The sequence below is a fragment of the Prinia subflava genome, chromosome 1 (genome assembly GCF_021018805.1).
Source record: "Prinia subflava isolate CZ2003 ecotype Zambia chromosome 1, Cam_Psub_1.2, whole genome shotgun sequence".
Taxonomy (NCBI): Eukaryota; Metazoa; Chordata; class Aves; order Passeriformes; family Cisticolidae; genus Prinia; species Prinia subflava.
This window is the reverse complement of record NC_086247.1, coordinates 135,981,800-136,125,978: the sequence shown is the minus strand read 5'-3', so window position 1 is coordinate 136,125,978 and position 144,179 is coordinate 135,981,800. Positions and strand designations below refer to the sequence as shown.

Genomic DNA, 144,179 nt, shown 5'->3' with positions numbered 1-144,179 from the left:
TTCCTATATCCTTCTTTCAGCACCCTCTCCTTCTTCCTTAAGTCTCTCTCTTTAAATCCTCTCCCTCGTCTGTCCTTCTTTTCCTTGTCACAGTCCTTCACAGCACCTGCTTGTTCCTGCTTACACTGTCCCAACTTTCTTTGTGGAGTCCAACTGAGGTTTAACATACTGAAATGGGGAAAGTCCAACCATCCACACCACCACATCTCCCCCTTTTCTTTTATTTTTGACCCTGTGAGTTCTATCTCAGATATCCGAATTGAGGGGGGTCCACCAGGTGTTCAGAACGTGGGTATGATTCTGCAAACCACTGCTGTTGAGTAGGCCATTGTTCTCGAGGAAAGCTGCGCACTTCTTCCACGATGATTTCAAGCTGTTCAGCCTGCTCGTCCTCATCAACGAAGCTTTCCTCCTCCTCCTTGAACACTTCTGGGCCTACTTCAACGGCTACTCGGTGGACTTCAGCTTTGAGTGGTGATGTGGAGGAAGAAATCAAATTCTGCAACATCTTTTTCATTAGTCCAAGGCTGGCAATAGCAACAAAAAGCACAAAAACAATTAACAGAACAGTTCTAAGAATCGATCCCGTCCAACCCGAGATCCCCCATCCCTTGAACAAATTACTGAGCCAGTCCCCGTATTCTTGCTTGATGTCTCCTATCATGTTTTCCATTTGTTTGAGTGCCTCGCGAGTCCCCTTGGCCCTAGATGTCAAATTAAAGCAGCAGAGCCCCTCAAACTCCTCACACGAGTGACCGTGGAGGAGCAGGAGGTAATCGATGGCTGCACGATTCTGGAGGGTTGCCTGCCTCGTAATTTCCTCATCTTTCAGGAGGTTTGATAGGGCCCTAGAAGTCAAACGGGATTGCTTAGCTACCCAACATTCCAAATGGCCTAATTCTCCGAGGGTCTTAGCAATGGCGACCCACGGCGCAAATACTGTGATTGCGATGCCTTTAGATCTGCTCCAATGGATAATTTCCTCATCGCAATCGTCTGCCAATTTTTTGAGAGAGTAGTCTTCTCTCTTCTTTCTAGAGTGTGCCAATAGATGTGCACCATTTGTAGAATTTTGTGTAACCCAATCCAAAATTTGTGATTTGTTGGGTGAAAACAATCCGAGGGTCCCAAAGGTGCACGGGCCTCCGGAGAGGTGAGAGGGGATACCTGCCCATGCGTGGTCTCCGCAAATCAAGAATGTTCCCCTAGGAAGCTGGCGGGGATGGGCAAAGACTTGGGCTGATTTTTGGGGAGGGATTGGAGGATAACTAAAGGACACAGCGTTACACCAATGAGTATTAAAATGGGCTTTGGAGGAGACAAAATGACGGTGGTGACGCTGGACGTGGTCGTTGCGGATATGAAAACAAGATTCGGCTCTGGCGGAACCTAGAAGCTCCAGCTCCTGAGGCTCGTTTTCTAACTTTGGAAGACTTTTAATATAATTGTACCACGCGACGATGTAATGGGCATGCTTTAGGTTATGCTCCATTTTAGCAGCTTCTTGTCTAAGTTTTTGAGCATAACCTAGAAGCATCTTGGGCATCTCACGATCTTTAAATGGGATCCCCACGAGGCAGGATGCCATGGGATTCGCGGCACTCGCTTGGTTGAGACATATGTGGTCTTGGCCCAGTGATTTGGCCAAGACAGCCCAGACGTTCTGTTGTGGCTGGGGGACGAGCCACGCCTGGGCGATGGTCAGGAGACTGGCGAAGAGGACGGCTGAACTGATGGCAGTCTTGGCGCTCATGGTTGGACGGATCTAAACAGAAACTCAGAAAAACAAATCGTTACAAAGTGGGAAATCACAGAAAAAGGGGTCCTCCCAGCCTTCTGACTGCTCCTCCTCTTCCTCTGAGTCACTGGACTCACGCCTTCTGCGGCGGAGAGCCGCGGAGGCGACTTGAGGCTTTTCGTTTTCTCGGACTTTTGTTTTTCTTTCGATATAAGGCTTTACCCATCTGGAGGGTATCCACTTCGGCCCAGCATCAGTGGAGACGCAGGCGTACCCGCGCCCCCACGTCAAAAGCGTCAGTGGACCCTCCACTTTCCCTGTTTCGGGAAACCTTACGGTCACCGGCGGATGCTGCTCACTCAGGTCCCAGTCGCGGTTGCTATTGAAATGCCGCACAACGGGCGGATCTGGTTTTTCATAAGAACAATTTAGGAAATTTAACACATAAAGTGCCCTTGCCAATCTGATTGATGGAGTTTCAACCTTCAGGACTGGTCTTTGCTGTTGAAGGACCCGTTTGACGTTCTGATGGGTCCTTTCAACAATGGCCTGACCCGTGGGGGAGTGAGGGATGCCCGTTTTATGCTCAACTCCCCATTGCTGCAGGAAATCTGCAAGCTCCCTGGAAGTATACGCAGGGCCATTATCTGTTTTAATTTCCTTGGGGATGCCCATGAAAGAGAAGGCCTGAATGAGGTGTTGGATGACGTGGGAGGCCTTCTCCCCTGCGTGTGCGGAGGCATAGACTACACCCGAGAAGGTATCAACGGACACATGCACGTACCGGAGCCTCCCGAACGCCGCCACATGGGTGACGTCGGTCTGCCAGATTTCACAACTTCCCAGCCCTCTGGGATTGACTCCGGCGTGCATGGTCGGCACGGAGTGGGATTGACACGATGGGCACGAAGCCACAATCGCCCTGGCCTGTTGCCGGGTGATACGAAATCGGCGGACCAGGGCTGGTGCATTCTGATGGAACAAAGCATGGCTGAGCTGTGCCTGTTGAAATATGTCAGGCAGTGGGGTCTTTGTCACAGGAGCAGCGAGAGCATCTGCTCTCCTGTTGCCCTCTGCAACAAACCCTGGCAAATCGGTGTGCGACCTTGTGTGCATCACGTAGAAGGGGTGCTCTCGGTGGGACACAAGCTTTATAAGCTTCGAGAGCTGCGCATAAAGCGCGTCGTTGGAAACCTGCTGTAATACTGCCTGATCAGCTCTGGACACTACCCCTGTAACATAGGCAGAGTCGGTAACTATGTTTAGCGGTCCGGGAAATCTCTCTAATGCCCTGACGACTGCGGCCAACTCAGCGACTTGAGGCGAACCCTCAACGATTTCAACATCACTGTCCCACTGCTGAGTTTCGGGATCCTCCCAGGTCATCACTGACCTGTGAGAAGCCCCGGACGCGTCTGTAAAAACGGTCAAGGCCTGGAGTGGTTTTGCACTTCGGACACTCCTCAATGCCAATTCAAAATTTCCATCCAGATTGAACAATTTGTGGGCCGGCCGATGAATTGAAATTTGGCCCGTAAAAGAGTCCAGAGCGAATTGTAGAGCTTCATTATTTTGAAGCAGAGTTTCCAACATGGGTTTGGTGATCTGGCCCGAGGATAATTTGATGGGGAGATGGATGCACTCAAAGTCACAACCGGCCAACTCGCAAAGGCGCGTACGTGCCTTGCGGATCAGCTCAGCCATGATTTCTTGTGGCCTCGTAAGTCTCTTGGGCCGGTGGTGGCTAAGAAAGACCCACTCTATGATCAGCAGTGGATCTCTCCCCCCGTGGCCCTTGGTGTCATGCTGTGTGGTGTTCGAATCCCACTGAAAAATGACCCCAAAAAGATGCGGGAGCTTACCCAGCACCACAAACCGAAAGGGTAAGCCGGGGTCACATCTGTGCGCCTGGCGTGATGACAACGCCTGTTGTACCTTCTCTAGTGCTTTCCTTGCCTCCGCGGTGAGCGCCCTGGGAGAGCTAAGCTCATCTCCCCCCTTCAATAAATCGAAAAGGGGTGCTAGATCCTCCGTGGAGAGACCCAGCCAGGGCCTCACCCAATTCAACTCTCCGCAGAGTCGATGGACATCCGCAAGGGTCCGGACTGATGTCCGGATAGCCAATTTTTGGGGAACAATGGTCCGCCGTCCGATTTCCAGCCCCAGGTATTTCCAGGGTGGCATCCGCTGAATTTTCTCTGCTTGCAGCTCAAACCCTGCAGCAACTAACAAATCTGTTACGCGTGTGAGGACTCTATCCAGTTCGCTTGTTGTTGGGGCGCAAATGAGGATATCATCCATGTAATGGTGGATGATAACCTCCTCCGCGGCTGCGCGCACAGGACGCAGCAAGGAAGAGACGTACAGCTGGCACATCACCGGGGAGTTCTTCATACCTTGGGGAAGAGCCCTCCAGTGATACCTCTTCCTTGGGGCCGCTCGGTTGATGGTAGGCACCGAGAAGGCAAAACGCGGTGCGTCATCCGGATGTAAGGGAATTTGGAAGAAGCAATCCTTCAGATCAATAACTGCCAGATTCCAATTTCGGGGCAGCATGGCAGGGGATGGCATTCCTGGTTGGAGGGATCCCATGTCCTCTATAACGTTATTAATTTGTCGAAGGTCGTGAAGGAGGCGCCAGCGCCTTCCGTCACTCTTTCGAATGACGAAGACGGGCGAGTTCCAGGGGGAATTCGTTTCCACGATATTACCCTTCTGTAACTGCTCCTCCACGAGCTCCTCGAGCGCCTTTAATTTCTCTTTGGATAGCGGCCACTGGTCAACCCACACTGGATTATCCGTTTTCCAATTCAGTTTGAGGATTGGGCGCTCCTCAGTGACCGCTAGGCAAAAAACCTGAGGGGGGTCTGGGATACTAATTGTGACCCCCCATTGGGACATGAGCTCCCTACCAAGCAGGGGCCGTTCATATTTGCAAACGAAAGGGCGCGTATATGCCAATTGCCCTTTCGGCCCCGTGAATTTCACCATGCGCGCTGATCTCTTAGCCGATTGAAAACCCCCTACTCCGGAGATATTCGCCGGCGCGTCCTCCAAGGCCCAATGTGACGGCCACTCCCGGGTGGGAATGACCGTGACATCCGCTCCTGTGTCAAAAAGAAGACCTTTATTAACGGACTCATCCCCAATGGACATCGTACATCGTATTATAGGTTTTTCTTCTGTGATCCGATGCACTGCGTTGACTGAAAGTGGCCTTTCCTCAGGGTAAACCTGATACTGATCTGGCCTGGTGTGTGGAATTGCCTGGGCCACTATTTGTCCCTTTGGGTGGAAAGCTGGGGGATGAGTGGAACGCAGCCAGACATTGAGGAACCTGGGGTCACCCTTATAGGTCCCCGGGTATACCTCAATGTCTTGCGGAGTGTATTTACAGTCCCCAACAACAATGAACTTACCTTTCCTTTGAAACGGCCAGTCCAGAAGGTCTTCGCAATCCACGCGAACTGGGTACCAGCTGGTATCTCTGAGGTGCGCACTGTGAGTGAGCCTCAACCTGTAAGGTTTACAAAATGGTGTTAACGTCAAGTCCGGGAAAGTTCCCTCCTGGGAAGGGTAAAGGAAATGCCAGTCCGAGATAGTTGTCTTGGTCCAGTGACCCCCAAAGGCGTTGACTGCCTTCTCTTCTGCACTGCCCACCCTGTTGGGGTCATCATGCCGGGTGGGCCCGCACTCCCCCCCTAGTTTTTTGAATTGTGTTCGGAGTCCTCCTGCTGCGGCCGAGGCTTTGCCAGCAAGTTATGCGGGCATTGGCTCACAAAATGCCCTTTTTCATGGCAGAGGTAGCACTCGACCCGTGCTCTGGCTGGGTTCGACGCTGCCAGCTTGCGAGCCTGTGGGCGACGAAGAGTCGCATCTTCTGCAGCATGCACCTGCCGAGTTCCCTGCTTGCTTGCGGTGGTCATATGTTGAAGCAGGAAAGGGACCTTTTGCTGGCAAACTTGCAGCATCACCTGTAGAGTCCGTGGGGGTTCTGGAGGGAGACTTAAAATCGCTTGTTTGCACACATTATTAGCATTAGCAAAAACAATCTCCTCCAAAATTCTCTTACGGGCGAGCCCGTCCGTTACTTGTATTTCTAAAGCTCTAGTCATCTTGTCCACGAAATCTACAAATGATTCTGTGTCCCCTTGCCTAATCTGGGTGAACGGCGGCAGGGGTGCACGAGGCTGCATCGTGAAAAAGGCTTTGCAGGCCAGGTCTCGCACCCTAGGCAGAACTGCTGGTGGAATGAGCAGTGCCTGAATTTGAGGGGACTCGAAGGAACCTTCTCCTCCCAGCAATTCAACAGTAAGGGGATTACCTCCCTCATCAATTGCTGGGAGTGGCAGGTGCGGCAGCTCTTCCCGCAGGGCTTGCCTAAATGCAGCAAGCCATAATTCAAATTCAGCCGGTGTCATCAGGCAAGAAAATAATTGCTTTAAGTCTGCAGGAAGGGTTGTCGCAGCTGCTAGGTCTGCCTGAAGGAGGCCGCGGAAGTACGGGCTCTCTCTCCCAAATTCTTTGTGCGCCTTACATAAATCTCGAATTATAGTTTGTGAAAATGGCTGCCAATTCGGTTTAGGTTCGCCACCCCCTCGAGCCCTTCGGTAGGTGACAGGTGCAGCTGAGAGATGCACTTCCTGGTTTCCATCGCTGTTGTCTTCCGGTTCCCTACCGTGGGAACCGGAAGAGGCAGCGTGGGAACTACCATTCCAAGATGGCCTCCTTCCGGGGTGGGGAGAAGTGCCTGGCTCCGCCCCTAGGGCGGGCCAGGGGGCAGGAGTGGGAGGAGTGTCAGCGTGGGAAAAGGGAGGGACCGAAGGCGGGGTTTGGGCGGCCACAAAGGGAGGAGACATCGGGTATGTGGGAGGAGCCATGGGTGGAGCAAGGGAGGGAACAGAGGGGGCGGGTGTGGGAGGGACCAAGGGGTAAAATGGGTTGGGCAGATAAAAGGGGTTGGGCGGGTATGAAGGGGTTGGGTCAAGGAAGGGATTGAATTTCGGGGGAGGGGGACGCGGGGGAGGGGTAGGAGAACGGCGCGAACGGGCGCCATCTTGTGTGTCGCAGGCGCCATCTTGTGGCTCCTGTGACGCAGCAAGATTAAATCTAACTTTTGGTCGACAACTTGGGGAGACAGGGGAAGGGCTGCGTCCCCGGGCCGCTTGTCCAGGGCGACCCGAGGATTCCTCAGCAGTCCGGACAAGACTGCTGAGGCTGGGGGACCGGGAGTTCTGGCGAGAGCCTGGGCTGGCAGACCTAGGGTCTGCGGCTCTCCTCAGAATTCCCTTCCGAGGAACACGGGGATTGGGAGAAGGGGAACGGGAAACTGGGGCGGGCGGTCGCGTTGGCTTTTCATGCAGGGGAGAGCTGTTAGCGATCGTTTTAAATTTGACAATCAAAAACATAAAATCTTGGGGACATTTATCCGAATTGGCCGCTTTTTTTTCGATCGCCTCCCAGTAACGGGGGTTCCTTACAAGCTCCTCAGACGTGTTACTGAACTGCACGGAAAGCCACCGCACCAGCCTTTTTAACGAACCGCGGGAGAACTGAACCTTGTTCTCCTCCAAAACTCTAACAAGAACATAATAAACTCCTTTCTGGGTGGTCGAAAGCGAGGCACCCATCTCGCCGGTGTTGAAAAACCACCCTCACCCAAGACCGGACCAACTAAATCTCAAACAGAAAACCGTAACTGCCGCAACTTAAAAACCGGGTAACCCTGCACTCGCTAAAGCCACCGATCCTCCCGGCGCGCGGCACGCGCAACGTCCCCAAAAACCCGACTCTCCCCCAGCTCCGAGCCTCCCTCGAGAGCTGGCAGGAGCACTCAAACGAAACAAACCCGAACGAAAAGAACTAAAAACCGCCTGGGCACGACCAAACCGGGAGCGAAAACGAAAGCGTTAACCCCCCGGTCCTGCGCAGACTTCTCCTCGGAGCCCTCCCCCGTGGCTTGGAGAGGGGGTCCTGATCGCGTGCCCCCGACGGAGGGTACTTACCTGCGGTCTTGGGGAACCCTCAGCGCACAGAAGACTTCGCCGGGAGTGCTGCCGACGAAGCTGCCTCCTGGATCTGCGAGGAGCGCTCCTCCGAAGAGGCTGCTCGACTCGCAGCGGTGGGACCGCCCTGGATCTGAAACTCTTCGGTGCTCGCGCCTGGTGCGAGCACCGCCAATCCTTCCGGGGACCACAAAGAGGGAAGACAAGAGCCTCCACGGAAACTCAAGGCTTCTCCTCAGGGTCCCATCTGGGGTGCCAGCCACCTGTCGCGGTGCCGCTACTAAGCCCCTTGGCTTCACCCCGAGCCAGCCCAGGCACCGGAGCAAGCGGAATCCGAGCCGCCCCTCAGCGGAACGAAGGGGTCAGCCCTGTGGGTTCTTGACCCTGGGAGAGACCTGAACGGCAGTAGGATAACTGAAGCGACGCGCTAAGAGCGAGAAAGGAGGATCCAGCCAGCCAGACAGAGGAACCACAACTTTAATCCAACATAGCACTGTCCAGACCGAAGTGGAACCAGGCTGAACTGGAACTGGATCCCGAACAAAGAAATGCACCAGCTTATATGCTTTCGGGGTAGGGGAGGAGAAATGGGAGTCCCTCTTTGCAGCAACCAATGGAACCTTGACACTTGGGAGATAAGGGGAAGGGTTGCAAGCCTTGAACCAGTTAGGGGATAGGGGAGGGATAACACAGTGGCGGGAAGAGGGGAAAAGGTAACATGTGACCAAGGGGAACTTATGAATTTCAATTAAGGGGGGGTGTACAGAACATACAACATTGTGCAGAACATACAATATAGGACCCACCAGCCTTTCATCTTTCCCACATATCTAAATCCTTCCTACTTGGTAAACCACCCATATATCTTTCAACTTCTCTCTGCCTCAAAACCCTCTTTCCTATATCCTTCTTTCAGCACCCTCTCCTTCTTCCTTAAGTCTCTCTCTTTAAATCCTCTCCCTCGTCTGTCCTTCTTTTCCTTGTCACAGTCCTTCACAGCACCTGCTTGTTCCTGCTTACACTGTCCCAACTTTCTTTGTGGAGTCCAACTGAGGTTTAACATACTGAAATGGGGAAAGTCCAACCATCCACACCACCACATAGCAGAACTGACAGTTTCCAGTGGTTGTTTCATAGCTGATATACAGGTAGCTTTGGGAGAGCTTCATCTCTAACTTTGGATGACAACAGCAAGAGGTCTCTGTCAGACCAAGCCATCCTAACCTCCTTTCATATTCCACGGAGAGCAAACAGAAACTTTACAAACACGGCCAAACAGTCCTGCTATAGAAATTGTTGGATTTCAGTGCTTAGAAAGGAGTTCAGATGACCAGTTCACATGAAGTCATCTTCTGAACTGAAAAAAACACCCTGTATTGAAATTAAAATCTCCCTGCCCTTTGCTATTTGATATCTTTTAGTATCAATGTGATTCTAAGCATAAAAGGAAAACTTTAGAGAACTACAACTTCTCAAATTGAAAAATGAAAGAGAGGCAAGGCAAGGCAAAGCAAAAGGAATTTGAGAGAAGTGATGAAAAAAAACCAGGTTTCTTTAACTTATTAAAAGCAAGTGCATTTCTTTAGAAAATTATAATAGTAAGGAATATATTTAGCTTCCAATACTTCCAAAGGAAAAAGGAAAATAAATACATCTGAATAAATATATTTAAGAGAATAGATGTAATGTCTTGTTATGTTGACATTAGCCATGCTTTAACAAGAGAAAGAATGAGTGACAGCAACTCATTATGGTGACATGCCTTAATTTTCCAGATCCAGATATTCTTAAAATAATACTTGCAGAATAAGTACTAGATGAACTCAGAACACTATCAGAAAATATATATGAAATTATGCATTTCAGTATATGAAATATAAAGTATTATATGCCTCCATGAGCATTTATTTTCTATATCCAAAAAAAGGTAATAATGCGGGAAAATTGCTATCATTTTCCAAATATAATGGAAAATCTGAAATTGCTTCAAAAATTCATTAAATGAGACCTTAAATAATTGCTTTGACAAGTAAAGAAGAAAGTTGAACTTACTTTTTTAGTATTTCTCCTTGTACAGCTACTGTTTCCATTTCAACTAATGTCTTGAAAAGTGGCAATTCACTGCAATAATCTAATCTCAAGAAAGGACAATTTAATCTGGAAGCAGAAAAACTATTGAGCTTTATTATAAGCTATTAAAAATGTCTGTCATGTGAAGAATAAGATATTCTGTTCTGTAAGAAGTGAATGGTGAGCCCAGATGTACAAATTTAACATTATTTGAGATTAATTTTCCTTTACACTTTTTGCTTTTCTGATATTCCTTATCCAACCAAGATCTAAAGAGATCACTAAAATGTTTAGAATGGTCAAAATTTCATAGCAATTTGTGACATAAATGTTAGTTGAAGATGTGCTTCAGATGCATAGATTTTATCTCAGCCATCATCACTTGATTATTCAGGTTCATTAGTTAGTCAGATTACAGAAATGTCATTGAAGTCACCTTGTAAATGTCAAGCTGAATGTCAGCTGACAACTGAAATGGTGACATTACTGAAATGCTTCATATGAGGGTACTTTTTGTCACAATAAAAATGTTTTCTGTCCACTGAGACAGCTGTGACTCAATGGTACCTTATTTTACACGTACAGAAGAACAGAAAGGATGGTTTCTGCTTTTGAAGGCTGTGGGGGAAACAATTTCATGAATCTCAGTATGAAAATCTGTTATAGAACCTCTTCAACATTTCAAGTTGCACTCTTCAAAATAATTAATTCATATGTTATTTAATATTGTGTTGGTGACTTTTCCTGAAATGAAATCAACTGGTTTATGTTCCAACCTCAGTGTTTCTTTTTATATATTAGTGCAACCCCTAATTTGGGGATGAGGGGGTTAATTCCACCCTATTTATCTAATTGTCTAATTTGTCTACCCATGCTGAAACAAGCAGAGCAGCAGCACTGCACTTGACCATAAAGTGGTGGAGTTTTTGATTCTGCTGGCACACTGAAAGGCTTTTGGGCCATTGTGCAAATTACAGTATAATACAATACCCTAGAAGAAATAATTATACCCAGTCTCTGTGAGCCAGAAATCACACAAAAAAAATTGAGCCTTTTAATTTGGTTACATATAATGTATGAAATTCAGTTCTTTCGAAGCCAGGGGAACCAGGGGAAGCAATATGATTATGACTCTATTAATATATTTTCCATTTAAAAACTGGGATCAGACCTGAACAGAACAAAAAGATAAAGTACAATCTGAATGCTAGAGACTGGTGTGCAGGATAATATGAAGGGAAAAACACAGTTAGCATATGAGTAACTGCTCAGTGCCTTTGCATGTCCTGAGTATCTGTTCCCTAAGCTGCCCTTTCAACAGCAATTTATACTTTATGAGTATGACAGGTAATACTGAATCATTCCCCACTTTTTTCCAAATTTTTAGAAAGGGTAAGAAATAATATTACTCTGTGTGTTGTGGAGGAAGGTGGTCTTTGCGGTTCTTTTCACCATTCCTTTAAAATAAGCCATGAAAAAGCTACATTGATTTGTTATGGCTAAGGCAGATTATGATTAGTTATATACCAATGTGGTCCTCATGTTTTGTGAGTATCTTTTCCTTTGACAAATGTGTAGCCAGCAGTGTAGCAGGTTCCTATATTGCAAAAGATGAAGGGTATATTCTCATTAATGTAGCAATATTGAGTTGCACCTTATTTAGCCATTAGCATTCTTTGATTTAATAGAAATATTTGGAGAATAAGGTGTCCAAATTTGGCCGTTTGCAAGGGAAGGATGCATCCAAGCCTCTGAAAGTGCAAAAAAGCAGCAATGTTTCGAAGAGTACAAATGGGACACAGAGGCAGTGTGCCACACTGGCCTCTGAAACCAAAACTGCAGTATCATCATGGCATGCATGATATTTGTAAGATGACACTAATCTCCAAAGGCTGAAGCTTCCATACAGTAACATTTTAATTACATGTGATTCTCAAAATTAGTGAAAATGCATTGAAAAGTGCCTAAATTTCTATTCCTAACACAAAAGAGTGGAAGAAACAAAACTTTGCACATCACAGGAGGGGAGCTCTCAAGCAAATTTCAGGTTGTTCCATTTCATTCTCACAGATGCTGAGCAATTAATCCACACCTTTAATCACAGTATAATAAAAGAGATACAGAGATAGTGAAATATAGTGTCTGCAGAGAAATAAAAGGGTCTCAAAAAAAATTGTTGACTCTCTCTGCATATCCAGTGGCAAACAGAAAATGTCCAAGTTTACTGTTTGAGAAACTGTGTTTACTGAAAGAGAACATTCTCCTAAAAATTGTGTTTCAGAGGTTTAGTGCTGGTGAGATGGCTCCAGGCTATTGTGGCCAAAACACACGTCAGAGTATGCCTGAGGCTGTGATTCCCTGATAAATTACCCTGCCTGTCATCTCGCCTCTCTCTCGTGCTGGTGTTGGTACTCAGAAAGTGCTAATTTTGTGAACTGGATGTCCCCAGGCTGAGCCATGCAGCAGTGCTAGCACTAGGGAGGAGAGAGGGAACAGGCTAGGAGGGATGAAGAGTTGCTAAATTGTGATGGAAGTGCAGCATAAGTGAAAGTTAAGACATTTAAAAGTTAAAAGATTAGTTAATGACATGTTTATATTTGTTAGGGTTACAAGGGGACCTCTGGAGGTCATCTGGTCTAACCCCTCTGCTCAAGCAGGGACACCAAAAGCCAGTTGCCCAGGAACACATGCAGAAAGGTTGTGAATATTTACAAGACGGAAGTTCTTCTGCAATTATGCCAAGAATAATGGGGTTTATTTCATAATAAGTTTTCTAGGAGTAAAATTAATTCATGTGAAGCTGACAGATAGATGGTATGTTTCTCCCCTGAAAGGAATGAGTACATGGTCAAGTGGTTTTATAAAAAATGCTTTGAATATTTGCAGAAATTTTCAGAATTGGTACTCATAGAAGTTGGGCTTCTCCTCACATGGAAATGTTTTAGAAATTGAGTAGTCCAAGGTTACCTTGGGAAAACTGTTCCCAAATATCTAGATTTTAATCCAGACAACAATGCTTTGGAACCCCAAATCAAGTTCTTCTCTAGCATCAGCAATTGTCCCAGTAGGTACAATTAGACCTGCTGCTGGTTTGGCAGAAATCAAGCCTAAGGAGCTGGGCTTGCAACATGACATCTCTCCTGGTAGTAGGGTGTTGGTGTTGGCATCCCCAGATGGCAATGAAGTGTGTGTTCTCTACTGAAAAAGGGAGGGCATCAGAGGGTTCTTTTAAAATGGTCTTTAAAAGTTGTAGGTCATCCAGAGAGACATACAAAACAGATTCCAGCCCGAAAGGGGAAAACTTGACAGATTTTAACAAAGCAGACCAAGCCATAGGTTGTAGACTGTTTAAGATGATTGTATTGAACAGTTCTCCATCATACCTGAAATGCATTGGCTGAAATTCAGAGATCTCAAGAAATTAAGAATTTGAATCATGTAAATCATCTGATAAACAAGATAACTTTTTAGAAAACTACTAAAAGGGTTGAGGATTAAAATGCATTAGCTAACCTAATTACTTTGGATCAAGTCTCTAAGGGTTTTGACAATGGTGTGAAGAAAGAAGCTTGGACTTAAGTATTGAAAAGTCAAGAGCTAAGGCTTTTTTGTACATGAACAATCAAGTCCTTCACTGGGTAAAGAGGACTGGGGTAGAGCAGTGGCTGTGGCCAGACCACCCCACATGCCAGGATGAGGGGCCTCCCGGCAAGCATAAAGCACTGCGTCTTGGCAGCAGCCAAACAGGAGCGAGCACAGGATACCAGACTAGCCCACATTGTCACAGACTGGCAAAGACTTGTGCCCTGTTTGCCAGGAGATACTGATTCATGTTCCTGACTGCCATTTACTTGTATGACCAATTTATTCTAACCTCTCAATGTCTGTTTTTCCCATCTGCTGAGAATCAGTTAATTAAGAAATCAACTGTAATTTGGTCAATGCTTTAAAAAGCTAATACGATACGTAAACACTAAATAATACTAATAACTTCCTTTGGGATACATTATAAACTTTTCCTAAGATACCAACAGGTCCTATATGTCCTGTCAGCTAAAATGTCAGGTTTCTCTCAGCAGAAAAAGGCTCAGCAGGCAAAATGTCCATTCTGGAAATTTCCACAATGTTGGAAATTTCTCCCTATCAGGAAGCTAACAATGCCCAAACTGGTTGTTTCTAGCCTTAGAGATGGGAGGTGCATGGTTTCATTTAATTTCAGGCATTGAGGCTGCCTGCTCCCTTTTTTCATTGCAGCAGATTCCCATGCTGTGATTACTGCCTACGCACTGAGACCCTGCTGTATCTGACTTCATACTGGCCCCAGCGCTTTCTTCCTTTTGGAATACACCTTTCCTTTAAGCCATCAGTTTTCATGTTCAAGGCAAAAATGGTTTTGCCAAGACCAGCGCAAGTAAATCCCAAGGTGCCCAATGGATTTCATGCTTTGGGTAAAATTCTCCTCTATCAGAGTGATTTGCCTGAATAAAAATCAGAAGAACCAGTCCTCAAATGCCGTTACACACATTTTCTTCGCTTAGGTATCAGCTTGAAGTAGTTTTACCACAAGATAGCTCTTTTTCAGGTAGTTGTTTTTATCTGAATGTTTTTCAAGGGCACTTCTGCTAAGGTGATAAATGTGTAATGACACTTTCCTATTCCTCAGATCCTTCCTTTGTGTATATTTGGTGAGATGACTCTTTACTGAAGTGGTTAAAATATTGTTACAGTGCTTCACTACCTCCTACAGCACAGAGCTCATCTTTCTGCAAGGACTTTGGTTGTGACCAAAACTCTTCACACAGGTCCAGCCCAGTCAGTTCACCAGGTGAAGTCAATGAGGGCACCATTTAGCCTGCTGAACTTTGAGAGCCAGGAATAAGTGGAGAAAATGAGAAAAGGAATCTTCAAATTGGAGACTGATTTTTTGAGATTGATCATTACATTAATCTTGAAAAATTTCACCTGGACATCATGGAAAATATGCCTGTATGTTTATGGACAGTATTCAGAAATGAGATTTTAAATCTTAAAATTTTCTATTCATGTGAAAATCAGTTATGAAACTCGGCAGGACAGTGGTGGAACCTGTAGAAAGTGAAGCTTTTAACTGATTCAGACATCAACTTTAATCCCTTATGCTCATGTTATTTACATGGCTGTAAATCTCCACATATATCCTACAATGAATTTATATTTAATGTATTTATCCACTTTGTTACACTGTAGCCAAAAATTGTTAAAGCATTGTTATTGAAACACTTGGGAATAATCTCAGGGCTGCAGTACAGAGAAAATACTTTCATAAGTTTCATAGAAGAATATTTTTATCTTTTCCATGTTTACTATTGCTATATTCATAATTACTACTTAGGTATTTCTGCTGTTATTATCTGATAAGTGGTGTGGTATTTGGAGGAATGGTAGGAATTTAGTATGTAATTTCTTTGTGTGCCAGCTGGGATACAGTAAAGCTAGCCAGGGAGTACTGTCCAGGAATGGTGCCTGTGACACTCCTGTAATGTAGGAAAAGCTGGCCCGTGTATCTCTCCATGCATGGGACAGAGGGGTCACACTCTCCACTCCAGCACGTTAGGATTAACCACAGCACAGGCCCCTCCTGCACCATACACTCTGCTCCCTGACATGCAAATACTGTTCTCTTCATAGAAACCAATTTAAGATACAAAAGACTACATATATTTTTAAATAGTTCCTCATCCAAAAGATACTCTAACTTGGCTTTTGTCCTGCTTTCCTTAGAAACTGTTGGAAGCAACAATATTTCAGTCTTGTTGGAGTGCTTGGAGAAATACATCTTTCTCCTTGAAAGATCTGTTTCAAGCTAATACTAATTTCTGCAAGAGAACATAATGAAGGACAGAGCCAAGAGGAAGCTAGTAACTGACAGAAAACATCCCAGTAATAGATAAGAAAGCAAAGTAATAAAGCACTGACATGGTAAGTCATACAAATTATTTATTTTCTCTGAGCAGAAGGGGAAACATAACTTGCTGACAGAGTGGGTCACTTTGATGACATACTTCATGACACCTGCTGTCCCAGCAGAGCCTATTTAATTTCATTTATAAGGAAAAGTTGTTTCAAAAGAACTTGTTTCAAAAGAACAGTCTCACTCATGGTTTCTCTGCTACTTTTTTTTTTTTTTTTAATATCTGATGCCCAAACCTCCAAAGTAATTTTCTTGTCACAAAGAGTGCAGAAGAGGAAAGAGAACACCCACTGCTTTCTCCCTCCCTCTTCATTATATTATGTACTTGTCTCTCCTCCATTTCCCTTTTTTTGAGCTCTTCACTGTAACAGTCTTTCTGACTCATGTATTTGTGTGTATGATTCTGCCTAGTTGTGCAAGCACTAAATCACAAAAAACAATATTTTCTTGTAATTTTAATGGTGTCTTAACATTATTCTTTGGTACTCAGATAATGATCTTGAAAAATAGATTCTGCCTGACAATTAGTGAAAAAAGCTGACCTGTTTGCCATGTATAAGCATGGCTAAAGCCTCTCCTTTGCAATGTTCAGCAGCCAAAATAATACAGAAAAGGACACAAAAAAATCAGATTACATAGTTATATTTACTGGTGTTTTCTCTGCTTTGGAAATAGAAGAGACTCCACAATCTGCCCCAGGTTTTCTTTCTTCTTTCTTTCCCAGCAGGACCCGAATGGAAACCATGTGGTATGCAAACAATGTGTAGGATGGAAAAGGTTTATTGGCCCATCATAAATGTTTACGCATTCTTAATTTTTTTGACAATTTTCTGTGAGTAAATATTGGTTCTATAAGTAGCTGCAACACATAAGTGTAGTGTTGGTCCAGTGTCACCAAAACCCTGATTCTGTACTCAGCACAGCCTTTAGGCCTTGCAGCCTTCTCCTTCCATGGGGTGGGAGTTTAAAACATTTCTTACACTCGAGCTCAAACCAAACTATAGTTATTCAAGGAACTGGAATACACTGGAACATGTGAATATTTCATTTGTAGACAGCTTCTGTTTATCTTTGCTTCAAAGCAAAAACAAAACCTCTTGGCTTCCTTGTTGTCTTCTTCAACACAGGATGGGAACGTTAATTTCTGCAGGACCGTGCAGTAGCTAACATCAAAGAGCTGACATTTTCATCAGTATGAGAGCTCCTGCAGCGCTGCACGTAACTCTGCAGTTTGCAAGCTTCTCAGCTACCCTTTCTGCTTGCCTTGCAGAGGAAATGTGGCTGCAGCTTCATCTCCAAGTGCAGAAACAGTAACAGCATAAGAAAGCTGAGGGCCAAATTAGCTGTGGTTTGCGGTATCTCTTCTTCTGTTTCCATTTTCTGCCCTCTGCTCCTACCCACCTCACACATGTAAAACCATTTACTTCAGACAGCGAGCTTTGGGCATATATCACTTGTTCACCTGTATTTCAGTCCTCCTTACCTCAACACCCCCTGCCCCCACAATGAATCAGTCACCAAGTCTATTTAATCACAGATAAGATGCTCTCCTGGTACTAATCACTGTAGCTTCTTTGCTTTTAAAGGCACTATGCTCTTCTTTTTCTTTTGTGAGAAAAGGAACTAGCTGGGGTTAAAGTATGTTCTGTGCTTAGAAAATACATTCTTTTTTTGCTTATAGTAACTCAGATAATTCTATACCCTCACTTCCTCTGAGTTATGTCAGTTGTCATCCCACTCTGCTGGATTTTGCTCTCATGCAAAATAAATACAAACTGGATTCTTGAACATCAAAAGAAAAAAAAAAGTAAAGAAAGTATTTAAAAACAACACAGAAGACACTAATAACTGTTTTTAAGTTATTAGGAATCACATGCTTCTATAGTGTCACTTTAAAATAAAGCATGACTCATATTATTTGGCCATATTTTTACAATTTTTACAGCTTTCTCCCAATGAAAAATAGGGCAAGTCTACTTTCATTAACTTGTCAAAACAATATCTGCAGTGTAAATGGTGCTGGTCTTAGCCTTGGCCATACCTAGCTTCCCAAGCCCTCTACTACATATTGGTAGTGATGTAACACAATCAATTTGGAGCAAACAAACCAATCCAGCTCCTACCTACCATGGCTCCTTGTTCCTTATGGGATCACTGGCTTTCTCCAAAACTGAATTTCTGGAAATTATCATGCTTCCCTAGTGAAACTGAGAGGACCTAAAACCTGATAACAGACCTGGGAGATGTGCTGCTGAAGACTGCTGTGAAGTTTTCTATGATGCATAATGATCAAAGCTTTGTCTGCACACAGGTCACAGTGCTTGAAAAACACTGATAATCCCTGTCAATTAATCTCACACCAGGACTCTGGTTACTGACACCAAGCCACACATGCAGATTGAGCAGTGTCTTATCATCCCCTTGATCTCCAGGAAGTGCCACCTCCACTGCTAAAGATTACCAAGGAAGAAACCTGGGGCAAAGAGGCACCTCCTTAGCTCTAGAATAGCCATAATGATTCTCTTTAGCATAATTTTTAAACCAGAACAGGTAAAGCACTAAAATATCTGAGGATAGAAGACATCATACATGTAAAAAGGTTCTCTTACAGTGTAGCAACTTCTCCTAGGAACAGGAAATAACCTACCTTTGCTAGTAAAATTGTTTAGTGTAAACAGTTGCAGTTACCTCTGCACATGGGTAACTATTTACATTAAACGTTACATCACTCATCTAGTGACAAAACACTAGCAAAAACGAAAGGTGTATATCAGGCCTCATACACATATTCTTTCAAACGTGTACTAGAGCAAAGAGTTTTAGTAAAGAGAACAAAACCATTAGCATGGCCTCACATAGAGCAGTGGTGGCCTTGTGGCTTGCAGCTGCAGAGACCTTTCAAAGACAAGTGCAAGCACAGGTTTGCAGCACATTACCATGCACTCAAACACCTTTCCCTTCAGGTCTACAGCATTTTGTGCAGTTTCTTGGAGATGTCACTAGAATTTCTTTTGGCCTTGTGCCTAAGCAGTTCTTATACCAATCTTCCTTCCAGTCTCATGAGAAATCAGTTTGTTCTTCTCTGAAATCCTTTGAGCTTTATGTAGTAATTACAAAGTAGTTAGATGGACAAGTACAGCATTTGTTTTCTTTCCTTTTGTATTCTGGTTATTTACCAAGCTGATTGTTTGCATTTATTTTATTAAAAAAGCAATATTTTAAATATCTTTTGGCATCAGGGAAGTGTTTTTAGTAATGAAACATGATTTAAGGAGATTACTATGTGTAGTTTTCATTTGCTTAAAGAATACCTCTTGGAAAATATGTATTTTTCATGTAAATCAAAGGAATTTGAGACAAGATTGTTATCTAAGGTAAAAATTTCTCTAGCAGAACCACATCACAAATTACTGAAACCTAAATATTGCAAGTTTTTTACATTAGAATAAAAAATTTCCATAGAAGAGAGACCTGATAGATTTTAACCCTCTAATAGCATATTAGGGTCCATTGTAGGTTTTTTAATTGACTGAAATAACAGTATATTACAAAGAAGCCAGAAAGTAAGAAGGCAAACACACACACACATCCATCTTTGAGAAGGACAAGGAGAATTTGAGGCCATACAGGCCACTCAGCTGAGCTGCATTCCCTGGGAATGTTACATACTGCACCTCCTACAAGCATTTCCAAGCACAGGAAAGATAAGAAGGTGATTGAGAACAGCCAGCACAGAATTATCAAGGGTAAATTATACCTGAACAACTTGATTGCCTTCTGTGATGAGATAACTCGCTCTAGGATGAAGGGAGGAGCAGTGGATGCTGTGTACTTTGATTCTAGCAAGGCCTTTGATATGGTTTCCCATTATCTCCTTAGTGCCAAATTAGTGGGGTATGGATTCTGTAAGTGGATGATAGCAGGGGCAGAAAATCAGCTGGACCACCATGCTGGAAGAGTTGCAATCAACAATACAAAGCAGAAGTGGTGACTGGTTGTACAAGTGGCCTCCCTCAGGGATCCATAGTGGGGATAACACCGTTCAATATCTTTAATCATGACCTGGGTGGTGGGATGGAGTGCGCTCTCAGCAAATTTGTAGGCAATAAGACATTGGAGGGAGCAGCTGTGACTCAAAGAACCTGGGCAGACTGGAGAATGATCTGACAGACTCCTGAAGTTCAAGGGCAAATGGGGCCTGGGATCTTGCACCTGGGACAGATGACATTGGTTGTATTAACAACAGCGTAGGCGCTTGTCTGGAAAGCATTCCTTGCCCTCTGATCAGTACTTCTGAGGCTGTACCTGAGGTGTCTCTTTGGGGGTACCCAGGACAAGAAAGGCATTGGCATACTGGAGCAGGTGCAGTGGAGAGCCTCCAGGACAGCTATGGAGCTGCACGGCATGCTTGTGAGAGCAGACTGAGACCCCCGGGTGCGTTCAGCTGGGCGAAATGAAGGCAAAGAGAAGGTCCTGCTGCTGGTTCCAAACACCTAATGGAGAGGAGCACAGAGAAGGCAGAACCAGGCTCTTTGCAGAGGAGCCCAGTGACAGGACCAGCAGCAGCAGCCGCAAGTGCTAAATGGTCTTTAGAATTCTTATTAGCTATACTGAAAAATGTCTCCCCTGTGCAGGTGGCCAAATACGGGAAAGGTTGCAGGATTTCCTTCATTGGAGATTCCAGAACTGGAATGGATCAAACTGATTGGTGGTGCAATGCTGACCATGGGATTTCCTTCAATGTAAATTGGGCAGATGTTTACCTGTAACTTTGTTTATATACTGTATAGATACTGTTTAGATACATGGGACACCTGATTTTCACAAGGTCTACCAGAGCTTCAGAATTCAGTGATTGTTGTCGATACTCAGGGTCTTGGTATCTGAGGTTTTGAATGGAGGCATTCGAAATAAAAGGATGTTTCTGTAAACCAAGCTTTGAAAACTCTGCATCTTATTTTTCCATTACTGTAGGGAGAATTTCCAGGGCTAACCTAATTGTTATCAGTGGAGCACTTCAAGGTCTTCAGCAGAAGAATTCTAGAAAGTCCTAAAGAAACACTGAAAAAATGCACAAGCAAAACTTTTTCTCAAAACAAAACCTGCAGTTCCAAGAACAACTGTCCAAATTAGAACACGTGGGAACAACTGTAATTCTGTGACAGCTATTCAGCTATTGTAGTTCTGTGATTAACCACAGCAAGCACAAAATGCTAACATGGCAGATGCTAAGGAACCTGTATTTCTGGGCTATGAATTGGAATTCTTCTGAAACTTTGAAAATTATAAATATAACAGCTAGAGGAAAATGGAACCTACAATGTTTGGGGTTTTCTGCAAAATTTAATAAACTCTGCACCATGTATTTTTATTAAAGGAAGTGCAATTAAAGAATTAAATACTACATCTTATTTCTCAATCTATTATTTAATTGTGTGTCCTTTTATGTTTTAAGGGTTATTAAAAGCAGAGGAAGCTAAAAATCTTTTCAATATGATAAAAAGCATATTTTGAAAAAAAAGGAAGCTTTTATACCAGCTTGGGAGCAATTAATAGATTATTCAAAGTGACATTTATTACCTGATGTTGAGCAAAACACCTTTCAAGTTGAAGAACAAACAAGAAAATGTATATACAGAATGTCTTTATGAAACTTATATTTGATGCATTTTATAAAATATTATTGTTTTAATAGTGAAATCTAGTAAGTTTGAGGAATTTGCTGGGGTGGAAAAAGGTTTATATATTGTATATACTGCCCTCTAACCCCCCAGCTGGAGTAACAGTGTACAGGAACAGTTCTGCAATTTCCTAGCTGATGACACCTGATAAAACGGGAGTTGAATCAAGAGAGAGACACTGGAAAATCTCAGTTACTCTAGAAAACTGCACACAAACAACTCACAAGGTTGAACTGTAGGCCCTGTGAACCTAAAAAGGGTTAAAAGCCTTTTCTACAGAAAAAGGAAGAGGTTAGCCCTTAAAGACCATATAAGCTGCAAAACCTGGCAGTTGTGGCTTGTTAAACTGCTGGGAGGTGGAACTGGCAGCTGTGCTGCCGAAGTGGGGAAGTCGTAAAAGGGAAGCAGAGGGCCCCAGGGGGAGCAGGACAGTTGGGGTTTGCATTTCTCTGCCTTGGAGACTTGACTTTCTTTGAACTGAAATGGACACTGCTACTGCTGGATGCTGATCGTAGAGACACTCAGTTGGATTGTTTATGGAGAGCCAAACAAGGTGAAAATCAGCTGTTCTGGCTTCCACTGGTTTTGGATTGTGACTACAGGAGCTGCACCTGGCTGTACTAATTTCCCAGGCCTAAACTGAAGTGGGATGCTATTTTTTCACCCTGTAAAACACCAACCAACCAAAAAAAAGACAGCATCACTTATGTTAGGTGCCTGATCTCAAATTGGAGCTGATAATCTCTTTGCAGGGCTTTGGTTTTGTACTGTGCTTCCTGTTGAGGAACAAAAATAAACCAGTAGTGCTTAAAATGAAATGTCAGAATCCTTTTGACTTAAGAAATTACTACATTTATCTTTGCAAATCAATTTTAACAATTTTGAATTTGTATTTTAAATTTTGCTCTGTAGATCACTTGGAATCTTCTGTAATGTGAAATTCTGTGAGTCCTATAGCTCTTAAAGGCACATCTGAAAAGTGCAGGCAATGCTTTTTGCCTGTAAACATATGTATTCAGTAAGCAATCCCCCATACAGTTTGATTTATTCTTCTGAATATGGAGTAATTAAGGAGGCTGCATTTTAAATAGTTGGTAGATACTCATTTTCTATTTCTCCTTTTCTGTTTTACAAATGGAAGTAAGTATTTGTCTAAAACCGTTTGGTCTGGTCTTTCTGTATTTCCAAAATAAAAAGGTAATGGTTAATATTTTGACATCCTTGTAGGTTTTGTGCTCTTGTAGAATATTAACTGACTTCAGACATTATCTATTTTCATCATGTCTTTAAGACATTTTCTTTTTAAAAAGTGGCAGCATTTTAGAACTACAGGGTAGATTTAAAGTAACCCAGCTTGGCTTGAAGTGACATGTGCCCAGACCAATTTATGGAGTAATGGAACAATTTATGAGTCTGCCTTAGCTGAAATTAGTTCCTATGGCAGTTGGCCCAGGGAAACTCTGTGAGCCTTCTGTTCTTTGCAGCTGCAGAAAATAATTGTAAAGGGAAATATTACCTTCCAGTAGCTAGGCAAAGCCTCACAAACTATGTGATAACCCTGTCCTTCAAACTGGAGACCCTAACACCAGCAGAAATATTCTGGGTGACCAGTGAGAGAAAAAGCAAGTGATTCATATACTTTTTCATACTGAAATAAAGTAACAAATGAGTTTTATGTTTAAACAATAATGCTAAACAAAACTCTGTGGCATCACCAAAAAGAGCACATAGGTTTTAGGAGCAAGCTTGCTAAATCATGATAATCCCAAGCCTTTCTTAAAATTGAAGTTGAGGGCTCCCACTCTTGTTTTAATTTATTCTAACCGTTGATGAAGTCAGTCAAGAGCAGCCATTCATTAGCGCAGTCTTGCTAGATTGTTTATGATTCTTCTCTCTCCTGTGTCCACCAGCTTCCAGTTGGGAATATCTTGCACCAAAAAATGGGACAAAGTAGAAATTTTAGTACTAATGGCAGAAAAAATGGAGCAGACTGGACAACATAAAATAAATAATTTACCCCAAGCCTACTTCGTTATGTTTTACAAGCCTAGAGGCTCTTCCCTTTGGTCTTCATTGATGTTTCTACATATACTCTGCTTTATTAAAGAGAGTAAACTACTTTATGAGAGGCAGAGTACATTCTGTGCTCGCAAAAAGATCAGCTTAGTCCACTGGTGGCATGACACCTCTTTAATAAGGTTTCCAAGCAATGTGAGCTTGCCCTGGTTGTGCTCTCTTATTCAGTTCTTGTAGAGTGCAAAAGCTTTACATTCAGTTATCAAAAAACTGGACATTCCAAGTCTCAAACACTTGTATATATTGAGGGGTGGATTTCTTTAAAGCTGAGTAGCAACTGCCAGTCAGGATTTGGAATGCACAGTAATCCAGAGAATTCATTTCCTCCTCTATTTTCCTAAGTGATTTACTTAGGAACCAGATCCTGACTAGATTTCTAAGATACGGCTAAGGACCCACTGAAACTTCAAAACAGGTTTTACTGTCACATCTTGGGTTTGTTTTTTTTTTTTTTTTTGTTAGTGTCTGGACCATCATCATATTTAAGCTAGTTTGTTCAGCAGTTGTCTGTGAAGTGAAACAAGCAGTGTTGCCTGCAATACAGCATGGATGCAGTTGCAGAGATATGTGATCCAAGAGATAGAATTATAGTCACTTAGGTTGAAAAATGCATCTAAGAACTAGTTCAACTATTAAGCTAGCACTCCCAAGCCCATCACTAAACCAGGTTCCTAATGGAGATGTCTCTCTGTGGGCATTACAGGCCACACAGTACCAGGTTTAGTCTTAGCTCTTAAGTGTTTAAATACTGTCCCAGAAGGCCTTTCATCTCCCATTTCTATATGGGCACCATGAATGCTGACTGCAACATATACTCACAGTGTCATGCTATAGAAAACTGTTAATGGACTGAAATACAACTGCCATGTCATGACAGGCTGTAGGAATAAAACTTCTCTCACACCTGCATGAAACTGTCCCTAAGGCATAAAGGAATAAAGAAAAGACCCTCTCTCTCTAGAGAGAGCCTGTCTCCAAGGCTTAGCTTACAGTAAGGATTAGGGTACAGTTAGAGTTAGGGTTGAGGGAAGGATAGCCTGCTACTGCAGTTGGAATGGGTTTACAAAGGAGCTTTAGAAAAAAGCAGTGCAGAGAGAACTTGGAAGGGGAAGTGTTTTGGTGTGGGCATTGATGGGACATTATCCTGCTTTAAGACTCACAGTGGTCATGCTAAGGGCTGAGAAAAAGAGAAAGCCTAGGGAAGGGCTAGACAGTACAAGAGGCTAGAAGAGGGCTCTCAAAGTGAAGAGTGGGCTGCAAAGAGAAATTGGCTTCAAGAACTTCTTGTCCTGGGCAGTGGCTGAGGGTCATGTCTGAAGCTCAGCCTCTGAGATTAAAGTCAGGGTTAGGCTTGAGAGAGGGAGCCATGAGCTTTTGCTGCAGTTGGACTGTGAAAGAATGGGTAACCGGAAGTGTTAGCTGCAAGGAGAATGTTGGTCCCAGAAGTTTTCTGTTTGACCTAGCCCACATAAACTGCAGACCAAGACTCAGCCTTGGGTTGGGTTTATTGATATGGCTAAGATGGGTTGACCTTGGCTGGATATCAGTTGCCCATCAAGTTATGCTATCCCTCCCCTCCTCAACTGGACAGGGGGAGCCTCCTCCTTCCCAGGTTCAACATCTCTGCCAATTTTATCTGTCTTTCTGCTCAGTGGGGGAATGGGTGCCTGTGGTCAGATCATCACACAGTGTCTTTGCTGCTCCATTCTCCTTCTTCCTCCCCTGCTGCAGTGTGAGGTCTCTCCTCCAGGAGCCAGTTCTCCATGAACTTCCCATGAACTTCTCCTTCCTATAGGCTGTAGTTCTTCACAAACTGCTTTAGCATGGGCCATTTCCACAGGATGCAAGTCTTTCAGGAGCAGGCTGCTCGAGTGTGGGTTGGCGCCTTCTCACAAAAGCCACCCCTGTAGCCCCCTGCACTACCAAAACCTTGCCATGCAAATCCAATAGAGGCTCAGGTTACAATTAGGGTTAAGAGAGCCCAGAGCTGCACTGAGAGTTGAGTTAGAAAGGGCTGCAAAGAGAATTTGGCTGGAAGACTGTTTTGGCTTGGTAATTAAAAGGGGGGTGACAGCATTTGATTATGTTTACATCAGGATTACAGTTAAGGCTGGGAGAAAGAGGAAGCCTAGAATTCCAGCAGGAGGAGCATTAGTGAGGGACTTTTAAGGGAAGTCTAAATTCAAGGAACTTGGCAGGGCTGCCTGGTCTGAGGCTCAGCCTACTCTTACGGCTGGAGTTGCAGCTGTGTTATTTTTGACAACACAAGAGAGTGTAGGGCTGCAGTTAGAACAGGCCTAGCACACCTGGGGTGCAGGGAGAACTTCATAGCAAGAACTTTTTGTTGTGACTGGTGTTCTACAGTCCTGTTCTGAAGCCCACCATACAGCTTGTGTGAAGGTTAGGGCTTGTGCTGGGAGCCAAAGAGAGCCTAGAGCTCCTGATGAAGGGAAGCTTGAGAGCAGCTGATAGTGAAAAGGCTGGGCCACAGGGATAGCTTGCGTGCAAAAACTTGTTGGTGGAAGCAATGACCAAGGGGCCTGGTCCAAGGCTCCACATAACTTCTAGGTGTAGGGTGAGGTTTGAGGTTATGTTTGACAGAAGGAAAGAGAACACAGCTGCAGCTGGCTCAGGGCTAGAAAGTGACTGTCCCAGGGAAGTGTAGGCTGCCAGAAGAACTTGGCAGCAAGAACTTCCTGGTGTGGGCACTGGCACCACATCCAAAGCCCAGCATATGGTTTGTTGGAGGCTTAAGCTTAGAGCTGAGAAAAACAGACGACCTGGAGCTGCAGCTGGAATGGAGCTAGAAAGGAGGTCTGAAAACAAAAAGGTGTGGGGTGGAGCAAATGTAGCAGGGAGAATATTTTATTGAGGGCACTGGCTGGGGGTCCTGGTCTAAAGGTCTGTGTTAAGGTGGGCATTTGGACAGGGAGAGCCTAGAGCTGTAGATGGAGGGAGCTTAAAAGCCAACATGTCAAAGGAAAGGGTAGATTTTGAGAAGAACATGGCTGTTACAATGTTTTGGTGTGGGCAATGGCTGGGGACCCTGCATTGTGACTCTGCGTAAAATTAAGCTTGCCCTCAGGGTTAGTGCTAGAACTGGGGGAGAAAGCGCCCTGGAGCTCCAGCTGAAGGTGAGTTAAATGAAGTTTGAAAGGGAAGTCTAGGCTGCAAGAAGTGGACTGGGAAAATTTTTACTGTTGGCACTGGCTAGAGGGTCTCAGCCTCTGTTCTATTTTACAAGACTGGATTACAATTGAGAGAAAGAGACATCCCAAGAGGAATGTAGGCTGCAAGTGTAATCAAGTTTTGTCTCTTCAAGTGACCCAAGTCCAGCTGCATCTATATCACAGATTCAGTGGAAAATCTGTGCCCACAATGGTTCCTACAGGAAAGGCAAGTAGAGGCAACCATCTTTGTTTGTGACACTTAAAATTGAAGAGGACAAGTCTTTGTCTCAGACCTTGTCATATAGATAGCCTGGGCCCTTGAATTTTTTTAATTCAGCTGTAATTGTTATGATCAACATCTTTTGTTCTTCTGATAAAACAACCTTCTTTAGTGAGAATTCGTATTTGCAGGGAAGAGCTCCTTAGAATCTATGCCAAGATGACCAGAAAGTCTTCTGGAAAAAAGAGCAACTTCCTTCTTCAGTCTTTCCTATTAAAAAAAACGACTAAAATGTTTGCTATTTATTATTTCTTATTTATAAACCAAAATGCTTCACTATATGGATTTACACTGGAAGGACGATGAAGGACACATATGTGGCAGATGTTAGTCATGTTGATGTGTGCAGCATTGCACAGTGCTCAGATAGCATGTTCTAAGCGTAAGGTAAGGGATAAAATGGGTACTGAACTCTCCAAAAGTCTGACTTCAAATCTATATTTAGGCATCTAAGTGACCTGCTTTTATTCAAAGGTGCTGACTACTCAGCTGCTTCCATTGACTGCAGCAGAATATAAGGGATTTTTTTGTTGTCGAACCTATTTTCAAGAACAAAAATTACAGTTTAGTATCTCTGCAACTCCTAAGTCATTATGCTGGAAAAAAAAAAAAGGACAAAAAATTAAATACATCTCTGTTTTGTCCTACTCTCCATAAGATGAAGGAAAGAGACCATATAATAAATCCCAGTAACTGTTCCTATGCAGGAGGGAGATTTAACATTACTGCTTTGGATTCCAGAATGATAGGTAACTTTTGCTGTTGAGATCAAAATGGCAGAAGAGAAATGGAAGTGTGAAACATTTTAAAATTTATTTAAATTTAAGCCTGTGCTGGGGTCCCAGACTCATGTACTGACCTTAGTTGCCCTGAACAGCCATGCACATCTGACAACACCTTCTGCCCAGGACCTCCACGTAAGCTCAGGTAGGGCACAGTTTAGGTCTTTGCCTGAGTTTTTTTGTAGATGCACCTGTCTCCAGCTCTGTGTTCTGGCTATACCTTGAGCCTCTCTGGTAGGTAACGTGCCTGCACCTCTGTTTCTGGCCCTGGACAGACCCTGTGCCTACATTGTGCCTTCCTGGACCTGGTTCATCACCTCAGCTGCTCTGGGCCTGCTGATGTGACGCGTGCTCTTGCCAGCACCCTGCCCACTGAGTGCACCTGTGGGCCGTGCCCCGTCACTGAGGGCACCGGCTGCAGTGGGATGACCTCACTTGTGGTTTGTCCGCCTCATGGAGCCGCCCTGCACTTGCTTCTCCCTAGGGATCTGGTCACCTTGCTGAAGGATCAGCTGATGAACAAAGCAAGATCTACAGGAGGCAGCTCAGTTTGTATTATTCAGAAGCTGATGTATGACTTATTGTAAGGGCACAGGAGAATGTATGCTGTGTTACCCGTGGGCACTGACCCCGAACAGTGATGGCAGATGATGAGTTCTTCATATACAGAAAAGCAAAACGTACGTGGTGTTCGGTATTTCTGAGCTGGGCAGATGCACCTTTGCAGGAAGTCACCTGTCACTGACCACATCCTCTGTGGCCATGGAGGCAATCAAGAAACGTTCTGCTGAAGGTGTAAGAGCACAGTGAGGTCACAGGGTGCAACACTCCTGCAAGGAACAGAGCTTTCGGTATTTTCTGCACGCCGGCTGTAAGGAACCGCTCTGCTCAGGGAGCCGAGCTGGGGCGGGACCAGCTGGCAAAGCCCGGCCGCAGAGATCCCCCTCCTTCCTACAGATCCCTTTACAAAGAGGGAACTGGAACCGGCGTAACTATCGCACATACTGTACAAAGTTACAGTGTGAGTGACTAGCTAGCTAAAGAGTAGGGCGACGGCAGTTTGGTTTCCCAGAGGCCTGGAGATAGGTGAGAGGGCCGGAGGGCAGAGGACGCTCTCCGCCGGCCGTGGCCGAGGCGGGACGCAGCCCCGCAGGCCCCTCTCCCTGAGGGGCGGGAGGCGCGGGCGGCCCCTCTGCCCCGCTGCCCGCGGCGGCGCAGGCGCGGCGCGGGGGCGCATGCGCGGTGGGGCGGCAGAGCCGGCGCTCCGCGGTTCCCGCGGGGGCGGGGCGGGCGCGCGGTGCGTGGCGGGCGGGCGGCGGCCGCTCCCCGCGGGGGGGGGCGGGGCGGGGCCGCCGCGCCGAGCGGGGCCATTTCAGCCGCCAGGCCGGGATGCGCCCGGCGTCCCGCGGCTGCCCGTCCGCCGCCCGCTCGCCCGCGGGGCTGCGGCGCTGACCGCCCTGCCGTTCGCTCCTGCCCGCCCGCTGCTCTACCCCACACCAGCCCCTTTTCCACCTCTGCCGCCGGCAGCGCCATGGCGGCCCCCAGCAGCATCGTGCCCGTCATGGCGAGTAAAACCAAGACCAAGAAAAAGCACTTCGTGGCGCAAAAAGTGAAGTTGTTCCGGGCTAGCGACCCGCTACTCAGCGTCCTCATGTGGGGGGTCAACCACTCGGTAAGCGCCGCCGTTCGACCCACGCAAGCCCGCCCGCCTCGCCGGGGCGTCGCACCGGGGGCTGCGGGACCGGGGCAGGCACGTGCCCGCGGGAGCCCCTGCCGCCCCTCGCCCGGCGGGGCCGGGAGCGCGTTCCCGAGCGCGGGGAGTGCGGCGCGGAGCGGCTGCGGCGCCCTGCCCGGCGCGGGCGATGCGCGGGGCCGCGGGGTGCCTGCGGAGCCCGTGCCCGCCCTTTCGCCCCGCGGTTCCGCTCGGCGGCAGCGGGCGGGAGGTGCCCGGGAGGGGACGGTGCTGCGAGCGGAGCCCGAGCACTCCGCTCCTGCCGCCGGCCGCGCGCGGGCGTCGCATGGATGTGCTGCAGTTGGGAAAAATCCCGGTTATCAATGGGAGCTGGCCAAGTTCGTCCCGTGTCCGTGCAGTTCGCTTCTGCAAGGGTCCGCTGCCGGTGTGCGCGGGGGAGGGGAAGAGGAAGGGCTCGGTGTGGTAAGGCGGTAGAACTGCACCATTTGCGAAGTGCTCCATCACCCTGCGGGGACGGGCGGCCCGGGCTCCGCGAGAACCCCCGGCCGGGCGCTGGTCTGCGTTAAAATTAGGAGCCTGGAAAAGATGTCACATGGTTCGGGCATTACGAGGCTCAGGTCGCAGCTTTGCATCTTTAAATAGCCACCATAGCAGGTTAAAAGTGTAGAGCCCAAAGATCGCCAAAAATCGGGTCTCGGGGCAGTTGAGCAAAACACGTATTCCGTTCTGCTTGCGGAGCGAAGCCTTTACGCCTGTGTCGGGTTTGCATGGGTTACGTCTGCTGCTGAGTAACGAGCCCTGTAAGAATGTCAGTGTGCAATTTGAGATTAGACTACACATTTTAAAACAGCCACATGAAACCGGCAGAGCAGCCTGTACTATTAACTCGCTATTCCTTTTGTTTCCTACCCGTCCGTATCCCGTGAGTGTTTTTCCTCTGTGGCTGTTTCAGTAGTTTTTGCACAAAGCCTGCAGTCTGTGCATCAAGACTGAGCGGTGTTAGAGCTGTGTTAAACAGCACAGTGCCTGAAGTGAGGATCATGGGGAAATGCTTTGGCTGTATGTACTAGACAGAGGAGAAGCTTCAGTGAAGTTGAATAGGCTGCTTAAGGTAGCCCTGTCAGTCGGTAGGAAATGGTGACAAAGGATTTCAAGTTTTCTGTAAGTCAGTTGTGAGCAGTGACATCCTATGTCATGAACTGATAAGACAGTAGTTATTTAGCTACAAAGCAGAAATACCTTTAATTGTGGAGGTGTGTGATATTCTGTTTGCCTGAATTGGGCTTAAATACACACATTTATTTTTGCTCCTTTTTTTTAGTGGCTAGTGTTATAGAAAATTCCCAAACAGGCCTTTTTAATGAAAGCAAGCAAGCTGGTAATTGCAGGGTGAGAGATTTGTACTGAATGGCAGCGTGTGCTAGCTGTTCACTGTCTCCCTGAGGAGAGAGGGAGAAGATCACAGATGAGAGCAGAGATCTTCCTGTTGCAACAGCTCATTGCTGTGTGAGTTCACACTGGAAATACCCCTACTTGTAGAGGAAAGACCTCTTCACTACAAGTAATAACCAAGTAAATAGTGACAAATGCAACACCATACATGATCCTCACCATCCTGCAGTTATGTGCTGTAGTGTGCATAGCTGTTCTCAGTAGAAAATATAATAAAGTGTATTGGTCCATGCACAGAAGATTCAAAATTGTGAACTGAAATCCTTTCGTTGGAGGGGCTCAAAGAATGCCAGTAACACAGCAGGCTCAGAGAAAAGAGGCTTCATGTTCACATGAAGGTGATGGCTGTAGGTGTGAATATCTGTTATGTTCTGCAGATGGCATTGCATTTCCTTACCCCACTGCAAAATGAAGTCATGAGTAATGCTTGGAGGCCCTGTGGAAGTGAAATCCTGCTGAATGAGAGAGCATGGAAAAAAAAGTTAATTTGATGCGTCCAAATTAAACATCTCTTCTTGGCCAAGAATGCAGCATTGAAGTGTTGCAGGCTTCTCTGTTAGATTCTTTTCCTGTCATTTTGTAGTGCTTCATGTGGCACTGTCCAGCAAATGAAAATAAGCGTGCAGCACGGTGTAACTATGTTAGCACAAGTAAGAGTTTCTCATGGGAAAAATAAAAACCATGTGTGTGGATTAATTAAGAACAGGAATTAAGAATCCCTAGGTTTCTTAGCAGAATAAACAGAAATCCATCAGCAAAGGCTAGACTAGGAACTGAGCATAGATCACAGTTCATGATGGTAGTAATTACACTTAGAACACAGTAATCATCTGAAAAATTATATTTAAGACTGCCTGTAGTGCCTATCAATTATTAAGACAATAGAAGTCTCTTAGTCTTATGAACTGTCTTGGGGAATAAATGTATTAAAACAGTGAAGCTGAGATGCAGTTCCTACATTTCTGACATTGCTGCATGTTTTGGAAGCAAACACTCAGTGAAGATAAAAAAGAAAAAAGATGATTTTTCTGCAGGTCTATTAACTTACTAATCTTAGGCCTATACTTGATTGTTGCGTTTTGGAGGATTTTCAGAGTTTGAAATTGAATGTGAAGAAGTTAAGGAAAAAAAAACCCAAAACAATAAACTGTTGTCCAACTCTCCTGTCCTAGGAAGAAACGTGGCTCTAAAGGGAGAACCTAACCATTGGTGCCACAAAGCTGAGGACTGACAGCAGAGGTGTGAATTCTTAAGGGGGGGAATTTGCAGAGGCATGTCTGTTACCCGAGGTTCTTATCAGTTCTCCGCCCATTCAAGAACCGGTAAGCAGCTCTCTGTTGCTGTTGAGGTAGAAGTGGAGAGATAACGAATGCAAACCTTGCTTGGTAGTACAGTCAAATTCAGTAATAACTTCAAAGGCATGTGAGAGGAAAACATGTGAACATTACCCAAAATGTCTTAGGAAGCAAGAAAAAAATGTGTTCACATTCAGAGCTGTAAATTCATTTCTCAGTGTTCTGACATATGCTGTGGAATGAAGCTTGCTGCTAAGTGAAAGGGAAAGCAACTGTGTCCCATTTTGTAGATCTGATTATAATCCTGATGGCTTGTAGCAGCAAAGACTAATTGTCAGTGCTTGGATCTTGCAGACATCTGCATCATTAACAGTTGATTTTATCTTGATCTTTTACCCTGTGTCAAAGATAATCTGGCTGTACTACTGAAAAAAATATTTAAACTCAGTATGACTTTAAGCTGTATTTTTAACTAGCCTCATAATTGTATTTAATTTACAACTGATGTGATAAATAACATTCTTACCTTTATATTGTCACTGCTGCTGGATTTCCAGTGACTGTAGGAAGGAGGAGAGGGAAGGAAGGTGCCATGTAACCTGTTTTCTGTGCCTAAAAATGAAAGCCACAGATTCTGTGTTTTCTGCACCCTATGATAATCATCCCAGGCACAATGATGGTGAGTGTTCTCTCACTAGAACTGGTTGCCTACTTTTGTTAGGAACTTTTTGGGAAGGCTGGGAATTTGTAGGCTTAGGTCCTTCAAAACATCACCCTGAAAGATGGCAGAAAACTAAGACAGTGGGGTTTTTTGTAACTAATTTTGAGGTAAAGAACAGACTGCTGGAGAGCTTGCCCACTGTGTCAACCATTAAATTAAATGTATTTAGGAGAAGAGCATGAATGCCTAATGAAGTTATCGAGCATACTGTACAAGTTAAAAAAAACCCTCCAATCAAAAACAAACAGCCCCCCCTCCCCACCAGCCCCTGGAATCTGTAATCACCATCTGTTTCTTGGATGATTACAAGCTGATCCAAAAATTTAACAGTGCCTGACTTCTCAATGGCACTTGCTGCCTAATAAGCAAGAGGAGAAACAAGAATACACGGGTAAAATTACTTCCCCCCAGCACTTTGTGGAGTACATCAGAAGGAATGTACTTTGTGTGGCTGAAGATTCAACACATAGTAAACTCCATGACCTTCTTCAGTGCTCACATGAGGCACTGTGAGCTTGATGCTACTGTTGCATTCTTCCTTGTATTCTTGCTCGATACTTTTAACAGAAGTGGAACAACACCAGGACAGAAAAAGGAAGAGAGAGCTGTGGGACTCCTATTTATCAGTGTACCTATTGGATTCCTTCACCTTAGAGTTAGCAACTGGAAGGAGGGGGGGAAAAAGCATGACAAGCAGATGCATCTTTCTTCCCCTCTCATGCAGTAAGATATATTTGATCATGTTAAGAATGCTTCTGTATCTGCAGAAAGCTATAAAATGTCTACTCTAGTCAGTTTTCAGTTTGGAAGTTTTCTTAGTATACTGGTCTCTCCTGCTACAAAGTTTTATCCAGACAAATACACAAGCAGTGCACTTATTAATACCTGTTGTTATGTTTTAACATGCCACTGGAGAGCTTGTTAGGTAAAGTGGAACCTCTTGGTTGTGCCATAAATCACTTTTCTTATTCCTGACTTATCTAGCATCTCTCCTAAGAACTTTCTGTCCTGACACATTGTACATGTAGGAAAATGACACTGAAAAAGTTATTGAATTGTTCTGTAAGAAGATGAAACCTAAATAATTGAAAACTAGGTAGTGCCCTCCATGTCTGATTAGTTTTCATTAAAGAAAGGGTGAGATCAGTTGACAAAAACAAGCCCACAGCACTTAGTGCTAGTGGTATGCCTTCAAAAGTTACAGGAGTTGATAACATGTGTCCATATTTGTAATATAGTCTGAAATGATGATGTGACTGGTGGCACCCTGAGGATATGGAACCATAATGTTGACTCATGGCACTGGCTGTCAGCACAACAGGTTGGTTGGAAACTATCTTGGGGTGGGGAGGGCTACTCATCACCTCTCAGGTGTGTTCCTACTATTTGTATTTAATGCACAACATTACTGCTGTGGCTGTGTTATATGTGTCTTTTCAAAACTAAAGCAAAGTAAAACTAATGTATTAATGAAGATTTTCAACAGTGAACTTGGGAAAAAACCCTCTTATGAATTGTTTAATGGAGGTGATGTTAGACTATAGGAGAAGGCTCTTTCTAAGAAGCTGGAAGAAAAAAAATGCATTAAAAAGCATTGATTACATCAGAGCAGATAATAAAGCAATTAAAGCTATTTTAAAATAGTCAGTTGGGCACTCAGCCCAGATGTTTGCATATAGAAGGAAGCAGAACAGGAAGAGCTATTTATTGAAAACTTGGTTCCTTTTTGGGTGTCAGGCTGTGTGTACTGCAGAAATTAATTTAATGCTGCTTTTGCAACTGAGTGGATGGACTAGTAAAAATAAATTGTAAATATTATGGTTAGGTTAAGGGTAGTAAACATGCCTCCATGAAATACAAATGGGAGTGATATTTCATGTCCTTCTGTAAACTCTTGAAAGGGACACATACGGTAGCTTCTGTTAGGGCTGAGGGTGGAAGAGCTGTGAAGGAGCTCTGACAGCAGTTTCAAAACTGCTTTCTGTAGTTTCTTCCAATCTACAAGATAAGGTGCTGCAAAGGCTAGGGTCACTTTTTCCTGTGAGTTTTTGAAACTGAATGTCATTAACCCAAGCAGAGAGGACTGGAAAATGTTCCATGAAGCAAATAGGAAGCATGAATTTGTTTTGTTGGCTTAGTTGTCTTATTTGAGTATCCTACACAAGATGGTTTAAGAGTCTCTAGGATATTATTTTTTAATTCCTTGCTCATTAAAGCAGATGCTTACATTATGCCCATTGCCTGGGCCTGGTAGATGTTTATTTTCCTCCTGTAGTTTCAGGGTGGCAAACTTTATTTACAATAACTGACTCACCCCATTATTCAGTTCCTGCTCCACAGTTCTGTTTTCTGTTCTTCCTTGAAAACTTCTTGTGCCTCAGGGTTCCGAACCCTAGCTGTACATTGTGCAACCTCATGACAACTTTAGAGTAAGGTGAAACTACCCATTATTTACAGCTCTTCAGTGTAATCTTGCAAAGATTAAGCATTTGGGAGTTGTAGTCATTTTGGCTTATGGATATCTTGACTTGTTGAGAGGTTAGTCATCTCAGTTGGTAACTATGAGGTTTTAAATGTTTGAAAATAGCACATATTCATCTCCATACTTCAGTATGAATTATTTTATGTTTACTTCCAAGGCATGTATTTCCATTTCCTTTACTTGGTACTTAATATACAATATCTAACAAGTTCTGGTTTCTCTTCTTCATTTTCACTATTGGTAACCCATTTGTTTGCACTTAGCAAAATAGTTGAAGCAGTCTAAGAAATTGCTGCCTCGCTATATAGATGGTAATGACAAACCCTGTTGGTTTTCATAGTCTTCATGCTGGTGAATGGTGAAATGGGTAGCTTTGAATTGTCGAGATGGTGACTTCTTGCATGTGTTTTTTTTATGTGATCATCTGTCTTACCATCTTCCTGTTGAGCCTGGGCTGTTATACAGTAAGTTAATTAGTTTTGTGTGGAGAGATTGCTTAATAAAGGTGTTGTGAAAATTGTTTGAAGTACCTGAATGCTGTAGTGATGGATTTCAAACTGAAAAGAAAACATTAGCTTTATCTTCAAAGGATGGCATTGAATAGTAGTAGAAGTTGCAGTAGAAGTACTTAATGGCCATATACCTTTTAGAGTACTTGATTTTCATCAGGCTTGGTGAACAGTTACCTTGTGTAGCAAGGTAATTAGTCTAATCCAGCTCTTTTGTGTGCATTGTCAGTTCCCGAGGCAATCCTAATATTCTTAACACAGCTGTGAGTATATGCGTGATCCTTTTAGATTGTAAGACAAAACCAAAAAAAAAATCAATTCCCTTATGTGCCATTATTAGAAAGCCTGTGGAGCTCCTTGGTGAGATTGAGACTTCCAGAACCACCTTTCAGCTGCTTGAGCTAACTGGTTTAGTCTTTCACTTGTCCTCATCTCCCTCCTGATGTCTTAGTCATATGCTGTCTCACAACTTGGCTGTACCCATGTTTGCATTTTATCAATCTCTGCCAGTCTTCCTGGTTAACAAGTTCAGCTGTATCTGTTTTCCTTATTAGTTATTACTCATCTCCAAAGTAATAATCCAGCAAAAATAATACATTTTGAGGAGTTTTTTAGATGGAGCATAATTCATTGAAGTTCATGGTCCAGCTATGCAAGCAGCTGTGCCAACACAAAGAATGTGGAGTTGATGTAAAAACAGAAAAGATGGACGAAAATAACTTCCTTGTAAGGAAGTGCCAGTTTAAGCTAGAGTAAGGTTAGGCAAGCTACAACCTCTGTAATACTGAAGCCTACTAAAGCTAGGGCTGCTGGACTGGTTTCCATTCTCTCTGGTACTGGTCTGATCCTATGGCAAGTTCATTTGGGGAAATATGCTAACAGAAAAACAAATGCAGAAAAGTGAACAGGGTAGGAGTTGTGTACCACAAAAGAACATATTCGTGTCAGTCCCAGCTTAAAGAGGAACTGCAAACACTGCAGGGAGCATAAAGGGAAGAGTCTGATGTATGTGTACTTAGAGGTGAGTTTTTATAGTAGCTTAGGGACAGTTGGAGGGACTTGTATTGCTCTAGAGTGGGCTCTTTGACTGTCCAGTGATCTCCTATCTCTAGCTCAGTTTCATGTGTAGTAGCCTCAAGTTAAACTGTTGTCCACAATAAAAAACCCACTTGAGTAGGGAACATTCACTGGATTCTGCACTTTTAATGAGACCTTTCTCAACTATTTTAGTCTCTTGAAATAGAAGTATATTTTGAAAAAGACAAAATTGTCTATATGGCACCCATTGGTTTCTGGTCATCTCTACAGTCTTGGTTTCTAGAACATGGTAAACCCTTTAACTTGATAACTTGCATATCCAGAGACTAAATGTCTTCAGAAAAGTTGTAATGGTTTCCTAGGAGCTGGAGTTTTTGAGGTTGCCTTCAGAGGTAACTGCCAACATCTGGGAGAATTTCTAAACCATAACAATTCTTGAGAATCCTATCTTCAAATGGTCTCCTGCAGCCTATTGAGTATGTGGCTGTAGCAGTCACTTTTTTGGGGGTGGGGGGGTCTGGAGGGAGGAGAGAGGAAAATACCCAACTTGGTTAGTCTAAGACCAGTTACAAGAAAGTGGCTTATTAATAGTTTTACTATACTGAACTGAAATTGAGAAATTTCTGTTTAGCTTGTGGTGCCAAGCTTCAATAATCATGTTGCCTAGTGTTTTGTAGACTCTTGCTAGATCATGTGGGTACCAAAAGCATTTTTGCTTCAGCAGGTTACGATGTCAGTGTTGCTGGCTATGCTTTTTATTTGTTCAATGTGCCTTTCTTTTCTCTCTCACATAGAAATGTAAGTTTTCTGTAGTTAGAGTTTATTGGTGTTATGGTGTGGTGTGACCCTTGTGGGTTGGATTCTGGGTGTTTATAACAAAACTTCTAGAGGAGCTAAGAGAGAAATAGTTGTTAACATTTGTGGTTGTTGGGGCCCTTTACAATGTGCAAATCTCATGTATTATGATTTCCTGGAGCTGAGCAAAAGTCAGAAGATTGACATAACAAAAGTAAGGTTGCTAATCTCTGAGCTTCCTGCTTTGGTCTTTCTGACTTTTTATATTTGGAGCTGAATACAGAGCTAGTTTTGGGAGACCAAGTTGCAAAATACCAAAAATTGAGAAAACAGTTGAGTTGAGGAATGGGATATCTATTTTTACTTGTGGAAGAGGAAGGACTTATCAACACATGCTGTCTCAGCTATCTATTCAAAAGATCTGGTTTTCTCTCTGGGAAGGACAGCAGTCTCAGACAAGCTGACTTTACTGGAAAGCCCATTCCAAACATCCTCAGTCACTGCAAACTTGCAGGTAGAGGACTCAGAAATGACTCACTCAAACTGAAATGCAGTGTCAGACCCTTGACACCAGCTTCCTGTGCAGTGCTTTGGGGCTGATGCAAATTAGGGTGTCCCTGCTGCTCTCAATGTGTGTTCCCCCTGCCCTCAGTAGCAGAGGAGAATTGAAAAGAAATTTTCTCATTCAATAGTTCTTTTAGGTCTTAAGCAGAATTGTCAGATTGATATGCTTTCAGTCTGGCTCATGATTCACTTGCAGTGTGTGTGTGGTATGTTAACCAGCCTTCTGTGATGACACAGTGGACAGGACCAAACAGGAAAAGCTTTCTGGATATTCCTCAAGCTTACAGAAGACAAGTGGTAAAAGCCATTTACAGAAACAAAACCTTCATGCTTGTTAACAACCCCGTGTACCTGCTTGCAGTCAAAAAGCACTGCAACCACTGATTTTGGAACCTCTTGCCCATTCTGTTCCTGATATAGCAGCTTTTCCAGCTGTTATTTTGGGCTTCAGCTGATTCAACAATGCTGCTTTTTCTTTCTACCTACAGCTGCAGGCGGTTGTGGCTGGTTATTTCATTTGAGTGAGCAATGTCCTTCAGGCTATGTTGGCTCAGGGATGTTAATAGGGTTCAGATGTCGGTTAGCTCACAGAATCCTGCACCCCTTGTTGCTCCTCTGCTTGTTCTGTTGCAGTACATCAAAGCAAAATGGTATTGAAATATTGAGTATCTTGACTATTGCACTATGCCTTTTTCTTGGTGTGAGTGTGGTGGATTTCTCTTAGTTCTCCACAGTCTCTTCCACCTGTTGAGGTTTTTTCCCATGTTACAACCTGGTGTTGGTATTGGTGCTTTTAGTTCACTTTACAAGCGAATTACTCTTCAGACATTATTTTTGTACTAGATGAATCTTGCAGAGAAGTATATTGCAAATTTCTCCTTGGAAGATGTCATTCTATTGGATATTTTTAATATTCCTGTCTTGTTGAAGAAATCTCCCAGACTTTCACATTTAAATCAAGTTTTTCATTTTCCTGTGAACAACTTGCTGAGGTTCCTGGCTGAATGTGACTTGCTTCACATTAAAAGGTTAAGCACCTAAGAAGTTACTGGAAGAGTCTGAAAGTAGTGGTTGCTCCTACATGATGTGCTGGCCACCTGAAAGATGAAGATTTATTGGGTTCTGATGGGTGATGACTCTTTTACAATGGGCTGCTTCTTGCTAACTGTTCTGGAGCAGTGTGCCTGAGGTCTTCTTCACTCCATCATAAATGCCCTTCAAAAGGTAGAGCCTCTTTCCTGAAAAGCCATGTTTCTAACTGTTTTACAGGAGAATGTGTGTAATGATTGGTCTTTGAGGGGTGTCTCTATTGCTGAAGTTGCTAAGCCATCCTTATAGTATTTGACATGTAAAAATTCTTGTTTTATCCATGTGCCTTAAGACTTGTTAGGGTCATGAAAACATTCTTCTTCTTTGATTTTTGTCACAAGATACTTTTCTTGTGGCAGCACAATGCTGAAAAGTTCAGAAATGGAAAACAGATGGGGGATACAGAAATATGTCTAGCTGGCAGACAGTAATTCAGTCACTGAAGTTGCTGTTGCTATGTGCATATGATTATCTCAGTAGCAAGGATAAAAATCACTTTAAAACTGCATTCACTGCTTAAGAGGTCCTGTGGGTTTTTTATTTACAAGGTGAAATTGATTTAAATCATTATATTTTAATGTGTGTTACTTTATGTAGTTGAGTTGGCCAAGAGGTCAGCTGGAACCTGGATACAAGGGCATAGACATCCTTGTTCTCAGGTGGTGGAAAGTAACACCTGAAGTAACCTGCTTGCTTTAGTGTTGCTATGGGACCGCTTTTGAATTGAAGACATCATCCAGGAGATCTGTGTCACAAACAAGCACATAACTGAGATTTCAGGATTGCTTGTTTTTCAGTCAGACTTGTATTCTGACCAGTAGTGGCCTTCTGATAAGCAAAACTGAAAGGAACCTGATCATTTATGTCTTGGTGATAGTCTTGAAATATATATAGCCTGTTCCTCAAAAAAAAATAAAGTGGGGGAGTTTGAAATGTTCTATGAACATTTGACTTGCTGGTCAAAGGCTTTGAAAAAATATAATTTGAGACACACTGATTTCTGACATGGGAAGCACTGTATTTAAATAATAAAAGCCCTAGGACCTTCATTAAAGGAAGAAGACAGATTTGGTTGTGTGGAGTTCTCAAGATGAAGTTGTATAGCTGCTTGTAAAGACAATTAGTTTTACTGCAAAGGTTTCCCTGGTTTTCCTCACCTGCTATTGCAAGCAGACTCAAATAGTGGTGCAAGCTGGCATGGATCATTGGGATGATGAAATTTAGTACTATGGCTTCAAGTAGGTGGAAGAAGCAACTGAGCACCAAGATAGTAAAGAGCATGATCCTTGAGCTACATTTTCTCTACTTACCTTTGCTTCACTGGCTGACAAGTCTGAGCTCAGAACTGCTTTGTCAGATCTGTGCCTGCTGTTTTTCCCCTGACTTGAATATAAGTTTTTCACAGAAGTTGCTGTGTGACCTCCCATGCTGTGCAGCTCTGCTGAGGGATGCAAAGACTCGTCTTTCTGGGTAGTATGGAGTGTGTCTGGAGCCTTGCTCCACACTTTTGATGCATCCTGCTTTTCCATACCATGCAATATAGACTAATACTAGTTGTCTAGGTAGCAGTGTTTTTCTCTCTCCTCTAGTGCTTGATATGTCAAATACTTGAAATACAATTCTGTGGGCTGTAACCATATAGGGTACTTAGTTTATGGAAATGATCTTTCAGTTGCTGAAGTTTGTTTAGTCCAGGAATGCTAAACTTTGTTACAGCATAGTTGTTGATGCAGTTATGCCATACAGCAGTCTCTACAGTTTGTGCTAGACTTCTTAACCACTCTTTGAAAAACATACAGTTTTATTTAAGTTTTCAGATATATCTCATGTCTCAGAGCTTGAGGTAGGGGGGGCAAAGGGGGCCAGACAAACCAGAAGTGAAAATGCTCAGCTTTTGGACTTCTTGAACATAAAATAAACAGTATGTAGTGAGTCACAGCACTGCCAATACATAACTGAGGGGAGCTTGCAAATTTTTAAATTTTTTAATGGATTGTCCAAAGGATTGGTGTTGTTGAATTTTACTGTATCTTCCAGGACAGATAAGCTGATTTCCTGCATAATTAAATTACTGCTTTCTGAAGTGTTTCCTAAAGCCTTGAGATCCTGTGTATTTACATGTATTTGCATAAATAATGCACAAGGGAAAGTACTCAGGAGAATCTGACTGGGGCTTCTGGTGGAGTTGGCAGTGCTCACTTTTGCACAAGGTACCTGCTTCACAGCTCTCCCAGCGAGCAGACAGCTTTGCAGCCACCCTGGAGGGGCATGGTAAATGGAACAGTGATAGAAATGCAGTCAAACAAACCCAGCCTGCAGCTCTGCTTTTGGGCCCGTCAAGCTGGCACAGATTGTGGATGCTGAAATCTGCTCTTAAGGCATCCAGAGTGATTGATCAGAGAGAGGTGCCTGTGCTGTGGATCTCTAAAGTTTTGGAATGGTAATTGTCACCAAGAATTAGAATGCAGTATAAAATTGTGCAAGATTACTTCAAAGCCAAGTTAAGCTAACCACCAGTGAAAACTCCACAACATTGTTAGTCATCTTCAGTTATCCAGGCCATGACTGCAAAATTGTTGCATGACTCTATTGTAAATATAAAATGTATCCTGTGTTAGTATAAACATCTTCTAAGTGACCCTTTCCTTGCCACTTAGCTCCAGCAGTATGAAACTGGAGACATTTAGTCTTGTTAATTTGCCATGGTGATTTACTAATGAACTATTTAAATTATTTATTGGCTCCTCCCCTCCCCCTTCCAAGGCACACTTAAGGTCAGGAAGTATGAAATAACCTGACACCATATACTACCTTCAATCCTGAAGATTTCCAAAGATCTAAAGTGGGCATTGTACCTTCACTCTCCACATCTGGAAGAGGAAGGGTGTTTTGCAGTCAGAGGGGAATTTTGTTTGGGGGTTTACATGGCCTTCAGCTGTCATTCTCTGATTTGTGACCAAGTTGTTCTATAAAAGCCCACACTTCACCGTGAGTGTGGCCTCCCTAAAACCTGTCCTTTCCACCAGTGAGCTCAGCTGCTGGCTCTGTGTGTGTCTGGTCAGCCAGGTCACTGCTTGCCTGCTGAGAACTAACGCTGTGTCAAGGCAGGCAGGGGGGAGCAGAAGGGATGGGAATGGGATGCAAGCATTGCTGGGAGCAGTGGGCAGGAGAGCACACTGGGGGCTGAGCTGTGCAATGCCTTGCTGCAGAGGTAAGGCTAAGCCTTGGTCTATGCCAGCTGGGAACCACATCCTTTTTGGGACTGCTGGTTTCTCTCCCTGCGTGGAGGGCAGTGATTTTGAAACTTGGAAGGCTATAATGATTGCTCCTCCTCAAGAGGAGGAATAGATGAAAAAGTCAAAATAGATGAAAAAGTCTGTCAGGTACTGCTTCTATAGGTTTTACCAACAGCCTTATCCTAATAAGCCTCTTTGTTCTTGAGCTTGTTGTCCTCTAACAACAGATACCAAGTCTCTTAACACTTAATTTTGTGCTTTCTATGACAAGAAAAGAAGCAGTAAGATCTGACAACTCTCATATTACCAGTTTAAATATCAGTCTTTTAGGGGAAATGTTTTTTGATGTATATGCAGGAAATGCTAGGCAATTAAAATGTAAAGGAAATGAAAGTATAGTCTCTGGAATGGGATTTTCTAAAAATGTATGGAGTATGGACAGTCCATATCGATGGTAGCTTTTGCTGTCTTGGAAGTGCTTCTGCTTGTCCCAGTGGGAGACACTGACACCAGTTTTAGTCTGTAGCTGAACCTAAAAATGAATGTATTTGACTTAGTCCATCATAGTATTGTGTCTTTAATGTTGTGGGTTTTGCTGTAAGTGATAAGGAAACTTGAACCAACTGTTCCCCTGCCTTTGTCAAGAAATGGAAATGTTACTTTACTTATTTCAGTTAGTCGTCTGATGAGACTCCTTCCTGGCATTATATGAGACTGTTGAAAATCTTCACAGAAATGATATCCTTTCTTCCATGCCTAGAGTCTTTTCCCTTCTGTTTTTGAATGTACATCACTTGGACTTGCATTGCTGTGTCGCCTTCCAGTTTAGGGTTGTGTCTCTAGTAAATCTTTCCCCTGAGGGTCAATTTATGCTTACTCTGAGTAACAATTTGCCAGATAGGTAGTGCTGTATTAGTTTGCTTGCATCTGTGTCATCTTATATATCTCTAACTATATGCTCCTAGTAGAAGTCTTGGAGGGGATAACTTGTGGTTCATTTTTAGGTATTGCCTCACTTTTACCTCATTTCAGCAGCAGTTGTTGGTTTGGTACAATTTTTTTCCCCCCATTCTTCTCAATATTGTACCTTTGGCCAAACTATTTGCTAGAGAGGAGAAAATATTTTTAGGAAATTGTGTACTTAGTTTCTGGTGGGATCTGATAGTACTGCAGTCAGTGCAAAAGGGACAGGCAGAGCTGCCTGGTGGGATGCAGGAGCAATGAGTCTGTCCCCTTGTGACAGGAGCAAACAATTGGCTTTGGTGTCTTGCATCCCAGTTTTAACTTCACTCATACTGGGGACACTTGAAGACTCTCACAGCAGTGCTACTCTGTAGGTGCCTTGGACAAGCAAGTGTAAACTCTACATGGGCAAAAAAGTAAGGGAACTCTAATTGAAATTACATATGTTTGTGCAGCCACTGTGCACTGACATGTGTTTTATGTGATATATCTAATAGTTAACTGGCCTACTAAAAAAGACCTTCAGCATCTACTGTTAGTCCAACATACCATTTTAATTTGCCTTTGTTCAGAGACTGTCTCCTCTCTCTGCTGCCTGGATAAGAGACATGCTTCAGACTCAAGTGGTTTCTCTCCTGGGTGACCTATTTGTATTTTCTCATGCGGTGTTTCTTTTAGGCTGTGTCCCAGCAGTGTGAATTGCAGCAGAGCAGCAGTGCTACCTGTGGCTTAAGGTACAGGGATAAATGACTCTGATCAAGCCCTTCTCAGCTGTGTCTGTGGCTTCAATAAAAGGAGGCAGAGTTCCTACTGCTTAGTTTTTGCTGGCTCTAGTATTTGTCTGATGATCCAGTAAATCAATTCAGCTTGCTAAAAGACCAGAGACTAATCTGGCAAAAAGTCTGCATTTTGGGCTTTTTCATTGTTCTCATTTTTTGCTGGGTTCATAAGCTGAATCAAATTGCTTTCTGATCGAAGGGGTTGTTGGTAGAAAGGGGAGAAGGAGGCAGGACTGTTCCCACTTGCCAAGTGGCAAATCATGTAATTCAGCTTAGCTGGGAAGCAAAAGGCTGGGAAAACCACAGCCTGAGCTGGTCTTGCTGCTGGCTACTGTCTGGGTAGGTCACCAGCTGAGCTCAACAAAAGGCGTGTTGAATGCCAGGGGGTGGGAGGCTAGATCTGGCTGACAAGCTGGGTTACTCTGCCATGGAGCTACACTGGAGGAGGCAATGAGCAAAGTTAGCACTGTAGTGCTGCATTGTATTGTACAGTAGTCTTCTGAGCTTGAAGGAGTTATGCTGACCATGAGTATTTTCCCTTTTCTTATGCTGTTAGGCTTCTGTACATCAAACATTGTACCTGGCACTACCAAATACTTGCACTGATGTGCTTATAAGAGCAGCTTCTAGTCTGTGTGAGTTGTAATGCACACACTTTATGCAAATATTCTAGCTCTTCCTTTCATGATGGCAGATCTTGGTGTGGGCTTGAGGAATTCAGAGTTGAGTTGACTCCACATGACATGTGCATCAAATACTTCCAGAGTATTCTGGACCTGCAATTGAACAAGTATTGTGCTTTGTAGGGTGTTTTCTGCTTCCCTTTCTGCTACTGTTTCTGCAAGAGTTTTTAGTCATCTGCCTTGATTTTTATTTCTTTTCATAACCTGGATATCTGATATCTTACCCAAGTAAAATACTCTGTCATATGAAGGTCTCCAAAGAGAATTGTGACTGCTTGGCATATACTCTTGGAAGATGATATACTCACCAGATTTCTTGGTGTGTGGCCAAACTGACTTCTCATTTTGATATTAAAGACTTTCAGGTATTGTGATGAGTTTTAACACTTCCTCCTCCTTTCAGGATTCTCTGCACAACACTAGTGTAAGAGATATGTATTAGTGCATGCCATGACTAATGAGCAATAGAATGAAGCTCTTAGGACAAGAGTTCTGATGCTTGTCTCTAACATAGTTGTAGGTACCTCTGGTAAATGCTCAAAAGCTTTCATTTTAGTCTCTATAGATTAAATTTCATACTTGAATTCAAATCTTAGATACTACTTATCGTTTGTTGATGTTAGGTGTCACTAGTGCCTTTTCTACAGTTCATTTGCAAAATGTACCAGAGTTGCAATTTAGGTGGCATTAAGTATGTCTGACTGTGTACATCTCTAGCATGCAAGTGGACTGGTGGTGAGGTAGACAGCTACTTTTTATATGTGCCACAAAAGAAAATTGTAAATACTGCACTGAGGGTGGAGAATGGCATATTCGAGTAAATCCTTGTAATTTCAGGGGACTTAAAACACAATCAGTGGTCTTGGCAGATGGCCAAGGGCACAGGCGGCTTCTGGAACTCTTCCAGCTGTTAATGGAGTGTGGGTTCTGATTAAATTTACTGTGGCCACTGAGTCTTGGTCTGCTTGTCTCTGTATGTGTTAATGTATGCTTTTCTAACAATTAATATTTAATTTTTAAATCTGTTTTAATAGTCAAAAGCAGCTTTACAGTATCCTCACGACAAAGCTCTCTCCTTTATGTTAAGCACAATAAAGATTGAAACACCAGCAGCATGAGAGAGGCCCTACCATAAAATCTAGCTGTTGTAAAAGCCTTGAAATATTTGTGCTGGCAGCCTTGCAGCTTCCTAAGAAACACTGCTGCATTAGTTATGTGAAGACTGTTCTACAGTTCACATAATTAACTGATTACAAAAAATAAAATCTAATATAGTAGAATTGTAGCATAGTCAATAGGGCCTTTGACAAGACTTCAGGGTGGTAGTTTGGACATGAGCCTGCTGGATTGACTGATTTTCCATTTTACTATAGCTGAAAATGTTCCACAGAAGTGGACTGAGAAGGGAATCCCTTATACTTCCAGATACATCAGTGAAAGGAGAAATATATTAAAGTAAGATAGCTTTAGGATGAGGTTATTATTTTAATTTGGAAGAAATGGGAGATTTCTTAAAATTCAGAACCCAAAGAATAAATTCATAAGAGTTGCTAGGCTCATGCCAAAGGCAAGTTCAGTTCTGCAAGAGCACTCCTGTTAAAAGGCCACAAAAGCTTTTTACATCGATACCACAAATAGTTTGAGACAAGGGGAAAGTAGATTACTGTAGCATTTGTGTGAGTGCTGGTATGATCCTACAGACTAGGTCACTATATATTGGATTAGTTCAGCTCTCTACATAGAAGTATGTTAGAATTTTTAATTTTTTTGCCTTATAAATTTTTCAGGTCAAGGAGTCAATCTAATTGAAGTCAGCAGTAAAAGGTGAGGTAATACTTTTAATGGAAAGTATCTTAAACAATTAATGCAAGGACATAACTACAGAAGAGTCTACAAAAATGAATGGCTATGCCTCAGTAAAATTATTTTAAGGAACTGTTGATGAGACTGTATCTGTAAGAGAAGTCACCCATCTTGAGAAACTTTAAGTTCTTGATGAGGTGATTTTTCTTCCCAATTATTAATATATCATACTACTGTGACATAACTATAGTGATGTCATAGATAGCTTTTAGTATCTTTGAAATACCTTTTCATACCTTCAGTTTTGTTAAATTCTGTAACATTTGCAATGTTTTTTAGGGTGCCATTACATGTGATATAGAGGTCTATGAGTTTTAAATACTTTCTGGTTATGAAGAAAGATCTGCTTTATTGCTGCATTTCTTTCTCCAGCCTTCCTTTCGTTACTTATGCTGGTTAGCTTGCAAATTGGTGAAAGTGAACATGTGTAAGTCTGTTTGTGTAGCAAGCCTTCAAAGTTCCTGCTAAACTTCCCAGAGTTTGGTGAGACTCCAGCAATACTTAACTGTGTTACATCTTTTAGCAAGACTCCTTTGTCTTCACTATACAGTTTTTTCATGAAGAGATGAACCAAGGATCCCTAGTGGGGGGGGGCAATTATGTGCAGGACAGTGATTCTTACAAAAATGGGAATGTTTGTTGTGTAGAGGAGCTAGAAAAAATTAATTTCTTTTGAGACTAAGGCTAGGGAGGTGAAACTAAATCCAGGGGAGGTGAAACTAGGGAGCTATGTTCTTTCCCTCCCCCTGAAAAAAATGTACTGACTTGTTAGTTGCTGTGATGTGGTGAGCATTAGGTACACCTTTTGCAGTGTGTTTTAAGGCAAGTGTTCTACTCTGGGGGAATATTGAATATTGGGAAGTGAAATGACTGTCAGTTGGATGTTAAATATGCCAAGTACTAAAATGTTTTAAACACTGAGGTTTTGGAGAAAGATGGAAGAAACAATATATCTTGTCTTGTGGGTAGATCAAGGTCCTGGTTTTGTGATCTTGAGCTATAAGGTAAACTGTTTTGAAATGCATTAGCTTCATTCTAAACACCATTATTCTGGAAACTGATGAGAACTGATTCTATAGCTAATGCAAATTAAATGTTATGGTGTAAATTATAGCTATTAATATCCCTTTTCTATAAGAAGTGATGCAGAGTCTGCAGTCTGTGGGTGGGAAAATGAACAAAAGTTTGAATGACGCTGTTCAGTCTTTGTAGATCTTACGGACTTTTCACTGTTGTTGTACAGCACAAGTTTTGTTTTATAGTTTGAATGTAATGTTATAGGTGCATATGAATTACTTATGTGGAAACTGGATTTATTCTAGTGCTAATATCTCGCAATAAGAGAGTAAGCTGGTGAACAAATAAAGTTCAGCTACTACACTGTGTTTTAAACAAAACAAAAAGCAGTCTGGCAGACATTTAGGAAAGCCATAAATCTAACTTCATCAAATCCATGCCTCTGTCTTTTGGCTGTGTGTGTTTGTTTTTGTATTGTCATTCCTGCCCTGGTTTGGTTTTGGTTTTTTAAGGGTATTGGAGCCTAACTTGAACTGATGCAAGTGTCTGCTTGTGTAACATGCAGATGTGGTCCAGCTGTGCTTATTACACACTTATCACCACACAGCATGGATCAAAGAAATGGTAGGTGAGACCAGACTAATTTGCATTTTTTAAAGGAAGATACAAGTCATTCTAGGCTTTTGTACATCTTCAAATACATGTATCAAAGTCCATGTCATTCTAAGAGATGGTATAAAAAATTGGAAAAAAGCCTTCTTGCAAAGAAAGTAACCAGACAGCTCTTAAAATCTAGGTCTCTCAAGGTGACCTAGAGCACAGTGGAGCAGGTGCAGGTACAACATGGAGATTGATTGTGACACAGTGTGCCAGTGTGTGCCACCTAGAAGAGTTACACGAGAGCAGGAGAAACTTGTATAGCATGGAGACAACTGCCTTCAAAACAAACAAAAGAGCAGAAAGAATGTTCAAATGTATTAAAATCATGAGTCTAGTAATGTAAATGTAGAAACACACTGAGAAGTTTGTGGTTAACAAAAGACATCAAAACTGATAATGATGCATTCTTCCTACTGATCAGAAGGGTTCCACTGCTGGAATGTAGGAATTGTGGATGAGGATGTAAACAAAGCATATATAGTAGATACAGATTTTGCAGGGAAATGAAATTATTTGCGTCTTTGTTCAGTGGGGAGGAAACCAAAGGTTTCAATTTCTGAACTTACCCTTGTGAGGGATTCCTCAACTGGTGGGTCTAACATGGTAGAGGCAGGAGAAGAGTTTGTGGATGTTGCTGATAACATTATCAGCAGTGAAGTACGAGGACGGGGTGGTTGATGTTCACTCTGGTTCTAAATACCCATAGATAAAAGAGCAAATTGCTGATAACGTTTAAATTCTTGTATAAATCTACTGTGCTGCAAGTGCTATAGAGAATGGCAGGTGGGGTGCCAAAATTTAGGTAAGGGAGACTGTAGCACTTGTAAGGCTCTGGTGCAAATGTCTGACAAGGTCCAATTAGTAATGTTATTTGTGCAGCTATCCACCACTTCTGTCCTTGTAGTCTCTGCCTTCTCTCTTACAGTCAACGTGCCTTTTGTAAGGAAATCTGTCTTGTAACTTTATGGAGGCTGAGGGAGGGTCAATAACCATGTGGATAAAAGTGATTTAGGTGTCCCTAGTTTCTAAGTGAATTTTGAGAGGGTACCTCAAAATTTAAAGCTTTAAAGGGAGTTAATAAGCCATAGCATAAGAAGGGGGATGGTCTTTGTGCTGATAAATAATTCCTTAATTTGTAAAGAAAATAAGCTGGAAGTAAATGCTTGGCTGTATCAGTAAAGAAAGTCACTTCTAGGCAGGACAAATTCCTGTAGGAATCTAAAACTTTGCTACATTACCTAAAAGCCCTGGTGACCAGTAGGGAGGAAAGCTTCCTGCTGATACCAAATTAATTGGGATAGTAAGGGTGAGGTACTGCTGAAAAGAACCACAGAAAAAGTCATATGACTGAATTTCTAGTGCTGTCATTTGTCAGGAGAGCAAGTAGCTGCACTGAGAACAGCCTCAGCTTTACATATAGTGATGGATGCTAAACTGGCCATAATTGTGCAGGAGGAAGGTCTTAGTACTGTTATTACATAGTAGGTGTCAAACAAGCGGTTTGTCAGTTACTAGAAGAGGAATACAGAGTAAACTAGAGAAGGTTGCTGTGTTATGTAAATCCAGTTTGTATCAGCATTTTGAATACTTTGTATGTTCTCCTTGTGCTGTAAGGTATAGTAGACCTTAAAGCTCAGTTGAGGACATGAAGGATGATGAAAAATACAGAACAGCTTTGCGGTAGCTGCTTGACTAAGCATCAAGAGTTGTCAGGATGGAAAATAGATGATTGAAGGAGATCTGAAGTCTCAAAAGTCATGACTTTAGGTGAGGACTGGGCAGGAAGTGATTTTTGCCTTTTTTCATGAAAGAGGTAGAAATCGGGTTCAAAACCACCAAGTGGTTCTTCATGCAGCAAGTCTGAGACTTTAGGAGATAAAAACTAACAATCTTTACTTAATCTTTCAGCACAAATTTTTGTGATGTACTATAGACTTCCTGTCTATGTTGGAAGAGAAGGACTGAATTTTAAACTAGCAAGGTCATAGACATCTACTTTGTCAATGACAAGCTATTGCTGCTGCTCCAATTCAAAATTAATGCATATTTTCTATGTTCATTCTTAAACATATTACAGCACAGTAGAAACTTAACTGAATTTTGATGTTTTTACTGTAGTGAATTTGAAACCAATCCAACATAACTCTGCCTTTGTTTTTAATGTTTCTTTTGCTTACTGTAAAGCCTTTCCTAGCTAATTAGTTGAAGTTTGGTTATGTGTTTCATATTTGTTATTAAAATCCAAAGAAAAATACTACTGTTTGAAAGGTGTTGTGATTTGTAGTTGCTTGTACGAATTTACATGGGAATGCTCTTCTGATCAAGCTTAGTGTTCTCTTCCTCAGTTAAGGCTGAAAGAGCTCAATGAATTTTATGTTAGACACTACAAAAAGCTCATGACTGCGAGGAAGGTAGCTGATAATCAAGACCTGTGTTTAGTCTTTGCTTCACCATCTAATCTTGGTGCTTTCAGTTGCACATCTGAATAATTGAAGAGATGACCCTTCTAAAAGGACAGATGGAGGGAAAGCTCTGCTGAAGAGTTTATTATAAGAAGTAAATCTTGCCCTTGTCCTTGACACACCATGTCAGCTAAAATTAAAGATTGCTTCATTAAAAATTGCTTCCTTTATTTAAATCATGTAGCTGGCAGCTTGGTTAATTAGCTTTTTTAAACACAGGATTTTTACAGTTGATGAGTTTCAAACCTTCACCTCGCTGCTGCATCATCCAGGAGTGGCAGTGCCTGCTTCCATGACCACTGGCTTCCTTTGGCATGTGTATGTTTGTGCTGTTAGTTTCACCTCATACCATTTTCTGAAAACATAACTAAAATCTTGCATGGAGTGATACCATTATTTATTTTGTGTTGAGATATAAGAATGAGCTGTAATTTTAATTTTTTGTACAACTTTTAAGAGATGAATAAAGTACAAAATTGAGAACTGACCTTTTATCAAAGTCTGAGGTTGCTGCTTGTTCTGTTTGAGTCTTAATGAAAAAATGTAATGATGAAGTGAAATAAAGGAATTACAATGAGAGGTCAGAGGTGAAAACTATGCAATCTCTTTGCAGTGTCTAACAAAACCAGTAAAATTGCTTTGATGCTTTTACTTTGGCTTTAACAGGATCTGAGCAGTTACTAACATGACTTTATGACAAAACATCAAAGCACTAAAGGAAATCAATTAATGACTACTTACCTACTTATCTACGTGATGTGTAGTTAAAGGCTTTCTGTTCAGTGTCCTCTCGTTAATGTGAAAGGGGTTTTTTTTATTATTCAGATGAATATTTTAATAGAAAAAGGCTTTTGTGTGACAACATGAAATTTAAATGCCTTGCATTCATTATGTTCTGGTGGACTTGTAGTTTCTGGCTAGTTTGTGATCACATTCATTTGCCCCCTTGTAAAGTAGATCTCACATGCTCTGTAAGATTATAATTTAAACTGCTTAGACTGAGCTTACAGAAAAAGATTACTTGAAAAACTAGTAATTAATATAGCTGAAAGTTAGACATAATATGATATAAAACCTCTTAAATCTTGTAGATATGACTGTATGCAGTCTAGGTTGTAAATAAGCTTCCACGTATTCTCAATAGCCTGTCAGTCTAATTGCTGTGCCTGAGAGAGGATGAACATGCACCTGAGTTTTTCTGTGATAGCTTCTCCCTTTGTGTTTCTCACTTATTATTTTATTTGGAATTTAAACAGTTGAATTTGCAAGCTCCTCAGCATCAGCATTCATGGATGTGGACAACATTGGTTCTGTTCCTCGATGAAGCAGCATCACAATGTGTTACTGAAATATGCAAAACTGTTCCATTTACTGCTCCTCAAATAAAATACTGTCTGCATTGTTAGACTTGTAATCTGTAGTTTGATTTAAAGGTTATGTAGAGTTTTTGAGTCATTTAAGGATATTTAGAGTGTGTTTTAGGGTCATGGGAGTCTCATCCCTTTCTCTTGCCCCTTAATGCATACTCTGGTTGTACAACACCTTTGCCTCACACAGGTCTGATGTGTTATGCTGTTAGTTAGCTGATAATATTTCTGCTCTTTGATGTAAGTTGCTGCAAGGCTTCAAAGTATATGAAGGAACATGGACTACAGTTCTAACTCCAGTAGTTTACTCATATGCTGATGCATCTTGTTAAGCCCAGTAACATTAAGTCTTTATAATCATTTCCACACATACAAGGTTCTTTTATTTTGTTTGCCTCTATGCAGAAAGAAAGAACAAGAGAGTAGTCTTTAAAAACAGATGTCTGGTCTCGAATTCTAGCAATACCTTTAGAAGGTGCTAAACTCTTAAAAATCCATAAGGTTACCAATAGCTGATAGAAGTAATACCAGCTCTGATTTTTGGTTAGGGAATCCTGTTGTGGCAAAGTTGGTCCAGTCATTAACTATCATCCCTGAAAAGCATATTGAACTCCTGTGTTGGACTTAATTCTGCTGCTTTGAAGGAAGAACATTCTAGTGCAGGTTTATTTATCATAAGAAGAGGGAGTAATTTGTGTGTACAATCTCATCTGATGACTCCTCTAGAAGGAAGAAGGAACACTAATTTTATTTAACAGTGCTGGATTGAGTAAAACACACTCACTGGATGGTGGCTAAAGCACATGGGAGAAGATAGTGCAAGACTGATTTCCCATCAGAACTGACCTCAATAAGGATCGAGTATTTTTGTACTAAGGAGAAATGTTGAGCTTAAAAGTATAAATGTGTTAATTTAAGAAATTGCATTTTCCAGGATTCCATGTATGTCTTCAGCTATTAATTACTGATAACTGTGCAGGGGCCAGAGGGGATGTGGAGAAATATACCTGTTTCAAACTGTTGTGTGTTCAAAACATTTGTTGCAGTGAATGAGAGAGGTCAAAGTACTCCTAAGTTTAACCATACCAACAATTTTTTAGAAAAAACTTCAAAACTAATTTCCTGATACAAAAGCAAGTTACATTCTGTTGCAGCAGCCCTCTTGTTGGAGGGTAGAAAAGAGCCAAGACACAGACTTCTTGTTTATCACAGCATGAAAAGGGTCCTGCTTTATTCCTCTCTACAGCTCAGCCATCCTGACTCAAACTATTCACTGACTCTGGCTGCAGCAAGCTCCTGCTGTAGGTTTCCCTTTCAGCTTCTGACTGCTGGTTGGTTCCTGCTAAACTCTGACTGCAGGTATTGGTTTTCAGACTCTGAGTGCAGGCTTTTACCCAGCTAGACTGTGACTGCAGGTTCCAACAACAGGCCCTGACTGCAGCCCCAGACTGCCCTCACAGTGATTCTCTCTCCTCAGGAGCTGCCTTCTTCAGAGCTGCCTCAATATCATCCTCTTCCACGATCCTCTGGTTCCTTCTTCCTCAAGGTTCCTTCTTCATGATCCTCCCTCAGTAGCTACCCACTCCCTTTTATCACATTTATCTTTATTGGCTGTAGCTGTGACTCATCAAGGGTGAGGCTGTATTGGGTAATTAACACAGCTGTTACTTAGCAGGGTGAGTATCACCTGTATTCCCTTCTCCTACAATGTTCCTGTCATTTGTGTCCCTGACACATCTACAAAGACATGTGCAATTACAAGGTTTAAGCCTGAGTTACATTTCAAATACTTTCACTTGAGATTTTGTTGAATTAAAATTTCCCATAATGTTTGCAGCCTGAATTCAGCAGTAACAGCTGTCAGTGCCCCCAAAATGAAAAATGATTCTGCCTTGTCTAGAGGGGAAAAGCAAACACTAGAAACATAAAAAATAAAAGGAAATGTAAGGGCTTTGTAATGTCTTGAAACTTTCTTAAAGTGCACAGAGTCAGAACCAGGTGAGCTGAGGTGCTCATGTAAAGGAGATCCTTTTTTCTCCCTCCATGCCGCAGACCTGTCAACAGTGTGCCCATCCCATTTTCCAGATGAATGAAGCACTCAGATGGTTTCTTTCAATTTTTGAAGATTGCATTAAATATAAACATCTAGGTTCCAGTGTTCATAGTGTAGGGATTTTAAACATATGTAATGAAAAAATGCATTAAAAGGTCTCAAGCAACAAACCACCCACTGCTGCCTTTCATTTCCTCCTCCCCTTTTTACAAAAAAACCCAACTGCCCCCAATACCGATTTTCTAAAGGGTAATTGGGAGAAAGCTGGCTGATACCAGATGAAGCTGGAGAGGGGATGAGATGTGACTTTTGTTTTCTTCCTGACATCCTTTCCTCTAAAACTACAACACAGTAGTGTTGTTTTGAGGGTCAGGATTAATCCTGCTATATCCAGCTGCTTATTGAATGCACCAGGCAAAGATGGGCAGAAGCTCAGGCTTTTTCCTGGTAGAGAGACTGAGCTGTAAAAGATAAAGGAAGCTGTTTGAAAGTTAACAGACTGGTTTTTAAATAAGTGCTCCTCTAAAACGTGGAAGGAAATTATCCCAGGGTGTAAATTCAGTTCATGTCCCCACCACCTATAAAGCACTGTCAAAGGGGTTAGTTCAGTCTAGAAAATGTGAAAGACTAAATACTGGTAGAGCAATCATTGTCAGTTCCCAGATATGTGAAAATAAGACCTGGGGAAAAATTAAAACCCATTCAGTGATTGTTTTTAGCTTCAGACTTCTGTGGGTTATATACATGGGCTTCTTTCTGCAAGCATATGGACTAGACATTTTAATTTTGCTCTTATGTAGAAACAGCCAGCAATGATCTTAGAAACTGGAACTTTCTGATAATACTTTTTACAATTTAGCAGGACTTAACTAACTTCAAATCAGTGTTGTTGCACTGTAACATTCAATAGCAATGGATTTTTGTATGTAACTGGAGCAAGTAAGGATTTTATTTATAGTATATGAAGCCATTGTGGGTTTTTTTAGATTTTTGGAATAGTAGACACAATTTTTTTTCTTGGGGGGGAAAAAAAGACTTTGTCTTACTTGTTGGAGACAGTAACCATTTTAACCTCTTGCAGCTATACCATTTTAGATACCTATCAAGAGATGAGTTCACAAAACAGATGATAGGGATAAATGCTCATGGCAAAACAGCCATGGAATAAACTGTAGCAGGCAGTGGTTTTGGGTTTGTCCAGGATTTGCCATGGGTGTTTTGGCAGGTGTATATTCACGTGATTGCCAGCTCTCCTGGGTCTTCTTCCTAGCAATCATCACCATCAGCTTCGAAGCGTAGCAGTAGATTCTGAGCTTTTAACGTTAAAGAAATGTTCCTGAACATGTTTACATCTCATAAATTAATTTTGAGTAGAAGAATGAAGAAGTGTGGTAAGAGCATAGATATGGCTTATTTTCTCTAATGAATTAAAAGTCTCATTTGACATGCATTGACCATGACTGGAGATAAATACAGTGAGAACTGAAATGACAGAAAAATGGTGATTCCTATGAGAAGGTGTACCATGGCTTCCCAGTGGAACAAGCCATGGTTTGACTGAAGCACAGTAGAAAAGCATTGTTATGAAATCAGGTATCTAAGGCTTTATCTAGTTTCCAGGTAAATCAATAAGACTAACTGATCCTAGTGGAGTTCTGATTCTCACTGTCCACTTGCTGATGGCTTTGGTGACACAAAGGACTTGATTTTCCTCCCAACTCAATGTAAAAATTATTTCTGGCACTCCTTCTCATCCCAGATCTGACTGCTGCCAAATGGACTATCAGCAGCTTTGTCTGGACCCAGAGTTTGGACAGAAAATCAGAGTGTGGTTTGGATGTGTGCTGCCTTTAATTAAAGCAGAGATGTGAAGGTGCATCCCTGCTGTCCATCCCCTGTGGCTCCCATCTGCCTTGGGCTCTCCTCCTCAGGCCTAGTGCTCACCAGATCTCCCCACCTAGGCACAGGAATTTGTCCTAGTACTTCAGGAGGTGAAAAGTATGGTTGAAGAATAAAAATAATAAAGAGCTTTTGTTCTAGGATTTTAAAAATAACTTTACAAGGAGGTGCTAATGAAGGCATCATGTAAAGCTTTTGCCAATGAGTTACTCTCTTACACAGTGTAGCTAAAACTACATTTTTAAATAGTTTTGCTTGTTTGTTTTTAATTGGTTCAATAGGCAACAATGTCAGTCTTTTTCTAAAGCTGAAAGTGGTAGTGCCAGTAGTTCTACAGTAGCTGAAATTTTAAAGTATTATGTACTTTTTTTTTTTTTTTTTTTTTTTTTTTTTTTTTTTTTTTTTTTTTTTTGTAGATTTTAAAGATCAGAATGCTAAACTGGAATACTGGAATAAGAACTCATTTACAGCAAGTACCTTGATTCAGACTTCAGACTGCTTAAAATTAGCTCTGTCTGGCAGAGGTCTATTTGTAGGTGTTAAGAGGGTTTTTTAATTCAAACTTATTTAACTTGGTAATTGAAAATTGTAAGAGTTTCCCTCCCTTGCTCCATGTGCGAATAAAACTTAGGTATGAGAGAGTGAAATATGCTACCCCCAAAGTCTTGAAAGAAAGTGATTAAAAGTAACAAGGTTGGGTAGAAAAGCACAGATAACTTGAAAAAAGGAGCTTTGCTAAAGGCATTAGTCAAGACTGTTTAGGCAGTTATCATTAGCCGGTTACCATTTTAAAACTATTTTTCAGTAAATGATACAAATTCTGAATTAAAAAGCTACTCTATGATAAACAATTGTCAACTGCTATTTTCTAATATTCTAAACAGCCAGGGAAGTCTTTTGTTTCTGTGTCCTACAAGTTTACATGTGTGCTTGCACATACCTTACTACTCAGTAAAACATAAAAAATAGAATTAATATTAGTAGAAAGTGTATGCAGTCACTGGTAAATTAAAATAATAGTTAAAGCCCAAGCATTAAGATTAATATGTATTACATAAATCAGGGGGGTTTGACGTGGGTGATGCATCCCTTCATGTTATACCCATTCTGTTTTATGCAACAGTGGTCTTCTGTTCTTAAACAGGCTCTTCCTTTGACCTCTTACTGTTTTGTTACTAAACAACAAGCTTCAAGGCTATAAATGCTTAGTTGTGACATCCCAAACATGTTTTTCAGCTTGAAATAGTGCTAATACACTATTGGGCATTTAAATGCAGAGTAAAAAGGAGAAAGAACAAGATGTGTTGAGTTTTGTCTTTTCTGTAGCAAAACTAGACCACAGAAAAACCTGAAGATATCTTAGAGACTTAATCCTTTAAGCATATGTAGGCATGAACTCTGTGGTCATTTGAAAAAACTGTGGAATTGAAGCTTTGTAAAAGAAATGTTAAGATTGATCCAAATGCAATATGAGTGGAAGTGTGCCTAGTAATGGTCTTAGAAAACTGCAGAAAAAAGGGTTAAAAATGTGGCCTGTGTTGATAATTAGGATCACCATTCCCAGACGTAAAATGTGAAGAATGTGCTTTTTGTCAAGACTAAAATGCTAAAAAGAAGGCCCTGAGGATGCTGCATCCTAGCACCAGGAAAACAGTCGTGAAGGAACAGCATGCCCCATGTGCTCCCCATTCCTGTGAACTGGGGAGGAAAGCCTGATAATGGACAGACAACCTGACCTAATGCTCACTGAGACTGCAGTGGTTTTGAGACAAAGGACTACTCAGTAATTACCAGTGACTCCTAAAGAATACAAGAAAAAAAGGCCTAAAATTAATTTTTTTTATCAGCAGTTGGGGACCCCAAAAATTTCAGAAGCTAGTTGTTTTCCCTCTGTCAAAACTTGTGCTGGAAACAACATCTTGGTACTTTGCATTATGTGGGAGTGAGAGTGAGTGAAATATGAAAGTGTGAAGGTGTAAAATCAACTTGCCTTTTTTTTTTTTTTTTTCCTTTATTTTATCCATTTTGTAGTCTTGTACTGGGCTGCATGGTGCAAATTACCCTACAATAGCATTCTGGAAGAGAAATATTTAACTTGCTGCTATTTTACTTTACTATTTTTGACTGCTAAAGTTGTTAGGGAACTTTTAAGTTTGTTAAAAATGGGTTAAAAGATCCCCAGACTTGGAAAAGCAATACGATGTCAGGTATCTTTACTTACAGTCCAGCTTTCTGCAGGCAGGGAGGTAGCTATACAGGAGGATAGCTAAGAATTCTGTAGTCTTTATGATACAAAAAAAGAAAGTTATCTTAGATTTGAGATTCCTTGTCATGCTGATAGTATTTACCATAGGGAAATAGCACCTTCTCTGCCATCCTTATCTAGGAATTGACTATGACAGTGCTCCTGGTGAATCTTCAACTATTGTTTTGACAGCACTTCTGACGAAAAACTGAGGGTAAGACTGAGGTTAAGAGCATTAAGTTGTTGCCTGAGTATTTTGGTTCTAAATGACTTCTGGAGAACAATTTACAGTAAAAACATTGGAGGGCTCAGTGAGTTCCTGGTGTCCTTCTGCCCTCATAGTTATAGCATTACATAGGGCTGCTGAAAGCAGTGAGGAGTGCCAAGGGGCATAATAGAGATATGCCAGATGTACTGGCATGTGAAGTTACCACATTAAACTGTGAACTAATTAAAGTGGATACAGGAACTTGCAGAACCTCCAACTGCAAAGGAAAAATATGCTTTGACTTGCTGGGGAGAAGAGGTGGTTCTTGATAGACGAGTGAGCAAACACTATCTGTGGATCTGCATTTGCAAGACAATCTGTGGCCAAATGTAAGGACAGGGAGAAAGGAAAGCTGCACCTCATTCTAGGAAATAACCATTCTTTTCTTGCTGAAAGCCAAGACTTAATAGTATGTAATACTTCTGTGGAACCAAAGATACTCATATTACTGTGTAAGTATATAAAAATGGTTTATGAGCGTAGCTACTAATTATTCATGGTTGATGAACATAGATAAATCTTGCTTACTTTTCACCATGATCAAGCAATGAGAAGAACAAGGTAATCCAAAATTCTCTAACAAGACTGTCTGGCATTGTTCTCTACAATGCAGTGAAAGTTTTAGTTTTTCTTTTCTCATGTTAATAATGCATTTTTATTTAAAAATCTGCAAGACCACAGGGCTGGTTTATCAAGCTCCAGCTGCTCCCTCAGCTGAAGGAGAATTCCCACTCTTGCAGTGGTTCCTCAGTTACAGCTGTTTGGTCTGCAGGTGAAGCAGGGTTTGTGCTGGTGCTGCAGGACCACTGCAGCTCAGGTGCTGGTGCTGCTGCTCAAGCCAGATTTTAGCCACTTAATCTCGGGGAAGGATCTGGTACAAACTGCTCAGTCTGAGGTGGGTCTGGTATCTTCACTTGCCATCAGCTGTACATCTTAATCCACGTGCACTAGAAACTGAAAAGGTGTTTCTGAATAGAAATTTTACATCTTTACACCAGCAGCATAGTCTCTTTTACTTTCTTAGCTAAGTTTTACTGCAGAATTCTTCTCTGTGCAGGGTAGTTCTTATGATGGCATCTGACTTTGAACTGACAAGACAGGATTGTGGGGGTGAGGATGTTCTCTGTCAGTAGAAAAAGTCAGACTGTACCATGGTTCTACTTGGGATTATAATCACTTTACTCTGGAATTTGCCATTTTGGACTGGAGGATTACAGTAATGTATGTTTACCCTTAAAACATTTCAATCTGATTTTGTTACTCACTGTTCATAATGCATGCCTTTGAGCTATTAAAGGGAATTTGATCTTCACATTTTTCCTACTATTTCAATTAAAATACTATTGCTGGACTTTTAAATGTATCTTAAACAGTCAGCTGTAACAACTTTATCATGCCTCTCTTTTTAAATGCTTTCTGCAAATGATAAATGTCTGGAAAAACATCCTTTTGTGACAGGAAAATTAGAAGAAATTCAGCTTACGGACCAGCACTTAAATATTTTTATGTGTAAATTAGTCTAGATCTTACATTGTACATTCTCTACCTCTACTGACTGAGAAAAGAGCAGAAACTGGCCGAGCCTGGCGGTGTTTATGCAGCCTCAGAGCACTGTGTGATAGTTAATGACACCATGTTCCTCTCGAGATGGGAATGGCTAGTACAGATCCTCATACAATGAAAAAACATCCTTGTATAAGGAGGCAATTGATGATTTCATGAAAGAAATCAAACTGACAATGATTTCCATTGAAATCTAATTTTAAACCCTAAATATTGAAGCCCCAGGGGAAACAATAGTGAGCCAGCTGTAGCATAACCTTTACTCATAAGTTACTCAGTTTTTAGAATATAGTGCTTTGTTCACAAGTTTCTGTGGAAACTTAAAAACATAGGGAATACAAAATTCAGAGTTAAATAGCTTGCAGAGACTCTAGGTCAAATGGAATGGAGTATCAGTTACTGCTTGCTCAGAGAATTGGATGCTGTCTTCAGGATAATGTGTTTCTGAAGTAAATAGCAAATAGCAGGGGCTCCTGCAGCAGGAGCTGGTGCTGCTGTGGCAACGTGCAGGGAATTGCAGTGGAAGATTCCACATTTGTGCTACAGGAGATCTGACTCCCTCCTTACTCCTTCAAGCACCTCCAGAAAGTAAAGAATGAGCTGTTACCAGCCAAGAAATTTGCTGCCTAAACTTTCCTTAATCAAATAGTCTTTACTCATATGATGTGCCCTATTGAGCAGGTCAGTTTGCTATCTTAGTAATGGGTTGCATTTATGCTCTCTACCCTAAATATCTGTTATAACTAGAAAAAGGAATAAAAAGAATGTTAATTCTTCTCATACCTGGTTGTGGCTGCTTCTGAATTAGACAAATGATTTTTTAGTTGTTTTTTAAGCATCTTGGAGATAAAGTTTGGTTAGAGAGCACCTAAGAAAAACTTGCTGCCTAGCTGTCTTGGTGCTAGAAACAGCACTCATTTCCACTTCTACTGTTTCCTTAGGGTTTAAAAACATTAGTTAACCAAGTGGTATGTCTCAGTAATGATGTTATTTGCTTTCTCCTTATGAAATTTTATCAATGAATCATTTAATAGTTTTTCTTCTTGTGTGAAATAGGAGGAAAAAAAATCAGTATGTTAATCTGTGGGGGTTTTTTGGTTGGTTTGGTTTGTGTGGGGTTTTTTTGTTTGTTTGTTTGGTTTTGGTTTTGTTTTTTAAGTTTTGCTGCCAGAAAATAATGTATGTTGAAAAAGAGGGTGTAAATGACAAGAGGATATTGTTCCCATTGCTAGCAGTAGATGTTTTAGGAGTGAATTTGCTCTCTGGAGAAGAACCTCACTCAGTAGTGGTAGTCTGTGTTTCAGCAGGAAGTGTTCATTGCTTGAGAGTTGATTACTTACACCTTCCTGGCATTTTAAGATAACAGCTGAGATAACACGGTGTTTATAATTCGCTGCAGCTAGATCTCAGGAGTTTCAAGCCTTGGTTTCTTGTTGCTATTGCTACTCTTCTATACACTTGTATCACAGTCTGTAACAGTTGGTTTCTTCATATGATACAAATAACCAGTAAAGAGATTTCTTTAGTTATCTGGTTGCAGAACGCAAGTGGAGATTCTAAGGACAAAAGCTGGAATACTGGAGCTTGTGAATGCTGCTGTAAGCTCCCACTGGGCTGTAAACTTTCAAAGAAAAATAGGCAAGGCTCCTGTAACATTCTGCATTTTTCCGTGGAAATGTTTGGAACGTGTGATGGTTTGATCAAGCACCAGAGCAAACAAAATAGACTTCTGTTTTTATGGGCTGAAGGATGTATCAAAAATAACAAATTCAGTAATACCAATGAAAAAATTGTATGCAAGCACCATCATCATCCTAAGAAATACAAAGTCATTCCTGTTAGGGTCTCTTTCTCTTTTGAATTACATGCACCCGTGTCACAGAAGCATCTACAGCTGACCTGACAACAAGTGGTTAGCAATTAAATGGATCCTTTGATTTCTACCGTGCTGTCAGCTGATGATAGCTGGCTTGAAACAGAACAGAGATTCTTGTGGTGTGGTGTGATCTCTGCAGCTTAGGATTGTGCAGAAGGGAGGAAAAATGCTCCTTTTCATTCTGGCATCGTACAGTAGCTGATCAGAGTGGCATCAGTCTGCTTCTGTTAGCCCACGCTCATCTCTGATGCTTTTAAAAAAAGTCACTGCATCTTTCTAAGGTAATTTCTGGATATTGTCACTGTCCTTGTCATGATTCACTTTCTTGTTATACCGAGACAAGCTGTAAGAGAGTGGCAAGGCAGGTGGTAGTGGTCCTGACTGTTCAAAACCAATTCCAGCAGCTTGCAGTGCCCAGTGGTGTGGGAGTTACTCTCCCAAAACTGCCCTCATCTGCAGCCTCACAAGTCGCTGCATTTTCCTTGTCATGCTGCTGTAGGAGGAAGGGGAATCTTGTCTGTAGCCAGCTCAGCGGTTTGGAAAATGGAGCTTTCTCCTCTAAAATCCAAACAGATCAGTCAGACCAGTAGCCCAGAGCTGGAAAGGCAACTGCTGCCCTGAGGTGTTGCACTTGCTGGGAACTCAGCCAAAGAGGTGGGACTGGGGGGAGCTCTGCAAAGCCTGGGATACCAAACCACAGAGGTGATGGGGCTTCAGGAAGGAATAAAGGAATTTCCTCCCCATGGAAGAAATGATTCATGTAATGAACAGTCAGCTTCTTACATTTGGTGTGTCTAGTTTCCTTACCAAGCAGAAAGTGTGTGAGGAAGTTATAGAAGCTCTCTTTATTATACTTAACAGTTATTTGGTAAGACAGAACAAAAACCAGGTCTGCAGTATTTTTATATATTGCCTGCTTAAAATTTCATAAGCTGCACTTCAAAATGAATGTATTAAAATCTGTAAGATACAGGTTTTCTAGATCTTTGGTTTCCTGTTTATCAGGCACTGTTTGAAAGTGTGCACTGAGTAAAGTATAACCAGACTACAGACCTGCACTACTGCTTTTCTAATCCTAACCTCTGCAAGGACAGAAGAAGAGTATTTTGTGGTGTGACTTTACTATTCCTGTTTTAGATATCTTTGTTACTTTGAAATCTTTGGGATAATTAGTAAGACTTGGCATTTGTTCTTTTTTGAGGAAAAGCCCTTAAACCTTTGGTTCAGTCAGAGTACGTTTTGCTGCAGAATCCTGTAGTTCTCAAAAAGCACAGTAGCGATGCAAGAAGGTCAGGAGTTGGCAGAGTGTATGCCAGTGTGCTCCAGTAGCCTTGCACAAGTGAGCTTGTTATCCTCTAGCAATTCTGGGGGAAAATGCTGGTCTTGAATTCATGCTAGCTTTTTCACTGATCTTCAGGAAATGTAGTATGATTTGTATACATGAGAAACTCCTATTGAAAAGTCAAAACAAGACTGAATGAAGTAAGACTAGAAGGACTTGTAAGAACCTTAGAGTGGACTATTCTAACATGTGTCTGTAGTGGTAAATATTTATCACGAGAACAAAATTGTAGTGTAGTTTCAAGTTGTTGACTTGGAGGGAGCGTTACTGTTATTCAATGTGGTAAATAATGAAATAACACTAGTTAACACAGACTCAACTCTTCTAATTCTGTCCTAGTTCTTTTTGCTTTGAGGTTTAACCATCAGTGTAAATAGCATCCAGTTCTGAGACCTCTCCTTTCTTGGTTAGGGATTTCTAATACTGTTAAAGATGCTCAGAGTGGTGTTACTTGGACTAATCTGTTGCTACTGCAAGAGCAACACAAGAGTTCATGCTTCTCAGAAGTGCAAGCTTTATAGCTTCTGGGATGGGTTTTGTGGCCTGGATGAGGCTCTAAGTGGGCAGGATTTCACTGTTGTGCAGGTGGGGCCTATATAAAGATATACCTGTGTGAGTTCCTATTGCCTGTGTGTAGACCTAGGTAAAATTTCAGGTCTGATAAGGTTGCTTTGCTGCTTGCTTCTTTAAATGTTGCTGGAGGAAACCTGAAAAACTTGTCCTATGTTTCCATATTTTGAAGACCTGCTTTGGATTGATATATTAGATCTGAGCCACCTGTGGGGCTTTCAATGCATTTTATGTTTTCAAGTTAGGGCATGGTATTTTTGAACTAATTTTTAAACTTCCAGGAAGATGAGTGCTATAATCAAATACATAATTTCTCATAAGAATCCCTGATTTCGTTGTACTTTTCAGGGAAATAGTGGTAGCTTACTACTGGAACATGCAGTTACACACTGCTTGGTGTTAAAGCTGTCTCCAAACAGGCAGTGAGACATAACTGTTTAACAGAACGTGATTTTCCTAATACTAATAATTTATTATGTCTGTATGTAGGTAGTACAATGGGAGTTACTACGTGAGTTAATATTAGCCAATAAATGTTGTGGCTCATAAGGATTTTTGTTGTTCAAGTAAGCAGAAGTTATCTGAAGAGATAAAGTAAAAATCAGATAAACTGTAGACTCCATGTAGAGCACTAAATACCCCTGTTCAAGCAGGCTGTAGAGTGGATTTACTACACTCATTTTTACTGGGGGTTTGAATGGGTTTTTTTGTGGGGTTTTTTTTAACATTGAGGAAAAGCGTCTCTGCATTTCTTGGTTAAATGAAGAGACTTTAGAATAATCAGATGCTAGAATCTACAGCTAGCTTAGCAATACAGGATAATATGAGAAGAATTCGTTTTATAAATTCAGTGTTTGAAATCTTGGAAAACTTAGCAGACTTCTGGATCTTCAGAATATATGCTATATCATTTTCTTGTTTATATCTGTGGTCCAGCAATTTAGATTGTCACAGTCGTGTCCCATTGATCTGCCGGTAAAGTCCCCTTCAATCTGAGGCAAGACACAAGTAGCTGAGATCCAGCTGATGACTTGACAGAAATGAATGGCAAGCCTTGGTACGGACAGAAGGACTGTCCTGGGGTGATGCTGTGCACTGCTCAAGATGAAATGCTGCACAACAGTATAATATTTTGCTTAATTCACTGCTTGCTATTGTGCCGTGTGTCACCCCAGCCCACTCTCTTGTGTTGGCCGTGGCACTGATGTGGTGCAGTGATGAGCCCTCTCAGCCAGTTCACCACTGAAGGGAGAAGGAGGAGTCACAGTAGCTGTTCCTGTGTCTCAGCAAGGGGAGGGGCACAAGGATGGGATGCACTAGATTATCAGGCTCTTTGTAGCTCCCCACCAAAAAACTGCTTTGACATTAGGATTCGTATGAAAAGTGGCTTTCAAGAAAAAAGGAAATACTATTTTCAGGGCTTTTTGCCATTTCTTCTTACTGAGACTTCACATCTTTTGTTGTTCAACTTATAAAAAAGCAGTTAAATTTAATTCAGAAAGAAGCTGACTTAGCTTTTCCTTGCAATAACAAGATCTGGGTCAGAAAAGACTGGAACAAGAATAACACTGATGAACTTGCAGTGCTTTACTTACAATGCAGAATTGCCATTTTACCCGTATTATGTTCAGTCTTTTGTTTCCCTTCCAAATCACTGTGGATGAAAGGCCAGGTAACCTTCTGTTGATTTGTTTATTTTAGAAACATGCTCAACTACAAAGATAGTTGGACAGGTGATGTGCCCAGAACAACTTGTAATTCCAAAAATAGCTGGTTTAGGTTGGGCGTCATGCTGATACCTTGGGAGTTGCCTACGTTCTTGTTTGTTTGTTTGTTTCTTCCTTCCTGCCACTGAGTTTCTGTCTTTCAATTAGTTTCTTTCTACACAGCTCTTAGCTTTTCTTCCTCTTAATCTGTCGGTATCAGTGGGTGTTTCCATTAAGTTACTGTAGTTCCAATTCTGCAGCCTAGCCCTCATTCTCTTGGATATAGGGAAGACAAACACTAAGTGTGTGATTCACCTTTTTATTTCTCTGTTTTTATGAGGCAGCTCCACAGACATTATTGTAGATATTTTTGATCTGCAGCCTTTGGGATAGAAAGTCAAGCAGCAGCTATAACATGATGTCTGTGCATGATGTGTGGTGTCAGGAGACACCAGTCTGCTACTGAGTATTGGCTGAGACACGGCTGTGGTTATGTCAGTCAGAAACACTGAAGGTCTCTTCAGCACTGCTTATCTGCCTGAACACTTAAGATTCCAGTCAAAGGCACTTCAAATGTCTTGTGTTTAAGGTATCTGTCCTACCTTGGAGGTTCCATACAATTTTAGTTTGTCTTGAAACTGAATATTGCCATCAGCATTCATTCTGTTGTGCGAACAATGGTGGCTTTTTTTTCCTCTTCTAGATAAAAGAATTGTTTTGTTCTGTCTGTTTTAAAGGCTCTGGCTTGTTTTATCATGAATTCAGTGTCTTGGTGTGGCATTTCAGAGTGAGAGGAAAGCTACCCACAAAAAACCTGCTGTTAAACTAGTTTAATCTGTTATGGGTTTTTTTTTTATTACTGATGATTCAGCAGAAAACCAAGAGATTATTTTGAAAGAGACCCTGACATGCATTTATAAAAGACACCATTGAAATGAGTCAGTGTTCCTGACTGTCCGAAGTGTTTGCAAGGAGTCTTTCTTGTGACTGCAGACTTTTACACACTTTTCTGCTCACTCGACTTGGTTTTGTCTGCAGCCACAGATTTGTCACACCTGGTCTAAGGCTTCATGTTGAGCACAGTTTGAGGGGGGGGGAGAAGAAAAAGAAGATGCTTGGATTTAAATGCTGCTTTGCCCAAAGGCAGAGATCTTCACTGGAGCTGTAACACTGGGAGGTGAATGACTGCTGTGAACAGAGCATCCTCCTGGGATTGTTCTGGTCCTCTCAAAAAGCAAATCTATCCTGTAATCAGTTAATTGTTTGCATTGCATGTAGAAACTGTATTTATTACTTTTATTGTTGTTGCAATCTTCCTTTTCTGGTAAGGCAGATTACTGTTTCTGGAGGTTGAGCGTGTTTTGATTTTTCCAGAAAAAGAAAAAGTGGATATTTTTAGTACAAGCCTGCTTTCCAGGGTGCTGTACGTCACCACATTGCTAAATGGCTCCTCACCAATGTGGCAGCAGGTTTTTGCCTCTGTGCTCTTGGGATAAAGGTGTGTTGCTTTTTTTAAGAGTTGATCTAAGGCCTGTCAGCTCTTTCCTAAAGTATAGTTAAGCACCTCCAGTTTTTAAACCATTTCTCAGTGCTTTGGCTATAACTAAATATTTTAATTTGGGCAATGACTGATAAGAAGAGTGTCGTTTGTCCTTGAATTGCAGCACTCTTGCTTTTTAGTAACTTAGATTTCCTAGCTAAAAATCTCACAAAATCAAGGTTGATGTGATTATAGTTTAAATAGTGCACCCAGGATTTTGTATTTAAAGTGTTTAGGAGTCTTTCTACACTTGAAAGTATGGAGAAATTAGTGCATGAAATAGAAAGATTCCACATGGACATTACATATGCTAATGGTTATATACTAATCAAAAAATTAGACTTGCTCCACATGAGGTGAAAAGTCTGGCATGGTTAAGAATTCAGAAAAGAGTAAATAATTTTTGGTGGTATAAATGTGTTTGCTAGTTGCTCTTTCTAGTCTAGGATAATTTTAGCTAATAACTTTTTTTTCCTTTTCCCTACCTGTACTTTTATTAAAAAGCAGTTAATAATATGTGGCTAATTGCAAAATACAACTCAAAAACATCAGAAAAATATTCAGGAAACATAATATACTTATTTTAATAGAGAACATATCTCAAACTGGTTACAGGGTAAATGACTTGTAATTCAGACACGGAGCCAGGAAAATATTTTCTGTCAATAACACTGCATATTTCATGTTGAAATGTGTTGACAAGACACATACTTATTTATAAAAGTCTCATCAAGTTAAGTTTAAGAAACCAAAACTAAGGCTTTGTATTTTTTTTTTCCTTCCTTCCTTCCCCTCCCCCTCCTCAGCCTGCAGTGAGCATTACTGTTAGTTCAGAGCACTTGCAGAGGTTTAGTTCTTGCAAAAAGAGCAGCTGCTCACAGGCCTTCTGCTAGTTGTGTATCTGCTCTGGGTTTTTTCTCCTAGCACCTTTGCATGTCCCCTTGGCTGTTTGCTCGTGTGTATTTATATTCTCTGCAAGGTAAAATGTATTTTGCATGAGAGTCAACAGTCTTGACTTGGTCTCCAAAAGTTGTTCATACTGCATAATAGTTCCCAGTAAGTAGGTGCTTTGCAAATATTTGAATAGCAGAGCAGCAAAGGAATGATGAATGAAATCAATCCTCCATGCCTCTGCAGCAGCAGATGCCTAGAGCTGAACTAGTCACCCTGGACTCTGCTGGGAATTACAGAGCCTCTTTCTCTGCACTCAGGTTATTATATCTTAGGGCCTGTTTGAAACACTTGGCCATGGCAAGATCATTCTGGACCCTAGTTTATTGTTGACTAGGTTGCCATCAGGATAAGTTGGTAAGTGCAGCTGGGCCTTGTGCTTCATCTCGTTGTTTCCATTGGCAGTTGAATTCTGCTTAATTACTAGTTGCAGAATTAACTACTTATAGCTTAATGAATGCACTGAATCTTTAAGCAGCCTATAGTTAAATCCTTTAATCAATGTAGTTTCTATCTGGGGAAGACCAAAGTTTCTTGAAGGAGGATAGAGGAAAGAAAGTGAAGCAAGTGAGAAATGATGTAGGTGTTTGCTGTATTTCCTGTACATGAGGAGTTGTTAAAGGATTATTTTGGTTGGATGGGATGAAGAAGAGAGGAGGTTAAGAGGCTGTTAACAACTTGTATGAACACTTGAGGTGCTCTTGGTCACCTATAGCTGTGAGCTGGTAACAGGCTCTGGCAGGCTGGATCTTAGATTGGATTTACACTTGTGAATGGGAAGTGTGTCATAGCAACTGAAACAGCAACCAATCTCACAGGTAAGCAGATGCTAGTGAAGTGTCTCGGGGGTTGTTTGGGGAGTGGGATGTTTGTTTGGGTTTTTTTTAGTAAAAGCACACAAGCAAACTGCTTTGGAGGTGCCTACACCTCATCTAGTGAAGGCCAGATTTGCTTTTGGCTTTACTGCTTGCCCAAAGGTATTAATTTAAGCAGAGCACTTAAGCATACTGTTAAAAAGCACTTTGTGGACAAATTCAGCCTGTTACTCAAATACATTAGTAGCACAAGGAAAGAAGGCAATCTATAACTCTTATTAAGGTAAAAAGCAAGTTGCATAAATTTCTTTGTTGAAACAATTTATTTAATGTTTGAATATTATTTCCCAGTGCTTTCCATATACTTTAACAATTAAGTGAATGCTTTAGGGATAAGTTATACTTGTATTTTCCCCTAGGTTCTATGAAACAACAAATTTGCAGTAATTTGTGACCTCAGGAACATCTTTCCTTTAAGCACCCTCTTCTCAAAGAATCTACTATAAAAATTTTAAAATGACTAATTGTAATAAAGATGGGATAGATGCTATTAAAGAGCCACAAAAGCATTTCAATAATTCTACTGCAAATGCATTTCTTATCTCTGAGTGGAGTCTTAAGTCCTCTGGATGTTTTGCTTCTTCCAGAGCACTCATTAAAGTAGAGCTGAAATGTCTGGTGGTGTCAGGAGCTGAAAGAGAGGTTATTGCAGTGATACTGGTTTTAAAAATGGTTCCTGATTTTTTCAAAACCAAAGAAAACGTATAGCTAATGACAATTTGTGAGTTAACACTTCTGAAAGGGAAATTGGACAATAGTTGTTTTCATATCACGCTCTCTGCAGCATTTATTCTATCAGGAGAGTCTTTAAATAGCAAAATTCATACTTTCTAAAGTTAGTTATTCCTGTTTTATGTCACTGACCCTTTATTATTTTTAGGGTGTAAGAACTGTATATTTTACAGAAAAAACATGGCTTGTACAGTACCCATAGCCAATAGTAAATTCGTAATTTAATGCTAATTTATGTCCATACTGGATTTTTATTTTGGCTGTACTTTAAAGACATCTCAACAACAATTAATGCTACCTCAGTTTGAAAGCTCTGACTTTAACCTTATCTGCAGAGATTGATTTTTCATATTGAAACCTCAATTAGGAACATTGTCTAGCTAGTTCTTAGAAGCACAGACTTTCCAAAATTGAACACAAGTCAGTGGAAGCTGTTTCTGTTGCGCTCTCCTGAAAACCAGGTGAGAAGTACTCTAAAGTGGGCACCCAAAAATCTGTGTAAGGCTGGTTGCAAAAGACCCAGGTGCACCAGCCGTCTTTTCAAAGGGAATTGCTTTCTGTCAAGCACAGTTGATAGACAAGAGCAGTTTTTTTGTTTCAATTCATTTGTGGAACTGCACTCCTCCTGAAACAGCTTGTACTGATGTCTCCAGCTCACGTGAGATGAAGTAAGCTGTGCTGGCAGAGGTGCAATTTATTTGCTGGCATAAATTAGCCCTACTTTGTGGTTTACTAGTGACACTGTCAAGTGCAAAGCTAGCTGTCACTGCATTACAACCTGAATAAAACCAATTTCCAGATGGTAAACCAAAATTAAATACGAGAATGCAGGGTTCTTTCTTTATGTTTCATGTGTACTAACACTTCAACAGAAGTAACTCCAGTGCCTTCCTGGTTGGTACTAATCAGTTGGTCCTTAATTCCACATCACTGTTGAGGAAATTGGGCTGCTTTCCTTGTGGGGTTCATCTGAGCTAGTTGTATTCTCTTTGACATGTTTTATTTCATTAAGATGACACTGGGGAACACAACCTCTACTTCTTCAGAGGGAGAAAAATTGCCTTGTTTGTGAATACCTATACATTGGTTCTTCTAGACCCTGTTAGCACTGCAGGTGATGCTCAGGAGCCCTTGTGTTGGAGGAAATGGAGCACCTTTACTCATAGGCAGTGGGCAGATGTGCAAACTACTTGTACTTGCTTTTAGATCTTTCAGTCCTGGGCCTGGTAAGCACAACCACTGCTGTGGTCAGAGAGATCACAGTACGACAGCATCTGTTTATCCATCATTCAGTATTTTAAGAGATTAGTACAAGGCTATTCTTAGCACTGGCAGATAGATGTTGTGTTATTTTAAAATGAGTATTTATTTAGTGTTTTCTTTAATGGTATCTGTGTTAGTATTTGAGGTCACTTGAACCAGCCAGGGCTGTATGAGTCATTTTTATCCCATCAAATTTACACATTGTGGTCCAAAACATATTTTTTTTACATCTCCTTTTTTTTCATTTCTTTTTTCTGGTGTTTTTTTCCTGGATTATGACTCTGTAAAAACAATATATTCCTCATGGTGTGCCAAGTGCAGCTCTGAAAATTGACTTTATTTGATCTGTCTTGCCTTCTGGGCAGTAGACAGTAGAGGTGGGAGGGAGACAATACAGGGAGCCTGAAGACAGGAAGATGCCCTTACAGTGCTGGCAGCCTTCCTGTGTTTGAAGCCTGCAAAGATGCCTTCAATCTAAGGGAAACAGAGACGAGAACTGGAAAGACAATCTTCCTAGCCAAAAGTTCAGCAGAGCTTTTGGTTTGTATCACTGCTGTTTGAATTCAAGTTTTAGATGTAAAGTTTGTTGGTTGATAAAGAGTTTATTGACATAACTCCTTCTGAAAGCCTAGGCAGAGATAGTGTGTCACTATTTGTTACTTCAAACTTTAAAAAGAAAAATTTAACACTAGGTTTGTAGAACTTCAGAATCATTGGAATAAATGATTTTGTTTCTAATATCTGGCTGTCCATAAAAAGATATATTTGTCTTGCATTTTACAAATATGCAAAGTGTTTTTCAAGTCTTCTTTTATATTGAGTCAGTAAATTTACCTGGGAAAGATGTGTAAATATTGAAAACTTGTCATACACACTTGAATTAAAGAAGGACAACATTTTAAGACAAAAAGAAACCTAATGTTTTTCTTTTAAATGATGTATACTTTGATGCTTAGGCATGGCAATTCTTAGCCAAGAGTTGGGGATTATTGACTTGATGACTGCTTAGCAACTGTACATTTTCTTGCTGTGAGTAGATGAAATTCTGTTTACTTGCGCCTTAGAGAAATCTCATCCATTCACGTTCCAAAAGGTAGCATGAGGCAAAAAACATGTCAAACAAGGCTCTGCTTAAGTGACTCTGAGGCAGCAGACTAGAGAATTCTAAAGCAGAAGTTTAAATGAAGCTTGGATTGATAAGCAACTGATTGGTATTGATGTATAACTGATTTTAATTCTGTTTTGTGTTTGTATTTAATGAAGTCAGTACTATTTAAGTAGGAAGGTCCACTGCATGCCAGTCTCCTCTGAAGATTCTTGACAGGGGGCTGGCAGGCAAGAGTTTGTTTTTTAAGAGAGATCCTTTTTTAAATCCCCTTTGTCAAGCTGCATCTGATAAATTGCTAAGCAATGCATTAAACCAGCATTCTTTTTCCTAAGTTAAATAAAGCAGCCCTTAAATATCCTGGGTACAAAAACTGGAAAATAAGTTGATCAAACTGAGTTTTATACTTGACATCATAATATTTTTTAAACAAAGAAGTATTATTTGAAGACTGTAATCAGTTCAACTCTCAAACATGCTTTAAGATTTCAAAGCTAGATCTCATCTTCCATAACGTTTTCTAATTAGGGGACCAGGAAAGGAAAACAAGGGGTTTTTGCCTTTTTTGAGTTCCAGTTGGTTTCTCAACTCTGAATGACCTATCTGTTCAACTTTGTTAGCAGAAATGAGGAAAATATTCCTGTCTACACCTGAAAAACAAGTTAGTTACCCAAAGCTAGTTTTGCAGTTCAGCAAACTCAGAGGTTTTTAAGGACTTAAATGTTGGCAGCAAAATCAAATGTCAGAATAGGTTTATGTGCAGGCGGTTCAGTTATTAGTTCTGGTTACTGTTATTTTTCATTTTGTCATATGTTTTACAAGGTATTGAAGTTAAAATTTCATTTAAATTTTAAAGTACATTTTTGGATGAATTTTTCTTCCTTTTTGTAATAATCACATCTCAAACTGCAAGCAGCACACCCAGCTGGAGGGGCTTTAGCTCATAGTCCAAACACTTCAAGCTAAGGAATTGCAGAAGGAAACTTTTCTCTGCTGCCTCCACTTTCCTGCAGCCTCACAGTGAGCAGGTTTGGCAAGACATCCAAATGAACAAAAATCCTTTTTTGGCAGGTTTAGTTTGGACTGTAGCTCTGATTTGTCACACAACTGACCACACATCCAGGTATGTCAGAAGGGGAGAAATTTTGGTGTAAAAGCAGAAAAAATGGGACAGATCTGAAGTGTTACTTTTGCAGTGATGGTGGCAACACTGACTTGTTTGAAGCATAGGCCTTTGTATGTTTTTCTGAGAACACCTGTGGTTCACTGAGCCTGTTTTCTTCTCAAAGGCTTTCTTGTAACTAGACAGAGGTGCTTCTCCTAGATTTCCTGTAAAGTGCCCCAGTATTAACTGCGCATTTGCAGTCAAATTTGTACAAAATCATAAATGCTTTCATAAATAATGGTGGGGCATCAAATAGCAAAAATAAAAGCCTGAGCTTACAAGTTTGAAGTAGATGCTTTTAATCCATCCTGGGTTTTATGTTACCTGATGGATTAAAAACAACAAGCACAATCCTTAACTTGCTGCATGTGAAATTCCCTCTGACTCCTTATGGCTCGGAGGGTCAACACATCACACCTGACCGTGCAACGCTTTCACTTTTCTGCTGCTGTAGAAATTATAAAAGAAATCGGTGTCTGTGTTGTCATTGGTGCAGATTGCTGTTACTTCTTGTTTTACAATGTATTTTACAAAGTATGGCAGCTTGTGGTCTCAGTCTTCTTGAGAAAAAATGGCAGTGGCTTTTACTGTGAATTCCTCTTTCAAAAAAAATTAAAATACGTTATTCAGATCTTTATATTTAAAAGAAAACTAAGGGCAGTATTTCCTTTTTTAACACTGTTTTTCAGAAAATATTTCTTAGACTGAAAATGGGAAAATGAGTATGTGTGCACAGAGGAATGTGGAGGGCATGAGGGTGCACATTCCAGGTCGCCTGTGCTGGTGTGGTGATGCAAAGCAGCTGTGAGTCGAGTTAACCAGCCCGTGTGCTGTGCAGGCAGCCTGCCCCTGCCTCTGCTCCCAAAAATACTGCTTGGTTTGATACCACGAGGCTTCAGCTCTTCAGAAATGCAGTGTTGTGCTCACTGGGGGTGCATTATTCAAAAATTTCAATTTTGTTTTTAATTTTTTTTAATTTGCATTAGAGAATTTGCTGTGTTCGGATTAGCATTAATGGTTGAAAATGTGTATTGGTAGCTCGGGGCTTTTTTATTAAATTATTTATGTGTATATGTAAAATATGTATGTATGTATATGAAATTCTTGCTCAAGGGATAAATTAAATCATTAAATGTTTTTAATTTGTATTTTCACATATGGAAATAATCAAAAAGCTAGATTTTCTTTCTCATACTGTTCATTAGCAATACATAACCTGAGTCAAATGTCAGTGATGAGAGAGAATTTCTGTGGTGTGGTTCTGCTCCCTGAGTCGTGGAAATGTGATTCCCGAGTTCAGGAGAGGAAATTAGTGGCAGCTGATCAAATACTGTCACCAACCACCTCGTCATGGGAAATGCTTTTTGACTGGATTTGGAGCAGTGTTACCATGGCTAGCATAATAGAAACTGCTGCAGAAAACTTTGTGTCATTACAGTTTGGTTTTGTCTTTACAGTTGAAGCGATGTTTTGTTGTTGCTGTGCTTACTGAATGACAGAGTTTGGCAATTTCTGTTTGATCTGCTTTCGGAGGCACTGTGGCACTGGTGCGTGTTCAGATTAACAGCACTAAGACCACTGGGGTTGCTTTTTATTTATGGGCTATAAAAAGTATAAATAGAAAGCGGATTTGTCATCTTGCCTATTGAACATGTCCTATTGTCCCCCTAAGCTTATGAAATCCTCTGATAGCAAAATTCTGACCTGCAAACAGAGGAAAAGGGTTGTGCAATTACATTATGTTGCTTTTAACAAATTATATTTTATTTCATATCAAGGGATAAAGATGTTTACCTTGAGTTGTATAATTATCTCAACCCCCAATTCAATTGAACTCGGAGGGTAACAGCACTTGGGAGATAGTGAGCCCCTGGTGGATCTGCTACACCCTCCCCTTACACCCCTCTTCTTCTGCAGGGCTGGGAAGGCTTTCTAGGGTTTTGAAATAATGTGTAGTGATTTAAATACTTGGCCTTCAGCAAAATGAACATTGCAGTTGTTATATCTGGGCAGTTAATATCTCATAAGTAATGATAACAAACTAATGAAATTCTGTATGCAGTATTACTGCCAAAATAAATTGAGATTCTGTGAGGAAAAAGAATATCCAGGGCATTAGCAAAACTCAGCTCATTATAACCATACCTGGATACTGGTCTTTGCCAAACTCTGAAAGAGTGGCATGTAAACTTCAGTGGCCAGAAGCTGCGGAGTATATATCCAAACAAATGTATATTTTAATGTCTGTGAGAAGGGGAGGTTAATGCATATTTAAAAACTGTACATAACAGTCAGGGACCATGAGGTGGACAGACAAGTGCTAAAACAACCTTTAAACCATCCTAGATGTCTGTTCTGAGCTTGCTACTCAGCTTGGGTTCTCTCTGGTTTCCTTGGGACTTAAGGCCTTTCATGTCTCCTTTCAGATATCATGGTGTCTTGACTAGCAAGAGCTTCTGCTTTTGCTCTGAGAGCACTTTCATAAACAAAGCCCATACAGTGGCCTCATGCAGCAAAATGTCTGCACGGCGTCTTGTTATGAAGGAGAGTTTGAGATTGCTTAAAGAATCACCAGCAAGGGTATCAGCAAAAGCCAGATTTAATATTAAGCGACAGCATGACAAAGTTCATTGGCAAGAGTCACTCTACTACTTACAGGACAGTTAAGACACAGCAAGGAAAAACAAGCAACAACAAATCCAAACAAAATCCAGGCAATCAAAACAGAAGTGAACTGAGAACTATCTAAGGATGTGTATCTAGGTGCATGTGATAAAAAGGCAGTGAGGGCAAGGATGAAAAGGAACCTGGCCTAAAACAGCATTTAACAGCACTCAAACTCAACAGTACTTTACCTTAACTCATGCCTTTTACCTTAAACCAAATAATTTAACAAAGGAACAATACTTCATTTATACCTAACAACTTACACCTTAATTTATGACTTAACCGTGACAATTTAACAGAGAAATAACACTTATAGCATTTAACCTAACTTACAACTTTGCAGTTACACTTAGCAACTCAGCAAAAGAACGACACTTCACAGTATTTAAGTAAGGTTAACTAGCTTACTTAGAGGCCTATCTTGCTTCAATGTCCAAGGTATTTAAACATCTAAGAAAGCAGCATTCCTCTCAGATTTGCTGTAGCATATGTGCATGAGGATGCACAGAGACATAAAGAGGCAGTGCAGACAAGACACCTGTAAAAAATTTCCCTTGGAGGTCAGTGAAATACTTGCTTTGAATGCCCTGCATCAACCTGGGTGAAGGGTTGAGTCTCTAGGAGTGGAGGTGTAAGTCCAAAACTCATTGTTCAGTGAGCCTCTAAGTTTGGCAACATGAGGGTTCTCTGGCTCTGGGGAGGCCCTAGTCAGAGGAAGGTCACTGATCACAGCCCACTGAGCCCCGAAGAGCTCAAAGGACTCATTTTGGACCACTTACTATAGGGTCGCAAGGGAGTGGGCTTTAGTCATAACAGTGTTCCAGCCTGGCCACACTTTGGGTCAGCACTTTCTTTAAAAGTGTAAGAACAGGAACATTGTGCCGTTCAGGCAAGAAAATTTTTCCAAGGCTGTTCATAAGGAAAACAGGAGCTTGTCAGCCATTCATGGGAGCAGACAGTGTTTCTGATAAGCTCAAGAGGAGCTGGGCCCAGGTGCTGTTTTCAAGGCTGGGGCCTATGGAGCATTTCTCAGATCCCAGTGCAGACTGGAAAGGGGATGGGGGGTGTCCTGGGGTGACTTTGATGCTTGTATGCCCAGTGGTCTGTTCTGTTTATGTAGGATACTGTGTTCTTAAGTCTGGTTCTGAGAGCAGAGGGGAGGAAAGAAGAAGTGCCAAGTTTGTTTGCAGACTTTGCACTCACTGCTCCACATGCTGCTCCTGGACTGTGTCATCTGCAGCACGGACAGACAGCGGGACACAGATCTCCTTTGCTTTTAGCTTTAGCTAGCTAGCTGAGGCAGAGAAGCTCCCTGGGATGTTTTCTTTCCTTCTTCTTGAGACTGTTTGAACCTGCCTGGACTGGAAAAACCCAGAGGGACACTGGGATCTCGCACCTATGGCCCACCAGGGCCTGGACCTTGGCATTTGCCAGGCCGGAGGGGCTGATAAGAGACTGAGCCAGCTGTCCTGGTCTGAGGGGAAGTGAGGTTTTTTTCAAGAGGCTGTGGTCAAACCAATCAGTGGTCAGGTTTGAATGTTGGCATTTTTAGTGGCCACTGAGAGGTTGGACACGCCTCTGAGGACACAAGGGGTTAAAAGCAAGGACTCCCAGAAGGTCTGCCTCTTTTGGGTTCCGGTTTCAGCAGGGAAGCATCTCCTCTCCTCTGCCCAGTTACTAGGCTGGATGTGGGAGGGGAGCCACGCGGCCGGGCTGAAGTAAGCTGGAGCCCCAGGGTGGGTGGGGAAGAGAATGGACAGGACTGGAGCTGAGCTGCCCCATCCAGGATGGAGGGGTGGAAAAGTGTGGAGGTGCCTTCCGTGTGTCCTGTCCCCCCCCATCTCCCTCCCGGAGAAAGTGCCCAGCTGCATGTGAGAGTTGCCCAGCCTGGGAGTGCCTGAGCCTGCAGCACCTGCCGGGAGCCAGAAACTGTTAACTCTTTCTGAGGCAGAAAGAAACTTTTCCCAGACATTGTTTCTTATGGCTAGTGGTTTCAGAAGAGAAAGAAAACCAGCCTGGTACCGAGATGATAAAGTTAGAAGATGAAAAGAACCTTGGATGGGCAAAGAATGAGAGGAGTGGCTTTCTGAGCTGGATTTTTCTTGCATAATGTCAGCCATAGACTGAACTCAAGTCTCTTTTGAAGATAAACTGCATTTGGGTGGATACAGCTGCCTCTGCTTTTGCTACAGTGACTGGCACTTGAAGAGTGGAGCGAGCAGAGAAGAGAGGGGGGGGAGGGTGTGGTGGAGCCCTCTGCCCTCAGGGGAGACCTGCTCCTGGAACCCTCGGCCCCAGGGGAAAGATGGGGAGAGCTCGGCATGCAAGTATCCTTAAAAGAGCCCTGTATGCAGCTTCAGCCTATAGACAGTGGTGAGAGCACTGGACATGGAAAGGAAGGTGTCACCACGGCAGCTTCTCCTTGCGGTGCCACGGGTGACATGGAAACCTATAAGGGGTGGACCCGTGTTTTCTGAGGAGCAGTCTGTGGTGCGAGAGAGGCTCCTCTCTCCCTTGCTGAATTGAAGATTAGTTTTTTGAGTTTGATTGAGGTGATTGTTTGATTTAAAACCCAAGGGTTTGGTCTATGGAGGGTAAAGTGTAGGGGGTGGAAATTGGGGGACGAGAAGAAATGTTCTGGGAAGTTTTCATTTCTGTTCTTGTGTGTGTTTAGAGTTTTCCTTTCTATTTCTGTTCCTATGTAATGTAATAAAGTTTTGTTCTCTGTTCTCAAGTTTTAGGCCTGCTCTGCTCTGTTCTTGACCACATCTCACAGTAGCTTATTAGGAAAAACATACACTCATGGGTGCATTAACATCTGGCCAGTGTTAACCCATGACACCAGCCGAGCCACCCACAGCAAGGACTTTCTGAATTTACCATCTCCCTGCAGAACAATGAGAGGTTTTATTGTTTCATAGTCATTCTTTGTGCTTGTGGGCATTTTGTTTGTTAAATAAATAGTTTTTTCCACTTTTCTCTAAGGAGACTTTTTTTCCTGGACCAGTAGGTGGAGGGGGCATTTGGGTTTGCTTTTCCACAGGGACTCCATTCAGAGGTTTCCTGCCAAATTTGCCCTAAACCAGGACAGAGGGGAATGCACCACCACATATCCTGATAAAACCTGGAAAGCTGATAACCCTCACAGGTGACTACAGACCTGTTTGCCCAACCTCAGGCATTACACTATTTTGAAGTAAAAGATTATATGGTAAACGCAAGAGGAATACAGTGCAACAACCAAGGTGCATTGGAGAGGTGAATGGAGGGATTTCTCTAAACCAAGGAAATGCAGTCTTTACTCATTTGGACCTCTAGGACAATATTTTGCATGGTGCTTTCATGTAAAGTTACTCCTTCTCCTGAAGGATAGGAGATTTAGGTTGAGGCTAAAAAAGGTGCATTTAGCTGCAGGCTAAGATGTGCTGGCAGAACAAGTTCTGTCCCTTGTGCTCTCCAATTACTCTGTTGGTCCATGCTACCGAGAGCAACTGCTGCACCGCTTAACAGAGCACAGAAATACAGGTACCGTGACCTTCATGTACTTCCAGTCTCACTCTTGGTCAGTTAATTAACTTTTTAAATTAGATTTTTATAATGCAAATAGTATTGCTGCTGTTTGCAGGAAATTTGCCTCACAGCTCTAGCCTTCACCTAATGCATAGTCAGGAATGGCCCAAAGGAATCATACTTTAATGTCATCTTTTCACAACTCAACAGTTTGCTAAATAATAACATATTTGTGAGGTTGGAATATATGACAGTGCATTAAAACCCCTTCACAATTGGTCTTCTTTAATACTGTTGCTACTACTACTATTAATAATAAAAATAATAATGTGAGGTGCATTACCTTCATTATACCAGTGTAAAAATAGGCAAAAATTTGGCTTTTCTACATTTGTTATAACTTGTGAAAAACAGTGAGGCCCATCTGATGCCTTAAATTGTTGTTTTATGACACTTGTTCTGCATACTTCCCAGGTTGCTTTTCTTAGGCAGGATGCTCCTAAAGCCTTTCTCTTCGTTAAGCAGCTGAGTGTTACAGGCAAAATGGTTCCATAGGTTTCTTTTCCCATTACACTTCGCCTTTCTGTGTGGAAGAAGTTTTTTCTATTGATTTTCATTTTTCAGTTATAGCATTTGGGTAAGGCTACAGCTTTTTGTTTGTTCAACTGCTTACTGGAATCTTATATCTAATTTCATGAACTCATTTTTCCTATTCAGAAATATTATACTTGAAAAATATAATCTTAAAAGCTGTTATGAGATGAGCATTATTTAATAGACTCATTTAGGTTTGTTTGCTGGTTGGTTGGCAAATTCGGTTTTTCTCCAAATCTGAGTAACACAATTCATGGAATATGCGTCACTTTATTTCATTTTATTCTTCCTTGTTGAATTCTTCTTCTAGGATCCACAATAAACAGATAATTTAGAAACTCAGCAGAACATTTGTCTCTGAGTTGTGTATTTTACATTGTATATAGAATTTAACTTCTCTTTAAACCTTTTACCTATGTCATAGTAAATGGTGTCTCCTACCATCTTCCTCTTCGTAGTCATTTTTTTGTAAAGCTTTCAGGACAAAGCCAAGTGAGCTAAAATTTTATCTGTTGCCAGATAAGCATTTTGTTTTTTAATTAGAAAAATACAGACCAGATGGCTATCAGACCCTGTGACAAGTGTGTGTATTTTAAATCAGTATTCCAAACAATAATTGAGGAAGCCCATTGATATGAAAGACTGTCAAAGTGCATCAACCTGGCAACACAAATTTAAGATTCAAGAGGACAACTTGATATTTTTGCTCAAAAAATAAAATGTTCTTTTGTCAGATTTGCAGCAAGCTAATAGCCTGCAAATTGTTGTCTTGAGCTGTGTCACTTTTCTTGTTGTCTTCTTAACAATTGCATTTGCAAACAAGGATGAGCTCATGTGTAAAGTGTGCCTCACAACTCATCCAAATATGAAGAGCTTACAGTCCTTTACAATTTTCTTTTGGACTGAGACGGGACTTTAATTTTGTGTGCCTTTTACTACTATAAGTGTCTAGCTTGTCAAAAATCTGCACTACAAACAAGTCATATTTCTATTATTCTATTTCCCATTTCATTAATGGGCATTAGTGTATTTGTAGATATTATGCCATTTGACCTAGCCTTTAGGAGAATGAGGGATTATCATGGCAGACATTATATCTGCTTAATTTATTTTTGGCCTTAGATTATTTGGCACATTGTGAAGTGTTAATTTTTGCACTAATTGAAGTGTGTAAGGAGATTCATGGGAACTTTAACCAAATCTTTAGAAATGTGACTTAACACTTGTCTGACAGTATGCAGCAGCTGTTCTGGATATTCTAGACTGTGCAAATGTCCAAGAGACTTGAAAGACTTAAAAGCTTGCATCAAAATAGTTGGGAAGGAAATGTGATTTAAGTGCTTTGGTTATAGGTTCTTGAAACCCACTCCAAACTCTCTGAACAGGAGTGATAACGAAGCTATAAAACCCTTTGTCTAGATTTTTGGACCCTGATACTCCAAATTTAAAAATGAACATGAATGCTCTTTGAAAACCATTTGCTCTGTTTTAGGGCTGGTTTTGGTATGTCACAATATCCTGCCCAGAGCTTTCTTGAGTATGTCACAATATCCTGTTTTCCACGTGGATGCATGTACTACAGACCTTCCCTGCCCAAACAGATCCTTTTGCTGTGGAAAACAGCAGCTAAGAAGTCTCATTAAAATATCTGGGGTCTACTGTGAATTTGTTTTGGGTTTTGGTTTTTGTTTTTTGTGGGTTGTTTTTTTTTTGTTTGTTTGTTTTGATTCAAAGGCAGACCATAAGACTTAAGAAAGGTCTTGGTACTCTTTTTGATAAAATGTAAAAGCTGTAATTGAGGTGTTCATTTCTCAGTATTGCTAAATAGGATATATAGTTAATACTTTTGGGGTGTATTTCAGATGTTCTGTGCTTAATACTTTAGGAAATGTATATGTTAAGGCAGTTTGGAATGCTTTTGGTTCAGTTGTGCCACTTCTCCAGTATGAAATTATTGAATTTTATTCAAAGACAGAAATCTAATGACAGTCATCACCTGATCTGTAAAAACACAAAGCTGCTCTGGTAATTACTAGTAGATGTTTTAAGACATGTAAAACTTAGATTCTTTTATGTAGCTGCCTTTTACCTGACAGCAAGATGATTTAATTTGTTTTGGTTTTTTTTTCTCTTCATATACCTTAAATTGCAATTATTCTAAACACCCAGAGAAAGTTAAATGCTTTACCCTCTTTCTTAATCGTATAATTGCATTAATTTCACAACTTGATTCTGAATAGGTAACTGGAAATTGCTTATATAGTGGTCTTCTATGCCTTCTAAATTCTAACACATTGTGAAATTTTAAAAAAACCTGGATAGTTTTTACCTTTGGGGAGGGGGAAGGGGTGGAAGGTAGGGGAAAGAGAGGAATTTTTGAGTGATTGAAATGATGAAAACCTCATTTAAAACAAATTAAGGAGTATTTTGCTGAACTGATTTATTTCTCTACAGCAGAACTTAGCTTAACCTTTTATTTCTCTTGCAAGAATGGGTTTGAGTGTAATTTAAACTGTCAAATGACATTTATCAAATGATGATTTTGCCCTGTAACAGGCAAATGTCTTCCACAAAATTGATTAGCTGCTGACCTCATCCACCCTTTTCAGACCCTTCAAGGTAGATTTCAAAGAGCTGTAAAATAATCACTTCACTTTCAGTTTATACTTCAGCACAAGGCGTTTACTGTCCTGGTAGCAATGCCACAGTGTGTTCCACATCTGGGAAGGAGAGGATGTAAATGCCTGCCCATAGCTCTGCCTGTCACCACTCAGACTGTTGGGCTTTAACCTAAGCCTCCACTCCTTACAAAATAGGAACAGCTTTGGAAATGGCTTTTTACAGGACAATAGAATTAATGAGATTAAGAAACTTTATCTTCTAGGTGATTGTGCTCTAGTGATCAGGAAAATGCTCTGTTTGGTAAGACCTGCAGGGTGTTCAGTATCAAGAAGGTGCTGGCAGAATGAGAAAAGTCTTCTAAATGTGAAATTTTATACCCCAAAGAGTTTTCCTCTGTTGTGGTGTTCTGCAGCCTTGTTTTGTAAGACCAATCCATTAGAAGCCCATAGGCTTGCTTTCATTACCATTAACCTACCAGTAAATTAATTAACTGTGTCATTGAGGAAGTCTGTGGCCTGTTCAAAATGGTAACTTTGTGTCTAAAACGAAAATATGGTTTGCTGGTTTTTTCTCTTCAGACGTCTGTGCAAGTTTCTTTGCCAAAGGAGAAGCTGTGATGCAGAAAGTAAAACTAAGAACATAAAAATTTCAGAACTGCTGGTGGTGTTAAAAGTTCAGTTCTATTTTTAGACCCCAATAATTTCTTTCTTCCGAAGTCTCTACCACTCCTGCTTCTTCCAGAATCAGTGTTTAAAAATACGCAGATTTGTGAAAAATACCCTTGACTTTCTCTTAGAGTAACAAACCAGTTGGAGCTTGTTTGTCTCAGCAGATCAGACTGCTGTGAATTGGGTTTCAGTACACAAAGAGAGCTGGGAGATAAACAGCTGAAAAGAAAGTAGCACTTCCACAACTTCTGCCACATCCAGCATCAGGAGCAGCAGGGATTTTCCTGTGTGTGAAACTGCCAAGAGCTGTAACTGCGACTGAGATGTTTTATCAGGCTGTTCTGTGTGAAAACATCTCATCCCTTCATAGTTTCAGCGAGTCTGGTGGGCTGATACGTTAAATTAAAATGAAACAGGATCTATGCTGTATACTAAAACTGCAACATTAAATGCAGAAACCCCCATAGAGTATGAAGGCTTTAAACAGGAAGAGTTTCAAAAGAAACTAGGCATCGCTAAGTAGTCTGAGTGTGATTTGTGATCTGTTGAGGATTAAATTTTGGACATTGTGCATGGCTTCTTTGAGCTTTTTATGGGGTTTTTTTGTTGTTGTTGTTGGTTGCTTGCTTGCTTGATTTGGGTTTTTAAATGAGTAATACCAGCTGTAATGTATTATGCAGGTTTCTTGCTGTAGCATTGTAGCAATAGGCATCACCTTGTATCTGTTGGAGAACAGGATTATTGTTCTGACTCTTCTGGCTAAACATGCAATATGTGCTGTAAATTGCCTTTATTATATGCTGTTTAAATATCTCATTGTCTGCTTTGCATACAAGCAATTTATTGCTGCTTATGTTCTGACAGAATGAAAACTAATGCTTAATTATGCATCGCCCTAGTAATGTGGTGTTTAGGGTGAATGTATCTGAATTAAATAAGGGCCATTAATAATGCCTAACAATTTATGATATATTCATTGCTTGATTTCAAATCATATAAATTAGAGAAGCTTATTTGAAATGTCACCAATATAAGATGGCTTTGTGGGAACACCTCTCTGTGTGCTAATTTCAAAATCATTACCAGCTGAGTCTTACTATTTATTCAATGTCCAGTAGGCTTTTATTATTCCCTTATTTGCAGTTTAATTACAACCTCTGTTTTCCTGACAGTGTGAATTCAATCCTAAACCTGCAGGAGCAAAATGAGTTGCAATCAGTCGTTTTTTTGCCTGAAAGCTGCTTTTTCTTTTGGCCCTCTCCCACCTCCCATGGCTGAGCCGCCACTCTGAGCCACATTTTTTTTTGCATGTGTGTTTAAAGGGGCAATGCCAGTTTAAGGCTTTTAATATTCTTGTGTCTTAAAGCTTGTAAGTTGTTGGGAGATGTTCCAAGTCACATAACCACCTGTGTTTATACTAATATCACAGAAGATGCTGAATTAATTACTTAAAGGGAGGCTTCTGGGTCACTTCTTAATATTGTGTGTGCATGAGTTTACAAATGTTATTAATACAGGAGGTATTTATATGTAATATGCATGGTTACTGTGCAGCTAAAAGTTTAGTCATTTATATTTAAAACAATACATTCTGTGAGGTTGCTTTATGGGATTTGAATTTTTTAAAGATACAGCCAGCATTGCATTTCAAAAAAGACAATCTGCAGCAAAATTTTGCTTTGGCAATAATAATTCAAGGCAATTAAAGGATTTAGGTTGCAAGATTAATAGAATTTTCCTTCTCAATATGATACACGTGCATTTATGATAGAGATGCTGTACATGTGGATTCTCAGAAGTAATTGCAGTTAAATGAATGTTTGATCCTGAGCCCTCAGTCCTCTGTCCAGTGAGCTCTTTTTGCTTCATGTATGCATTGCAATTATCTCTTGTGGGAAATTGTTTCTCGCTTATAATTTTATTGCATTCAAAAGCACTCCTTAGAGGAAAATGGGTATTTCTTATGTAATTATTACAGCTATTGTAACACAGTTTTTTGGCATAGTGAACTTCCATCCTCACACACACATCTCATTTGGTATTGCTAAGGGAGCTAACTGTATTTAATGGGTAACATGAAGAGAGGGGCGTAGTACTTGTCAAAGGTATCACATGCATCTTAACACATTTTCTGTTGTGCTTAACTTTTAAACACAGAAAAAGAAGCAAAATATTCATTTGAGATAAGTTGGAAGACTCCAAATGTTTTCTTTGCATTTCATATTTAATGTCTTTCAGATGCGACTGTTTCTTCACATGGTGATAGCCAGGTAGAGAATTGATCCCTCTGACCTTTCCCTTTTCTTTTAGCTTTTCAAGAGCTGTTTGGGGGGGTGTTTTGGATATTGTTTCTTCTCCCTCCCCCACACAATGTGGTTCCAGTTTCCATCAAGATCTAATGACACGGGTATTCCATTCTGTCTTGTGTGCATTTTCCAGTCTGGCCCCATCAAATCTATCCAAAAATTGCACAAAGAATCAGGCCTTGTACTTGAAAGGTTTAAATTAATTAATGGTCTGTGCTGCTGGGATATGCCATTACTCAGCTGGTGTGCTATACCAAAGGTCACTTCTACTGTGTATTCATCACTGCTTTTTTATTTTCCTACTCTGCTAGAGAGGAATTCCCAAAAATAATAGAGAAATTACTCTTACTTTACCTCAGATTTGGATGAATCCTAAAATTAAAAACAACAAACCCCCACCCAAAAACAACCAAAAAACCAAAGCAACCAACCAAGAACACCAACAAAAAAAATGCACCTTGAAAAATTCATCCCTCCTGAAAAAAATCAAAACTTCTGTTAGTGGGCATTTTTCTACTTGATTGGGGAATGGGGAGAGTGTACATTCACATCTTATAGGGAACTTCTTAGGAGAAGTATTCTGGAATTTTTTTCTTAAAATCAGAGAATCCCAAAAGTATTGGATATACAAGGGCTTTTTCATTCCACTATGTAGGTGTTGCTGGTAAGGCCTGCAGGCACAAGTAAAACTGTGACATTACATAGCACAAATTTAAATACCCACAGCATGAAAGCTAATCTACAGATATATGCAGAGAAAGTTTGTCAGCAAATTAAGAAAGCAGGTATGCATAAAAATTTGATCAATGCAGTTTTGATAATCTAAAATGCAAATTTGCAAGCAAACTTTGTTGTTGTAGATAGTTGAAAATGTTTCAATTCAGCATTTTTGACAGTATTCAGAGGGTGTTCTTGGGATCATTTTTGTCTGGAACATATATGCATGTATGTTTCTGCTACTCTTTGTTCAAGTGTGAAATTTGTGTGATCTGGCCATCTGAAGGTGATGGTAACTCTGTAAAACAAATTCAGGATTTCATATCTCTGTGTAATATATCTGCGTGTCCCTAGTTTTACTTGTGCAGCAGCTAGACTGGTTCTGTAGACTCGTGAACTGCCCTGTGGCTTCAGGGGGAGATTGATGTACGGCGATATCAGCTCCGGTAAAGAGCATGTATGCTGGATGTAGTGATTTTTCAGTCAGTGTTTTGTTATTTTATGTTGTATTTAATGAGGTGTCATCATGATTTATTAGGCTTGTACAGCTGTGTTTTCAAGAATTTATTGGAGTTTCTTCTTTCTCTCCCTTTGGAGTGGGGAAAGAACGTTCTCCCTACAACTACAAGGAGTAGAGTGCTTTGAGCTTATCCCAGACCTCTTTCCCTTTCCTTTCCCTGCTCTGCTTATAGCTGCCATGCTTCTATCTAGAACTTTTCAGGTCTTTCCAAAGAAGCATTCTGTAAAATGCAACAGATGTTAGCAGTTTTCATGTGAGCTGCAAGGATCTGAACGATAAAAATGAGACATAGCAGGGAACATTACTGGGGCTTTTAAGAATGGAAAGGTAAGGAGACCGCCTGACCTGCCTGCCCATGCTGGTTTCTTTCTTCTGCGTAAGAGCTAGAAGACTCTTCACTTTTCTCCTATTTTGTTTAACTTCAAGACTTCTGAAGGTCATACTTGGCAGGGAATGCATTTTTTTTCCTCCAGTATTTTTAACTTATAGCTGCTTCAGTGAAGGGTTCTCCAAAAGCCTCTCTTAAGCAGGGTAGCATTTACAGGCAATTAACATCTTCCTAGTTGGAAAACACTGGTGGATAAACAGTGCTAGGGAGCAGAGGAGCATACCTGTGCTGCTAAATCCAGCCCCAGTGTGCATTTCCATTCTTATAAAGCGGGTCTTCCCTCTAAACCTGTAGAAAACCCTGTAGAAAACTGCTGAGAAAAAAATGTGCTCTGTATGAGCAGAAAGGTTTGACTGGGTAAATTGAGATGCATGACGAGGGTGTAGAGTGCTGTAAAACCACGGCTAAAACGTGTGTCATGGGTATTTGGTGATTGTTGTTGTAATGGGTATCTCATTCCTGGTTTGGAAGGACCATTGCAAGCTTAACAATTCTGTCTTGTATTTATCATGTTTTAGTTAAGTAAAGTAAGGGTAGATTAATACATGCAGTGCTAAAAACATGCCTACGAACTAAGCTGTGGTGAAGTTGTCTACATTTTGTAATGGAGATGTGGTCAGAAGTAAGTTACAAATATAAGTGGAAAAATCCTAATCTGTAGAATACTGACAACGTTCATTTCAAAGCTAGAAAGAGTAGGTGGTATATAAATACATATAAATGTAAGAAAATAAGGAAAACTTTAGGACTTATGTGCATCTCTATTTCTAAGCAAAAACCTTATCTATGTAAATGGTTTGTCCAATGTGAACAATCAAAGAAATACCTGAATACTGTGACTTACAAAAACTCATCTGAGTTTTGCACTAGTGTGGGAAACAAACTTCTGCTTATTGAGCTGAAAGTGTATACATTCACATGGATGCAAAATTTCACTTTGTTTTCTATAAACAGTTCAAGACACAGGCGTGTAAGATGACTTCATAAGCTGCAGGGGTCAGTAGTCATTGGAAGTAAAGAACTTGAATTATCTTTGGAAAACACAGCTTGTCTGACAAAACAAGAACAATGTATTGGTACAGGAGACCATTTTGCTGGCATTGTCATTGACCTTCCATAAAAAGTACACTCCAGGTGTGCTTTAAAGCACTTTTTTATTTCTGAAACAGTCTAAATATGGAATGCTGTTTTTTCTCTTCTGAAGTGTCACTCTTGAGATTGCATTTGATCTCGAAAGAATAACACTGCTTCTACATTCTTCTGTTACCTGCATTCGCTCCTGGGATATATACACAGGAAATAGTTGACTTTCAGAATTAAAATATATTTGTAGCATCTTTGCAAAGACAGTAGCAACTAAATATTTTCTGTTTTCTCTAGATCAATGAACTGAGCCATGTTCAAATCCCTGTTATGTTGATGCCAGATGATTTCAAAGCGTACTCAAAGATAAAGGTGGACAATCACCTTTTCAACAAGTAAGTACAAGGAACAATTTTGTGTAGAAGTGGATAGTAGCAATGATATTTTTATGAAGTACTATGAACTCTGTTATTTTTCAGTGCATGGGACTGAAGTTTTGATGATTAAGTTAATCCTGAGATAAACATAACCATCTGTGCTGTTCTAAAAAGCAATAGCAAAGGCTGCTGGGTAGAATTTTTCCTCCATATGGTTTATTATTGCCTTATGAGTATCTTAGATATTGACGGTGATCCTTTCTTGGTGTGATTATTTATGGCTAATATAAGGATTTATTTGTGTATTTCTAAAAACATAACTTCATGTGCATGTACTCTTTATTAAGAGTAGTATTTGAATAAGAATGAGAATCTAAAGTCTATCTCAAATGTGATAATGTTCAGCTTTTTATTTTCCATAATACAAAATCATACCCATCATATAGAAGCTTCAAAATTATTATGGTAATTTCATGTAATATCTGTTGTCTCTTAAAAATAAAATGCCTCATGAGCAATATGTAACAGACATACAAAACTATTAATATTGGTTTGTGTATAACCTGAATTTTATTCAAGAATATATGTAGAAAACAAAAATTCTACTTTGAGACTTCTGCTGTGTGACAAAGGTCAAAATAACTTTTCTCTTGTATAAGTCTAAAATGAGCACTAGGATATTAAAATTTGTTCTGTATTGAATGAGTCAAATTTTCTTGAAGTTTTGGTACTATCAGTATTTTTTTATGTCACAGATAGTATAGTAATTCTTTATAAGCCAACCTAAGTTTTCACCTTTGAAGTAAGTTTAGGGCAGTGGGAAAGCATTCTTTTCTCTTAAGTCCATGTTTGAGAATTGTCAAAATACAGTTTGTGTTCATTTTTGTAGTTCCTTAGCTGCAACATAGATGTTATAGCAAGCAAATAAATATTCATTAAACATTGTGAAGAAAAACAAAATAACCCAATCTCATTGAAGAAGGAAAGCATTAGAAGAGAAGTTCTAAGAGGGTTGTTACCCTCAGCTTTCTATGAACAGTTTTGAAACAAAATTCTCTGGAGTTGCTTATTATATATGCACAGTAATGAAGTTGCATTGGTTTTATCTTCTTTCAGAGAAAACATGCCAAGTCATTTCAAATTTAAAGAATATTGTCCAATGGTTTTCCGTAATCTAAGAGAGAGATTTGGAATTGATGATCAAGACTTTCAGGTAAGTTCACTTTGAAAAAGCTGAGAGTGGTGAAATGCACATTTCTGTTTTACCTTTTGGCCTGTCCCAGCTGTCTTCTGGTTCCTGCCTGCCTTTCTGCCATCTTTAGTGAAAGATTCACATTTATTGAAGCTGCAGGGTAATACCTCTTGCAATAAGGAGGAAAAATAATGTCTGGACACTTCTGGCAAGAGATTCTATATTCAGCTGAGTCACTTAGATAAGAGTTGCTTCAGTGTTCTGTCTGTATGAGATGTGGTTTCTGAAATGACCACAGCCTTTGTTTTTTTCCCCCCTCTCGTGCTCTTTTTGGTTAGAGGAGTGTGACCTGTGAAGTGAGAGTCTCCTGATGAAGTGCCAGCTTCATCCTGCTTCATCAGGTCTCATTTTCCCGTTGTTAAGAGGATCGGGAAACAAATTGCTTGTGTAAAGCAGATACAGCAAAGTAAGAAATTGCTGTGGATTTGGCAGGGTTGTTCCATGCAGAGTTTCGTTCTGCCTTTGCAAAAGAAAGTCCTTGAACTCTGTTTCAGCCTGATTTGCCCGTTCTCACTGACAGTTCCCTTTTCCACTAACAGTTCCTAATGCACTGCATTTCAGTCACAGGGATAATTCCTTCTGCAGTCACACTACAAGATGTCCTGTCCTAAAGAACGCTTGCTGTGCAACCCAGTACTGCTTCCTCTCATATTCTTTTGCTTTTTTAAACTATTTTGATTTGAGCTGCAGTTATATTTATAATGTCACTAAGATATATTAAGAGAATGTTTAAGATATGGTTTTAATAGCAAAACAAATGGTACAAAATTCATTTGTACAATAACACTCCCATTCTTGCCAATGGAGCTAACTGAATGTTGCAGCCAAAATCTATGTCTGAGTCCTTCAACAATCCTTTTTACCAGTTTTCCCCTTTTCAGAATCAAACAATGTCTTAGAAATGCATAGGTGGGTTAAAATGTGCAGGGATGTAGACGGAGATTAGGTTTTGAATCTTAGTGTACAGCCACCAAAACCTTGCTAAGACACTTTGCCATTCAGTGGAGAAGAGGATTGTTGGTTTATTTTGGCAGAGCTGTCATGATGAAGTTCCATGATTTTTCATTATCCTATTTATGAAGAGCTGTTCAAAAGGAAATGCACTGGTACTGAGGCTGGCAGGTTTAACAGATATATCAAACTGCATTCCTGGTTCAGTTCTGCTAATGGACCAAGGAGGATCCTATTGCTTGAGAATTAAGTTGATCTGTTTATATGAAGATTTCATTTTTCTTGACAAAGGAGAAGGATGAGTGTCAAAGAAGGAAGACATGTGATTGCTCTTAAAATTGTGATGTCAACTCATGCTTGCCATCCTTAGAAGATGGGCTTTTGACATTACTAGATATAGGAAGGTAGAGTTCAGTAAATGTTAGAAGACTAAGATGCTATAGTGAATTAAAACTGGCAAACTTGGCATGATCAAAAATGCTGCATTCCACAGCACTGTGAAATGTTTCCATCTGCACTGCTTTTCTGCAACAGAAATTGCTGTTGTAACTATGTTATACTGCTGTTTGGATTTATTAATGATAACAATGATAAAACAGCATTTAAGAACTGTCACTGGATAAACTGTCCATATTTTCAGATTAAAACAAAAATACTTCTTTGTAGCTATGTGTTTTGGTAATGTAACCAATGAACAATCCAAAATAAGAACATGTAACTACATCCTGATTTTTGATACAGCAAAATTATGTATTAGAAAAACAGTCTCATGGGTTTTACTATTTAAAGCATATTTAGTGAAAAACAGAAGATAGTTAATATTACTTTTAACCTAAGGGAAGACAATGTCTGCCTTCCCTATTCCTTTTTTCCTCAGCCCAAGCAATTTATCACTCTAAATTCTTTTTCTAGTGGACTAATCTGATTAAAAAGAAAAGAAATTAAATGCTCTAAGTATTAATGTATTTTGAACTCACTTTCAAAATTAAATTATTTTTGCAGAACTAAACAAAAATATTTGTCTCCCCATGTGTAAAATAGGGATTATCCCTATTAAATGTAGAAGTTGCTTTCATTTTAATGTTACAGTCTCTGTGATTTAAAAAGGGAATCTAATTTGACAAAGGGAGTTTCACTATATATACTGTTCTCAGATAACTTTTGTCTTCAAGGAAGTTATTCCAGTTATTATTGATTAAAATTATTTTCTTATACTTGGAATTAAATCTGAAATTGAGAAATTATTTGCAGTGTAGAATTAAGGGAAATGTTATGGAAGAAATATCAAGTTACTTTCTCTGATAGTTTTTCTTACACAGTGATTTTCAGGAATGGAGTCCTAGTCAACTGTGAACAGTATAATTCCCATGATTGAGCCAGAAAGGATTGGTTTAGATAAATAAACCCAATTACCTTGTTCATTAGTCAGACACATCAGTCACAGTCTCAAGGAACATTCATTTTAAATGCCTTTGTTTTCAGAATGTTCTGCTGATATCCTTGATGAGTTCTTCCAGAGGGCAAATAGTCTTTCCTTATGAGTAAGCACTAAAAAAACAAAACCTACCTCATGAAAAAAAAATTGGTAGCATATGCTCTAAGTAGTGAACTATAGTAATTTTAATTCTTTACATTGCGTTTCTCATTTTGTAGTAATTTTGTGGACTACTTAGCACATAGAATTAGTTCACATGTGGAATAATTAATATATGGAACTTGTCTTACAGAGATCTCCTTTTGTCTCTGAAGAGAGATTTAAATCTCACAAAGTACATGGCTTGTTCTTACACGTAGTCTTGACTTCAGAGTCAGAGGAGTTCCTAAAATTGTGTATGGTTCATGCCTTACAGGAAGGCATTTCTAGTAATGGCAAATACAGTTCCTGAAATGATCTTTCCTTCCCATGACACAAACCAACTCCCTTTTTTGAGATGTTTATGGTAATCTGTCCTGCATCTGTCTGTATTTCATAGCTAATAAAGAGACATTTAGTACTGAACTGGGTTTGAAGTTTGGTGGAGATACATGTGTGGTTGCTAATACTGAGTGTGGATGTTTTTGTGATTAATGCTTTATAATGGACAGCAGCATAGAAAATATAGAATGAAGTTAGTGAAACCTTGAGTTTCATTCAAAGATGGCCAATACAAACTTGTTATGATAAATGAAGTCTTTAATCTAGGTTAAGAAACTTTGTTTTTATATTAAAAAAATTTAGAACAGTTACTGCATTAAATTGAAAACTGGTCTGGCTGTTCTTTTCTTAAAAGAGGGAACACAACTGATGATCAGTCAGTATGAATCAAAATTGCATTTGAATGATGGAAAAACTTTAAAACCATTTTAACCACTTACAAAGACTATAAATTATCAAAGGGAAAGGGACTGTTGTTTTGCTTTGTACTGTTGGATGTTACAAGAAAGTACATATGGATCTCTGATTGAAGATTACTTTTTTAAGTGTCAAAATAATTCCTAAAGCCAGAGCATTAAGTAATGACAGATTTTGCCTTGATAGGGTAAATTATGTATTTTTGTTAGTGTATTCTTGTTTAATTGAAAAAGAATCCTTCTGATATTCACAGGAGAATACTTGAATGCATTAACTGTTTCTAGTAGAAAAGAAAAAATTATTAGACAATCATTTAAATTTGTAAATGTATATTGTGAAGTCCCTCACTAAGCACTAAATTCATTTTAATTTCTGCATTCCCCCTCAGCTTTAGACACTGTAAAGGCTAGTCTACAGAAAGATTTCTACCCCCTCTACCCACCCCCCACCCCTGCCCAATTAATGGGATAGCTGGTTTTCTTCAGGGTTTCTTCTCAAGTCAGTTGACATACTTTGTTATCTTAGAAAATCCAAGAGCAGAGTTTTGCTAGAAGAATTATAGGGTTATCTTCTGTAAACTGCAAAATTATGAGAGATTAACAGACAGGCATCTCACCTAACACCCCCCAACAATCTGTAGAAAAATAGGATCTCCTACTGTTGCTCTGGGAAGGGAAACTTTTTTTACTCTGCTCCAACACATCTGTTCTTGCTTAAAGTTATTGCTGAATCTTACATCTGGATTCTGCTAGGCAAAAGAGGAAGACTGGGTTCTTGCCCAATAAAGTACAATTGCTCATACCAGAGGGCACCAGTGTCCCAGTGTACCTAATGAGCCTTCTACTGGGGATGAGGGAGAGCACAGCTGACTTCCCTTGAAGTTTTAGTGCTTGGTGTAATAGGAGACAGGCTCAGATCTGACTTTTCCTGCCTGCAGGAGCAGTTTGTAGTGATTCTCTGTACAAGACAAAGAATTAATAAAGAACTTATAGCAGATGAGCTGTAAGGTCTTTTTAATTTACCTATGCTTGATATTTCTCTAAGCATTTTTCCATATTAAAAAATGGAAGTTTACAATAATTAATGAGAATTCTTGCTTTTAAGCAATTTTCCTAATAACAAACCATACAAACATCAGTATTTTTAGCTTCTTCTGATAAGGCTGTTAGGGAGACTTTTCAATATCTCCCAGAGTTTTCTGTGCAGAAGGATTTGTAGACCAGACACATGACAAGGCATCAGGAAAACAGTGCAAATTCTAGGCTTGTTTTTTAGATGTCAGCCTTCAATATGATTTTCTTTTGAGGTATCTAAACTTCAGATCGTCAAAATTCTTACCACTCTCTAAATATTTTTCTTCATTTTACATGACTTATCCAGTCCTAAGACATCATCTTAAGAACTTAAAAAGTACTTTGCAATCCAGAATAAGTTTTTTCAGACGAATATTAATCAGAGCTCTCAGTTGGTGGATCTGCACTTAAATTCATGTTTTTATTTCTTGGCCCTTGTTTTGGGAAAGAACAAGCCACCTCTAGCATCCAACTGCGGACAGCAAGATAAGCAACAACTGTGTTAGGAGTTGTAGCTTATTCCTGAGACAATCTCTTCAATTAATTCCATAAAGTGCATTAAAAATTGTCCAAGCAAGAACTGCCTTGTAAAGAAAATACCAGTGCTAGTCATTTTATTTTAGCATGGTAAGTCTGACAGTGCATGAGAAGTTACTGGGCTCATTTGTCAGATGAGATGTAGCAGAGTATACATTTGTGGATCACAAATGGACATTAATACCGAGACATTCAGAACTGCAGATGTCTTGTTTGACATGAGTATAAGCAGTGGTGGTAGTAAAGTGTTGAACCAGCTGTAGTAACAAAACCTGTGCTGTTTGTAGACTTTCCAGCATGTAAAAAATGAAGTTTGTAATTTAAATCTAATGTTCTAAGATTTAGTGCTCTAAGTGTCAGCCCAAATAATAATTTAGGGTTGATGCAACTTAACCTTAGTACATATGGCAGCAGAAATTCTAACTCATGGTTTCTCTCAGTTTTCCCTAGAAAACATTTAATTTGCCTTGCTTTCAGCTGTTCCTTGCTTAAACTGAGTATCATTCACAACTGGGCATTCAAACTGGAAAACAGTAATTTAGCATGTGCTGGCAACATCAAAAGAACAAACTGATAGGTATTCCCCGAGTTCTTACAGACACAACTATTGAAAGGAAGGCATCAAGCCAAGCTTTGCAGGGCTAAAGGGAAAAGGCTCCCAGAAAAGAGCCCTAACTCTTTCCAAAGCAAATGCATGCCTTAAGCTGACAGCTCCAAACCCAGATCTATGGTCTCAATAGGATAACTTGATTTAGGAAAGACCCTCATGTTTTATTCATTAACTCTTATTCAGTGAAGTCAAGGAACCCATAACCTTTCTCCTGGAAGGATAGCTCAGTGCAAAAAAGAAAAAGTTTGTGTTTCTCCTTTCTCTGTCAAAGTTTTTCATGTCTTTCACCATAGTAATAACTGAATACAATTTTTTTTGTGAATGTTCATAGGTGTTTGGAGTGTGTACATCCACATCTTAATAAGATCATAGAAGGAGCTCCATATTTCTGATAGGTGCAGCACAGGACCAGTGGTGTCCTGTTTTCATCTTTTGGAGGTCCCATGACGTTTGCCATAGGTCTTTTAAGAGTCATGCTTATGACAAGATGACATGATGACAAGAAATGATCATGCAAAATTGTCCACGTATCTGGCAAAGGCAGGGGAGGTTACATCCCTGAACGTGCTTGTAGCATATGTTACTGGTAGGTCAGGTATGCTTTTCTCCGTGTCAGACTCCTTATACACCTTCCAGTGTCAGAGATCAGTGTTGCCTGGTCGTGATTCTGCAGTAGGGTTTCCGGATAAGCACCTGATTAATGGCAAGAATGCAGTGTCACCATACAAAATAGACCCAAAAGTCATCCCTACCTGTCACTTCTTGACAATGCAGATATCTCGGGGGTTGGTGCCTCTGTTGTTAAAAAAAACTGCAGTGCTTTGCCTTTCTTCCCTCTAAGTCACTGACAAAACACTGTCCTAAAAATCATCTCAGATGTGGGCTACTTGTTTCAAATTACAGCAAGTGACCTTGGAGCATCTATGTCATCTATGAGTTGTACGACACTGTCTCTCTGATGTCCTTCCTAATCAGTAATCCTGGTCTAATTTCCATACCCATGATTCCTGAGGTCATGTAAAAAAAGGGAAAAAAAAAGGTTGGGGTAAGCTCCAAGTTTGTCTTGTTGGAAGCTGTGCCTGGGCCAGAGAGCAGCATTGTGACTTCTGCTGCAGAAGAACAGCCAGACCATGTACATCATCCTCCAACAGCCATGAGCCACTGCCAGGCTTTCCCACTGACCTGTGATTTCAGTCATCACAGAGCATCATCTGTGCACTTGTTTTTGCCTATTTGTTCATGCAAAGCTTGCCCAGAGGCACTCTTAAATAGTCTGGGATGTGATCTGATTTGTCTTTAGGGTACATTGAGCTTGTGAAGCTCATTTTCATTTTCCACAGCTTTTGGATGAGATCACAGCACCAGAAACCATTGTTTGCCTTTGTCCAGACGTCATGAAATGAGGAAGATTTAAATCAATGAGAAGCTGTTAAGCCAGTCAGTTTGAAAGATTACTGTTCTTCTAAAGCTCTCTATGCTTTACCACCAGAATTTTCCTATTGCCCTTTTACTCTTTCTTAGGAAAAGCACTGACTCAATGGCAATTTTTATTAGGATCCTTTTTTAAATTAGTTACACAGAGTATTTGTATTACATCCAACACATAGTTCATGTGTTCAAAGTTTCTAAAATACAATCTTGTCTGCTGGAATAGCAGTTAGAAAACAATGACATTTACATTAGGCGTGCGAGAGATTAGAATGAGCTAATTAAATTGACCTTTAAATCTCTCCACCCTCTTGGAGACTGGGGCTAATCCTTGGCCTCCCACTGTGGAGATAAAAATTCATGCTGTGAACATTTTAAGCAAAGTGGGCAGAGGAAGAAGAGGCTCACCAGCAGTTTGTCTTTGAAGATGGGGGCAATACTTTGCCAGTTATAAATATAGCTTGCAGTTATAGTGTGATATGGGGGACAAGTTCTTCCTGTACTTCAGTGGCTTTGCTTGGTGTGTTTTCTTCACAAAAATAGTTTCAATTAGATAAAATAGCTCCAAACAAACTTAACTTGTTACTTCTGGAATTAATCAAAGCCTCTCTGGAAATTAGCGTACTTTTTGATATTTGCTATTGGTATAACTAACGTTATGAGTTGTATCATTATTGTTATTTCATTACAATAAGTTGCTATTTTTGTTGACCAGTGTGCAAGGTAAAAATAGACTTCCAAAGGATAAAGCATTAGGTAGTGTTTTAGCTGGCTTCTAAGGACTCGAGGATGCTTCTTTAAAAGTATTTGCCTTGATATTTTGTGTCTTGCATTTTAAAAATGCTAATTATTGCAGAGCTTTATAATAAAAAAAACCAAAAATTATATCAATAATGGATAATTAAATGACAACAGTCAAAATTTAATTGAGCAATTGATATTTCACGTAGTGAAATCTTGCAAACGATGCAAAATCCATTGAAATGTTGAAGCAGAATAAAGTCAAAGATTTTGTACAAAATCCATTTTGATCACCGGACATTCTGAGCCTGTCTAAATGAGATCCTTTTAATATAGTGAGATGAATACTTATATGATTAAAAAAGGAGTGCAGAACTACAGAGATGAGAGCTGTGTTCAGGGAGGTGGTAGCTCTGAGAAGGAACAACATTGCAAAGAGGACTAGAATTTAGCACTAGGGCGGCCTTCAGAGTAGAAGGAGTAACTGTACCCTAGGGTGGATAAATAGAAGGCATAAAAATAAGATCAGGAAGAGTTCTAACTTCTTTTTGACGTCTGTTTATCTTATACCTGAAGCTAAAACTATATATAGTTTTGATGATAGTAGTCTTTAAAAAAGGAAGTTGAAATTTGGATGTAGAAAAAATACTGGAAAAGTGTCAAAGGAATTTGGGGACATAAAGAATGCCATTGGGTTGGGAGTGACAGAGTCTGACCTGCTGAACTTGGAAAAATTACAGTTAAGAAGTAAGAAGTTGTCTTGGTTTAGAAAGACAGGTGTCTGCCAGGGAAAGCTGGAGCTTCCCTTGGAATGGAGAATGTAAACCCCCTCCCTCCAAATTATTATAATTTTGCAATTAAGGGGCTTTCAGGCAAAGATACAGGAATGGGAATAACAGTTATGTACTAGAAATACTAAATATACAAATATAATAGTAAAAAAAAACCAAACCCCGAGCAAACAAAAATAATCCTAGAAATACTGATAGAGTCAGAATATGACCTGACACTCTGTTGGTCGGGGTGTCAGAAGCAGTCCAAATAAATCCTCCTGGAGTGACAGATGTCATTCTGTTGGATTAGAGATCATCCTGTAGAAAAGGGTCCAGAGGTGGTGAGATGGGTCCAGTCTTCCTCTGGGAATCAGTGGAAACTGGCTCTCCTGGTGTTCTGAATTGCAGGTTTTATCCAGGTAGGAATGCTTGGCTCTTCCCGCTGGGTGGAGCATCTCACGATGGGATGATGTAATTTTATCAGTTATGTGGTGAGCCTTGATGGCTCATTAACAGCAGATATCCCCCTGGAGGGAGGATGGGTCGTGAAAGAGATAAGGAACAGTGCCCCACCTGGTTTTAACAGCTGGTGCATTAACAGAAGACACCTGCCCCCTCCCTCCTGGAGTTATGAGGAATGGGTTATACAAGAGATAAACACCTCCCCAGCCGGTTTAAACAGGTGGCAAATAGAACACACACTTTTGGTTACATATTGCAACCCAAGTCAGTAGCATGTGAATATCTTTGCAGAAAAAGAATACTAGGTATTTCAGGAGTAAAACAAATATGGATGACCAGAGATGGAAATAATTAAAATTCAAAATTAGACTCACCGTTCCAGCAACACAAATGGCTAAATACTAGAAAAACTGAAATGGTAAATCTTGGTCTTTTGAAGATAGAAAAAATCAGAACTGCCTTTCTGAAACTTATCTAATCCAAAAGCAGAGGTTGGAGTTCAGTTTAGGAAATGCTGGGTGAAATGAAGTAGCTTCTGATGGGAAGCAGTTCTGTTGAATTCTAGTTTATGAAATTTGTTGAAATCTTCAGAAGAACCTCCTGTGAATGTCAAAGAATTGTGGATCAGGCCCTAATAGCACCTATGGAAAAAACCCTTTTTCCTTACCTGATACATATTTATTGTAGGAAATAAAACTCTGTGGAGATTGCTGAGAGTTTGGGAAAGAGGATTGAGAGTGGGTCTATAATGAAATTAAACAACCTTGCAGGTAGTTTGCTAAAGAATATGCTGTTCTTGGTGACATGTAATCTAGGTGTGCTGATGAACTTTTTTTTCCTCAGAAACTCTCTGGGAAGTTAAGTGCTAGTAAATGATGTAGCTTTTTTGTAATTTATATATTTATATTTAAAGCTTTTTCTTTTTTTTTTTTTTTAACTTACTGTATCAAATTGATTCTGTGTATGGGACAAATTCTTTGTGATTGGTAGCTTCTCAGCACAGAAGATCAAATGAATATTTCTGGTTGCCTGCTAGTCAGTGCTGTATGGGTGGGGGTTTTTTTTATTATATTCATTTATGTAAGGGCACTTAAGCTTCCCACCAGTGACTTGTCAGAGGGAAGCTATTTGGGAAAGAAGGGAATGTATGGAGAAATTTATCTAGTAGAGGTATCTGTGAGCTTGGCATGTTAAATGTGTCTCCAATTGTATAAGTAATTACACAAGTAATTTAGTGTAGTCTTTAAGTGACCTCATGAAAGTATTCACACTTTAAAAGTACAAAACCTTTTCTTTCTCCTGAGACCAAAAAACCAGCAGGCACAAGATTAAAACTTCACAGATGAGAAGTGAATGGGAAATTGGCAGAACAGGCACACTCAGAGCAGGAGACTTGCAGTGAGTTGCTAAGTGAAGCTGTTAAGTGGAACAGGGTATGCGTGGCTGACAGATGTTTTAATTGTGCCAGAGATCCAAGGCACACTGTGGAAAAGTTGGAGAAGGCTGGGAAAATCTGAAGAGGACAGGGCAGTCTGACCCTTACTTCTTTGAATTTTGAGCTCACTAATGCTATTGTATAAGCAGCTGATTTTTATTAACTTAATGGGGCTAATACCTCCAACATTGTTCAGCTAGAGCCACGCTCTGCTGGCTCCTGGCACAGTAGGGAAGATCTGTGTCATAGCACTAAGTCATGGTAGAAGGGTTGTTAGAGCATCAAACCTGTGTCTCTTGGAAGGTAAGAGTTGGACATTATTTGTCTCCATCTGAAGGATATCCTCCCTGTTCTGGCTTTGTGGCTCATAGATCTGTCTGTGCTAAGTGAGGAGTGGCTCATTTCCCATCTGTTCATATTCCACTTAGTCTTCCCCTAATTAAGAAGCAGAGCCAGAGGGAATTCAATCTGGTATTTGCCATGATCTCTCTCCGTCTCTCCTTTCCCCCTCCCTCTACCCTGTTTATATTTTCCTTTTGGAAAAGGGAGATCCTTAAGTTTCATTATTTATTTATACCTAGTCCTAGAACTAGAGCCTCACTTCAGGAGATGCTGCTGCCAGGGACCCCAGTGGATCTCTCTTAAGCGAGCTTACTGCTGGATCCAAGCAGAGGAAAAGCCCTTCACTTCTGTCTTTTTAGACAATCAGCTCAATCAGCTTTGATTCCAAGGAAATTGTGCACAATTTCTACAATGCAACTTATCTTTCTTACTTTTTGTACAAATCATCACTCAAATTTATCTGTGTGTTTTGCCAAAAGCTGTCTGGGATTCCAGAAGCTACCTATTTTTTATCTCAAAACTGGATTCAACTGTAAGAGAAAAGTCTGTACAATGTGGCTAATAGTTGTCTGAACAACAGGGCAGTACAATTCAAATAAATGCGTATCTTTTGTCTGTCTAATGAGCACAACTGTATAACTTTATCTTTAGGCAGACAAAAATAAGAAAGTTCATTGACTTAAAAACTTGTGCAAGATAACTCCAGAGTAAGTTAAACTTATTAACTTACCTGGATATATCTAAAGTCTAACTTAAAAGTGATGTTTGATACCACATGTGGTGTCTCTGATATTTCTTATTAGTTACAGGTTTTCGAATATCTATGCTTCAAAATGGCTTAAGTGCAGGACCCTCTTGGCCATTTTGTGTCTAAACTTACAAAAGAAACATTTTCTAATAATGAATCTCTTCAATTCCAAAACATGAGCTAGTAACTTGTTAGTATTGGGCTCCATAAGATGCCTGAACAGTCTGAGCCTAACAGGTAAGTTAGCTTCACCTACATCAAAAGGGAAGAATCATAGTGGATTGAAAATGCCTTATAGTTTATAAATGCCTTTTTGAAGTCCCTAAAATCTCTTAAATTGATCCTTTCAGTGAAGCTGTTTCTTGATCATACTTGTTAATGATGATTTGCCAGTGCAAGCCAGTTCTTGTCATCTCTCTACTTGTTGTCAAGTAGAGATTCATTGTTGTCATCACCAGGTAACAGTAGATGTATTTTACTGAAGACTGATTTCTATCTATAAACAAGTATAATTAATATAGTTGAGAGACAGGGTATTTTGTAAGGTACCTGGAAGCTTTACTTTAGAAGAGATTTGAATTTTCTCTGTTCACAGAAGTGAGAATTAACCATTACAAATAAGATTACCTACATACAAAACTCAACTATGTATATATCAACACAAGAAAGTGGCAATTACCAGTAATCTGTACAATATGATATAATTAGATTTATTTTTTCTGCTTTTTAAACCACACATATTTAACAAACTTGGGCAAGTATCAAAAGAAAACACAGAAAATAGTTGTAATTAAATGTCTTCCATGTTCCAAGTGCTTTTAAAGTTCAAAATAACTACATTCTGTATCTGAAAAGTGCATTGTATTGAGAGAGCTGTCTTGAGATAGTGGGGAGATAGTAAAAATAGAGTTTCCAAGAGGTTGTTTAATTAGAGGTTGTTTTTTATTTAAACATGTTCAATGTTTAAACATCTGATCTTAATTTATTACTAGAGTCAAAGTATTGTAGAGGGCACTTGGGTTATCTGTATGGAAAGATGCTACTTAGCATAAAGTTGGTTGGTTTATTCTGACAAATTAATATGCATGTGGTAAAATGATAGCTATGTGCATTCTTAATTAATCTTGATATAGATTACTAATAAAATAGCCATCTACTGAAAAATAAATGCATCACTATTTGAAACCCATTAAAACATTAAGAAAAAGTCAAGTGCAGCTAAATAATTATCCAGAGATATATTGTAGTCTCTTGTTAGCAACATTTTTGGTACGATAGTTGTATTTGCAAATTGATTTTCATTAAAGTTAGCAATCAGGCAGAATAAATTTTCATTAGGGGAAAAAAGCTACTGCTGGAAAAACAGGGATCTGTTTAGATGAAGGCAACTTAAACCCATTTCCTCTTGTCCTTTTGTTTGTTATGTGGGAGAAAAGACACCTGCCTACCTGGCTGCAACCTTCTTTGAGACAGTTGTAGAGAGTGATAAGGTCACTCCCAAGCCTCCTTTTCTCCAGGCTAAACACGCCCATCTCCCTCAGCTGCTCCTCCTCAGACTTGTGCTCCAGACCCTTCCCCAGCTCCACTGCCCTTCTCTGGACTCTCTCCAGCACCTCAATGTCCTTCCTGAACTGAGGGGCCCAGAGCTGACCCCAGGATTTGAGGTGTGGCCTCAGCAGTGCCCAGTGCAGGGGTTGGTCACTGCCCTGCTCCTGCTGGCCACGCTGTTGCTGCTCCAGGCCAGGATGCCTTTGGCCTCTTGGCCCCTGGGCACAGCTGCCTCCTGTTCAGCTGCTGCTGAGCAGCAGCCCCAAGTCCCTTTCCAGCCTGGCTCTTTCCAGCCACTCTGGCCCAGGCTGTGGCACTGCAGGGGCTGCTGTGAGCCAAGGGCAGGAGCAGGCACAGGCTCTGGGCCTTGTTGAACCTCAGAGCTCTGGGCTCTCCCCATCAGTGCAGCCTGTGCAGATCCCCCTGCAGAGCCTTCCTGCCTCCAGCAGATCAGCACTGCCACCCAACTTGCTGTGTGTGCAGAGTGACTGAGGTGCCCTGGATCCCTCCTGGGGATCATGGATAAGATATTAAAGTGAGCTGGTGGCAGCACTGAGCCCTGGGGAGCAGCACTGGCTGTGATTCCATTCTCCAGCAGCCTCTGGGCCCGGCCATCCCAGCAGAGCGCCCAGCCAAGCCATGGGCAGCCAGTTTCTGCAGGAGCTGCAGTGGGAAATGGTGTCAGAGGCTTTCCTGAAGTCCAGGTAGGCACATCCAGGGCCTTTCACTCATCCCCTAAGTGGGTCATCTGATCATAAAACAGAAGATCAGGTGAGTGAAGCAGGCCCTGCCTTTGACAAACCTGTGCTGGCTGGGCCTGATGCCCTGGTTGTCCTGCACATGTGATGGCTCTCAAGAGGATCTGCTCCATGGCCTTCCCTGGCACCAAGGTCAGACTGACAGGCCTAGAGTTCCCTGGGTCTTCCTTATGGATTTTCTTGTAGGTGGACATCACATTTTCTGACGGCCAGTTAACTAGCATCTTTCATACCCAGTGCAACTTAGGCCTGTATTTCACTCAAATATGAAAATCTTTTAATTAAGGATATTAAAATACACCTTAAGAGTACTTGAAACTTTGAGTTCATGTCCTTCACGTTTTCCTTCTCCTCCTTCAGATGTTCAGTGGCCAGCTAGCCAATACCCTCTCTTGCAGCTTTTTATAGCTGAACAACTGAAATCTCCTGCCAGGTTAATTGCTTTCAAGGTTTATATTATATGGATTACAGTCTGAAGACTAGAGTTCTGTGGGAAAAATACATTCAGAATACTGTGGTTACTGCTTTATTGCAATAGTTAACCTCAGAATAATGTACCCTTTTCTGCTGGGAACAATAACAAATAATTACTCAGTAGCCTTTATTATTACTAACTGAATTATAGCCTAATAACTTAGCAGTAGTTTAATTTACTACATACACTAATGGTTACCCATGCGTTCACTTTTTTTAATTAAAAATAATTATTGCATTGCATCATATTTTAAATCCGTGATGAAGGCAACTGTATCTGTACTTCTTTTTTGATTTTAACTTCTATTATCAACTCTTCATCTTGAACTATTAAATATAGGCCTGGTAACAAAACCAAATTCTGATTGTAGAGCACAAAGGGTTTCTACCACTACCTCCACAATTCAACTTGAAAATTATTGGAGTACTGATATCAAGTGTGGCGTTAAGAAAATTTAATCAGTTTGTAATACTTGTTTCCTTGAATAGACTTCAGTACATAAAACTTTTCAATGGTGGAGTGGTGGGAAATTAATTTCAACAGAGAACATCTGAAAACAGGCAAAGAAAACTGTTGGAATCCTTGAATTCTCTACTGTCTTCAATACCATGTGAGGTGATGATGTATCAGGACTTGTATTTGTTAAAATTGGCTGTACAAAAGCCAGTGCAGAGAAGGAACTGCAATGTCTGCAGTGGTGTCCTTAAAGCTCTCTTCTGATTAGTCTAGAAAAATTGTTGATTTATAAGCCTTAGAGAAGCACCCACATCGTTTCTTCCATTATTGAGTAGAGAGGATAATAGAGAAAGATATCACTCTTTATCATAGACATCAGTAATTATTCTGGTTCATTGTACAAGCCTAGAAATATACAGAAAGAAGTGCAAAAGATTTATTTCTCCTACATGTCATAATTAAGGTTTTCATTCTAATAAGCCCTTGTAGAGCTGTGTGCTTTTAGGTGATTTACTGTTATTCCTGCTACTCCTGAGTATTTCTGTTGAACTAAGCAACCTTGTGGGAAAATGGTTTTATTTCATGTTAAATTGATTTCAGAAAGCACCCCACAGTTGGGATAAATTAAATAATGCCTGAAGGCCTATAGAAATCAATGGTTCTCCAAAATACAGAGACATAATTGTATGTGTTCAAGTGTCGTCTTAAATTGGGGGCTATAGTTACCCTAATTTCTTGGTTGAGGTTATTACTTCATAATAATTACTGACCTTCTGTCACAGGGATTGAATCTGCATGTCCAGAATCTGCTGAAGTCCACAGAGCATGTGAACACATTTAACAATGGTTAAAACCTCCAAATAAAAAGTTTTTAGGTCCTACAGAAATAAAAACGTGGGTTTGGTACCTGAATGTGGTAGATGAAGTGTTTTGGTAATTACTCTCTCAAAGCATCATCGTTCTTCTAGTGCAGATCTGTTTTGTGACCTCGTTCATGGTGTCTTACCACACCACACAAACATTCATCCTGTGACTGTTGGAGCTGAATTTTTGCTGTTTAGGAATCTGCAATGTTTGCTTTTATATATGAAATGTTATTAAAACTACCTTTGAAAGTAAAATGGCTTTTCACCTAGCAGAGAGAACGTTATGCTGCGTGAATGTGGAAAGAGAGGAAGTACATTTCAATTTAACAAGAGCTGTTTGTGCAGTATGGTACAATGAGGAAGGGTAGCAGGAGCTGGGGGTTTCTGCTAGGACTAGGAATATACCAGATGGTTACTGCAAGTTTGTTTCATAAACATAGAAGTGTTCCAGTAGTCTATAATTAACTTGTTTAACCTTTTCAGAGTATGTCCATATTTATGGAAATGCACAAGGGGTCCAAAACATAGTTGTTTTCTCATTGCTGTGTTGCTGCTGTTACTACTTTTTTTTCCTTTGTGCAATTCAAGCTTATAACAATTGGCATAAGTTCTTGGTAAAGAAAGATGTTTCCAGGCAAGAAAAAAAAGTTGTTATACTCTAATTTTTTTGGTTTTATTTTTAAAAGTACAAAGAAATTTAACCTAAATACTACTTACTCTTTGAAAAAAAGCAGAGGGCTCCTCTTGCTTCTGTTGAAGCAGCACTAATTTTAAACTTTACTCTAAAAATAATCCTTAATCTCTCTTCCAAATGCTATACAGTCATTAACTAATTTTCTCCTCTTGAGACATTATGGAGCCAGGCTTATTTTACAGAAGAAGGTATTGTACAATATTATTTGCTTAACTCTAGATATGAAATCATTGGAATAGCTCTGGTAGTAGAACTCAGAACTGTAACTGTGATCTTGGTTATGTACCAAATCACACTGTCTCAAAAGCAAATCCTGCGAGTGTTAAAGTGAAACTGTAACTATGGACGAATCCTCTTTTTATAGTTACTGTGGTGTAACACAGTGTTCCTTCTGGATTTTTAATTACTGTATGTTTTCTTACCCAAAGCTGATAATATATATGTGTATAAATTCTCATTAAATGTTGAAGATGAGTTTTGAACCACTGATGAACAATACCTTTCTTCTCAAACATGCTTTTCTTCTCAGAATATTTTTTAAGTGTTTTCTCAAGATAATGTAGTTTGTGAATATGTGTTTTGCAGAATTCAGCTTGGTGTGGATGTATTAAAAATATTTTTAAATAAATGTAAATTGTTTTTATTTGCCCTAAATAAAAGTTACATCCTTTTGTCTGACTCGATGCTCTTTTTGTTTTAAATCAATTGACAGAATTCATTGACAAGAAGTGCACCCCTTGCCAATGATTCCCAGGCACGCAGTGGTGCCCGCTTTCATACGTCTTACGACAAAAGGTATATCATCAAAACTATAACAAGTGAAGATGTAGCAGAAATGCACAACATACTGAAGAAGTACCATCAGGTAATAAATGAACTCTACCAAGGTGTGGGATGTCTTCTTAAATATCATAATGCCAATCTTTTTTAGAGTCTTTAAAGTTTTAAATTAATAATTATAGAAAAAGAGTCACTTCAGACTTTTTCCCATTTGCATCAGCAGTTTATTGTATGTCTGTAATTCACAAGGCTGGACTTTTCTAAATATCTACACTAATGTTTCATAAAAACATTTGTCTACATGATAGTGGTAACTTGGAAGCTATAAGGTCCTTTGCCTTACTAAAAAGGTGGTCTTTCCTTTGGCCAGTGGACTCCCAGGCTTGGAGGTATTTTATTCTGGACTTGTTTGGAGATGTCTGTGTACATGTGTATGAATGCTGCAGGTGACCACCTCTTTCTGATCTGGTCAGTGAATGTTCTGTGTTTCACAACAGATTTCAAAAATTTAAAGTTGTATTATGTAAGAAATTAAATATTGGATATGACTAATACAAAAATCCTCCTATTTAAAAAATTTGGTTTGATAATGTGAACATTCATACACAACAGTAAAGTTAAAAGTGAACAGTGGAGATTCCTCAAATAAGCCTTGAAAGCTGCCATGCAGTGCTAGTGCATAGTTTGTGTGGCTGGCATAGAGGGGAGCAGAACCTGGGAATTACAAAAAGCCTTAATAAAATCAGGGCTAGTTTTCCTAGCCTTACATCTGTTTGAATTAGTTCCAAAGCTGCAGAAGTCAGAAAAACCTCTAAGAAATCACCTAAAATATGCTGAGCAATAGGAAGGGGTTTTTGTCCTTCTTTCCATCTTCCTTCTCCTTTCTGTGGGTTGGAATTCCAGGTAGATATTTAAGGACATTTGGGGTTGGGCTTTTTTATTGTTGTTTATGTGATTTATTTATTGTTGTGCAATATTCTTGCTGGTAGTAGGGTGGGTTTTTTTTAATACATTACTTTTGGAAAACCAGTTTTAACTTCTAAGGTGAGAGGCCAAAGCATTCTTTCCAGGATACTTGGAAATGAAGGTGTTGCCAGATATGTTTGTAAATCTTGAAGGGAGATCTCTGAAGGCCTTCCAAGTCCAGAGTAACTTGGGAAGACTTCAAGATGTTAGATGTGAACTCTTTTTTTCTCTTCCTGTGGTATTCCTCTATTTAAACAATGTAGGGCCATTGTGTGTTTGTTTTGATGTGAATAAATATTACTACCAGAAATATTCTTAAGGTATCTCCTAATGACAATTCTACCAAAGAAAATTTTAAACCTAATTTAAATGTAATTGTATTTGGAGGTTTATTTTTGTGAGTTTTAAAACTTAAAATTTTAGTTTTGATCTGAAAGGGATTGGTCTGTGAAGCTGTACAGCAGAATTAAAGATTTAGTCTGTTTTATATTTGGCATCAGAAGCCAGTATTAATGATACAGGTTTTGAGACTTAATCCAGGTGAAAAGTCATTTTGCTTTTCAAAACAGTAATCTTTCAAGAGTATCAATGAAGACAATGCTGACATGAATGAATTTAATAATTTGGAATCTTTTTCATTAATGCTTTCTAACATCAAGGTTCATATTAAGCTAGGTTACAAGGAATAATGATCTGAAATTTATCTCTACCAGGCACCTAATTTCACTTTATACTGGAAAATCTTTCATATAAAATAGCTCTCACTAGTGCCTCCAAGAAATTCGTAAAGATACATCTTGTATTTCTTTTTGTCTCAGAACTTAAAAGCACTGTACAAAACTCTAAATACAGAAGCACTCAAGTACAGTGAGAGTTTATTAATTGGACTTTTTTATTTAAATAAATTCATTTCAGTGTCTTCAGCAATGTACTGAATAAGATCTAAATTAAATCCGCTAGCTCTAAGGATGGCTGCCACAGTGTCCTCCGTGCTGCTAATGGAAATTGAATGCCCAAGATCCCTAGGTACAGCAGCTTGTCCTCCCATTTCTCTAGATGTGTTTCAGGCATGCAAAGCTTATCTTCAGTAGCTTTTCAAAGTCTAGCAAACCCATTGTCCTGATGGAAAGGCATTAATAGTTCCCTTGACCAAATTTTCCCACACAGATTGGCCCTCTGCTAGCAAACAGTGCAGTGTCAGATACCCTCTGCTGGTGCTTGAGCTCATTAATGGTCCCTACTGTGGTTTTGATTCGGGCCAGTTTACTGTCTCCCAAATAATTCTGGCCAAGAATAAAGGTGTTAAGATGAGTTAATATTCCTACTTAGGAGTTGGAATATAAGCATCCATTTTTTAAGAGGGGAGCTTAATAACTTAGATGTGAGTTATTCCATTCCAGCTGGAACTGGTGCCTGAGGACAGTCCAAGACCTGTCTGTTTCATGGGTAGGGATATAACTGTATGGTTCTGCAGGATGGCACAGATGAGTAGTACCAGACTTCTCAGATGCTGCTCTGGTACTCCTGTATGTAGAAATCTTTGTCAATAAAGCAAGTTCTTGTGAGTTCAATTTTATTTTGGCTTACTCTCTTCTGCCAGTGGAGGAATTGTCAAGTTCCCTCTATTGATTTTCATACCTTACTGTCCAATATCTTTCTTGATTGTTAATAATTGTATATTAGGGTGTCAGATATGGGATTTTTAGGGAGAAGTCTGCTTGTTAGCTTTTCTCCAGTTTCAGTTCACTGACTGTTAGGAGCACTCACCACATACATGAAAATTCCTGGCTGAGCTGTGTTTCACAGCCGGAGTGTGATTAGGAATGGTTTAGAACTTCTGGAGGCATGCCCCTGCAGCATACCCTGTGCCAGTCTCCTCTGAGAGCAGAGCTGTCTTTGAAAGGTTCAGCTTTCTGAGAAAGAGAGTGTGCAGACCCAATTAGGTAGTGCAGGGATCATCCCAAAAAGGACAGCCTTTTTCAGGTGCATGAAGTCTAGTGAGGTGATTCATGGGAATTTTAAGCTTTTTCTCCTTTGTTCCCCTAAAAGAGCTGAAGTTAGATCATCTATCCATTAAGAACAGTGTCTTGTAAATCATTATCTTGCACCCTCTTTCAAGTGCCCAAGAAGGCAGTAATTATCTTCCATTACTTCTGACATAAATATGAGTGAAGTTCATGCCATTTATGACTGACAATATCTTTCAGGTTTTGTTTTTTCCCCTCTGCAAATTCATTCAAAGTTCCTTCCCAGTTTGAAACTCTGAATGAGTTTCATTTAAACCATAATATTTACTCACCTGTTTCCTTATTAAGGTTAGTAGCACAAGGCTGATAGAATCATTCTAGACCTTGAAAGCACCTCTGTCCTTGCTTAGGGACCAAACAAGCCTTATCAAATATTTTCCCAGACTGCTTGAACTGCTTAACAATAAATACCACAGGAGACATCTATCTTGAAACAAAGACTGCTGAGAGAGAACCATCACAAGGCAGAAGTGTGAGACTTGATGCATCCTTCATTCACCAAAACAGTTTTTATCCTGGCATTTGCAAAAAAGCTGTTGTTTTCCTTGCACCTTTTTGAACTGCAGAGCTACCAATGAGGCATCTGGAGTTTGTATGGTTGGCAGAGAAGTGTAGCACAGTAGCTTTTGCTATGAACCTCCAAAATCTAATTCTAAGTATTAGTTATTTTTTTGGGAAGTCACAAAAGGGTTAGATAGAGACATGTACACTGCCATTGGCAAGTAGAAGGGAAAGTTACTTTATCAGTAACTGGACATCATAGAAATGTATAGTGGATAGGCCCATGCAGTTCTGTTAGTCCTTCCTCTCTCCATCTGTCTGAAGGTGTAATAGCCTGTCTGTTCTTTGGAGCTCAGAGGAACTGAGGTTGTAATTACAGTCTGTGTATGTAGGAGTTTACAAAGGGACCAGGAATAGTTCATAGCCTGTAGACACTTGTAAGTTTAAAGATCCCAAATCTAGATTGCTGGTTTTAAATCATCAAAGATGATCTGATCAAAGATAAATTCCAAGCCCAGGGCTACATGCTAGAAATGTGTAAATAACTGAAAACCCCCTGAACTGGGCTTGAAGGAGTGTCAGGAGAAATTATAGAAATAGCATGTATGTGTATATATGGTGATTCCAACTTAAAATTGTTGAATTGTAAATAATAGTCTTGACAACTGTAAATTATACTTGCTATCCAAAATAATGAGTTTTCAAAAATTATGAGTTTCCAAAATCATTTACCCTGTCAATGATGCCTTTTTTTTAGTGGCAGTCAGGCCCACAACCTCAGACAGATGGTGAGCACTTCAGTCTAAACACTTGACACTTTCTGTCAACTCATCAGATGAGTCTGACACATTTAGTATTGAGTAGAAACACTAGAGATAATTATTTTCTTTTCCGAAGTTAAAAGAAAAAAAAAACCAAAACACTGAGCAAAACAAGCTATTAAACAAAATAGGAGGGACAGCACCTTTCTCCATGTTTAAAGCAGCAAAGTGCCCTGTGTTTTATGACTAGACTGTTAAAGACCATCATGCATGGATCAGCCTTCTACACTTGAAAGACAAAATGGCCTAGAGGTAGGTTTTGAAGTGTTATGGTAAATACAAATACATATATGACATGCCGGAGTCTTACTCTGTGACTCTCCATTCCAGTCAGTTTCTAATTACAGTAATAGGTTTTGGTACATAGTTTGAAATACTGCTTTTAGTCACATTTATTGATAATTTGCAATCAGTTTGGACTGCTTGTGTTATTGGTGTATTGTCAGTTATGAGTAGAACTCTTCTCACCACTCTTCAGTCCTACTCAACTGGAGTCATTTGCTTATCAAATGCAGTAGAATCATTGATATGCTCAAATGGGTCAGACTTTTAAGTAAACTACTGCTCTATGGGCTCACAGATGCAGCTGGGCCATTTAAAATTGTGCAAGTTAGTCAAGCATGTTTATATTAAATAGTATTTGAGAGCAAAATCAAATATTCGTTGGCAGTGCCTCCAAATCTAGTGCAATCTTGTTTTAAACCAATCTTCCTGACCCCAAGAACATGGACCAGAAAAATGGAGTTAAAACCTATGCTGCCTTTGGCATTGTTAAGGAGGAGTTCAGGATAATCATCTGTAGTAAGTGTGTTGTTAGAATTTCACCCTGTGTTTAAGGAATAGGTAATACCCTGCCTCCTCCTAAAGGAAAACTTTTTATTTCATTATATATTCAAGTTATGCTTATGTATTTCTTTTGAATATTTTGTCCTGTGTAAAAAGGTTTATTAGTATTATTATATTATATAATACAATGCGTATTGTAGATATTACTGTATTTGTAGATATTTTCTAAAGTACAAATGTTATTTTCAAGGGCAGAAATCAGTAACAGTTGAGTAAAATTCTGAATGCAGATTCCATAGTATCTGAAATGTCAGAATCAAGACAACCTGCCCTTTCCAGTGACATTAACTTGCTTTCAATCTTAAATTGGTGTGAAAGAGGAGTCCATTGCTCTTTGAGAACAGATGATGGGCAGGATAGAAATTTTTAAAAATAAAGGAAAGCAGTTTTAATGTCTCAGATAAACCAACAGCTTTTAAACATTTTCTTTCTTTTTCATTAAAATAACTTCACGAAGGATGACTTATTCCTCATTGCTGACACCCAAGTAACTTTAGTAAAGAAAAGAGAAGCCCTCTCAAAGCAGGAGAACAGGAGAGAATTGTTAGCATACAAATGTTCCAGCATGAAGCTCCTCAGGAGTGCGGGTCCCCTTTAGGTTTCTGTGGGCAGCTGTCCCTGCTGATGGCACAGTTCCCTTCCCTAGGCAGGTGATTGTGTGCAGAACTGACACCTATTGCTCTGCCTGTTGGTCTCCCTGGCAACCAGCAGGGACAGGGAATAGTGGTAAAGGAGAGGCACTGCCCAGCTACCAGGGACAGCAAACAGTGCAGGGATGGAGAAGTGAAAGGGAGGAAAGAAAAGAACAGAATGAGCAAAAAAGGGGAAATGACGAACATAAATAGACAGAGGACAAAACAAAAGCAGGAAAATACAACCTTAGCTGCTGAAGGGGAAAAAAAAATGGAAGAAACAGGAAAGCAAATTAAAGAGGGGAAAATGTAGGCAATGAGGTGAAAACGGGAGAAATTGCACCAGTAACGGAGTTCAGGGCTACACAGGAATCAAGGAACAGCAGCAGATTATGTGGAACATAGGAGAAAAATTAAAATCATAAGTAGATAAATATTGAAAGAGAGAAACACAGTAGGCTAAAAACAATTTTGTCAAAGAAATTATGACAGGATAGGCTGGAGAATATCCCAGAAAAGAAAGTAGGGACTTGGTGCCTAGGAATTTGCACTGGCATGGATGGGCTTGTCAAGCGGGTAGGTTGCTGAAGCAGAGCTACATTAAAGTTTGTATCATTCTCCCCCCACATCAGTGCTTACACAGGTTATCAGTGGCTTCCTCCCAACCCCCATCTCTGCTTTTGCTGCATGAGTTGTGTTCCTGTGTATCACAAAAAAAGAGAAAGGTAAAAAGGCGAAGTAAGGCAGTGCTTCACAGCAACACAAATGCAAATAAGGAATGATATAATGGTGACCCTGACTCTGTATGTCCTGAAATAGTGAGAGGTGAAGAGTTCTGGGAGGTTTGTAGAGAAATGCAGTTGAAAAAAGCCTTTCAGCAGTTCCGTGTGAGAATCAAGAGGCAGCACAGAACACAGCTTCTGCCCCGTGCTAAGATAACTGACTTGTAAAGCAGCTTTGATCTGAAAAAACAGGAGAAGCAGAAAAAGGAGACATGAGACATGAGAATGTGTGTATTCTCATCCAAACAGTTTATGTTCCACCTGCATCCAACAGGCCCACTCTTCCTGTAGAAGAGCTGACCCTAAAAATGGGAATCTCACTAGTGTGGTTGTCAGATGGAATTGCAGAGGGCTGGTATGTAAAGGGACCACACAGACTGGAACTGTAACCAAAAAAAACACGTTGAAAGTCTTCCCTGAAAGATGCGACATTTCATAGGTAAATAACTGCACTAATGGCAGAATGGTCTTGGCTATGCTGGCTCTGTTGAGGCCCAGGTTTCACCAGCAGGTGTTTTCTATATATTTATTGTGTTTTATATATGTATATAAGGTGTTGATGTTGTGCACAGCACTTTTCAGAAGAGATCAATCCACACAGTGAGTCAATATGAAGATGTTCCTGGTAACAGATCTGCAGCCTAGATAATCACGTGTGGTGGTAACACTGCACTCAGAAGTAAAAATAACTGGCCATGTCTGAAACAATATGAAGTGTAAGACTGTGAATCACAAGGCTTGTATATAAAAACCTGTATATTTACTGATCAGTTCTTTAAATGAAATTACTTTCTTACATGGCTTATTTGAAGAAAGCACCTTTATATGCCTTGAAAATCTGTAGCTTTCTAGTTGGTGCTGTAGTTTGGCTAATTATTCCTTGCAATGTATCACATAAGTACTCAATCCATGATATTCTGTATAATTATTAGGGTACGGGAAAGTGGCAATACGTGGAATATTTATAACTCTGTACAAGTTCTCAATATTTTGGGGGGGGATTGATTCCACATGCCAATGCTTGTGCACAAAATACAGTGGTGAAGGATAGTTCTGATTGCAGACAAGAGGATATAAAAGAAAAAGCTGATCACAAAAATGTCTGTCAATGTCTAGTCCTGCACAATGTCCAAAATGGCTTTAAATAATTATGTGACTTGCTATTCAATTTCTTTAATGGAAGTATCCTGGTGAATGTATACACTTGTCACATAATTGTGCTTGAATTATCAAATGCTTGCCTTACCAGAATTTGTGAAAATACTATATAAAGGGGTAACAGAGAATGAGCATGTTGTGTATTTCTGAATTAACATTTCCAAAATAGGGCTGTGAGAAATAGGAATGCTGACTTTTCACACAGAGAATATAGATATAATTCAAGATTTAATGTGCACCCATGTCAAATTGTTCCACAGATGATCTCCAAGTGGAGAAGGAGAAATGGTAGAAACAGAAATTTTACTCTGTGTTTTTCCAAAAAGATCCAAAAGTAGTATAACTTCTTTGCCAATAAATGGTATGCTTTATGTTATCTTTTTATGTCTCTGATAACTTACTCGCATTGCCATAGGGAAACAAGAAGCTAATTAGATAGGTAAAGTTGTATTCTTACTTAGGAACCTTGAAGCTGTATTTATACAAAAATTGAGAAAATAGAATCAGAAAGAACTTCTTACTAATTTTTGACTTGAAGCATGGGGTTCAAGAGAGCTCAGAAATTTCCTTATTTGAAATCTGTGCTGCACAGCTTATAAAACATGTCAATATGCTGATGTTACTTTACTGTGTTAATAATAATATTGTCCTTGTGCTGTGCACAAACATGAAAATTGTCTGAATTTACAAAAAAAAAAAAGATGAGGTGTTTATTACAGCACTCATTTTAAAAAAGATGGATTTTGTTACTGCATATAAAGACTTGTAAATGTATTAGCTGTGTGCTCAGTTTTATTTAGCAAGTCTTCTTAGTAGAATTGTTTTAATGTTCTTTTTAGAAAAAATTAAAGGAGTGAAGGTCTTTTTCTTTCACTGAAATTTAGCAGTCCTGTTAAGCATGTACTGGCTTATTTTCTAGGCTCACTTTTTTTCCAGCTGTGAGTGGGAAACTTCAGGAAATCATTCCTAAAAAGCACCTTGAGGTGACTAAATTGCTACTTCCTTTATATCAAGATGGACAAATTGAAAATCTGCCAACCACAGTCACCAGTGCAAGTCCTGCTGGACTCCCACCCAAACAGATGACACGTTTTGCCTCCTCTGTGATGCAGATATGGGGGATTGATAGTTTCAAAGGTAGGAAGTTCTAGACCAACCTTGTAGATGCTGAAAAGCAAGTGGCATTCCTCCCTCTTTCCTTTGTCTCCCCATCAGGATAAGAAATACTGTAATAGGAAACACTGAAATAATGTTAGAGGCTTTTCTTTCAATGGCATGAGTGTCCACAGTCAGCAGCAATAGGAAACAACTGTGTGGTACCTGGTCTGCTTTGAGAGGGTCTCTTAGAAGTCTGCATGTCCCTTTTTATCAAGAGGAGCAATACTAGCAGAACTTCTCATATCTTGTGCTGCATGCTGGTAACACTGCCCTTTCAGAAGTCTCTGCACACTAAGATAATAAAACAACAGTGCTAGCAAATGGCAAACCCTAACTTACAAACAGGACTGAAGCAATTCTCCCTAGTGCCTTTTTTGTCCTCGTTACATTGGACAGAACAGTTTGGGAGGGGGTTGTATACTGCTAACCAAATAATTTATTTTATGATATTACAGTGGGTATGGTGCTCATGCTCTGATAATGGCATTGCCGTTTTATAGATGGGTACAGGTTAAAATCTGAGTGTTAGCAGTAGCTAGGGTTGAAGAGATAGTTCAAGTGTCAATACTGTGGCAGTCAGAGCTGAGAGGAAGGGCAGGGGGTTACTGGTCTGGTACTCAAGATGCCTGGCTGGCATTCCTTCACATGGCACAAACTCTCTGTGTGATTTCAGATAAAAGTTCTGCATCCAAGATGCCCATATGGAAAATTGGAATTGGAATTTTAATTCAAATTCTGTAGTTGAAAGCCGTAAGACTAGGAACAGCAGGGTTCATTAAAGAGTTGAGTAGCTAGAGATTCTGTGACACTAAACTCTTGTTGGAAGCTAGATTCATTTTCATCTTGTAGAACATAATCATCGTAGAGTAGAAGTCACTTTGTAAATGTTTTTATAGGAACAACCCTTCTTACTTTTTATAAAGCTTTAGAAAAGTATTTACCTTTAGAATATATGCCAAGTACTTGATGTTTATAGAAAAGGAATCAATGTGTTTTTGCTAGTATGGATTAGTACTTTTATTATTGAATCTTTAGCAGAAATGATGGTCAAAATAGGTTGTGTATCCTGTAATGTGTTATAACTACTTTGTGATGTTGTTAACAGCCCTGTGACTGAAAATCCTCCAAACTAAGAGCTTCAACTTTAAAGTTCTGAATTTTTTAGATACCGAAATCCTCTCAGGTGCAAAGTGATCAATCTTTGGGCACTGCTCACAACTGATCTTGCTTTTGTGGCTTTCTACTGCCAAACTTCTGTTTGCTTTTTGGGGCATACAGTCATATTCCTTTCCTAAGATTCTGATTTGTATTCACTGAGTCTCTGCAGCACCTTAAGATATTTTGCCTATTCATAGGCAGTTTGAGCTTAAGAGTGCTTTTCTGTGAAGTGGCACAACTCTGTCGTGACTTTGTTCTGTGCTCCAGGGCTTGAACCTCTGGTGCAGCTCCAGGGCAGGCAGAGAGCAGAGTTACAGCCCAAAATGTGCCAGCAAGATTTAGCAGAGCTCATGTGTCAGCCAAAATTGGGTTCAATCGACAGTCAACAATTTCTGTATTTGTTTTCATTTCCTTTGTTTCTTGGTGGACAGGATTTTTTCCAAGAGTCTTAAGTCTATTTTTATTTTGCCAGTTAAAAGGTCTGTTTGTGATATATGCAGATTCCAGTATAAAGTTAGAATAATTCCTTAAAATAGCAGAGGACCCCAAAATTGCAAAATCTCCAGGGTTTCAAGAGCTTTGTTCGAGTATTTGTTACCAAATGCTATCTGCCTTTGTTAAACAATTGAAATGGCTTATTCAGTTAACTTGTTCTAAATTCTTCTAAAATCTGTGTTTCTAATAACTGATTCACTGTAGCACAAAGGAACAGCAGCTTCAGTATGCAATTAATATTTAAAAGCTGACTGTAGGTTAGATTTCATGTTTCCTATTTGGACCTTGAGTTTTTACATTTTCTCCAAGTTCTTCTGTGAGACTTGGCACTAACAGGAAGAAGAAAGCTGGTGGGTGTTTTCTGGTTTGCATCATTGTGGCTTAACTTCTCCTTGGTTCCACAAAACATATAAGTGAATGTTTTTGAGTAGGATTAATATAATATGGGCGTTTTTATTCTGGGAATAAAGATTTATCCTTCAGTAGTTCTCATCATCAATGTGTGTCTGCTTTTTCTGCTTCCTCTAGTGGTCATTCTAATAGAACAATTACTTGTGAGGCAAGAAATTTAAAAAAAAAAAGACAGGTTGCAGGTGGCAAATTTTTTCAAGGTTAATAGTGCATTTTTAATGGAATATAGTGACCTTAAGGAAATACAAAGATTCATAAATAAAAAACACAGGAAACTTGCACTTCATTGCTCAGTTCTACTGACCCTGAAATACAACCACCACATAGGAACTAGCAGAAAGTTGGTGATAATAAATAATACCCCTGGCAGCACCATAAATGTTCATCATAATAAACAAATACTGAGAATGGAGAAACATACAATTTAAATGTGATCTGGGACACCACTGTACAGATTACAGCAATGTGATGTTCAAAAAAATACTTGGGTTTTGACATAACTACCAAATATATGCTATCTGCTGAAGTTTGTTTTTTGTGTTAACATAAAAGTTAAAAGATGTCAGATGGAGTCTCCTCTTTCTGTGAGATTGTCTGTGGAAGTCGAATTATAAGTTAAGCAGCTCAAGATTTTAATTTTTAAACACTGGCCAAAAAGTAGAATAACTTCCTGATGAGGGGCTCTGGTTTTGCATAATTTTTGAAGGTTTGTCACCATACAAACATTCAGCAAATGTTTGTTGTTGTTTCTTGGTATTTTATATCTAAAATCTAAATCTATATTTATATATTATATGTCAATCCTCATTTCTGTTTTTTTCTTTTCATTCTGCAGTTTATTGTGGAGTGTCATGGGAATACACTTCTTCCCCAGTTTTTGGGCATGTACCGGCTTACTGTTGATGGAGTTGAAGTATATATGGTTGTTACAAGAAATGTATTCAGCCATCGATTATCTGTTTATAGAAAATATGATTTAAAGGTGAGAAATAACTGCTGATTAACTGTCAAAGTAGCTGCAAATCTTTACTATAAATGTTAGATTATGCTGATGCTTGAACATTGCTCAGAAGTTTAATTAATTTAAAATTGTGTTATGCAAGAGACAGCATAACTGATTAAATTCTACACCTAGGTTTAGCAAAACTAAAGGATGGTTTTATAGTCATTATACAAATTTATCTGTTTTGTGCATTTTTGAGTGCAGCAATTTAGCCAGGTATGTTTGCTAAATGTTGCTAGTGGTTAAAGGTAAAACCCTTCGCACTGGTGCAATAATAATTCTGCTTCTTATAAGTTTTTTATCAACAGAATGGAAAGCCACAGTTGATTCTGCAAGGCTTTTATAAAACAACTAAATAGCATCATTTAAACCGATAAATGCTGCTAACAAAAGTACATCACTATTGCAAAAGCTTAATAATTCATGCAATATTTTAAAAATAATTCAAGTGAAAAGAAGAGTCTTTTAAAAACCAAACTATTTGCTTTTATCATAAGATCTGGCTTAGGGTTTTTTTCAGCTTTATCTGTTCATTGTAATTTTGACAGTAGTTCATATACAGTGCTTACAACAAATACCCAAAACGTAGTCTTAGTCCTTCTACCCAAAGGATGGTATTTTAATTTCCTCTATAAAGTATCCCCCTAGAAACCTCCTTCTTTCTAATACATTTAATTTCTATGTGCTGAACCGCTAAGTGCATCTGCAAGCTTGTTTTAAGATGTTCATTTATCATTCTGTTTTAAGAGATTTGTAATGCTATGTAGTGCACCATCCTTTCCTACTAAGCAATTTAACAATTGCTTAGATAGTTGATTGAACTTGATTTATAAGAGCTGATTTCCAGGTTGACAACAATTTACTTTCTGATATTCAGTATTATTGGCAGCAGCTGTTACCAGAGAAAGGTTTGTTGTTTTTTTTTTCTATTTGAGAGGACTGGGATTTAAAGCATTGTAATGTCCAGTTGCATTAAAAAGGGCATGAAAGCACAACAGAAAGAAACAGTAATTATATACAATATGTTCTTAACATTGGTGTCAACAGCTCTTTGTTATTTACCTCTCTGAATACTTCTGTAGTCCATTCAGTTTGTCCAGCTAGACAGCATTGCTTTAACTTCTCATGCAATTCAAATTTAACATGAACATCATATTCCTCAAAATAAACTCCTTCACTGAACAGATTTATTGTGATACTGCGCATATTATAAATTACTTTTTCTTGATATTCTTTGCTATGGCATCTGCAGTTGTAGATTCAGAGTCCTTTTTTGTACATGAATATTTTTGACACCAACTTAGAACTCACTTTGTAGCACAAGTCTCTACCTCTGTAGATACAAGAAAAAAAGACCACAGATCAGCATAGGATTTCATAGGTATTTTTCATAGGTATTTTTTTGGCCATGGATGCATTTTTTAAAAAATATTTCAATGTCATTTTTTTTACCAAATATCAAATTTGACACCCTCTCTAATTTTTACTATTGCAAATCTTTTTTTCTTTTCCTTCAGTTTGGTTTTCAGTTGATCCTTTTTCTGGCCTTATGGTCTGTTGGAGCACAGAATACAATATAAAAGGTGTCTCCTGAGTAAACCAAAATGTTAAGCTTTTGCCAGGCTTTATTATCAGTTAAGAATAACTCAATGAAATCCCTGCTTGCTGGGCCATACATAATAACTAAGAGATACTGTCCCATGTATCTTTTCTCTCCATCACTTCTGAGTTTTCTAAGTTTCTTTCTGTAAACAGAATAAAACATGCTATAAAAGGGTGTGGTTGGGGATCCTCACATTCTTTAAACTAGTAGGACTCCACTCCAGCTCTTCTTTACACAATGCCTACCTTTAACAAACAGCAGAGCTAATTTACCCATCTTTCAATGTCCAGTTACTGTGTTTGTAGTTACTATTTCTTGCAGTGCTGTTATGTGATAGACAAATGCTGGATATTTGAAGGTGTGGTTCTACTCCAAGAAATTTTTAAGGAAATTTATACAGGTTTGTTTTTTTTTTTTTTGTCAGCTCCAGGTTATTCAGAAAGCACCATATTGTTCACTAGTTTTAATCTAAAAAATAAATTTAAAAAGAAAATCCAAAATGTCTTTGGCAAGCACTGTAAGTCTTGTGAATCCACAGTTGGTCTCTTCTTTTTACGCCATGTTGCTGTGAGATGCATTGTTCTTGTTTGTACTTTATGATCTTTTAAATACTTTGTGTTTATATTGTGTGACATCCTTTGCAAATATGTATTAGAGATGTCCAAAGAGTTATACGGAATAGGCTATTCCATATCCATACAGCTAAATTGGCACAGATGAGAAGTCTGCTAAGCAAAGTGAGCTTTCCACCATGAAACACTCAAAATGAGGATGAGAGTTGAGGAAAAGCTCCAGGAATTAGGAGGACAATAGAGCATTTGAGGATTTGATCCATCTTTCTTCTCTCATTATGCATCTTCTTCACATGATTGCAAGCACTTCAGCAGTCCTGGACACTTTACCTGCTCTATCACCTTTCTTTAAAACATTTCTCAAGTTCAAAAGGATACAGTTCATCCACTTTTTGACCTGTTATCATAACATTTTCAAATTAGTTTCTGACATATGCACATTTTTAGATTCATTTTTTCTGTTTCAGGGCTCTACTGTGGCTCGAGAAGCCAGTGACAAAGAAAAGGTATGGTGCATTTCTGTTTCTTTTTCAGTTAATTAACCTTCTGGCTAGACTCAGAACAAACACAACTAGTGCTGGTTTTTGACCCTTTCCTTTTTTTCTGCCATATGCTTCCCTCTTGAGTTCTACCTTATCCCTCCTTTATCTCTCCTCCATTTCCTGCAGACCTTTGAATATTGGTTTGCAAAAATGTTGAAATTTCAGAGGTAAGTGAGCCAATCCTCTACCTCCTCCTTTTCCTTTTCTCTTCTCTTAGTTTCTTCAGGGCCTGCCCTGTGCTAGGAAAACATCAGAACTTTGTTCCTTTCTCTCCTGCTTCATCTTCTTTCTCTTCCTCTTTAAATATTGAGATTTATGAATACTCCATGTCAGTTAATGGAATTATATGATGGGACACCACTTTTAAACTGAATGCAAGAATGAACCAAACCTTGAATTATGAGAACCCTTATGTATGTAAAGCTCATACAAATGAGCAAATGACTGACAGACTTAGATGTACATGTAGCTATAATGAGAGACAGTCTCCCTCAAATTCTGGGCTGAAACTTTGCTCTAAATGGAAATAGATTACTTTGTTTTTCTTCACCTCCAACTTCAGTTCTTTTGGAAAATTTAATGTTCTCAGTTTTTCTTTGTGATTTTAGTGAAATAGCCAGATGGCATTTTAGGAGAGGTTTCTGTGGAGATTCTGCAGATAATTGGAAGTGGAACATAGTCTCCATCATCTAAGACTTCTTAGGTCTCAAATTTGGATAAGGTCTAACAGCCCATAGCCCTTGTTTTCTTAATTTGTCCAAGCACATTCCTCCTGAATTAGCATGAGATCATTCAACAGTTCACTTAGGAGAGTTCATTTTATGTTGTCCCCAAACTCCATTCAGATAATTTGTTTTTCTCCTAAGCACTAGTTGTACCATACCTGCCTCTCTGAGTCTTCTACAGATCACACAACTGCACAAAGGAGTAAGGGACATGCAGTAGCTGTCAGTTCTCACTGCATGAAAAACTCTGTGCCAGTTTTTTCCACCTTTCCCAAGGCATGATGGAACTCTTAAAATTCTTTTTCCTACCTTAGGCAATACCACAGCCCCACATGGGGCTGCAGTTATGATTGCCAGCATTAGCTCTTTTGCTGTACCAGGCTCTCAAGATCATGTCTTGAATGGTCTCTGTTCTTTCCTTTGTCATCTATTTTTGTTCTTGTTTAGTGGCAACTGTAGTTTTTAAAGTGCAGGTAGTAACCCTTCAGTGTCTTAAAAACAATACCCAGTGTCATTGAAAATCTCTGCTGTACTATTAAAATAATCTGTTAGAAAGCATGAGGACAGATTATTTGGATGGGACTGCGTCAGGTTGCAACATTAATGCTTGGACTAGTAACATAAAATCTAAAACTACTACGTATAGTCAGCTATACAGGAGCTGATAATATATAGATGTTTAGCAAAGTAGTTTTGAGCAATTTTAGGAACGTACCTAATAATAATAAATAGATTAATGATATACATGTATATACATGTATATTGTAGTTAATACATTGAGTGAGAACCTCAAAGAAACAGTGCCTTTATTTTGTTCCTGTGTAAGTTCATGGCAGAATTACTATTAAACTTACTTACTTATTAAACTTACTTAGATAAATTGAAACAAATTTATGTAGTTTTATATAACTGCATACAACAATAATACTGTAAATTTAATGTGAAATCATAACTCCCATGAGGCAGATAACAAAAATTCTTATCAACTTCACATCTAGAACCGTCCCTTTGATTTTGAGTACTTTTCTGAAAATATTGCATAAAGGCCTCATCCCCCTAATTCTTATTCTGTTATTTTAATAGTTTCATTTCTTGGGGATGGAACTGCACAAACTTATTGACGTTGTAAGCAGAGAGTCTGAGGCTTTCGGAACAGCTTTCTGCACTCACCATTCCCCTCAAACCCTAGTGCAATGCAGCAGGGAAGTGACAAGCTTGTATTCAGGAAAAATATTTCCAAGAAAGGGAATTACTGGATAGGCTTCTGCATTCATAGAGGGAACAACATTTTACACTTTGAGACTCTTAGGGATTCGAGCAAGGGAAAATTAGTATTTTCCTTATTACATGGCTTTTGTTTAAGTTTTGGAGTCTGCTGTTTGATTTGCAAGGGCCAGAGTATCTTTTGCCTGTGGATTGCAGATGTTCAGAAGATTTGTCATCACTATGATCTGAATCTCCTGCAGTAGGCATGACGCCAGATTTACTCTCAAATGTTTCTAACGCACAGCTTCTAGGTTTAAATTAAAAGGGTGTTGTATATTTATATGAATAGACGAGGAAAGTTTGGTTCTGAAACTCTGAGCAATGCTAAAGAGTAGCTGTCATGAGAGGTATCTCTGCACGTGTGCTGCTGATTCAGGACCTGAGAACTCTGTTTACCTGAATAAGTGAATGGTCCATTATTCCTGAATGGCATGTGGAGCCCTGTAGCATGTTTTTTTACTTCCATTTTCTCTTAAGTAGATGTCAGTATTTCAAACTTTTTGTTGTCATCTGTGAGAATCTCAGTCATAAGATTTGAAAACAACTAGAAATATTTGACTTGAAAGGGAGGGAGGAGGGAAAGGCATTTTAGCAAATTCTCTGAAGAGATTTTGGCGTCTCCTATCATAGAAGAAATTGCCCCGAGGGTTTAAACAAAAGCAGACAATCTGAAAATCTGAGCCGATGTACTAAATGATTAGCTGATTTTTAGCCAGATGCAAGCTAAATCATCAATTTATTAATATTATTTGAAATTGTATTCATATTAATAAATTTAAATTAATGGCAGTATAATTACTTATTATAACTGTATGGCTGTTCACATGTCAGGGTAATAAAGGAAGCTTTTGATACTAAAATGCATGGCTAAATTGTCTGGCAGTGGCTAGTTTTTAAATGGGCTTTTAAGTAATTCATACTGAGTTTCAAATTACAACATTCAAGTAATCAAATGGTATTCAGAATATCAAGAATAATATGTTTACTTCTTAAAGCTGCAGAAGTCAGGAAATAGAAGAGCAAATCTTCCAGTCACATTTTATTGCAGACTGTAAATTTTAGATGAATTACTTTATAAAGGCAAATTTGGTGAAATTTATGTTCTTGAATCCTCTTCCTATCAACCTAAAAGTTATTTACTCAGTTAATAAAGAAGAGAAAAATGTGCAGAAAGATTTAATGCATAAGAAATTGGAGAAAATAGTACATTTCTACTTCCATTTGGCAGTGTAAAATAGGTATTAGTATGCAAACATTTTTTTAAGATCGGTTTTTAGGATGGAAAGTTATCTGATTGAGAATGGTACTTTTGCAACCTGTTTGCAGTTTACCTCCTGTTTGACTGTCTTCAGCTGTTTAATATCCTAGCATATGGATGAGCAGCTCCAAAACTGTCATTTCAATATTTTGTGATCATCAGTGCAGAAATGAGCACCGTTCCTTAAATTTCACCTTAACACACAATGCCTTTCATTTGTGTTACAAATGATATTTTTAATAATAAAGGCATCACTTTCTTGGCAACATGTATCATAATATACACTTAAGAGATGCCTTGGATTTTGAAAGAATAGTATCTTTCAACAGTTGTCAAATTCTGACAGCTGCCCCTTTTTATTTTTTGGTTTTTGCTACTCTTTTTAAAATTTTTATTATTTTAATAGTGGGCATTTTCTATTTATTCTTTGGATAATTTTGCCCAAAGTTGCCTCATTTAAGTGAAATGAGGATAATGCAGAACTCCCCTGGTGGTCTTGCTGCTCACAATTATGCCGTACTTGCAGTACAACATCAAATTAGCAGTAACAGCTGAGACTACTTGTACTGATAAAAGAATCTAAGCTGTTGCTTGTGAGTGAGCAGTTCAGAAAGAAATTTGAAGAACAATAGATCCTGGCTGAACTGATGCCCACCACATTTCATCTTTCTCAAGCAATTTCAGAGATTATCACATGTTTTTAAATCAATCTAAAACTGGTTGCATTGCCAGCTCTGTAGTGGTTTATGAAACAGTACATACCATTCATAAATGCAAAAAAACTATAGTAAATACAATTGAATAAAGGATTTTTGATTCAAGTTTCTTTTGGGGAAAGATTGCCATAGTTGACAGCTATATTACATCTTAATTAAATTGTATGCAAAATACATGGCTGTGATAATTAGATTGGAAGTTGTCACTAGACGTTAGCTTTGTGTTTTACTTTATATATTACAACATATAGTAATTAACTGATTTCTGAGAGGAAAGTATAACCTAAGGAAGAAGGGCTTAAGTAGAGGAGCACTGCAACAAGATCGCTCAGTCTTGACTCAGTTTTTCTTTCTTACTTTTGGTGTCACTATGTAAAACTTTATTGAAGGTAGATTGTTACAAAATCTGGGCTGTTTTTTCCTGCTGTTTTAGAAATGCTAATTTCAGAACATGTTTGTACTTACCTCTTATTAGTGATTTCAGTCCATTTCATGTGCTGATATCACACAAGAGACTTGTGTCTTAGATTTATCTGTGAAATAAATCTAAATGTTGCAGTGTACAGAGATTATAACTTGAGAAACATCACACTCCAACGATAGGGAGAGACATTCGGGGTTTTGATTTTGGCATTCAGCCTTCTCACGACACCACCCCATTACAGTTTTTCAAAACAAATCACTTTTGGTTTGGTTTTGAGGGGTGGGGGTGTTTTGTTTTGTTTTTGTTTAGAAATCTGCTTTCCATATGTTAAAAGAATTTAAAAAATAACAGGGGAATTTTGTATTTCATTTTATATGTTGCATGTTCATTTTGCAGCAGGAAGACATTATTGCTAGGGATAATTCTGGATGCATTTCCTTGAGCATTGAAAAGACAGTTTCTATTTTGGTGCATGCTTGAGTACTTAACCCCTCTGTACAGCATCCTGCACATTTTTTTTTCTTACTTTCCTACAAAAATGTTTGTTTTACTGGCAAAAGTCATTCCAGTGTAATTTTGGGGTTACAGCTGTATTTCCACTGCCTTTAACAGACCTGATGTCAAGTGGAGCTGCAGGCCTTTTGTATAGAAACCCCTGTCTAGGGCAAGGCAATCTGTACAACAAAAGTTTGCACCCAGCTCACAGAACTGTTGGAGGCAAGAAGCTGCATAATTCCAAAGGAAGTTGTTCTTCCATCTTCCATCTTGTGATGCCAGAGTTTTGATTCAATTGAAAATCACTTGTTCCAAATTATTGCAAACTATATTTAGTATTATAGCCTTTTTTTTCCTCCAGACACTGCCTTCCATATATGCTGATGAGCCCAGTACTTAAAAAAATTAAGGTGCATGTGGACCATTTGCTGTTGAAAAAAGTCCAGGGTGTGGGCCTTCACTCTTGGCAGATGTTTTACTTAATTTTCAGAAGTTACAAATTGTAAGCCAAATTTTTCCATGATTAGCTGTGTGAATAATGTGACTTGTGGCTAGTTTCAGAGAAAAAATATGGCTGCTATGCAACATTGTCTTAAAACCTAAACCTTCTCTTTGTTAGATGAGAAATTGATGCCAGCTCATGAGGAAAATTAGTCTTTTTTCCTTTTTCAATCACTTATTTGGAAACTTACCTGACCTACAGCTATTTTAGCAAGCTGCTTCCAAAATGCCAGCATTAATGTTAGCTGTGATCATTATTTTTGAATGTCATGATGCAAATAAAATCCCTTTGGGGGAAACAAAACTGCTAATACTCATTTCAACTCATTAGGATAGGATGCTGAATCGAGATGTCCTAAGAAATATACGAAAACTATTCCCATGTTCGTCTAGAAATAAAATTTCACCTGGTTCTTACAATCCAAGATTTTTTTAGCTCAAAACAGTATCAGCTCTTACGCTATACTTCTATTTTGAATGAGGCTTTATACATTCTGTTGTCTTAGTTACTAAGAAATCTTTATTGATTTTCAGCCTTTCAAAGGCAGTGAAATCTTCCTGCCATTAAAATTCTCTGTGACCGTGGCAAACTTTGGAATGCAAACTTAAAGTGTGCTGATAACATGCTTTTTTAATAAATAAGTATTTTATATTTGTAAAATCTGCTGTACCTTTCTTGCATCTTTAAGTAGGAGATTAAAAACAGTGGAGGTAGTTCAGAAAGAAAACCTATTATTAATTTAGTGGAAGTAGTTAGATGCTCATCTCCTGTGCAGCTCTTAAAATATTTAGTTTTTTAATGACAGTAATATGTTCATTATAATGAATTACATTCTAGGAGAATCATTTTCCAGGAAGGATTTTGCTTCATTGGAAATATTTGAGACATCATAAAAAATTAACCATATCAATTATTTCATTGAAGCAAAGTCTCAATTTTTTTCATTCAGATAATGTTCTAAACTGCCACAATGTGATTCTGTTTATGTTTATTTCAGCATGTAAGAAATGAAAATAGTGGGATTTTTCAACATGAATGAATGTATTATTAATTTAGCATAACTACAAGAGCCCCTCCTAGTTGAATATTTCATAGGTTTGGTTTCTTAAATTCACAGATCAATTTTAAGACAAATTTCAGTTAAAGTACAGCTAGAATCATTTCTACCAGTGGCTTCATTGGTCATGTGTGGGACTGCAACAGTATCGTAGGACTACTCAGCTTTAGATAAATAGGGAGAATAATATCGCCTATTACACAGAAAAAAAAAAAAAAAAAAAAAGAAGCTTTATCTAGTAACATCTAGAAAGAGGGAAGAGAATAGGCTGGGAGGCATCATGTAAATAATACAGTGAGGGCAACCACTGGCACAGAGCTTTTTAGCCTCAGTTGCTTAGATGGGACCCAGTGCTTTTACTTTGTCCTTTCTCTTCACTTGCTTCAGAACTGGCTTTTAACTTATGTGCTTCTACACTTGCCAGTAAAAAAATACCTCAGACAAATACTGTCAGGGGAATGATGGTGGACTGGCAGAACCTGCATAAGGGCAGCGAAGAGTGTGGCTTTTTGGGAGTGCTGACTCACTGCCCAGAACGTCCTTGGGAGCACCCCTTGGGTCTTGTGATGGCAGGCAAGAACTGCAGCAGTGTCAGCTTTGCTAGCTCACTTTTATTAAAAATAGATCAGAGACAAGGTTAAAGTGAAGTATGGCACCTGCACAACTCACTTACCAGCCCCAGCATCTTCCAAAAAAGACACTGCTTGTAATTTAAGTGTAGTTTTACTACCGTAGCACTGTCCTCGTGGCGAGGCAGCTTCCCCTCACGGCCCCGCCAGCGTGACTGGGGCCGTGCTCTGAGGCAAACAAGCATCTCAGCAGCTTAACCACAAGCACATCCTCCCTCTCTGCTCACCCCCCAGCTTTAAACAGCACTAGTAGGGGAGCTTTTCTCTCTTAATGGGTTAACCTCTGCCTAATTTAATCAATAACTTGGATATACTGGGTAGAAAAATAATCCGAGAATTTTTTTTTTAGTAATATTGGGCTAAAAAGGAAGCTTAGTTTCCTGCATTCTTTTCTTTATTGCTTCATCTTAAATTATTTCATCCAAATCTCCTCTCCATTCTTAAGCATCCCACGCACTGGATTCCATCCTCCAGTGTTGGCAGCATCCCGGGATCCAGAGCCCCGCCTGTGCAGAATTAGCTCTGTCCATGGGACCATGCTCAATTGAGTATGATAATCTCTACAGCTGTTAGCCTGGAATGCTTATCTGATGTTACCCCTACTCATTTGTGTCCTAAACTTCTTACTGAGTAGGCCAGAAATAAAACCAGTGCATACTGTGCAGTCATATTGTGGTGAACAATTCATTGTGAGCTTCAAAAAGTGTCCAGCATTGTTTTTGAGTAAAACAGGAGAGTGCTGCTGAATGACTCCTCCTTGGAGGTGGAGTCTGGGACAGATGAATGATTATAGCTCCATCTCAGCTGCTTGGGTGTTTGTTTTCTTTTTTTTTTTTTATTTTTAATCTAGGGGATTGCTATTACAGGGTATTTAAATATATCAGAATGCCCTAGATGCAAGACAGTAATAATTCAGAGCAGCCAGACTAGGACCTTATTTTTTTTCAAACTTCAGGATGCCATGGATTTAATAATGGATTTGTAACTATTACAATGTTACTAATTTCTTAAGTGCTTTTGAGCAGTTACTGGAAGAAAAGGATTGCTTTTCTAAACAAAAGTAGCATTGTGGGATCTCAAGCAATTCATGAATTCCAGGTCCAGAAAATTAATTTGGACGGTTGGGAACTGAGGATTTTGGCCACCTCAGTACACAGCCCAACAGCAAAAAGAACTTTTGACCATTGTGAAGATCTGTAAGGGCCTTTCGGAGTCTGCTGTGGTGCTCACATTTTAATGCTGTGCTTTCCAAGATATTGGATCAGAGGAAAGAAGCTCTCAGATTGTTTTCCTTGCTGTGTTATAGGAAGAAAATAAACTTTATTAAAAATACCATCTCCAGTAAGCTTATAAGCAATGTCTGACTAGTTAAACTAATGGAGGATATTCCTGTAGGCTCATGTTAGCTGCCTTTTATTCCTAGCCAGAAGGACCTTCAGATTAAGAAGAAATTACTTTATTCAGGATACTCACTAGTTCTTGGCTATTGACAGTTCATAGGAATTGCAGCACTGGTTGTTCTGTAACGTTTTCTTTGTAAAGGAAACCTGTTCTTCTATACTATTGATTGAAGCTGAGGCAGGAAGAAAGGCTGTTCATTGCTCTTAATGGGCCAATTTTTTAAAAGCTCTGATTGCAGGAGTTACTATTACTTCTAGCTTGCTTGATCAAATGTCCTGAAGGAACTGCTCTTTTGTTTGTTGGTTTGTCAGGGTTTTTTGAGTAAACTTCCAGTCACTGCCCATTAAAAACAGAGCCCATTTGTGGTGTTGCAAATCACTTCATGGGGCAGTTGAAGATGAAGGTAAACAAATTGCTCCAACATCAAGAATATTTTATTACATATTGAAGTGGCAGTGGTCTTCTCTGGCTACTTTTAAGCAGAATTTCATAATTCATATTCATTTTATGCTTTCCAATAATTATTTGGTATTAGGCACTTGTAAACATTCACAGTAGTTGTACAAAACGCAATCCAGTCTGACTTCCTCTGCAAGACCTGATGCAGGCCCTTTGTTATGAGGTATAGATTGTGTTTTGAGTTCCCTTATTGCCAGTCCCTTTGACAAATGACACCTTGGAAGAAGCTCGATGCAAATCAGTGTTCGATGCAAACCCAGTAATGAGTGGAGATTTGTCCTAGCTCCATTTGCTGCCCCGTTAACACATCCCTTCTAGGCAGTTTCCACGAGGAATGAGCTAAGGAAGGAGCTCCATGGGTGCAGTTATGGAGACCTGTGTGCCGTGGAGGAGAGGCAGCTCGGGGCTGCCTTCTCAGGCACAGGGGCTGCACCAGGCCAGCAGCTTCACCACGCTCCTCTTTACAGTCCTGCTCTTACAGGAATTTTGGTTTGTTTTAGGCCAAAGAGCTGCCGACGTTCAAAGACAATGATTTTATTAATGATGGCCAAAAGATTCATATTGATGAGAATAACAAAAAGATGTTCCTTGAGAAACTCAAAAAGGATGTTGAGGTAAGAATGTGCCCGTTCAGTTACATGTGATTAAAATTGTGGATATCCCAGGAAATCATACCTGTAATTCATTAATAAATGGTCTTGTTATAAAACTGTAAACACTGACTGTTTTAAATGAAACACAATTTAAACTTTCAGGAGTTGATCACTGCTTTGCTGATGTGATAAATGCCTTGCTGCCATAGCTGGTTGCCATACATTGTTCCTGCCTTGATGATGTGATGTTAAAATGATGGTACTGCTTAGTACTTAAATGCTTTACAAGCCTAGTACTTCCAAATGCCCCCGAGAGAGAGGTGAGTATTGTTAGTTGTGTTTTACAGGGGGAGGTCCACCAGAGCTGAGGCCAAATACAGACTGTAGTCCATAACAGAGGAGGGGCATCTCCCCTGCTCACAGCTGTGCATGCCCTTTTTTGCTTCATATTAGTAATCCACTTTTAAATCATTCTTCATATCACAACAGTAGAGTGCTTCAGTAATGTAAATACAGCAATTGGATTCTCATTCTCTTAATGTAGTCTTTCATATAAATTTGTAATTTATTTGGCTGAATATGGTAAATACTTGAAAGAAAAATGTTAATGTATGAATTTAATGAAATATTTTTACTGATTTTGTTCAGCTAATAAAATAAATATCAGACTAACTTGTTCACACAACTTGCCTTTTGCTCTTCATAATTTAAAATATTTTTCCTAAACACAGTATTTTGCAGCTTTATACTCAAAGACCAAAATCTGTTTTCAAGTAAAAATCTGTTTTCAAGTAAAAAGACAGATTTGGAAGAGACTTGGGAGCAAAATGTGTCTGTGACTTAATAAGACTTTCAGCTATTTATATCAAAAGAGCTCTGTGAATTGACTTTCCGAAATCTTCAGATCTGTATCTCATTAGCTGTACAAAACAAAATACTGTTACTTTAGAATTTACCCAATAATTTTCTTCTGAGGAAATCTAATTTCCCGTCATAGTAACAATGGGAAATTTATGATGGTGAAGATGATGAAAACATAAATACTTTGTGAAATATCAGTGTGTGTTTATTTTATATTTAAAATATTGTGCTCTACTGATGTCACAGCTCTAGAGATAAGTTTATTTGGGTTTAAATTTTGTGGTCTTTTAACATGTACTGCCGTTGCTGACTACTGCTGTTACAGTAAGTAGGTTGCAGATAATATCTTAAGTGTGTGGAAGGAATATGGAAGATTCTTACCCCAGAAAGTAGATTGTGTATGATCTATATCATTTACCAGACTGGGAATATAATGGTAGATTCCAGATTAGGACTTGAGAGGCTGTTTTAATGGGTTTGGAGTTTATACAGAGAATTGTTTAATATACTTGTAAACCACTAGTGTGAAGTGATCTAGCTCCTGATTTTGACAATGGCACGCTATTCTTTAACCTTGTTTCTCTTTTGTTGGTTCTTTTGCTCTTATTAGATAACTTATAGACACACTTTGTAACCAGTGTGTAAAAGCTCACATTTCACTACAATGAAAAGAAGCACACAACACTTAGTACATGATTATCTTATCAGGCAGTGTGTATAGTTAAATGTATCATGGAGTACTATTCTGAGCTATATAGCTTTATATCTGTTCTTGTTTCTCATTAAGTTTTGTTTCTGTATTTCTCTCCTAATCACGTCATCCGTCCCCTTCCTGTGTTTAACCACAAATTATTACTGCTGTTTTGATATGCCCTTGTCTGTTTTCCTATCTCCTTATTCCACTGCAAGTGTCCTGAGGAAAACTACATATTTTTTCCATTTAAAAACAGATTTTTTTTCTTGTGCTGATCTCCCTAAGTCTTTTTGTTGTTAGCACTAGCACACTTTTTTCCAAGAGCCATTCTCTTCTAATTTGTAGCTCACTGGTTTTTTGTTCCCAAGAGTCTGTTCTCTTTCATTTTCTGAATTATTAGTGGTAGATTTTTTCCACCTATATTTACCAAGTAGTGAATAATATGCCTGGAGTTCTTCCACCCCATCACCTTTGGCCAGTCTCTTGTGTTTGTCTTGTATATTGTTGTGCATCATCTCTTCAAACTTAGATCCCTTCCAGTCTTATGAGAGTCTATTGTTTTATTATGTGGAAATAAAAGATACTGAAATAATTTTAAAACAGTTTCTTCTTCTTCTTCTTCTTCTTCTTCAAACCTCCTCTTAATCTCACAATATTTCTTCCAGCCCTTGAATTTACAGTTATCTCCAGCTCATCTCTTTTCTCAGAATCAGATTTTTACAAACTGGAGTTTCTCATTACCTAGTATTTTATCTTTTTTTCACCATCACTATCTTTGTGCCAAATCAAGCTCAAATGCCTTTTTCCCTGCTCTGCTCTAACTTCCTTTTTATAACCATTTAGAGTTTATAAAAACTGAAGTAATGTTTGTTTTCAGCCACTTTCTCTGCATACCACAAGCATGGGCTTCAAAAGTTTGAAATCACAGTACTGATTTTAAGCTGCAGCACAGCTCTGTCCTGCCTATCCCTCACCCCCTTGAGCTGTTTATCCCATTTTCCTGCTTTTATACCTTCCATATTTCCAGCCTCCTGTTTCTGCCTTATCCTGTTCTCCTCAACTAAAATAACTCTGTACGTAGAGTGTATTCATCTCTTAATTTCCTAAAATCTCCCATCCTTATTCTTGTTTCAAAACCACCCTTTCATTCACGTACATGTTTTGTTTTCGTGATGTAAATCATGAGCCTGTCACTGTGAAGAGAATACATCATTTTCATATCTTCAGGATGTAAAACTTAACAGCTTTCCACTGCAAGAATATTTGAACACTTTTTCATGATTCTTTAATAGGACTTGAAAGGGATTGAGAGGGTGGATTCAGCACCAGATCATAGCATGCTCTACACCTGATAGCACTGAGGCTGCTGTGGACACTGAGCAGTGCCAGAGCAGTCCCCACCTCAAGTGCTGTGTGTGGTCTTGGGCATCACAATGTAAGGAAGATACAGAGCTGTCCAGAGGAGGGCAGAGAGGATGATGCCACAGCACCAAGCCTGACAGAGTTCAAGAAGCAAGGTCTTGGTCAGCAAATCATGGTCAGGATTCTCAGGCAAACAGTGTGACTCTTGGGGATGTTTGTGTACAGCAGGGCCGAGCTGGACTTGATGATCCTTGGGGGTCACTTCCAACCCAGGATATTCTATGAAACTGCAATTTAACTGAAACACAAGACAGGAGTAACAGCTGTCAACTTGCAAGCACACTGGTCTTTACTACTCACAGATTTTTTCCCTGAGGCTTTTAGAAGAGTGGGCTACAAGTATAAGTTTCAAGTAATTTGTGTGTTGCTAATACATTTTAGTAAAATCGAGTATCTCTTTGCCAGATTTATCATGTAATCTTCCCTTTTGCTTTTTCTCAGAAGTGCCTTTGAAGTTTTTCTCGACTGGTGACACCTCTGTGTAACTTTTGTTTGTAAGTGGAGCTTATGTTTTTCAGCAATATTGATAGATGCTTATTATCACTTTCTAGTTCCTTGCTCAGTTAAAACTCATGGACTACAGCTTGCTGGTTGGAATTCATGATGTTGAAAGAGCTGAACAGGAAGAAATAGAGTGTGAAGAGAATGATGGAGAAGAGGAAGGTGAAAGTGATGGGACCCACCCTATTGGAACCCCTCCAGACAGTCCAGGAAATACACTGAACAGCTCACTGCCTTTGGCTCCAGGGGAATTTGATCCAGCTATTGATGTTTATGGAATAAAATCCCATGAAAGTAAGCAGTAAGAAATATTTTTATGTTAAGGTGACTTGATTCTTGCATCAGAATCCTAAAATCCTCACAACCATGTAAAGGCAAATGTAAACTGAGAAACAGAACTTTACTCTGTGGAAAAGGAAATTTGCTCTTTGGTGCAGCAGAAAGGAGAAGATTTCTACAATGCTTAGCTATTCCAGTTCACCAGTTCCTCAGCAGTTAATTCCTGGGGTTTTCAAGAAGTCTAGTTACCTATAATCAGTCTTTTCTGGCAGATAACACTATTAAACACAGTCTAAAAAGAATGAGAATAGAAGCATTCCAAGTTATGTTTCAGTTTTTTGGTTGCTTTTTGAGAATTTGTGCACTCATACCCGATTTCTGTGTTGCAGCTAAGAAAGTCATTATAAGGAATGTGTAAGAAGCCTGAAACTGAGTTTAATGTTAGTGTGTAAAATTGATTGTTCAAGGCAGGAAAGTTACCTTTTCTTTCTGTTTATAAGCATTGACATGGATAAATACATGGTTTTATTCATAAGGAAAATACGATCTTAAGCATCACCAGGGGAAATTTACATTAGATGTCAGGAAAAGTTCTTCACTGAAAGAGTGATTGGGCACTGGAATTGTCTGCCCAGGGTGGAGTCACCATCCCAGGACATATTTAAAAAAAAGACTGGATGTGGCACTCAGGGCCATGTTTTAGTTGATGAGGAGGTTTAAGGTTGTAGGTTGAACTTGATGATCTCAAAGGTCTTTTCCAACCTAGTTCATTCTGTGATTTTGTTTGTTGACACAGAAGCATTACCTTTCATATAAAACTTCATTCTTTTTCCACAAAGGTGAAATCCACATTACTTTAACTGAGCAATAATTCCTGGTTCTGTATGCTAGTTTTTTATTTTACGCTCATTTAGGCAGCTTTGCATTATACCTGAGTGCAGTTAAACTCTCAATTAAGCTTCAGCTTGTGTTTTTTCTGCATCTTGATTCTGACTGACAATGACCTGTCCCAGCTGCTGATTGAGTCTTACCAGGTCTGCTTTGTAAGAAGGAGGAGTTGAGATGTTGAGAAGTCCTTCTTACTGCCCTGTGTTTCTGTTGGCAGATGCACCCAGGAAGGAAGTGTACTTCATGGCCATTATTGACATCCTTACTCATTATGATGCAAAAAAGAAAGCTGCTCATGCTGCAAAAACGGTAAAGCATGGGGTGAGTATCTGGGTTGGTTTCTTCCTCTTACTCTGTTTATATTCATACACTTATGTTTAGTGCCCTGATACAGGATGGTTCAGTAAATCTAGGGAAAGGGGAAATAGATCAGATTTTTTTTCAAATTTTGAAGTTCAATGTGCAATAAAAATGTACAGAGTAACTGCTACACATTTCATACTGAGAGTGGAACTCCTTTTCCAGCTGTGTGCACAGCTTTCTCACCACAAAGAGCTCTAGTGAAGTGCTTTTTAAGACTTTGTCCTGAATTTGTGAGATGCACCTTTATTCTTGCAAACAAAGTTGTTCACCACTTTAAGTCGGATGCAGGGCCCTAAAGATGCTTTCATTATTTGGTGTTATTCAGCCTGCTGAAAGTTAGTTCTTCAGCTCATAATGTGGCTCACTCTAGAAGACTTCTTCAGAGAAAAAGGTACAATTTACAAAATCAGGCATAAAAATATAATTTACATATTAAATACTTAGAGACTATTCAGTGAAGGCTTCTGTTTGACTGCCATTATTTAATTTTGGCTGAAATTGCTGCCTAGCAGCAGACACCAAAGAACTGTGGTGAAACAGCCCAGTCTTCCAGATTTATGATTTACATCTACCATTATTACTCCTGTGGTGATGTAACATTCAAATTTCATAAACTTCTTAAAAAGAGCATATTCCTTCATGAGGCTAAAATCCCTCATGTGTCTAAGTATCTAAAGAGCGTTGTGGGAAGTTTTAGGCAAAGGGCTCTGGGTTTTTTACTTTTCACAGTAGAAGATGATGTGGCCTGCAAAGGCCTGTAGGAGGTAATTTTTGTCTCTGTAAAGCAGTGCTATCATTACTTTCAGTGTTCTGGGCAGCTGAAAGTTGATGCAGACCATATGCAGCCATTATCTAGCAATTATTACTGAACTTTGAAAGTAGCAGACACTAAAAACTCACACTTCTGGCTTAAATAACAGAAGTATGTTGTGAATAACAGCTATGATGATTGAAGCTGATTGTGATTAGAACTTACTACAGAACATTACTTTCATACATCCATTTTGTTTATTTCTCTGTCTCTGTCCTGAGCCACATGACTCTGAAGTTCATTCAGTAATTGCATGTATGCAACTTTTCTCTTTTGTAAAACAGGAAAAATACAAAAATGTGGGTAAGGCTCTGAAAAACTCAAGTAAAATATGAATGAAGTCATGATTTCATTGAAATAACAATCGTATGGCTTATTCAGTGAGTCCAGATTTAAATGCATAAATGCTTAAAAAGTGTTACTCTTACCATGTATTTCAAAGCAGGCTATATAGCATTCAGATAACAATACATGTTACACAACTGTTGACATGCCAGATCTAAGTATGGCAATTCAGTCTTCTCTGTATGAAGGCACTGCTGCTCAAGAGACCAGAATCTGCTGGTGAATCAGTGGGTAGCATGGCAAATGGGCTGTAAAAATTTGTATAGAAGACTGAAGTACAATGAAAGTGAAGAGAAGCATGGAAAGTAAAAAGAAAAATTTTCAGAAATGGAAGATAGCTGTTAACAGGGGTGAGTACTGACTATCGGTGTCCTCCTGTCTAAAAAGCATAAAAAGGCACCAGTCAGATTCTACTTGAGGGCCATTACAATTTGTGTTTCTAGTCTCTGGTTCTGAAACTGCATATGAAATTTATTAACATCCTCAATGACAAAAGCATCAAATAAAACCCTGGTTCTTCCTTCTTTCTTCTCTCCTCCCATTTCTCTGTATAGGCTGGTGCAGAAATTTCAACTGTTAATCCAGAACAGTATTCTAAGCGCTTCTTGGACTTTATTGCCAACATCTTGACGTAACCTATCATGTTACATAGGACAGACACAAGACCTGGGGACAGCAGCAGTGGCTACAAGTGTAGGGAAAAAAAAGGAACTCAGAGAAGCACTCATCTTACAGAAAGCAACCCCTTTGTTTACATCTGCTGGCAAAGATGACTGAAGTGGGGTGGAGTACTCGCTTTAACAGCTGCCTGATATTCCCAGCATAGTTCTAGCTATTTCTGACTCTTTTGTGTGTGCAAAAAAAAATTAAAATAATTTAAGTCAATAGAACAGCTTACTCAGAGTGCACTGTGACAGTAATACTCTGATGCTACCAGCTGAAATGGAATAAATGAGCAAAGAGGTGTGGGGTGGGGGTGGGGAAGAGTAAATGCATGTTAAATCTACAATATTGATATCAAATTGTAAACTGTGGATCAGTTTATTTTTTGAAAAAAGATACATGACAGTATTCTTCATGATGATGATGATGATGGTGGTGATAATAATGAAGACCTTACTGCGAATGTTACACTTACACCCTGCTCACTGGCACTCCTTAAAAACACAGCTGCAACAGCCCTTGGTGCCGGAGGCTTTTCCCATTTGGTTCCTAGGAGTTGGGATTTTTCCTTTTCTTTCATCCCTCTCCCGTTTTTTGTCTTCTTTTTCAGCACATTGCATCAGGAAGGTCAGCCTCTCAGACATCTGAGAACTGGCATCTCTTACTTACAAAGAGCTAACATAATTCATGCTGTGTGTACATTTTTGCTACAGTAAACTTAGGCTAAGGGAAAACTTTGCTTATTTCTCTTTGTTACCTGAAGTTTTCATTTGTTTTATATTCTCGCAATATAGGAACTAATAATGTTACAAATGTAAAAAAAGCTTATCTGAAGAAGTGCATAGTTTTGGGCAATAGTAGCTCCATCTTCTACCCATCCTGAAAGATGTGCACACTGATAGAAATTCCATTCCCTTGTAATTTACTGGGAATTTGAAGTTTAAATGCTTATGTTGTACTGTTGAAATAGCGGTATTTTATTATAGATTATCCCTTGAAAAATGAACCCTGAATTTTACTGTTTACATTATTAGGAGAGCAGGGATATTTCTGAATTTCAGAGCCGTGTACAATATAAGACTTTTGAGTTTACATGTAAAGTTCTTTTGCAGTACAAATGAAGTAATGTTTGTCATCTTCCAAGAGGTGCAGTAGTGTACTAAAATGAATGTCTCGCTCACGTCCATGGTAGACACCTTCACAATAAAACGCGAAAGGGTATTTCAGAGGGATTTTTCCCAAGTTTGTCATCAAAATGGCCTGTCCTACCATTTACTCAGTTTTGATTGTACAGTACATTGCCTGAAACTGTGCTGATCATGTTTAACTTGTTTAAAATTTTTAAACAACATTGTATTCCTTCTCCTCTTGTATTTTTCCCTCAAAGACTCCATGCTTGAAAGAGACAAATTTACATATGCTTAAAAGTTTATCTACTTATACACTGTGCTAAAGCTGTGCCTTTAAAATTTCTTTATTGAAATTGTTAGATTTTGTAGGCAACGTAAGAGAAGTCAAACCTCCCTCTCATCCTTTCTAACTGGGATCAGGAGTGCCAGCATGCCTTCTCCATAACTAATGTCAGTGCTGCTCAGCCTGCAACTGTGTATAACCTATGCTGTGGTCCACTTCAGAGGAGCCCCTACAACAGCAAACCCCTTCATTACACTCTCTTCAGCGGCCAAAGGCAATACTATCCCTGTTGCTGTGTACTAATTTTTCTTCCTTTCCCCAACCTTTCCCACAGGGTTTTCTGTTACATTTGACTTAGTGATGTCTGCAGCACTGTAATGTATGTGTATACTTTTGTATTGTATGTATTTAAATAAGTTGGTACTGTGGCTTGATTTTTTTTTTGTCCTCTCCCTGAACACCCTGGTTGTCTATGTTCTCACCCAAGTTTCGTTTTCTGAAGCTTTTGAAGGTATGAGGCCACAGGGAGACCCTGGAGTAAAAACAAGGTACTTGGAGTACATATTTAATTGCGGCCAATGAGTGTACATTTTTAGACCATTTTAGACATTTACAGCAAAGCATTCTTTTTGTCTGTGTAGCATTTTTGTCACTCACTCTTGTTGATAAACTGTTTATTTGGACAGGGCAAGGAAGACTCATTATTGTGTATGTTAGTGCTTAGATTACACTCCAAACATGAGCAAGGCTTTATAAAATAAAGCACTTTGATGACTCACTAGGTAAATCCTTTGTTCTTGTGTTTCACCTGTGGTTTTGATTGCTTACAGATGAATGTTGGATGTTAAATTCCTGTATCACAAAGGAAAAAAAGTATGACAAAATTGAAACTTGAAGTTTTTCACTAGACTTTAACATGCTTCTTCCATGCTTACTTTAAGGGGCTTGAAACATTTAGTCTCTGGGGTTTTGGGCTGAGACTGGATCTGAGAGCAAATACTGAGGTTTGTAATTGGCAAATCTGTGGACTAAATCCTAGTATTAATAACAAAACAGGAAGATCATCCACAATAGTTAATTGATGGAAGGGTTGGCAGAACTTTGCTAGCTATGACCTTATGCTAAACCAATACTTACTTTACAAGTATTTGGGAATAAGTCCAAACTTTAATGGGAAGGAGGGAGGGATTTCTGTTCTAGAATTTCAAGACTTTGATTGTTGGGGCTTTCAGTGCATGATACAGCCTGTGCTGCATATTGTGGGCAAATGGTAAAAAATGTCTTTTTGTCTTTATTCTGAGCTAACTTTTAATCCATTTGTCACTTTCTGGGTTTTTTCAATTTATTGCACAGATACAGCAAAAGAATATTTTCAGCAGTATCCTGTGAATGACTGAATTAATGATAAAATAGATATACCCCAAGGACAAGGAGGCTGAGGAGCTATTCTATTAAAAGTAGGTGAAATGGTAGAGAGTGGAGAGATTCAGCTTCTTAATTACTCACTTAATGATGTCTCTAGTAATCTAAGGTTACCCTTCACACAGCTGCTTCAGCTGCTGGGAGCGTAGTGTGAGCGTGGTGCTGAAGGAATGCTGCTCAGGTTACGTGGAGCATTAGCCACGGTGGGCAGCAAGCAGCTGCAGGGCCCTTCTTTAGCAGAAATGTGTATATGGCAGTGTGTAAGAAAAGGTTATCTTTCCTGAAGGCACTGATGACATCCCACGTAGGAGAGCCAGCTGGCTTGTTAATGCAAACACTGCAAGAGAAAAAATAATTAAATTTAAAATTCTTGGAAACGGTAAATTTTCTATGTCAGCTCTATAACCTAAACGTATAATTTGAATTTCCAGCTCTGTCTCTTGTGCACACTTCTTTTCCATAGTAATCCTAGTTAGCAGGTCCCTGCATCAGGTGGGACTGTTACATTCTGATGATCTCAAAACCTGCCTTTATCTGGTGTCTGCTTGCTGTATCTGCTGTCCATTTGGTTTCTCTCAAATTCATATATTCAATGGGGAAAAAAAGTACAAAAATAGAGAGCAGTCAACTTCAAGGAGAAATCTGTTTCATCTCTGTCCCGATTTCTCTATGGCAGAAATTGTTTCTGCAATCAGCATGTCCCTTACAATGCCAAGTGACAAGGGCCTTTTGTGTAAGATGAAGTCATGAACAATTGCTTTGTTAAAACTGTTAAAAAACAGGTCTGGAGAGGACTTAAAGAGGTAGTTATAGTCTGTCAGAGAGCAGTTCAGCTGTAAATAAACACTGGTGAAAATTGGGTTAATCTTTTCCAGGGAGGGTAGTTCCATGACTTCCCTATACTATCCCTTCCCATGCCTCACTAGCTGTATCATTACAAAGATTTTTTTCTAAAATCTTACCTGACTACATTACTACGCTTTAAGTTCATTAATATTTGTTCTATCTACAGTGGACCCTAAGAGCAGTTTATTCTCTTCCTCTTCCAGTTTCTCTTAATGTGATCCTGCCTCTATGTACTGAACAATGTAAATATTAGCTTTTGCACATATTAAATTGAATATTCCCTTTCTTATTTAACAAAATTATCAGAATGGTTTAAGCAAGGCAGGATGGCCTATTCAATTTTCTGTAATGTCTAATATAAAAAAAAAAAAAAAGAAAAAAGGTTTAAATGGTGCTTCTTGAATTTCTGTTTTGAGAATTTTCTAGCCATTCATTTACCGTCTACTAAAAAAATTGTCATAATTGCTGTTAGCACAAAATGCACTTTCAAAATGAGCACAGCTAATCCTTGGCTGTAGTTGTTGCTATAACTGCAATAAAATACTGGTTTTCTCTTTTCCCAAAGTAAACAATATCATGATCTTAGCTTTTCTCATCATATTCCCTTTTCACAGCTTCCTGTCTCATCTCCGTTAGTCAAAATCAAATAAAATAATTATTTGGCTATAAGTATTAAGATACAAAAAATGCTTCTTGCAAGGTGGCATAAATTCATTCTTACCCAGTACTGTGAATATTTATAGACATTTTAGTTATTGCCCAATATGCTTTGAGCTTATAAAAAGCTTCTACTTTGTTCTAACTCTATCTGATTCATTCATAGTGACTCATTTTATCTAGCCATGTGTGTCCTATTGGAATAAATGGTGTTTGTGTAAGAACCTTGTGTTTTGAAGAGGTTTAGCACTTCCACACAAGCTTGGAAGGTAATTTAACTCATTGCATTTCTGGTATTTCACCTTGCCCAAGGCCGAAGCACTCCTTTCTTTTCCATTTTATGTATTTTTAAGTGGATGCATAAAGCTACTATGTTACAAGAATATCTCAGTCACTCTAATGTCTAGAGTGCATGTGTGGTACCAAGGCAGAGAGAAGGGCTCCAGTGGCTGGGCTGACAACAACTGCAGTTTGTCTTCCACCACCTGAGGATAACAGAGCTGTGCTTGATTCTGGGTAAGAGGAAGTCCTGTGTTCCTGAGATGTGCCTGTTTATCCCAGCACCTGGGATTCAAGTGATGCATAAGAATCCTTTCTGCCAAGAAGGTCTGAGTAATTAGTGCCTTCTTTGACCAGGCACATAATGCTAAATTGAACTTCACACTGGGTCAGGGCCCTGTCTTCTTTCATACTGTGGAACTGCATAACAAAATATTTTCTGCCTTTAAAGTCTTTACTCTTTTGTCTTAGTTCAGAAGTAAGTCTTAGGTAGAAATTTATTTGTACATCAACTGCACCAAGGACTTTGTATTTAAGGCATTAAAATATCAAATTGTACTGTGCAATGATGATCATCTCTTCATAGGGTAGAATGGAAAAAAAATCTGCTTTTAGTTAAGCAGTGATGTGCATGCTTACCTGCTTAGTCCTGCTCTGCTGCTTCAGTCAGCAGAGATCTGTGTGTAAAGAATTGCAGTGTTTGATCTGATTGCCCTGTGAAGTGCTCTGGAGCAGAAGTTTGCAAGTGCTGTTTCACATGCCACAAGCTGCAGCGTCTCTGTGCTGGGCTGCTCTTTCACCCCAGGATGCAGGAGAGTGGGATGGCACTGAGTCACTTGAAAGAGAGAAAGCTGAGTGCATTTGTGGCCTTGAAACTGGACCCAGCAGCACAGTGGTGCTTTTGGAGGTCCTGGTCTGGAGGGAGGAAAAGGTGCTTTCTGTACAGCACTGTGCCTGGGCACAGCCAGCACAGCTTCCTGAGAGGAGAGTCCTGCTCATCAAACCTGACTGTCTTTAGTGACAAGGTAACCCAGCTGGCTGATCAAGGGGAGCCAGCTATACAGTGAGATTTTGGGGTGTCAGGAAAGCTTTCAGTGCTCTCTCCCAGTGTCCTTGTGCACGGGATGACCAGCTCACAGCTGGATAAGCACACCATGTGATGGGTGAGCAACGGGCTCACGGATCGGGCACAAAGGGTTGCAGTGACTGGGGTGACATCAGAGTGGTGACCTGGCACTGCTGGGGTTCC

The 144,179-nt window shown here is 39.7% G+C and overlaps 1 protein-coding gene across 2 annotated transcripts; it reads left to right on the top strand.

The window, feature by feature from the left end:
- The first annotated feature begins 29,052 nt into the window (after window positions 1-29,052).
- On the top strand, window positions 29,053-140,513 carry PIP4K2A (phosphatidylinositol-5-phosphate 4-kinase type 2 alpha). Of its 2 annotated transcripts, XM_063413716.1 has the most exons (11): window positions 29,323-29,424; window positions 32,070-32,219; window positions 88,946-89,043; window positions 90,142-90,238; window positions 107,219-107,371; window positions 119,077-119,223; window positions 121,887-121,925; window positions 131,394-131,507; window positions 135,015-135,258; window positions 136,349-136,452; window positions 138,205-140,513. In XM_063413716.1, exons 3-11 carry the CDS (start codon window positions 88,979-88,981, stop codon window positions 138,283-138,285), a joined length of 1,044 nt encoding a protein of 347 aa, XP_063269786.1. In that variant the 5' UTR covers window positions 29,323-29,424; window positions 32,070-32,219; window positions 88,946-88,978; the 3' UTR covers window positions 138,286-140,513. The 2 variants fall into 2 exon arrangements, with proteins under 2 accessions (XP_063269780.1, XP_063269786.1); XM_063413710.1 differs by lacking the exon at window positions 32,070-32,219 and having other exon boundaries at window positions 29,053-29,424.
- Window positions 140,514-144,179: the final 3,666 nt, after the last annotated feature.

Coding starts and splice junctions, on each gene's coding strand:
- PIP4K2A (XM_063413710.1), top strand. CDS start 29,284: ATGGCGGCCCCCAGCAGCATCGTGCCCGTCATGGCGAGTAAAACCAAG. Junction 89,044..90,141: donor GACAATCACCTTTTCAACAA/GTAAGTACAAGG, acceptor ATCTTCTTTCAG/AGAAAACATGCCAAGTCATT. Junction 107,372..119,076: donor TACTGAAGAAGTACCATCAG/GTAATAAATGAA, acceptor TTCATTCTGCAG/TTTATTGTGGAGTGTCATGG.